The 144,179-nt window shown below is 37.9% G+C and overlaps 2 protein-coding genes and 1 long non-coding RNA gene across 7 annotated transcripts in view; 1 reads left to right on the plus strand and 2 right to left on the minus strand.

Moving 5' to 3' along the window:
- Positions 1-15,496: 15,496 nt before the first annotated feature.
- On the minus strand, positions 15,497-75,002 carry KCNMB4 (potassium calcium-activated channel subfamily M regulatory beta subunit 4). Its single transcript, XM_039245616.1, has 3 exons — positions 74,591-75,002; positions 49,153-49,280; positions 15,497-16,027 (listed from the first exon to the last, which is right to left on the minus strand). The coding sequence occupies exons 1-3, from the start codon at positions 74,924-74,926 to the stop codon at positions 15,859-15,861; spliced, it is 633 nt and encodes a 210-aa protein (XP_039101547.1). The 5' UTR covers positions 74,927-75,002; the 3' UTR covers positions 15,497-15,858.
- Positions 75,003-76,014: 1,012 nt separating this feature from the next.
- LOC120240785 lies at positions 76,015-94,094 on the plus strand. The gene is made up of 3 exons (XR_005530722.1): positions 76,015-76,204; positions 76,313-76,411; positions 93,267-94,094. It is a non-coding gene; the product is annotated as an uncharacterized LOC120240785 (long non-coding RNA).
- CNOT2 (CCR4-NOT transcription complex subunit 2) overlaps positions 87,614-144,179 on the minus strand; it is a 130,119-nt gene continuing 73,553 nt past the window's right edge. For 4 of the 5 annotated variants that reach the window (XM_039245613.1, XM_039245612.1, XM_039245611.1 and 1 more), the window contains exons 3-16: positions 133,696-133,818; positions 122,812-122,878; positions 111,862-112,009; positions 110,943-111,125; positions 108,575-108,654; positions 105,590-105,715; positions 103,621-103,745; positions 102,554-102,674; positions 102,306-102,462; positions 99,229-99,290; positions 99,090-99,139; positions 97,088-97,188; positions 95,125-95,269; positions 87,614-88,752 (exon numbers count right to left, since the gene is read on the minus strand). In XM_039245613.1, the coding sequence (XP_039101544.1) occupies positions 88,666-88,752; positions 95,125-95,269; positions 97,088-97,188; positions 99,090-99,139; positions 99,229-99,290; positions 102,306-102,462; positions 102,554-102,674; positions 103,621-103,745; positions 105,590-105,715; positions 108,575-108,654; positions 110,943-111,125; positions 111,862-112,009; positions 122,812-122,878; positions 133,696-133,818 (1,575 nt within the window). In that variant the 3' untranslated portion in view covers positions 87,614-88,665. Of the gene's footprint in view, positions 88,753-95,124; positions 95,270-97,087; positions 97,189-99,089; positions 99,140-99,228; positions 99,291-102,305; positions 102,463-102,553; positions 102,675-103,620; positions 103,746-105,589; positions 105,716-108,574; positions 108,655-110,942; positions 111,126-111,861; positions 112,010-122,811; positions 122,879-133,695; positions 133,819-144,179 lie in introns of those variants that run through there. The other variant, XM_039245615.1, reaches the window with a different exon arrangement.

Genomic DNA, 144,179 nt, shown 5'->3' on the forward strand with positions numbered 1-144,179 from the left:
TGCTTCTGTATCTCGAGAAACAGTTTTCACTGCCCATTGCACATGATGTGGAGATTATTTGTTCTGTTTTCCCTATTAGACTATGAGCTGCTTCAGATCAGATGCTCCTAGGCACCAAGCAAACATATTTGAGACAGATTCCAGATATCATGATGATAATAATACGGTAATATATAATACTAATATACACACTACAACTAAGTGGTTGGATTCTAACCCATTTTGATAGACTCAATTCTCCCAGAAACCCTGTGAAATGAGAAAATGAGACCCAAGAGTCCCAGGCAAGAAATGGCAGAGCCCTAATTCAAATCCAGACAATCCAACTGCAGAGCAAGTTACTCCTTCAATGGTTTTCAAACCTCGCTGTGCGTCAGAATAAACCGTAGGGCTTATTATTGAAACACTGGTTCCTGGGACCCATCTATCGAGTTTTTAGATTGATAGATTTAGATTGTGCTGTGGTGGTACGAAAACTAATGACTCAAATATTTGAAGTTACTGTATTAAATTCTTCAGTGATCACTTAACCTGATTAAATGGATAACCATATTTCAGAAAACAATTTTGCCCCTTTTAAAAAGGAATCAGCTTTAAAGAAGATTTTGTTGGGGCATCTGAGTGGCTCAGTCGGTTAGGCGTCCAACTTCGGCTCAGGTCATGATCTCATGGTACGTGAGTTCGAGCCCCAAGCTGAAAGCTCAGAGCCTGGATCCTGCTTCGGATTCTGTGTCTCCCTCTCTCTCTGCCCCTCCCCTGTTTGCCCACTGTCTCTCTCAAAAATAAATAAACATTTAAAAAATAAAATAAAGAAGATTTTGTCAAGACTAAGTTCTCATATGTAATTGGTCATTTCTCTGAAAGAGCACAGAATTTTGAGACAGATAGGTCTGAGTTCAAAACCCTCCCTATGACAAGCTCTGTGTTTGCACCCACTTTACAATGAGGAAACGGGTTCAGGAACATAAATAACCGGTGCAAATCCCTAAGCCATGCACCCCTCCAGAGCAGCTCCCCTAAGAATAGGCTGAGTTCAGAGCTATTCCCTGATCCACTATCTGATCAACCCATTACCAGCTCAGCCCACTGCTCCACACCCATTTCTGTTTACCCTTGTTTATTCCTCTCTGTAAAAGTAAAGCCCTTCTCTACCTGACCTCTGTGATGCTTACAGACCTCACGGATGGAGCATTCTCCCCTTGCTATGGTCCCTTGACCCCATTACAAATCATTCCTCCCTTACAGAGCTCCCACACCTGCTTGCAATAATTCTTTCAAATAAAGTGTCTCCTTGCTTAAGTCTGGATTTATTTTCTACCTGCCGCCCATTTGGATTTGTCTAGAAATACAAGTGATTTCTCACTTACGTGGTATCTACATACACTACATAGGCATAATCGCCAAACAACATCAAACAATAACTGTTCCTCCTGAATTATAATTAATAGGAATTTTGAAGTGCCTACCTCTATCACTTTTTTAAAGTTTATTTATTTTGAAAGAGAGCATGAGCGGGAGGTGGGGAGGGGCAGAGAGAGAGGGGGAGGGAGAGAGAGAATCCCAAGCAGGCTCCGCACTGTCAGCACAGAGCCTGATGCGGGGCTTGAAGCTACAAACTGTGAGATCATGACTTGAGCTGAAATCAAGAGTTGGTTGCTTAACTGACTGAGCCACCCAGGTGCCCCTACTTAGACCACTTTTGACTTACTGGGATGTGACTACATCATGGTCTGTAATGAAAATCTGGGATAAATTTTTCCCAAAAATGTTCTAGATCCCACACAGCAAGCTCCCCTGGGGGTGCACAGTAGACACACTGGTTTACAGAACAGAGCACTCATCAGTCTCTGAAAAGTAATGCCGTTCTCTGGAGCTGATTATGCAAGAAGCCTATCCTCTCTGGATTAAGAGGATTTTATTTTATTAAGTATTTTTAAGTCTATTTATTTATTTTGAGAGAGAAAGAGAGGCAGGGAGGGGCCGAGAGAAGAGAGGGAGAGAGAAAGAATCCCAAGTAGGCTCTGCACTGTTAGCACAAAGCCAGACGAAAGGCTGGAACTCACGAACCATCAGATCATGACCTGAGCCAAAACCAAGAGTTAGACACTTAACCAGACGCCGCTTAAGAGGGAATTTTAGAGCTTATATTTTTTTTAGCAGTTTTGGGATGCTTGAATCTGCTCTGCAGCATCCTTGTCCTCACTAAGTGATTCATGAATATCAAGAAACTCCATTCCTCATTCAGGCAGCTCTGGTAGAAAACATTTCCTTTTATTCAATTAAATATGCTCTGCCCACACTGTCCATCCATTAGATCCTTCACAATACCCCCCATCCTTTGGATTGTGTTAGGCGTTGAATTGTACACACCCCCGCCCCCATTCATATGTTGAAATCTTAGCCTCTGGCACCTCAGTATGTGACCTTATTTGGGAATTGGGTTGTTGCAGATATAATTAGTTAAGGTAAGGTCACACTGGAGTACCATGTCCCCTAATCCAATATGACTACTATCCTTATAAAAAGGAGTATTTTGGGGGCGCCTGGGTGGCTCAGTCGGTTGAGGGTCCGACTTCGGCTCAGGTCATGATCTCACGGTTCGTGGGTTCGAGCCCTGGGTCTGGCTCTATGCTGACAGCCAGCTCAGAGCCTGGAGCCTGTATCGGATTCTGTGTCTCCCTCTCTCTCTCTGACCCTCCCCTGATCATGCTGTCTCTCTCTCTCTCTCAGAAATAAATAAAACATTAAAAAAAAGTTTTTTTAATTCTGAAAAAAAAGGGAGGGTGGTTATTTTGAACAGCCACACTCACTGGGAGAATGGCATATGAACATAAAGGCAGAGAACAGGGTGATCCTTCCACGAGCCAAGGAACATCAAAGATCACTAGCAAAGCACCGAAAGCTAGGAGAGAGGCATGGAATAGATTCTTCCTCACAGCCTCAAAAGGAACCAATCCTGCCAGTGCCTTGATCTCAGACTCTAGCCTCCATGACTGTGCAACGATTCATTCTGTTGCCTGAGCCACCCAGTTTGGGGTTCTATGCTATGGCAGCCTAGCAAACTAATATTGTTGTTAAAGATAATAATAATGATAGATGCTATTATTCATTAAGTCCTTACTCTGTCCAAGAACTCTTCCGCAGTGCAATGCTATAAAGTATGTACTTTTTAAAATCCTCAAATGGCGTAAAGAATAATGGACCCTGAAAAATGTCCACATCCTAACCCCTGGAGCCTGCGAGTAGAAAAATAACAGACCAAATGGCAAGGGGGAATCAAGGGTGCAGATGGAATTGAGGCTGCTAATCAGCAGACTCTGGGATGCAGAGATTATCCTGGATTATTGGAGTGGGCCCGGTGTGATCCTGGGAGTTCTTATAAGTTGAATAGGAAAGAGAAAAGAAAACCAGAGAGAGAGCAGTGTAGGAAGGCCCTGGCCCAACATTTCTGCTTTTGAAGATGGAAGAAAAGGGCCATGAACCTGGAATGCAGGTGCCTTGTAGAGGATAGAAAAGAAGAAGAAATGGATTCTTTCCGAGAGCCTTCAGAAAGAGTGTGGCCCTAGTGACATCTTGATTTTAGCCCAGTGAGACCCCATTTTGAGGTCTGACCTCCAGACTGTAAGATAATAAATTCAGATTGGTTTAAGTCACTATATTCATGATAGTTTGTTACAAGAACAGTGGGAAATGAATAAAATCTTTTAAAATGTTTATTCATTTTTGAGAGGGCGAGAGAGACCACGAGAGGGGAAGGGGCAGAGAGAGAGGTAGACAGAGGATCCAAAGCAGGCTCTGTGCTAATAGCGGCGAGCCGGATGTGAGGCTCAAACTCATGGACCGTGAGATCATGACCTAAGCCGAAGTAAGACACTTAACTGGCTGAGCCATGTAGGCACCTCCGGCGGGAAACAAATATACCCCCATTTTCCAGATAAGGGATCCAAGGTCTAGAGAGTTTATATAATTCGTCTAAGGTCATACAAGTAGTACATCATGAAGCCAAAATTGGAACTCAAGTCTCTATAATATGGAGCCTCTATTACTACTAACCATAATAATTTGTAAAACAAATTCTATGCCCTCTTCTCCATGACAGCTTTTCACCTATTTGTAAGTAGATACCATATCCTTCTTTACTTTTCCCTAGTAAAAGCAGTTTCATTAGCCAGTCCTCAGGTGACAGTTTCAAGTCCCTTATCCATCCTGGAAAATATGGCAGCCAAGTTGAACACGGTGCTAGTAATGCTCCAACACCACCTTTGTGCATTTCAACCCACCTTTGCCACAATGGGATTTATAACGCATAAAACTTAAGCAATACTTTCTGAGTTTTTAAAAAAATAAAGTGATAGTTTTTCTTACGTTGACAAATTGGCTGTGAACTTAATGTTCCTTCAAAATGAGTCATTTGAATTGGAACATTAATTTATGAGCAGCCGGTCCACATTAGTCTGAGAAAAGTGCCACTGCTCCGGCCGTGCACTGATCATCTCTAAAAAGTCCCTACACTTGGCTGTAGTAGTAATTGCTCAGGCTTCCTTCTTGCCTTTGCACCCCAGCTCTCAGATCCTGGAGGTAACCGTGTGCAGTGTGACAGGTACCTGGCCAGCCTTGCCCCGCCTGGAGAGGGAAACTTGCCCCAAACTGATATTTAACGGGATCTCAAATTTTGTATCGGAGACAAGGTCTTCATAAGAAAAAGTGGGTGGGAGATCACATCTTCAGGTATGAAATAACCACATGACCAGTAAGAACTACAAATACATCATAATTCAGGCAGCAGAGATGAAAGGATGTACTCAGCTCTCACAGTGTTTTAGTACTGACCAGTGAGAGCCAAAGGTTAACTTTTCTGAACCGGTTGTTAAACACAGCCATTATTACGAAGTAAATTATATAAACTTACAGTTTCATAGAGTATATTTTTTAAAAGGTATTAAATACTCAACCCTCATCGCTTCCTGATTATTTCACCATTATTCACCAGAGACTATTATCTCTGCCCTTGAGGTTATTTTTGTGTACTGTAGCTGTGTGACCTGAATACAGGATAATGGCGCATCTTTTCCCAAATCCGAGTTTAGTGATGTCGCATTGATAGCTTGGCCATCAACCAGGTGGGCAGATTTACATGACCGAAATCAGCAAATGCTGTGAATGAGGGCATTGCTCTCACCCCCGGCTGGCTGTCAAACATTTACCAGCGCACCGCTTCCCAACAGTACACCTTCCCACCTCGCGTCCCCCAACAGGCACAAACGCTACACCCCGCTCCCTGAATCCAGGAGTGAAGTCATCAACCTCATCATTTGATCCAATAATTATAAAGGGCAAAGTAAACAACTCTGCAGAGTTTTTTTTTTTTCTTTTAAACATTTTTTTCTGGCTTGAAAGATTTTATTCACACATTTCTACTTCATCCGTTTCCCCTTTAAATTTCAGAGTAGATTTGAATTTTATAATAACACAGAGTTGGCATTTAGGATATGCTGTCTCAGAAAGGAGAATTTTAAGAACTAATGCAAATACTGCCGTGTTTTTGGTGTCTTTTGGTCTCTGATGTACGGGACATTATGGAGAACCTCCCTGGGCACCCCTCCTTCCTAAGTGACCTTTTATGTTCATGGTCCTGAAGCTCTGTAAGTAAAGATACACCAAGATTACCTCTAGACTTCCAATTTTGTTAATCTTATAACTTAATCAAGATTCCCCTCTTTAGCCATGACCCCACCCAACATGCTTTTGAGAAGTTGTTGGGTTTCTTCATTTATTTGGAGAAAGTGGCAAAAAAGGAAATGCACTCAATTATCAGGGCAAGGATGTTTTTCGCTTTTCATTGTTAAAATCAAATGTCATTGAACAGAAGCCCTCCAGTCAGTCTTCCTCAAGAGAGTCACCTCAAGGGATAAGGAGGGCAAACAAATGCAATTCCTCTCTCAGCTTGCTGGTGGGACTGAAGCGGGACGGAGCCTCAATAATGGAAGGAAGGAGGAAGAACACGTGGTCCCCCCCCAATCATGCTAGATGAGAAACCTGTGTTGACCCATGAATCAGAACTCTGAATTCAGAGACAGTCAACCTGGAGTTTGCAGTCTGCTCAGAGGTCCCAATAAGGAAGGACTGGGGAGTTGGGGGATTATAAAGTATCTAACATTCATTGAACACCCATATTGTGTCAGGAACTCTATTTGGCATTAAGCACTTCGTGTATATTATCTTTCCATACAATTTTCTTACCAAGGACCCTGACTAAATGGCCCAGAAGTAAATATGAGTAAAATACTCCTCGTGCGCCTTTATACACTTCCAGAGAAGAGATTTAAGCCATCTGGTTAATAATGGTAAATAAGCTTTAAAGAAATGAAATACTGTTTAATGGTTCCAACAAGATGAATTTTTCTGCTCCACAGAAAAAGCTGTGGAGCAAACAAAGATGAGTTTATTAAACTTACACCAGCAAGGGAGACTACCCTGACAAAGCCTAGGTCATCACTGAAAAGAGAAAGTGAGGAAAGAATATTTATAGGACTTTGCAGTCTGAACTCAAGTGGTTTAAGGCAGTGCTTTTAAGGCACAGAATTTATGGCCAAAGACCACCCCTCATACAATGGAAATCAATCAATGGAGCCAAAGGAATGGACAACCCAGCACCTAGAGCTATCAAGCCAAGAAGGGTAGAACGTGAGAAGGAACAAGAAGGAAGGGAAGAGGGGTATGCAGAACCTTATAAAACAAAGACCCTTGCAGATAGCCCTTGGGCATTCACTTGCAAATGCTCCCATTCTGTAAAGAGACCTTTTCTACTATTCTTCCTTTCTAATTTTATATTCTAATGAACTGCTGCCTGTTGCTCATTTTGTCTCCACCACCTCATTCTTCAAACCAGCAAAACAATGAATCCCAGGAATTGTAGTTAAAAAAGTCTGCAAGGCTAGGAAGGTGAGTTTTTGCCCCTGGGTCAAGAGAAAAGCTGCAGCAAGCTTTTCTCTGATAAATACTGAAAGAGGACTTCAACTACCTCCGTTTTGACCTCAGTCTGTACTTTCTAATTGATTAAGTTCTTTCCAGCTTATCTCTTAACTCAGGTAAAAGACCAGACTTGCAAAACATCTCATGAGGGGAACCGAAACTACCCCTTAAGCAATAGGGGATGCCCTGACACCAGCAAGACCTTGCGTGATTGAACCCAAGACAGTGGCTGACCTGACCCTTTACTGCCCACCTGCACGCACCTACAGATTTGTCCCATATTTTCCTTATATAAACCTGCAAGTATTGCCCGCACTTTGGAGACAGTCTTTGAAGATGCTAGTCCTCTGTCTTCCCAGTGTTGGCTTCACAGAAATAAATCCCTTTCTGATTTCCCCAATGCTCTTCCCTCTGCCTTTGGATTTTATCAGCGGCAAGTGGCCAAACATGGTCTGCTTGGGACCCCCAGAGCCAGGTGATTTCACACCCTTGGGCCCAGTAACAATACCATGCACGTGAGTCAAAAAAACAAAGGCTTGTCCAGATTGTTTATTCATTAATATGTAGAAAGGTTTAAGATACTTAAGTTGACCTAGGGTAAGAAGACGTTTAAAAGCTAGTTTTAAAATCACAAAATGCCTGGGCACCTGGGTGGCTCAGTCAATTAAGCACCTAACTCTTGGTTTTAGCTCAGGTCATGATCTCATGGAGCCCAATGTCAACAGTGTGGAACATGCTTGGGATTTTCTCTCTCCCTTTCTCTCCACTCCTTCCCCCTACTTGCTCCCTCTCAAAAAAATAAATGAACTTTTAAGAAGTCACAAAATGTCAGCTCAAGTTTCGGTTCCCAAGGAAGAGTTTTGATTACTAATAACTTGGATAAGTCACAAAGAGGTGTGGTCATTTTAAAACAGTTTGAACTTAATTGCCTGCAGTAGCTCTAAGACCCAAACACCCCCTCTCAACGGACTCTGAGTTAAGTCTGAATGACTGGCCCGGGAAAGTTTTGAATGACTTTGAGTCTGTTCAAAGTGAGAGATTTAGCTCTTTGGCAATAATCTTGTCTTAGGTGATATAATCTGTTTTGACAAAATTATAACATTCTTTCTGACATAAAATCTTTTCTGAGTTAAAACTGTTAGGATGGTAAGACAAGAATTGCAGGGAAACTTAAGGCCCATAATTCCTTGTGGAAAAAAAAAGTAGGAGGGCACTTCATTAAATTACTGAAGTGTCACTGATATGGCATATTGTTGACCTGCAGGAAAGCCTGAGCAAGTTTACCTATCCCAATCTCACTTAAGGAACTACTAAAGAAAGGATAGCACTGATGGGAGAGTCTAGACTATGTAACCCCACAACAAAACAGTATTTGAGTTTAGTATCACAGGGAAGTAAGGAAGGGCTATTTTTATTTATAACCCTGAAGTCCTGTACAAATCTAATCTATACCCATTGAGTTTCTTGACAAGAAGAACAAGGTGTACAAGGACCAATACAATTTATGATGAGTCTTTTTAGTAGGTTTCAACTTTTGGTTTTAGTCCTTTGCTTATTGTTTTTTTAGATGCTATTATGCAAGTTTACATAAGATTTGAATATTGAATCTTAATGGATTCAGCCCTCAAAATTCTATCAATTTAGGTAGAATTTTTAATCCATAAGGAGTCTGGAACTTCATGAAGACCTTCAATTTGGGTTTGATTTAGACACAGGGATACCAGTAAGTTAGTTTCCAAATTAGCTTTGGCTTGAGTCTTCATAAGGAAGGGCTGTGGTTCTCAAGGAAGAGAGTTTTCTTTCTTTTTTTTTTTTTTTTTAAAGTGAGCCTTCCACATTTATTTATTTCTAGGAGAGATTATTTCTAGGAGAGAGAGAGAGACAGCGTGAGCAGGGGAGGGTCAGAGAGAGAGGGAGTCACAGACTGAAACAGGCTCCAGGCTCTGAGCTGGCAGTCAGCACAGAGCCCGATGCGGGGCTCGAACCCACGAACCGCGAGATCATGACCTAAGCGAAAGTGGGACGCTTAACCGACTAAGCCACCCCGGCGCCCCAGGGAAGAGGTTTTCAGAGGAACACTTAATCCTGCAGATCCTTTTGCATAATGGAGTCTTATCTAATTAGCAGGTTAGTGTCACAGAGGACAAAGGAATGTTTCTTGGTTGGAGTCCAAGGGTAAAAGTTATGGACTGGGACACAGAAAGTGTCCAGGATTATTCAAACTACCCGCTACTGGAGAAGTTTGTTGACTTTGAGGGAGCGGTGGCATAATAATGCCAGGGTTGAAGGTTGGTATTGTAGCACCCACTACGAAAGAAAGAGAGAGAGAGAGAGAGAGGAAGGAAGGAAGGAAGGAAGGAAGGAAGGAAGGAAGGAAGGAAGGAAGGAAAGAAAGAAAGAAAGAAAGAAAGAAAGAAAGAAAGAAAGAAAGAAAGAAAGAAAGAAGGAGAGAGGGAGGGAGGATGGAAGGAAGGAATAAAAATAAAGGAAGGAAGAGAGGAAGGAAGAAAAAATTTGTAAATTTAACATTTAAAGAAATTTCAACTTGAGGATTCAAGAGTAAACGGCTGATTATTTGTTTCTCCCTCAGAGCACCTGTATTGTTCACTCACTGTATTTTTTCCCTTCAGTTTATTCACTAGCACAACTGTTTTCCAATACCTTTTCTCCTAACATCTACAGGCATCTTCATCCAGAGTTTCTCTCCCATGATGCGTCTAGTAGTTTTATCTGCAAGGACATTAGTTTATTCTAATTCCTAGGTCTCTAGGGCTCTTTCAAACATTTCCCTGAAGTATTAAAGATCTGGCAACGGAACTGTTCCAAATTTCAGTCTTTGTTTGCAAGTTCGCATTTCTTACTTAAGGTTATTCACAAAAAGTGAGGAAGGGAGCAAGAGTCAGACATGCTTCACTGTCTCCTCTTGAAAGCGATCTAAGGCTACTGGAAAGTCCATACCTCAAATCTCCAATGACTTCTTTTGGAAGCTTCTTCATGTCAGTCAAAAGAGGCACACAATTGGATTTGCTCACTTTCTATTTTAAAGTGCTTGTCAAATGAATAATTGTGATTGTATCAAAATTTCCCTACCGGAGGGGCACCTGGGTGCCTCAGTCTGTTGAGAGACCAACCGTTGATTTCGGCTTCGGTCATCGTTTCACGGTTTGAAAGATCAAGCTCTACACTGACAGTGTGGAGCCTGCCTGGGATTCTCTCTCTTCCTCTCTCTCTCTTCTCCTCCCCTGCTCATGCAGACATACTCTCTCTCTCTCTCGCTCTCTCCTCTTTCTCTCTCTCTCTTGTCTCTCTCTCAAAGTAAATAATCATTTTTTTAAAAAGTTCCCTATTGTAATTCTACTGAACTCTTGCTTCTTATGTTTATTCCATATAACTCCTTCAACCCATGCACTTATCTTTCTAATTGGCAATATTTCACCAAGAACAATTTAGAATTATAGCTAAGCCACTTCCTGATTCCTGACATTCAGAAACAGTATGAAAGAATAAATGTTTGCAGTTAATAAGTGTTAGTTGAAGGTGATGATGATTATTATTATTATGGACAAAATAAATCAGTATGTTCCTCATCTCAAAGGTGAGGAAATAAGGAAGAGTCCGTGATTAAGAGTCCGCCATACAATACATGATACAATCTTACAACACGTGCTAAATTCTTAGAATAATAGAGGTATGTACAAACTAGTATGGGATCACAGAGGGGGAAGGGATTAATTTTGCAGGTAGGGTGCACAGAGGAGGTTGGGCCTTGAAGGTAAGGTAAGACTTCCCGAGACAGGAAAGGATATAAGAAACAATATGTACAAAGAACATAATGGATCCTGGGAGCATTCATTCATTCATTTATCCATCAAATAAATATTTATGGAGCACCTTATTGTGTTAGGCACCATTCCAGTGATGAAAAAAAAAAAAAAGCCTATCATTATTCTACCTTCGTGTGGAGCTTATCATCTAATGGGGGAGGTAATAGACAAGTAAACAAATAAATACGTAAACATAAATGACAATTGGTAGTACAAAGGAAGAAAGCAAGAGGAAGAGGATGCTGAGGAAGACTACTTACATGCCTATGGAAGTTCAAGCCTAATGGACAAGAAGAAACAGATATGCAAATATGGTGAGTAGAGAGGTTCAAGCCACAACACAGGACCCCATATGTACAGACCCTGAGGAGAGTACCGTGCATCTGGACTGTAGAGTATGTGATGTGAATGCTGAGCTATTAGAAAAAGGGTTTTATATGGTTTGATATATTTCAGTTAATTTTTCAAAAGGATAAATTTTCTGCGCCAGGTCAATGATTCTCCATCCGTGTTGTCTGATCATATTTTGTCCCGTTATTCATTCTGTCATTGCACTATCTGCCCATCACTGAGCTTGAGACAAAGACCTAAGAATGCATCAGAGCTGTTGCAAGGTCCAATCAGAGCCCGGGTCAGGTGAGAGCAGGAGGTACCAGATGAGGATGTCTCACCAGATGAGACCATTTATAGGAAAGCAATGTAAATTATCTCCCGTCATAACAAAATTTGAAAACATGTGGCTTTGACATTGTTGCCGGGCAGCTAGCGGTGAGCAAACAAACAGGATGGTGAAAAACTAGAGATCCTTGTTATGCTCTGACCAACCGTTAGGTAAAAAACCGTCACCAGCACCAACTCAGATGGCAGATCCGAGTTGGCAAAGGGGATCTGAGATGGCAAAGGGGAGAGCGATTAGGAAAAAGCAGTGATGAAGCGGATTGGCTGTCCTTCGCTGTTTTTTAGTGAAGTACCCTGGAAAATAGTTGAGGGAGACAAGAAGAACTGTTTTACAAATAGGTTAACACAGCTTCGTTACAGGACTTGTGCTGGGCCCTGCAGCCCACTCCTTCTGTACCCCAAACTGCAGGAAAGTACCAGGCAGAATCTTTCTCCAGAGTCTCCATTAAGTAACACTGGCCAGACAATGGGAGTAGCTCAGCAGAAAAGATGAGAAAAATGTTGTTGCGTTCTCACTTCAACTTGTCCCAGAAAGCATCCAGGTGCCTGCCTTTAAGGTGAGGACCGGAGGTATAAGCAGAGACTAAGTCAGATGCTGCTGGTTTAACAACTACAACAAGAGTAGACTTTTGGCTGTAGTTACTTCAACACAAACTAACGGGAAGCAAACAGAACAGAAACCCACCATATTTTGGATGACATTTTATCACCTACGTTGTGGGCACCCCTCAGACGGACCCCCTAACCCCAAATTCGGTTTGGATGTCAAGACTAATAACCACCCACACATCAAGAGGGGACAAAGAGGTTTATTACTCACATAATGAGACTTTCTGAGGAGAGCAGGGCAGTCCCCACACAGGTCCAAAAACAAGTTGACTGGTTTGGGGTTTTTTTTATTCTTAGGATATAAGGCTGGGAAAAGGGTTCCTGGCTTGCAGGCCATGCTTGTGTGGTTTGAACTTCCCACCAGGCCAAAGAAGGAGGCACCCAGCCTCTCCAATCAGCTTGCCCAGATGCCTAGCACAGGGGAAAAGGGGAATAGGAAGGAGGCATAAAAGCTGTCAGCAGTCAAACATAAAAAATGGAGCCAGCCTCTTTATCACAGCCAAATAAACTATAATCCAGACCTACAAAAGCCTACGTTTGTTCAATCCCTAAGGAAATCTAGGTCTACAAATGTGGGTCAGGAGCTTGCAAAAGCTGTGATAGACCTCAAAAGTTTCAGATGTGGCTATGGGTTTAATGAGCAAGAATTTTCTAGAGGCCAAGCCGGGGGTCACAGAGTGACAATGGGTAAGTTTCTCCAAGACCGCAGATTTAAGGTTTAACCAAGGAGCTTATTTCCTGGGGGGCAAAGGATCTTTGTAAGCCCTGTTCAGAATTTCATTAAGGAATGGGGCACTGATAGCTATCCATCAGTCCCAGCCTTTAGTAGTCTTTCTGTCCCTTTTCCTTTGAGAACTAGAACCTTTCCCCTGGAGTTTTAGTAGAACATATGTCTATCTAGCTGAAGAAAACATGGGCCAGACTTCCTTGAAGCTACGTATAGCTATGTAGTAAGTACTCACAAATAACTGTGAACAAAAGTAATGGGTGAAATTTCCTTAAAAAGAAAGAGCTAGCTCCCAACTTCCTCGTTTTCACAGGCCGCAAAGCGGATGTGATTCTTGGAGCCAATTTTGACCACGGAATGAATGCCTGTCCTTGGTAATGAAAGCAGGGTAGAAGAATCCTGAGTCCCTCCATTACCATATGAAACAGAGCTTCCTTGGACTTCTCTGCTACCTCTGGACTGCTATGAGGAAGAAATAACTCTCATGTGAGCCATCATATTTCGGGGTCTCTGTTACAGCAGCTTTGACCATTTTCTCATTTCTATGAAAAGGAGAATTAAAATATTAAGAAGCTAAGCTTCTCTACCTTTTGATAATCTTAAAAATTGACTCTCCTTTGTTCCTCTGGATTTTAGCTTTAATGACAAGTATAAAGAGCCTCAAATTTAACTGGCTATAAGCAAGACCTTAAAACTACATGTGACCTCATGAATTCAATGTGTTTCTCTTCTTTTTGAAAAATGAACCTATGGGGGCTCTTGGGTGGCTCAGATGGTTGAGCGTCTGACTTCAACTCGGGTCATGATCTCACAGTTCATGAGTTCAAGCCCTGCATCAGGCTCTCTGTTGTCAGCACAGAGCCTGCTTTGGATCCTCTGCTCCCTCTCTCTCTCCCCATCCCCTGCTTGCCCTCTTAAAAATAAACATTAAAACAATATTTTTAAAAAATCAACTTACAGAATACAGTCATGTATACTTTTGGGGTTTCTAAATGGAGGTATTAAATAACATAAATGTATGAGTATCAAACTGATAAATGAAAACTCAGATCAATGTATGTCAATTTCCCTTTTTTCCAAGACACCACATATGTCCATGCACTATTTTTATCTATTCTCTGTAACTGATTGATCATAGATTATTGGATTAAGATAAAATGGATAAAGGAGACTTCCTCTCCCTCTATATAACACAAAGATGATGATTTTCTCGGCTTTCCATTCTCGAGTCACTGTGCTTCAGATCGGCTCATGGTGTTGCTAAGACAACAGGGATGCTGCAACAGGAAACTGGCACTGAAGTCTCAGAGGATGGAGCTGCCTTAAAGGATGTCGTCAGTGGTGTGTTCAAGGCCTTTTTCACAGTGAAACTTGTAACATTGGATTCGAAAAAGTGGTCATACTCATCCAACACCCTTCCATAGAAGACCATGGCTCTCTCAATTACTTGTATTCTAAAATTAAGGAGAAAACAGTATGTGACCTAAAAGCCCGGGGCCTATCATTTCACTAAGATGTATCTTTCTTAGAACCCTGAACAAGTACTGTCCTTAAATTCCAATGCACCTTTATTCTAACAGAAGCTTGTTTGAAGAATAATAGAAGAAAAGCAGAAAGAAACCATATCATCCAATTATTCCTTCACTTAAAATGTACATCTCAGGGCACCTGGGTGGCTCAGTTGATTAAGCGTCTGACTTCGGCTCAGGTCATGATCTCACAGTTCGTGGGTTCGAGCCCCGCATCAGGCTCTGTGCTGACAGCTAGCTCAGAGCCTGGACCCTGTTTCAGATTCTGTGTCTCCCTCTCTCTCTGACCCTCCCCTGCTCACGCTGTCTCTCTCTCTCAGAAATAAATAAAAAAACATTTTAAAAAATGCACATCTCATCTACACAAGGGTTTGATTCTGTCTGGTAAATACCTGGGTAAGTGTGATATTCACTGATACCTGTGACTGATATTTGGAATTTATGTTTATCACCAGATGCAAGGAAGTACGGTCTCCTCGATGCCCTTGTGATAAAGGCACAGGGCGCTCAGCGGCAGCACTGATGAGCTCTGGGTTGCAGCGCCAGGTTTGCCCAAGCAAACTGAACAACCGCAGCAACATTCATGTAGTACTGAAGGCATCAAGGCAAGGACAAAGAAAATAAAAACAAAATACTTGAGCTGATTTTCAATATTTTTTTTCTGAGCTAAAAGATAAAAGGAACAAAAATAGCATTTAACTGAGCTGAAACATGTCCTTCACATCATGTCCATTCTACTGCACAGAGATGAAATCCATCAAACATAACATGGACACGTGAGTAAAGGAGCACAGTGCTCTTAGAGCTAAGACACACCTTGTTCAGAACCATCTCTCACTCTTAAGAGATAATCTGGTGCAAACTAATGGAGCGGCAAAGGGAAGTGCTGGAGAATATGTGTTCCCCATCTTTGAGGGTCCCTTGATGAAGAGTCACAGGAATGACTGAAAGCTGAGTTAATGATGCAGTTTTCCTTTTTCAAGCAGGAGTCAGAAGGTATTCTTCAATAATGGAAACTGGGGATCATATTATGAGCTCAAAACTTGGGCAGGGGACCTCATCTTTAAGTAGAAGTTTCATCTAGCAGAATCAAATGAAACCCACCAGCCCCTTCTTTAAAACCGTGGTGTTCTAAGCATAAAAAAAGAAATAGGAAAGAACACGGACCACTCTCTTTTAATGTTTTTAAGTAGCATAAATCATAATGGTTTGTATACTACACTGTACAATTATATACTGTTACTTTCCAAAGAAAATTAACTTCTGATAGGATTTTCTGAAATGGTTACTCCATACAGTTGAGAGCTTGACCCTTTGGCCACCGCTACAACACATGGCATATGATCTATGAGGTTCCAAGTCTTCCAGTTGTGCCGGTCTCTGCTGCCATCGAGGGAGGAGCCTCTCAGAGACCTCTCATAGGCCCTTCCACCTCCTGCGCCAAGAAATAGGCTCTGCAGGTAGATGTGTGCCGACGGGTGCAGCTTCTGTGCTTTGCTTTCCACAAGCCTACTCCCCTTTAAGAGAACTTGCGCTTCTTCATGGCTTCTGCTTTGACTGCCAGGCTCTTGGCGCAGATGGTCAGGACCACAATGAGAACGCCCACCACAAATGTCACCAGGGGCCAGAGAAAGCAATGCAGGAGGACAATCTCATCATGCGTGCGATGCAGGAGCACATCATCTGGTCTGCAAGACAGTGGAGAATGGGAAAGAAAGAGTGGTCAACTGCCTTGGCATGGCATAAATCTACCACTGGGAGCCTAGCTTCCTTTCTGGCCTGAAAGGAATAATCAGCATTGAAAGTGAAGACTTTGCTCTGGCTATAAATACTGTATTTTGAGGTTCCAATCCATTACAAAAGTTTTGAAGTCTTGAATAAAGCAATTGCTATAAATTTGCATATTATTTATAATATAATTTACATGCTGTGAAATGTCAAAAGGGTAGCAACCTTTTATATTACTATTTTCCTGCATTTTAAGTTGTCTAACGTATTCCGTTTTCCCACTCACCCTCTAAGGTCTGCTGGTCAAAGTGGCATGCATCAGTCCAAAAAATTACTTGTGGGTTGACATTCTTAAACCCAAAGTAGCCCTCAGCACTTAGGAGGGACCCAAATGATCTTAATTCATAAAAATAGTCAGATAAAGTCACTGTTTGAATTTCGACAGAAAGATCTATGGTGTTGCCTTCAGGTCAACTCAGCTCTATTATCTGAAGGTTGTTCTTTTTATTAATGAAGAGACGAGTAAATGGTTAGACTTAATGCATTTTTCCACGCTTCTGGGTGGGATTAGTCATCGTTTAAACCATTGACTACTTTCTTAATAAATTTTGCAAAGGCCTGGAATATATTTCTATCTTACCAACACGGGGCCCTATTTTCAACTCCAGCACTGGTCTGGTTCTTAGGAAGTGAAGATGAGGTGTGTTCCACAAGCCGTGATCTCGCATCTCTGGCCATTAGAGAGAGAGCCTGGGACTTTAGCTTTCATACAAGAGGTTTACATTTTGGGAGATATTTGCGTTTCATCCCCGAGAAGATTTGTTCTATTTAAAAAAATTTTTTTAAATGTTTATTTTTGAGAGATACAGTGCAAGTGGGAGGGGCAGAGAGAGATGAGGGACAGAGGATCTGAAGAGGGCTCCATGCCAACAGCAGCGAGCCTGATGGAGGGCTCAAACTCACGAACTGTGAGATCATGACCTGAGCCAAAGTCGGACGCTCAACCGACCAAGCCACCCAGACGCCCCAGGTTTGTTCTATTCTCCTAGAGTAGTAGTGCTTCCTCCAGACAAGCAAGAAAATGATGCAGAACAATTAAATTCACTGCCCTCAAGAACATCAGAAGCCTTAGAATACAAGGGCAGTGCATTTAACAAAGAAATGCCTTCCTGAGGAGCTCTCACTGATCACAGCTTTCATAATACAAGACCTACTTTTCCAGAAGATTAACAAAGCGTGTTGGATATTTCTCTTCTACCTATAATGCAGCCACCATGCTGCATTAACAAAAACAGCTTTGCAGCTTAGCTTTGAAATTATATAATCCTTGCCCCTATTTTGTGCATAAGATCATTTCAGATTTTGCACATTAAGTGAGATTTTTATTGACATTTTATTGCATATTATTTCAGTTAAAATTTGTACTAAATGAATGCAGAGTCATTGTAACAATTAAGCAAAAAGCGTTCCAGCTTGCAGAAGTTACTCTTTCTTCTGAATTCCTGTAGCAACACGTTGTCTTCAAGACCTGTGCTATCACTCCTCGTGATATATGGTAATGTGCATATCCTTTTCTCTTGGAAGGCCCTTGACTTTGTCATTGTCTGTTACTCTACACATCAATGTTGCTAAATAACCACTTGCCAGCGATGACAGGGAGACTGTTTCTGTTACAGCATGTTACCCATGCAAAATTTCAAGAAACGTCAAGCCTTGAGTGTAGACAGTAGAGGCCTGGGTCCAAATATAGTCAGGGCACAATATAATTGAAGTCATATTTACAGTCTTTAAAATCCCAGCCCCCAGCACTGCCACCATTATTTTCCCAGCCATGAGAACTCACAGCTGTCAGCTACCCCTACCTGAGTGTGCAAAGGAAGTAAAAGCTCTCTTGGTTTCAGATCTCACATTTAGGTCTTTAACCCATTTTGAGTTTATTTTTGTGTGTGGCGTGAGAAAGTGGTCCAGTTTCATTGTTTTGCATGTAGCTTTCCAGGTTTCCCAGAACTATTAATTAAAGAGACTGTCTTTTTCTCATTGTATATTCTTGCCTCCTTTGTCATAGATTAATTGAGCCAATAAGCATGGGTTTACTTCTAGACTCCTAATTCTCTTCTGTTGATCTATGTGTCTATTCTGTGCCAGTACCATACTGTTTGGATTGCTACAGTTTTGTATTATAGTACATCTTGAAATCTGGCATTGTGATACCTCCAGCTTATTCTTCTTTCTCAAGATTGCTTTGACTATATCAAAATAAAAAGCTTTTGCAAAGCAAAGAAAGCCATCAACAAAACAAAAAGGCAGAACACTAAATGGGAGAAGATATTTGTGAATGACATATTCAATAAGGGATTAATATCCAAAATGTACAGAGAACTTATATAACTCAACACCAAAAAGTCAAATTAATTAATAACATAACCCGACTAAAATGAGCAGAAGACCGGAACATTTTCCAAAAAAGAAATATATGTGGCCAACAGACACCTGAAAAGATGCTCAACATCACTCATCATCAGGGAAATCAGAACCACAATGAAATATCACTTTACACCTGTCAAAATGGCTAAAATGAAAAAAAGACAAGAAATAACAAGTGTTGGCAAGGATGTGGAGAAAAAGGAACCCTTTTGGACTGCCGGTAGGAATGTATATTGCTGCAGCCATTGTGGAAAATAGTATGGAAGTTCCTCAAATAATTAAAAGTAGAAATATCATATGATCCAATATGGGTATTTGCCCAATAGGGAAACAATACTAATTAAAAAAGATATATGAACTCCTATGTTTACTGTAACATTATTTACAATAGACACCATAAGGAAGCAGCCTAAATGTCCACTGACAGAAAAATGGATAAGGAAGATGTGGTGTAAATATATACAATATTATACAGCCATAAAAAAAGAATGAGCTCTTACTACTTGCAACAACATGGGTGGACCTAGAGGGGTTTATACCAAGTGAAATAAGTAGGGCAGAGAAGGACAGAGAAAGACAAATACCATATGATTTCACTCATATGCGGAATCTAAAAAACAAAATGAAAGCATAAACAAACATAAAGTAGAATGAGACTTAATAATACAGAGAGCAAACTGATGATTGCCAGGGGGAAGGTGTGTGCGGGGGATGGGCAGAATGGGTAGAGGGCAGGAAGAGGTACAGGCTTGCAGTTATGGAGTGATTAAGTCATGGGAACGAAAGGCACAGCATAAGGAATATAGTCAATGGTATTGTAATAGTGTTGTATGGTGGCAAATGGTAGCTATACTTGGTGAGCGCAGCGTCACATATAGAGTTTTGAATTACTGTATTGTACAGCTAAAACTAATGTAACATTGTGTGTCAACTATATTCAAATAAAAAATAAACTGCAGTATTACTGATTTTTTTTTTAATGCTGTCTTGGGATGGCCTTCCTTCCTCATTCCTTTCCACCTTCCCACCTTCCTTTCCCCTCCACTCTCTTCCCCTTCTTTCTTGGAGGGTTCTACACCTCTAGAATCTATTGGTGCAAAGATGAACTAGATTCTTCATCAAAAGAGTGAGGGTGTATAATAACGTAAAAGCACTTAACACCATCAAGCTGTACACTTACAAATGGTGAAAATGTTTAAAAAGGGAGGGGGAGGGAGGGATAACTTGTATTTTTAACACTATTTTAAACAATCTTCATGTAATTTCCATAAGTGTTTTGTGGTTAAGGTTCCAGCAAAATGTTTCAGTGAGTAGCCTCTTTTGTGTTCCTTCTCGAGTCACTAATACTGATATTAAATCCTTTATCACAATATTGTGCAATTGAACGCGGAAAATAGCCACAGATGAGGTGGTTGGAACCACTAATACATATTTCCTGAAACACTTAATAAAGAAATAATGCAAGTAAAATGGAAAGGAGGAGTGAAAATAATAACTGAAATGCTGGACCTGGATTTTTGTTTTATTTAGAAACTTTTTGGCATTCCACCTGCTATGAGTCCTTGGGGCAAAATTTTATTTTAATATTTCAAGTGACAAAATATCATTCACTTGAGATAGCTATGTTGAATTTGTAGTAGATTCAAAAGCATTCTTTGAGGCAGAAATATTATATAAAAATGTTCACATTTCTTTAAAAATGATTAATGTCTCTTTACATTTCATAAGATGACCCTAGCATTCTTCAATGGGAAGGAAGGGTAGCAGAACATACCACTTTGGCATAAGGATTATTTTGAGCTGAAGGTAATTGAAAAGAAACATATAAGAAAAGCTCTCTGCCCTCCTATTTGCCTAAAAGCAAGACATAAATTTTTAACGGTCTCCCCCTCTCTTCCAGGAAGGACAAAAGTTAATTATTGGAGATAATTCTAGACCTTTATCAGCCCAAAACTGGCACCAAAGTAAACTATATAACAAATCTTCCTAACTAGCTCTTATTTTCCATCAGTTCCCCCCATGTATTTGCCTTTCTACAATTTGCTGCCCTAGAAACTCAAAGTCCTTTTCCTTTCCTTTGACTTATCACTTCTCTAAATATGTGTTGTCTTTTTCTTAAAGATGCTATATAAGCCCAAGTTCTAACCACCTCTTTGAGTTATGCATCACTGAGTGCTTCCACATGTACGTATGATGCACATGTTAATAAACTTCCCTGTTTTTCTTTTGTTAATCTGTCTTTTGTCAGTCTAATTTACAGAGCCCTAGACTATGAATCCAAGAAGAGTAGAGGTGTAAGTTTTTTGCTCTCTATAGGAAAAACTGATTTCGCACACAGTAATGCTTAAATTCATCATTCAGTTAATAGGATTTAGTGAGATTATCTTTAAGTTGATCCTGTGACATAATTAAAGTCTGGTTCATTTAAACTGGGACTTTATTTTCCTTTTTTAAACTATTTTTTAATGTTTTATTTATTTCGGAGAGAGACAGCATGAGTAGGGGAGGGTCAGAGAGAGAGGGAGACAGCATCTGAAGCAGGCTCCAGGCTCTGAGCTAGCTGTCAGCACAGAGCCCAACGCGGGGCTTGAACCTACAAACCGTGAGATCATGACCTGAGCCGAAGTCGGACACTCAACTGACTGAGCCTACTAGGCACTCATAAATGGGTCTTTAATGTCTTAATTTAAAGCACTCCCCTACCTCAGTTCTCTCCAAGTTTATTAGGCAGCTTTGAATTTATAATTCAGTTTTCCATAATTCTGTAATGGGGAACTTTCTTAAAAAATTACTATTTTCAATATTTGGCAAACTGGATAAATGGGCTGATGAGACCTGAATATGATATAGTATAATCAGGATGGTGATGAAGATGTAGGCAATGTGCAAAAAAAAAAAAAAAAAGGATGATTAGTCTGTATTTGAGGACTTCAAAAAAGTAAGTAAGAGAGGGCACCTGAGCCGAGTGTCTGACTTCCACTCAGGTCATGATGTCACAGTTGGTGTTTGAACCCTGTGTCGGGCTCTGTGCTGACAGCTCGGATCCTGGAGCCTGCTTTGGATTCTGTTCTCATTCTCTCTCTGCCCCTCGCCCCACTTGTGCTCTGTCTCTCAAAAATAAATAAATGTAAAAAAAGAAAGTAAAAAAAAGTAAGCAAGGGATTTCTTTTGGGGTGTGTCAAAATACTAAAGGAAAGCACTTTTAAATTCTAAGAGGGGGTGGGTACAAGTGTCACAAAACAAGAGAAAGTGCTACAGAGTATCCTTAGAAATACTTTCCTAAGGGAGGGAGGCAAACCATGAGAGACTCTTGAATGCTGAGAACAAACTGAGGACTGATGGGTGTGGGGGGGAGGGGGGGAGATGGGCAAGGAGGAGGGCACTTGTGGGGATGAGCACTGGGTGTTATATGGAAACCAACTTGACAATAAACTATTTGTAAAAAAAAAAAAAAAAAAAAAGAAAAGAAATACTTTCCTAAGGGTTGGTCTTACCCTGAACAGAGCCTTGAAAGTATATTGTGAGCGCATTCGTAAATAGTTAGCATTTGTTAAGTCTTTACTACCCTCCAGGTGCTCAGTAAGCTGTATAATCTCACTTCATCCTTAAAATAACCCTGTGATGGCCAAATTTTTCATTGTCATTTTTATAATAAAAGAAACAGAGGCAAGGAAAGATTAGTTTACTCAAGACTACACAACTTAAAATAATTGCAGTGATTTGGAAACCCTATCTGTATGACTTTGAAACCTGTGCTATTTACCCCTCTGCTGGCTTTCCTCAAATTCAAACCACCTCTGGTGTTTGTTGAAATGCAGCTTCCTGAATTTCAATTCCTGGATGACAGCATAAGAATATGGGGTTGTAGGATACAGATACCTGCATTTTTGAGAAGCTCCTGGATGATTCTAATACATAATCAAGTTTAGGAAGCACTGTGTAAAACTCTAATAGTTAAAAAAAAAAAGAAGTGTGAAACATAAAGCTACTTATCTGGCTATTTCTGAAACTGTCTGATTCTTATGTCCAGGTTATTTTCCTGGCCTATACCTGCTCTTGTGCAGTGTATAGTCCATGAGGGTCCTGGGACACGACTGGAGGAGAGAAGGGGTGGGGGTGAGGGGTAATGGAGGTAACGGTAGGGACTAGAAATCCAGCCCTGATGCCAGATTTGCTCAGAAGGGGCCTTTGTTCTAATTGGCAAAAAGGCAGCAAAAATTGGCAAAAAGGTCAGCTAGCAGCAGACCTAGTTGTACCAGATAAAAAAGAAAAAAATTGGTACATAGCATCCTAAATATAAAAAATATATTCCCTTTGACTTTGTCTCACCGAAGATTTCTTCTCATTCTCAATACCTGTTCTGTTCACTGACAGGGAGAGAAAATGGTGACCTCCTTTTTTCATGAGGCTGGGAAATGAACTTATCTTAACCAGTTCATGTAAAAATCTGTATTGCATAGTAAGTTACTGGTCTCCCAAGATGGCAACTGTATCAATGAAGAGAACAGGTGATTCTCCATGAGATCCTGTAGGAAGTAGAAATCTTTTTAGATACATTTCCCAGGAACGTTTTGCTTATCTGAGCAGGGAATTGTCCTTTTCATGTAGGTTGCTAGAAAGTTCAAAGTTTGGCCTGCCTTCGCAAGACCATACAACTCTTGCTGTGCCAACCAGACCGTTCATGCTTTGTCTTCTTTTCTGCACGTTTCTAATTTATTTCATCTCGCTAAATTCTATCAATCTTGAGAGCACTCATGAAACCCTTCTTAGAGTAGGTATATATCAATGACCTACATTTACATATCAGGTACTCAGTAACCTGAAAAACATTTTTAGCTGTCAGCTTTATCCATATTTCCATGAGAAATAATATACTACATCGTTACAGGAATATGTACTTATATATGTACTTTGTTGAAATCTTAAAGTCTATAAATGCTTCATTATATCACAATCATAACATAATTCTGCAGACATAATGTCAGTCCAACATGCCAGGCCTCTGGCATAGTAGCATAGCCAAATGACATGAAAAATGTAATGATTTCATCCTCCAAATCTTTGGAATAAGTCCTCTCTATTCCTGCTCTAAATCTTGTTTATTATTTATAACATGACCTACGTTTTGAAAGAATCTTAAAGAGATAACAATAAAAAGTCTTAAGTACAATAAAACCTTTAAACTGACAGTAAAGCGCAAATACAATGTAATTAGGATGAGGGGGAAAAAAAAAGAAGTCCAAAGCTAAGAAAAGCTCCTACTTTAAGTATATGTGGAACTTAACCTCTGAACACCCCAGTACCCAAGGGAAAAGAAGAGAGATGAGTTACACAGCTGCCAGTAGATTTTTAAAAAAGAAAAAGAAAAAAAAGGAAGCATGCCAATTCATCAGAACAAACGCTTTGCTAGGGGTATACTTAAGTGAGACGGTGTGTATTTTTACATAAAGTAATCTGTGTAACACATTTGAAAGGCTAAAAGCAGTTTTACAAAACTAGCTAATGAAATCATGTCAGAAGTTTTTACAGTACTAATTCCAAGGTCTCAGATCTACTGAATCAGACTGAGGTTTTAAACAGCTTTCCAGGTGATGCCAATGATTACTCACATCTGGAAACAAGCGACTTAATTAATGCTATTTAAATATCAAATGTATCAGCTTGGTTTTTGACAATAACTTAAGAGCAAATCGTTCAAGACTGGAATCACTGAGAAGCATTCTATGTTACTGGTTGAAAGGAGCATCTTCGGTCAGGTTAGAGTCCTGACACAGAAGAGACAAAATGCAATTTATAATGAAAACCAAAAAACTGACATGTGTTCATTCCCAGATAATTTTGTCTACTTGGAGCTAGGTTTCAGCTAGATTTCAGCCTTTGAAAGTTTTCTCTAAAGTCTCAAATGTATCAACGGATACTTGATTGAAATGCCATAAGAGGCGACGGTATCATAGAAGGTTTTCAGGCAGGAACTGCTGACCACTGATTTCTAAGCTGGAAAACTCTGATGTGGATGTCACTTAATGTTTTCAATTTTAGCAAGACTCTATGCTATGGGCTTTCTAGGAGAAGACTGAATTAAAATGCACCCCATGAAAATACTCACTTGACCTATTGATTGTTGATTTTTAAAAGATCTCAAAAGATATTTTTCTACCAAAAGACACTGAAGGTTGACTGATAAAAACAGTGAATTTGGTTTTGGCAGAAAGCTGTCCTTACTGAGAGGAATTAGCCAATATGTTTAGTTGCTGTTTGAAGCAATTATAAAACCTTGGCAATAGAAAAGTATGCTTGTCTTCTTATATGGCCAGAGGAAGGCACTTGTACAGCTAATCTGAAAGCTGTATCAAGTCATGGTATAAATTACAGTGGGAATATGGAGACCAGAACACGGAGATCTTTTGCAGTATTCTTCCTTTATGATGATTTCTTCTATCATGAGTGCATTTTTGCCCACTCGATTTCAGCAATGATATTGTGATAAGGGCTTTTAAAAGTTTGAGAAGTATTATATCAACCTCATAGTTTTGCTCTACAGAAGGCTCTTCTCAATGGATGGAAGGCTGCTTATGGATGTATAAATGTTATAAATATTCTTATATTTTCTTAACTATTTTCTCCAATTCGGTGAACTTAGAGCTGTAATATTTAATTGTGTAAGAGTTGTTCCTCAAACCTGCCTATTTTTCATGGAGGAAATTAAATCAAGCCCCAGACCTCCAGTTTCTAGAAAGAAAAAATTTCATTTGGCTTTGGCAGGATATACAGCAAACTGGCAGGTGTGTTATTTTGGAGCAATAAAGGGTTGAATTAATTTTAAATAGGAAAGATTATGCTTTCAGTCTACCCTGATGGTAAGTCCCAAGTAGCCTTGCAAGTGTAGGGCAGTATTTCAGAACATGAACTTGAGTTAAACCTGGGTTTAAATATGGGCTTTACAACTTGCTAACATGATTTTATGGAAAATAATCCAAAGAAAGAAAGAAAGAGAGAAGGCAAGAGGGGGGGCGGGTAGGGAAGGAGGGAAGGAGGGAAGGAAGGAAGGAAGGAAGGAAGGAAGGAAGGAAGGAAGGAAGGAAGGAAGGAAGGAAGGAAGGAAGGAAGGAAGGAAAACAAGAAGGAAAAGTAGTTAACCCCTCCATGTTTTAATTTTGTCATCTATAAAGTGGGGATAATAATATCTACCTTCTAGGGTCATCCTGAAGAGTAAATGAGACAATGTCTGCAAAGTGTTTAAGCAGATGACTGTCTAATAGTGAGTATTTAATATTCAGTAAGAAGTGGTAATAACAATGATTATCATTACAAATTTGGGGCTTACAACTCAGAAGATGATTTTAAAATGTTGGCAGTAACGTATAATTTGCAACCTTCTTCTACAGTCTAAGACTGTTCTGGTTGAAGTCCCAGGAAACTCCTTTGATCAAATTATAGTTTCTTTTGGTATAGATGTCTTCACTTCCCCCGGGCCTCCTTTGCCCTTTGTAGTTCGCTTTCTGGTCCTGTAACAGTAGACTTAAAGGAAGAAACAGAATAGGTCTAACCAGCAAATGATTCCTTTCAATTCTAATATGTGCATCAAGAGAAAAACTCAATAACACTAATCTCTTGATTAGAAACACAAACAGAAGTTATTCCCCTAAATTTATCCCTCAAGGCATCATTTAACATCATTAAATTACTATGGAGGTTGGGTTTAGCAAATGTGTTCCGACTGGTTACGAAGGCTGTCCTTACAGGTGCAGCCCAGGCAAGGTCTTAGTCAGGTCTTACACGGCAGAGGCCCGGCAAAAACACTGCGGCCCTGAGCTCCCAGAGGAACACACTTTTAAGGTTTTATTCACACTGTGTGGTAATTATTTTTTATATATGTCTGTTTTCCCAACCTAACTGGAAGAGCCCTGAGGTAAGGAACCCATTAGGGATAATCCTTGCCTGAGAAGATGTCTCCTGAGCTCTCAGAGAGAAAGAGGGGTTACTGGCAAGGCCTGCAAACCAAGAAGATGCTTATGACTTGTTGTCTTAAAAAAAGGAAAAAGGAAAAAGGAAAACCAATGAATCCATCTTACTCTGAGGCAGTTTGGCCTAAAAAGATTTTTATTAATTAAACATCCTTTGTTGTTCTTGCATCAGGAAAAAAAAAAAGGAAAGAGAATTTTTAACCTACCTAAATATTCTCTGAGGAGACCAGAAATGGCATTAAATTTATATTAAATCCCCTTCCTCTTCCACCAGTTTCTTCAGGCTGCTTAGAAGAGCGACCTGTGCCAGTGACCGAGAACTCGGGATGGAGGGCATAACTTTCAGTTGGCTGATTTCATCAGAGAAGTGAAGGATTTTGTAAACCAGATGACACTTCTGGTCCAGCGATTCCTGTGAGCTTTTCTTAAGAAACATATGACTGTTCTTCAGGGGAGCTTAGTTGTGGCGCCTCTGAGTTATTTATTTCATATAGGGTCACAAGTATTTTCTGGCCAAGCTGCTTAAATTTAGACTTTAAGCAGAAATCTACTGGAGAGGGGCGCCTGGGTGGCTTAGTCGGTTAAGCGTCCGACTTTCGATTAGGTCATGATCTCGCGGTTCGTGGGTTCGAGCCCCACGTCGGGCTCTGTGCTGACTGCCAGCTCAGAGCCTGGAGCCTGTTTCAGTCTCTCTCTCTCTCCTAGAAATAAATAAAACATAAAAAAAAAAAAAAAAAAGAAATCTACTGGAGAAAAGAAGAAACCTACATTCTTCTCTTAGAGACAAAGATAATTCTGGTAATAGTTCTCATCTTGTGTACCTACTTCCTAGTTTCAGTTTTAAAGTGAAAATCCAATACCATTTTAAATCAGTGTGAGAAAGATGGATTATTCAATGCACTATGTTGGGACAATACTGGTCATTTGGAGAAAAAAACACTTGCTCTCCATCTTATTCTTTCCATAAAAAAAAAAAAAAGAAAGAAAAGAAAAGAAAAAGAAAAAGAAAGAAAAAAAGAAAATCCAGATATATCAAAAACTTCTTTGTAAAAAACAAACCATGAATGCTCTAGAAGAACACTTGAGTTTTAAAAAATAACTTTGGAATGAGAAAAAAAACTCTTTCAAATGTGTTTTTTTTCCCCTTTTGAATAAGTATGTCCCAAGTATTCTGTTGCACTTACTCATACTAAGAAATTATTCATTGCTAATCAGAAATTAAAATTTAACTGGCGTCTTATATTTTAATTTACTACATTTGGCAAATTTCTGATTACCCTAATTTCCAAGTAAAACATAAAATGCGGAAGCTATTAAGAAAAGACAGATGATCCAACGAGAGAAACGTAAACATTTCAGTAAGTCAAAAACACTCCAGGGACTCCTGGGTGGCTCAGTCGGGTGAGCGTCCAACATGTGACTTCGGCTCAGGTCATGATCTCACAGTTCTTGGGTTCAAGGCCGACTTTGGGCTCTGCACTGACAGTGTGAAGCTTGCTTGGGAAAATCTCTGCCCCTCCCCCAACCTCTCTTTCTTTCTCTCTCTCTCAAAATAAAATAACATTAAAAAAAAAATAAAGAGAGATGGAAGGGAGGGTGAAGAACCAAAGGTGAATATATGCAGTGATAAGAACCTACAGGCACACAGTCAGGAAGGCAAAATCGGCACAAGAGGCGGCCAGGGAGAAAGGCTGCAGATAATGAAAAGGGTCATTAAAGCTGGGTTTAAAGGAAGAATCAGAACAAAAACAGACAGGCTCCCTTCTTAGGACAAATGACACGGTGTTCACAGAGAGAACCCAAACTAATCAGCTCTCATTTTTCTTATTATCCCCATGGATGACAAATACTTTTATATTCTATTACATCTTTAAAATATTAGTCAAAACAAAAGATTTTATTTTAATAACAAACTTGTTATTATTAAAATACATTCTGACCCAAATCAGGACAGCTGAAACCCAGAACAGCAAGGAGATGGGAAGAGATGACACTTCTAAGGGACTTCCTACTGGCTACAGGAGAACCCCAAGCAAGAGTGTTTCTACTTCCAAACCAGGAATGCCTTTTCACCTTTCCTTTTCTCATTAAAGTGGAAAGAATGGGCTCTATGAAATTTTCATCACATCATCATTGCTTTCTCAACACAAATGGGGTCCCCAGACAGAAACGCACAGGTCTAATGGGGAGAGAGAATACCAGATTCGGATTTTCCTAAGACACGGGGCGGGAGTTCTGAGTCGCACTGACTTTGAGCCTGTCACTCATCTCACCATGCCTCAGCTTCCTCATTTGTAAAATGAGAAATAAAACTCCTCTTAGGAGAGAAAATGAGGGTATTTATGTGGAAAGCATTTGTCTATAAAACCATACCCAACATAGACAGCCTCTGGGAGACAGTAAGACACATCTGTATTGGTCACGGCCCCTGGGTCCTGAACTCAGGTCTTAAAACCAAACAAAATTCCTAAGTGATAAGAACATTAGGAGCATCTTTTGTTCTAATGAGGAGCCTCTAGGAGGGCATCTGGAGGGCTCCTGCATGGGGCCTGGTCACCATGGACACCAAGCCATGATTAGAAGCTTGTAGCTTTCAGCCCCACTGGCCCCCCTCCATCTCCCACCTCTCCAGAGAGGTGCTGTAAACAGAGTTAATAATTGATCATGGCTTCATGATGAAGCCTCCATAAGTATCCCAACAGTACAGGGTTCAGTGAGCTGGCTTGGTGAACAGATGCACACCAGAAGGGAGAAGCACACCAACTCCACAAAGACCGAAGCTCCTACACTCAGAACCCTCCGAGCCCTCACTCTATCTCTTTATCTAGCTGTTCATAGGTATCTTTTATCATATCTTTTAACAAACTAGTAAATGTGTGTGTTTCCCGAGTTCTGTGAGCCACTCTAGAAAATTAACTCAAACTGAGGAGGAAGTCACGGGGACCTCCAATCTGTAGCCACATCAGACAAAAGTTGTGGGTACCTAGGGACCTGCTACTTGCAACTGGAGTCTCAAGTTGGGGGGCAGTCTCGTGGGACTGAACCATTCACCTGTGGGATGGGATACTCTCTTGCAGTAGCCAGGGTCAGGACTGAGTTACATTGTAGGACACCTGGCTGGTATTATGGAGAACTGCTTGGCATGGGGGGTGGGGGAAATCCCACACATTTTGTGATGAGAAGTGTTAGAAGTGAAGTGTTCTATATGAGGAGTAAAGACACATGGTGGGAAGAGAAATGAGTTTTTCATTACAGCCTTAAACCAAGTCCATATCCAAGTTTCCTAACCTTGGAGAAATGAATTTGTCGACCCACAGAATGTAACAACACAGAACCAGAATTTTTGAAAATCTGTGGCATTTTCAAAGTTTAGAGTTGAAGGAAAGCTCACAGACATTCACTGTAAAAGTTGGTTATGCTGAGACCTCTCTATAAATTACTACCGTATGTTTTTACTGCTCCTGTAACAAATTTAATGGCTTAAACCAATGCAAATTTCTTCTCTTACTGTTCTGGAGGCCAGAAGTCTGAAATCTGATTCACTACACTAACACGAAGGTGTTGGCAGGGCTGTTCTTGCTCGATACTCTAGAAGAGAATCTATTCCCTTGCCTTTTCTAGCTTGTAGAAGTTTCCTAACATTCCTTGGTTCATGGTCCCTTCTTGGAATCGCTCTTGCTTATATCGTCACATACACGACTGCTCCTCTGATCTGACCTCCTCTCTTCCTCTTATAAAGACCCTGTGATTACATTTAGGGTATAACTTTTCATAACAAGATCCTTTACTTAATCACCTCTGCAAAGTCCTTTTCACCATATATAGTAATGTAAGGTAATAAGGTACGTTGACACAAATCCATGGGGATTAGGATGTGGACAGCTTTGGGAGCTAGTATTTTAGACAACCACACTACCATAACCTGCTATCTTATATTATAAATAGTTCTTTACTAACACAAGTCTTCTACCCCTTGCCCTAATTAGTCATCACCATGAAATCATCAACAGAAGCAGCCAAAAAAAAAAAAAAAAAGCACTAGCTGATAAACTCCTTTCTATTATCCCCTGATAATAAAAAAAATACTGAGTTATAAAAAAAATACTAAGACGTACAAACTTCCAATTATAAAATAAATAAGTTACGAGGATGAAAAAGCACAGCACAAGAATACAGTCAATAATATCATAATAACTTTGTATGACAACAATGGTAACCATACTTACTATGGTGAGCATTTCGTAATGTATAGAATTGTTGAATCACTATGTTGTACACCTGAAACTAATATCATATTGTATGTCAACTACACTTCAATTAAAAATAAAACTAAATGCTAAGGAGTATTTACTTTTTCATTCTTTTCTCAACATGTGCTCTTTTATTATGATAAAGGTATTTACATATAAAGCACACCTGCCCAGAGACATTAACAACACTTCTCTTTTTTTATCCACACCATTTTTTTTCCATTGTGCCTTTGCCTACTTAGAGCTCCACTATTTCCTTTACCACCTGCTGTGTCTAATCAAATCACTGATGGGACTCTGAAACTTTTAATACATCACTGTAATCCTCTCCAAGGAACTGACACCTTATTTTCTACAGGATTTCCTTTTTGTTTTAGTAGTGCATCTTTGCTATTTCCTTTTCAATTTTATTCCATGTCAAGTGCTCAAAGATTCTTGATTCTTTTTTACTCAGACTTTCATGAAACAATATTCACTAATAATTCTCCATATTAATTTTAACCACAACCCTATACTACATCATAAGTTTCTCTCCCAAACTTTCTCTCCATTAACTACCCTTCACATCTTGTTTTAAGTTCTCAATTTAAAAAGTGAGATAGAGAGGCGCCGGGGTAGTGCAGTCGGTTAAGTGTCCGACTTCGGCCCAGGTCATGATTGCATGTTTCGTGAGTTCGAGCCCTGTGTCAGGCTCTGTGCTGACAGCTCAGAGCCTGGATCCTGCTTCAGATTCTGTGTCTCCCTCTCTCTCTGCCCCTCTGTGCTCATGCTATCTCTCAAAAATAAATAAGCATTAATTTTTTTTTAAAGTGAGGTAGAGTTTCCACATGTGGAAATAGAATAAGCATATAGTTTAGTCAGATCTTCATGTCTGACTAAATTTTAATACTGTTGGTTTCTGATCTTTTTATTTCTATTGTGTAAAAACAGGTTTACAATTTCTATTCAATCCATTTTGCTATTTAAAAACTCACACTGTTCCACGCAATTATTTTTTCTCATATTCAAAGATAATATATTATATTAATATATTAAATTGGATTTACCAACAAGTGGGGAAGTTTAAGGGTGGGCCATTATGTTCCCAAAGGAAGTCTTTCAGAGCTCATTTTTCATCTCAGCAACTCCTGGAAAAACATCCTCAGAAAATGGAAATGTTTTAATGCTTAAAATGCCCTTCTGTCTTTCAGTTCCTTATTTAGAAGAACTAATTCTTAAACATCAAAGAAACATATACATTGTAATCTAGCATGTCTGAGAATATAGTGATACAGAAGGGACTTCCTCAACAAGCTAGGGCTGAAAGAGACTAGAAACAACACCACTAATTAAGTCACGACATCCCAATATTCCCCTTACTGATCAAGACAAAACAACAGGCCTCTTATTCACTTTGTGAAGCCAAAACCAAAGTAGAAGAGAGAAGCTCTAATTATAGAAAAGGCTGCACACACTGAAAGGCTAGTCACTGAGCACAGTAATTATGTGTTTTTTTCTCAAAATCTTCAAACACAGGGTGGAGGCTCCCCTTTGAAATTAAATGATACCCGAGGGCTTAAAAAGTTGGGCCAGTGTCTTCTATGTCCATTCAATCCTATGATTCTGAGGTTCAAACCTAATCCATTGCTTTGGAAGAAGGGAGTCATGGGTTGCACCCAGCACAGTAACTGCACACATATAAAAAGACTCGTCTGAAAGATCACTTTAACAACCACATTTTCTATCATCTCTCTAAGCTAAATCATATTCTCAGCCCTTGCTCCAGGCAAAGAGGACACTGCAAACTAGCAGAGGATATAATCACAGATCACACACTTGCAACGTGGGTGTGAGAAACCGTTTCCAGGGAGAAATGACAAACATACTGATGCACCCAAAATATGCATATGAGCAGGGATTCCATTGGATGTTTGTAAGGTTGGCAAGAGCTTCCGAATTTGGTTCTCAAGGAAATAAGGCGGGTAAGGAATCCCCCCAAATGTCAACGTGTCTTCTTACCATCTGAACAACACTGGGCACATTGTGTGCAGTTGAAATGTGGCATTTAAAAGGAGGGTGAGAAACACTTTTCCCATAATTTGGACACAAAATCAAGATGGCAGGGCCTCCTTAACTAGTAAAATAACAGCAGGGACAGAGCAATGAGGGATCACTCACCCGCTCATGGCTCAAATGCAAACACCCAAAGACTGGTGGTCTCAGTGGGTCTGCCCAACTCCACAAAGCCTGGATTTTTTACCCAGTGGTTCCTCACACCTAGAAGAGCATCACATTGTGCGAAGCTCCAAGTGAGAATTCAATAAATGTTAGTGTACTAAGAAGGGAATGGGGTCCCTGAGTGGCTCAGTCGGTTGAGCATCTGACTTTGGCTCAGGTCATGATCTCATGGTTTGTGGGTTCGAGCTCCACATGAGGCTCTGCGCTGACAGTGCAGAGCCTGCTTCGGATTCTCTCTCTCCCTCTCTCTCTGCTCCTCCCCCTCCCTCTTTCAAAGTAAATAAACAAACTTTAAAAGAAAATAAGAAAGGAATGAAAATCCAATGCCACAGCTTTAGTTAAGCAAAGCTGGGGGAGGGGGAGGTGGAAAGCAAGATCTTAAGACTTCATAGGAATTCTTTCAAAGTCTACACATATTTCTTTGAAACTCTAAATACCATAGATTTATTTGCCTAAACAGTCATGTGTATCTGCCTGTATTCTTACATCGTGACAACCATCTTCAGAACACTTCGAGGAGAAAGTGATAGTGTTTACTATCCTTTTTGTCATTTCAAACTCTCTTTTCTTCCTGCTTAGTTACTTACCTATCTATCTCTAGCCTGTCTGATCAACTCCTGTGCACATAACTACTGTCACTGGTGGTTCCTGCTCCTTCAATTCACCTGTCCCACCCCCACTCAGATGCTTTTCCCTGCTTGAGAAGACTCCCTGCGCTGCTGCTCCCACACAGCGCTGTCCCATACTGAGCACACTAGCAAGGCGGCCAGTGCCTAGTGAAGCCAATACCAAACAGCCCACACAGGTGAAAAGACATTCTATTTTCCCCAAACCTCTGAAAAAGATCTTGTGTCCCATTCCACAACATCCTCCTAGGAAATCATCATCCATGTCCGATTTGGTGAAGTCCAATTCCTTATAATTAGATCCTCAATGAAAAATAAGCCAGTTACCACAACTTATTTTCTTTCATATACCTCTCCCATCCTCCTGGCTCCAATACTTTGGCAGCTCTGAAAGGAAGATCTGAAAAATGTATCTTGGGTGGCAGAAATGTGAATTGCATATCTTCTTTATTCATATAAAAGCTCAAAGGAAACAGGGCTACCTTCTATTACAATATCATCAGTCTATAAGTTTCCCAGTTGTCAAGAACCCACTTTATTAAAATGTATTATGCACCAAATTGTTGGTTTTTAATTAGAAAACTAGCATCCATATATTTTGTTGCTGCATGTAGGAAGACAGAAATACGTTAGCAATGAATCATTCATCCTAACTCCTAAACTGTATAGTAAAGAGTACATGAATAATTGCTATATTCATTTTGCTATAATCTGCTAAGTGGTTATTTTGCTTGGTAAAAGCACAATGAACATACACTGAAATACTTCTACACAATAAAAAGTCAAATTAATTGTGAAGTTCTTTTCCTAATTGATAAACTGCTATTTAGAAAACAGAAGTCGCATGGAGAAATATGCGTAACACAGTGATGACTTATGGTACAATAGAATTTTTTAAATTTGAATAATTAAAAAGACCCCATCAGTCAATCTCAAAGTTTCTCTTGGGTGTGCCAGTAACTTGACTTTATTGTGGTAACATGTAATATTCATAAGTCAAGAAAATACATGTAAATAGCCATCAGATTGTTGGACTAAACATAATACAGAGTTTGAAAGCCACTAAAAATTACAGGCATGGGTTTTTCTGTGGAGATTTGTTTTCTTTTCCTCCTCCATAAGACTAGTATTTATGTCCCAGATAGGGGCCAATCCTTTAGCCAAGGTCCTGAAGCATGGGGCAAAGCTGCTTATAACCCAAGACAGACAGGCATTACAAGCAGGAAATAAATTCTGTTATGAGCTACACAGATTTTCATGCTATTCCCACAGCATAATTTAGCCTGAGCTGACCAAAACGCCAAGGTAAAGTCCGGAGACCCTACAGTTTCATTATGTAAACAGCCATGATGGTCAAAATTTGTCCTCTCTTGGTGTGCCTGGGTGGCTCAGTCAGTTGAGCATCTGACTCTTGATTTCGGCTCAGGTCATGATCTCATGGTTATTCAGTTCAAGCCCTGTGTCAGCTTCTGCACTGAGAGCACAGAGCCTGCTTGGGCTTCTCTCTCTTTCTCTGCTCCTCACCCGATATACTCTATCTCTCTCAAAATAAAAATAAACAATAGGGCCACAGGGTGGCTTAGTCGGTTAAGTGTCTGACTTCCACTCAGGTCATGATCTCACAGTCTGTGGGTTCGAGCCCTGTGTCGGGCTCTGTGCTGACAGCTCGGAGCCTGGAGCCTGCTTCGGATTCTGTGTCTCCCATTCTCTCTGCCCTTCCCCCACTCATGTTCTGTCTCTCCGTCTCTCTCTCTCTCTCTCTCAAAAAACAAACATTAAAAAAAATTTTTTTAAATAAACATTAAAAAAATAGTCCTCTTTTAATCTAAACCACAAGAACAGTTTAAAGATGCAATTTGAACATCTTAAAAGATTTTCTTGGTATTCATTCTCTTCCAGTTAGCTCTTCCACAACATTTGCAGAACACTGACAACGTGGCAGGCACCAGGGCTATGTTCACGTGGTGGCTCTCCCTGGCCGGCTGTGGGCTAGATGGCTGCTCATGTCTGTAGTCCCATTACCCAGCATGATGCCAGGCTGCATGCTAGGTGCTCTGTAAATGTTTGTGGTTTGCTCAGTTTTGAAATGCATTTCAACATGCCATGAACGTTTGTACAAAGTGCAGAGGTAATAAAAGAGGAATATTTAAGTGGGCCTTAATAAAACAGAAATATCTTTTGAGAAGACATGAAAGAACAGGAGTTTAGAACTTAAGTTTCTTGGGGGGTGCCTGGGTGGCTCAGTCAGTTAAGCGGCCCACTTCGGCTCAGGTCATGATCTCACGGTTCATGAGTTTGAGCCCTGCATCAGGCTCTGGGCTGACAGCTCAGAGCCTGGAGCCTGCTTCACATTCTGGGTCTCCCTCTCTGTCTGCCCTCCTCTGCTCACGCTCTGTCTCTCTGTCTCTCAAAAATAAATAAGTGTTAAAAAATTATTAAAAAAAAAAAAAAGAACCTAAGTTTCTTGGGAGAAGACACAGCACATACAAAGGCACAAATCCTTTGGCATTTCATATGTTGCCACCAATGGTACACAAAGAATCATAGTAACAGTTTCACTGATCAGAATTAATCAAGTCCCTTATATTTTCCTATCCCAATATGGACTAGAATCCTGGGCTGATACCAGCAGCAGTACAGCAGAGGGTTTAGGAATGTGGACTCTGGAAGTGCATAGGTTTGAATCTTGCTTCTGACTCTTGTCAGCCATGTGACTTGGCAAGTTGTTTAACAACTCTGCTTCATTCCCTCGTGTATAAAGTGAGGATTAGGACAATGACGCCTTTTAGGGGTGTGGTAAGGACTCAATGAGATTCAATGTATAAAGCACTGAAACAGTTTCTGGAACAGAATAAACACTATATGAAGGTGCTGGTCGTTACTGAGTAAGGCTAGGGAAAGACTACCCGGTAAACAGTCAGGTGTCCGTCTGTGACCCAGTCCTTTCCAGCATTTTTATCAATAACTTGGATAAGGGAGTCGAAGTCATTTTGATTTACAATTAGGACATTTTATGATGAAAGAAATAATAAATATGGTATGTGCCAGAGTCAAGATTCAAAATAACCATAAGAGGGGGGAACAATATGTATTTAAATAGGGATATATTTTAAATTCTTGCATTTAAATCCAAAACACCAGTCTCACAAGTTTAGAAATGGGAGGAGGGAACCTGTTTTAAGAACAGCATGTATAGGGGCACCTGGGTGGCTCAGTAGGTTGAGCGTCCAACTTCAGGTCAGGTCATGATCTCACCATTCGTGAGTTCAAGCCCTATGTTGAGCTCTGTGCTGACAGGTCAGAGCCTGAAGCCTGCTTCAGATTCTGTGTCTCCCTCTCTCTCTGCCCCTCCCCTGCTCTCTCTCTCTCAAAAATAAACATTAAAAAATTTAAATTAAAGAATAGCATGTATAAAACAGATGTGGGAGGAGTAAGTTTGATTAATTATAAGATCTGCATGAATCAATAGTGTGTTGTGGCTGCCAAAACAAATAATGCTATGTCAGGTCCCATTAACTGACTTTAGTGTCTAGATTTAACAATCTTGGTGAAAATGTTTTGGCCTTCCCTGTACAGGCCAGCTTCAAACACAATAAGAAGAGCACCACAAACAATGACAACAGTGAAGGCAGTGTGGACCAGAGGACACCTACGGTCTGAGGGTCAGGGTCTCGGTTCAGATCCTTAGCCTGCTCCTTCCTGGCCATGTAACCTTAATGACTGTTTCTTCTGCTGTAAAACTTGGATAATATGCTCTACGTCCGACTAAGACCATAGTCAGCAACTCTCATTTCCCTTCTCCCCCACTCCCTGACAACCTCTAATCTATTTTCTGTTGCTCTGAAGGTGCCTATGCTAGATATTTCCTAAATGAGTAGTTGACAACTAAAATTGTTGAGGGGCTCCTGGGTGGCTCAGTTGGTAAAGCGTCTGACTCTCGATTTAGGCTCAGGTCATGATCTCACGGTTCGTGAGTTCAAGCCCCACATTGAACGCTGACAGTGGAACCTGCTTGGGATTCTGTCTCCCAGCCCTCCGCCCCTACTCTCTCTCTCACGCAAAATAAATAAAAATAAAAATGCTTGGATTTAGAATGGGCTTCTTCAGGGAGAGGTGATGTCCATGGTCACCATGTTCAAGTAGAGAATGGAAAATCCTCTCACAAAATGTTGTGGCCCCGATTCACTTTGGGTTGGAGTGAACGACTAGACCGTCTCCCAGGTACCTGTGCTAGAGGCTAGTTCTGGCCCCATCTTATCTTAGACAAAATTGAGGCACGAGCTTGCCAGTAAGTAGCCCAAGGTCACACACGCGGTCACAAAGAGAGCTATGGTTAGAACTGAAGTCTCCTGATGCACGGCCCTGGCCTGCATTCCACCCTCCGACGGCAATGCGCTCTGTGCCCTACTTGTCCTACGGTTCTGTAGTTTTCCTCCCAGATTCCCCCAGAGCTTTGATGGCTGCATCTATAATCTTAAATGAAGAGTGATTTAATAACATCAAATTCTTAGCTGTATTGCCACATGATAAAAGCTGTTAGAAGATTAATCTGCAAGTGTAAAAACACTTTGAATAACCATCAGGAAATAGACCCTTGGGTTTATAAGTAATGGGCAGCTGTTGGGATGTCAGACTTTGAAAAAACATGGCGATGAATTCCACGTATATTCCGTGACATACTTGGAGACGCCACAGCAATCACTGCTTTTTTTTTTTTTTTTTAAGTACAAATTTTGAGACTAGAGAGAGTTTTCAGTTCTGATGTAATCTCCCTTAATATGTAACCAGACACAAATGTATATGGAAAAGATTCAATTTGGGTAAGATTCCAGATTCACTGTTTCGTTCTTAAAGACTCAAGATAATATCATTGGATTCAATGTCTAAAGAGAAAGCCAATATGTTCTTTTAAAATTTTACTACAGAACCAGTCTCTTCGTTAATGATACATTATAAGAAATATTTTTCAGAGTAAATAGAAACCAAAAGTAAAAACCTCTAATAAAAATTGCATTTTTACCAAATATCAAGGCTAGTATTTTGTAATTCATTCAAAACTCAATAAAATTTCCCTATGGAATTTGTTCAAAATATCAGTTCCTATCTTTATATACACATTTTCCCCATCTGTATCCAAAGAGGTCTGCCAGCAAAGACGAGGCTTTTTCTTTAGTAATTTGTCCTATAAAAAACCAAAGGAGAATGTAGAAGCCAATGAAACAATTAAATTCATCATATAAATATATTGAAAGAAATCTGGTTTTAGGGCCTCATAACTCAAAAACAAATGCAAAGACATTGTGAAACTCATTTACAATTGGCCGATCATTTTTGTACCATAGTGGATATAAATGTACACAGAGGCATGTACACAAGCACGTAAGTGGTGTCTGTCCCACATAACAAGAAACCCAGAGGACAGCAGGCAGGGAAGGGGCGGCCGCTCCATGAGGGTGCTGGAGGGCTGGCTCATTCTATCCTTCTGCTCTGCTCTCCTCAATACATGGGCGCCCTTCCTCATGCTCATCACCTCAAAGCTGCCCAGTGGTTTCTGCACTCCTGGCATCAAGCCACGTCTCTCCACTTTTCTGCCAGAACAAAGGGAGTGGAAACAGGAGGCAGTGGTACTTACATCAGGAAAGCAGATGCTTTCCCAGAACCCAGCTGATGTTGCCTCCAATAGTCACCCAGGACAGAAACCTAAGAGTCATCCAATTCCATCCTCGGCTGAACCCGCAGCCCTAGGATGCATCATGTGCACCTGTAAGATGGTGGATTCCACTTCCTTAAGGTCTAGTGTCCTTTCCCTCCCTTCCTTCCTCCATTAATTCCACCTTTGCCCAGGCTCTTTTCATCCCTTGTCTAAGCTGGTGCAAAACTATCCTCCACACAGCTACCAGATTGGTCTTTCTAAAACACAAATGTAATTGTCACTCTTCTGCCACACATCAAGTCTAAAACCCTTAGCATGACGTAAGAGCACAGTATTATATGATTCAACCTCTTCAGGTTCATCTACACTTTTCCCCTCGATGTACTTTCCAAGCATATGAAGCTCCTTACGTTCCTTCCAGTTGCCCATGATACTACAAATCTTAATGCTTTTGAACATGTCATCATTTTCCCTGAAATCACTTTCCCTGGCCTTCATCTATCTGGAAAAGTTTGACTCATTCTTTAAAACTCAACCCAAACTTTTCATAAGATAGATATAGACCTATAGGTATAGATATAGATAGATATCTTGCTCTCATTATAGAACTTACTACACTGCACTCTAATGGTTTATTTACATAAGTGTCTTTCCTACCAGTCAATGAGTTCCTTGAACACACAGACAAAGTCTTATTATCTTATCTTTGACCACCTCTGCCTGGCACGTAGCAGGTGATTAATAAATGCCTGTGGAATAAATGAAAGAGTAAATGACTGAAGTGGTGGTAATTTTATGGATGAAATCTAGGACACTGAAAAGGGGGAAACCATGATAGAAGAGTGGTGAGCTATTTTGTAGCAAGAAGATCTTTGCAACCTTTGTAACCTGACAGCATTTGACTTGAGCTGCACTGAGTATCCCTTGCTCTCTGCTTCTGCCTTCCCTTCCTGCTCCCCATGGTAATATGCCTGGCACTCACATATGTGCAGCCTGAAATCCCTAACACCCTATGTGGCAACCCTTGATAGTGGGTAATGGAAGTGGATGGATCAATGCCACACCCCCACCCCACGTTCGGGCAATTTCTCTCTTCTGTGTCACATCCTAGATGTCTTCTAGTAGGATTAAGGACATTGTTTCTTTCTAGGGGAGAGAAAGTAAATATTCACGTAAGTGAATTTTCCAAATAATAAAGTTTAACCTTTTAAGTTGAATAAAAACTAACAAAAATGCTAAAATGTTATTGGTAAAAATCTTTCCAAAAATGCATTACACATTTCCTTACCTTTTAAGGAGAGTACATTGAACCAAATTTAACCTTTTTTGATGACTCAGTGTCATCATTATGAAACTCAATTATTGTTGAGGTAGGAACACTGTCTCCTCCCCCATTAAATGGCTCCAGACTGTTAACCACTTAGTTCTTTGCTAATTTTCTTTCTCTTTCACCATTTGGATTTTATCTAGCACCTTAAACTGTTGTCATTTTACAAGCCCTCTGAACCACAGAATCACAAAACCATAAAATTCAAGAGCTTAAGGGAATCTTAGAGATCATTTAATCTATCAGTCTATCACATTTATAGACAAGAACACTAAGCCCTAAGTAAGCGAGCAGTCTTATTCTAATTGGCTGCTTTTGATCTTCTATTTTAATGGCTTTCAAACTGTGTTCTAAGGAGCACTCTCTTCAATTTCAGGTCAGGCCATAATGTCCATCTTCCTTTAAAATGCTAAGAGTAAACTTAATTTAAAAATATATACTATAGGACAAACATACTTTGAATGATCTTAAAAATTAGAATATATCTGTCCCGTATCAGAAGTACAAGATATTTATTTTATTTAATGATAGCATCTCTTCTTTTGAGTTATTGTGTGTGTGTGTGTGTGTGTGTGTGTGTGTGTTCTATTTTGCTTTACTCAATAATAAAATCCTTATTGCTCATTCATTCCAAACCTCACAGTTGAATGCAGTGAATAACCAGGCTACTCACTGGATAGTTGCTTCTACCCTAGTAGTTAGAAATTTGCAGGGCAAGGAAAAAGAAACACATATATTTACTAAGTACTCACTGTTGTGCAGATATGACCTTGACCTCCCAAAATCCTTAAGATGGATAACGTTACCCTCACGTTACAGATGAGGAAACCAAGATCAAAAAGTTGTACAATTTACCCAAGGTCACACAGTTAATAACTGGTAAGAGGAGAAATGTAAACCCAGATGCCTGATGCCACCTCATTGCTGTCCTTAAGGGATTAGGAGTCTATAGAGGGAGAAAGGTACATATTCAACTAATAATAGCAATAGTGTGATAAAGGCCACCATAATGGTATGGAAGCACAGAAGAGGAAGTAATTAATCAGACTCAAAAAGGTAAGAGATGGTTACACAATGACATTTGAGGACAATCTTATTTATAGCAGTAAAAATAACAATAGCAAATGCTTTTATAGGAAATAACTGTAATTTAAGGCCATGGCCTCTCATTAATAACCTCACAGTAACTTTATTATTTCCTCCTTCTATAAAGGAAATTGAGGCACAGATAGGTTAAAGTAACATAGCCAGGACCACACACACTAGAAAGTGGCTAGTTCCAGGGTTCCTTCCATATAGCTGTGCTCTACTAATTCCTAGAAGTGGAAAAAATGGTGAAGGTGTCCCCAGGTGAGGGAAGAGGGAAGGGACTGAGGCATAGGCATCAGTGTGCATGGGAAACAAAAAGTTCTCTGAGGTAAATGGAGCACTGAATAGAAGTGGAAACATTTAAATCAGATCACGTCACCGCTCCCCTCCAAACCCATCACTGGCTGCTCCCTGCATTTAAGAGAAACCTATACTTTGTCTACTTTCTCTCCAGTGTCAACACTCACCACACTCCCTCTCACTCACAGCCTCCCTGCCAGGAAGGTTTTTTCGGTTCCTAAAACTCACCGACCTCTTTCTTGCCTCACAACCTTTACGAACAGCGGTGACTCGTTCTGAAATATTGTTCCTCGCATTTTTACCTAGCTAACTCTTGAACATCCGCTGGTCTCCACTTAGTGATAGTTTACTCCCACAGGCCTTGGAAGCTCCCCACCTTGTGACAATATCTCATAGTAGCACCTTCACTTTTCCTTCAGAGCATCTACCCTACTTGGTCATTATCTGTCTGACGGTGTGGCCACAGACTCCAAGCTCCATGCAGACATGGCTCCTGGCTGGCTTCTCTTCCCCTTGCTGTTCTGGCTTTGTTTCCCCATGACTGCCACACAATTAAATAGCAGAAGGTGAAGCTGGAATGGGAAGGGTGCAGTCTTTAGCCTATGGACACTAAGAAGGCAGAAAAATGTGATTGAGAATTATGACAAGATCAAATAGAGGTTTAAATAAAGCGAAACAAAACCTCGTGAAGTGTGAGTGAGGATGTGAGAAACACCAGGAGATGTAAGGGTAGTTGAGGATCACTTCAGTAATCTAGATGAGAAACAGCGAGGGCCCGAACCAAGAGAGTGAATTCAAGACTTTGCAGGTGGTGTGGGCTGGACTTGTTTGACGAGTGTGTGTGTGTGTGTGTGCGCGTGCATCTACTCTGTACACTCTCTGAATACTATCCACCTAGGAGGATAAAATAAAATACTAAAAAGTAAACTGGCAAGAAAAAGAAACCACTCTGCTCCCCATAAAATAAGAAGTTTGAAAAATAAAGACTGATCACTCCTCCTAGCCCTCTGATCCCAAGGAAAATTGAGGAATGAGTAACTGTTTTCCAAGAACATGCTCTCTTCAAGGGGAAGCCAGTCAAGCAAAGGTGAAGTAGGAGAACTCTATGGCAAGCCTGGGACTGCAGAGAAGTTTCCAGCCAATGGACTGAGGATTTCAAGGCTTACTCAGTAAGAGGATGTGAGTTGAGTTTCCCTGAGAATGGATAAGCCAGAGAAAGGCTTGGGGGGGGGGGGGAGGGGCAAGTATATGCAGGTAAATGTGACCTTACCTATGTAAAAATAGTGTAAAAAGAAAATCCACACGTTGGAAGGAGATCATGAGCCCCAAGACTGAGGGAAGCAATGAGCGGAAAGATTCGATGGGAAGATCGTGAATGGAAGCAGGCAGCACCAGCCACCCAGTGCCTCTGCGGATTCCTTCCTGGGGGCCGGAAGAGGGGTGAGCACCGCGCCTGGCCTCCCCTTACACGCAGGGCTGCTGGTCGCTTCTCTCGCCACCGCAGATTCTACTCCTGAGCATAACTCTCCTAAATAAGGCTTAAAACAGTGAAAGCCGAGATTCCAATCATCTTTGTCTGGGATTTTTAAAATGCCATACCATCCTTTCCTTGAAAATGGAAACTTCTTGGTAACTGTTCTCTCCAGTTTCCTGCATTTGAGAGGAATCTAAAGGTTACTTTAAATATAAAGTTCATCTTATGGAGAGCATCTGGGAGTCTCTACAGTAAGTCTATTTTTATTTCATGTTGAGCAGTAGTAAAAAGTGTACTGCGAGTAGACTGCACCAGGGAGCTGCCATTTTCACACCTCCAACCAGCGCCCGTTTCCTCTTGCATATGTCGTGGTACAAGAGCCAAACTCTAAACTTCTCATTTCCCAGAGTCGTTTAAAATCATGTCTCGGGTGCTTCTGGGTTGTGATAGACTGCCCCCACTTCTATCGACACCCCGACAGCTTGGGAATGGGACAGGGAGGCGAGGCTAGGGAATAGGTATCGATCCGGAGGAGGTATGAAGGGCTAACATTTCCTGTTGCTCAAGTTAACAGCATAGAATGTCGGACTGGGTCTCTCGGAGAGTTCTCAACGTTCTGGAGGATAGTACTTCCTGGTGGGGACTTGAAGACATTCAGAATTCATGCCCACAGGAGGCAACTGTGTTTGGAGGAGGCAGCCTTTAGAGATGCCTGAGAGGTGGGGACTGGCTCAGTCGGTTAAGCACCCAACTCTTGGTTTCGGTTCAGGTCATGAGCTCATGGTTCCCAAGTTCGAGCCCCACGTCGGGCTCCATGCTGATGGTGCGGAGCCTGCTTGGGATTCTCTCTCTCGCCCTCTCTCTCTCTACCCCTCCCCTGCTCTCTCTCTCTCAAAATAAATAAACTTAAAAAAATTTTAGAGATGCCTGAGAGGGGAGTGAGGGGAACTTTGTTAAGAAGACCACCAGCTGCTCAAGACAGCCCGTGGGAGGGGCGCCCCTGCCGGCTTCCAACTGCAAGTGCAGGCCTGCCAACATCTGAGACCAGTTCCTCCTCCAGGGCAGGAAGCTTAAAGGAGCACTTGATTGACTCAGCAGTGGGTTCAGAATCCAACCATCTTGACCGCTGCTGCATTCTCCGTTACGGGGCCCCAACGTCACAAAAAATACCACTACTCCCTTCATCTTTGTTGTTTCATACGGTCTCATTTTCTTCACGGTGTGTTCCACTTTTGCCGCATTACTATGTTCAGCAAGAGAGCTTCTCTCTTCCTCAGCAGTTTTAGTCTGTAGTGGTCTCATTTCTCTGAATCCATTCCTGCTTCCCTAGAATTACCTCCTCCCCAAAGCTCTTTTTCCAGACATGACAAACTTCTGGAAAGAGGACTCTGCACTTATTCTGCACTCTGCCTTCACATTTTCCCCTCAGGCTAATATAAAATGATTTCTAACCCGGTGCTCTAAGACGGCTTTGTTTTCACAAAGATGGCAAACAGACTTCTTGAAAAAAATTTTTAATGTTTATTTATTTTTGAGACAGAGAGAGATACAGAGTGTGAGCATGGGAGGGGTAGAGAAAGGGAGACACAGAATCTGAAGCAAGCTCTAGACTCTGAGCTGTCAGCAAAAAGCCTGACACAGGGCTCAAACCTGAGCCAAAGTTGGATGCTTAACTGACTGAGCCAGCTAGGTGCCCCCCAACAGGCTTCTGATTACCAAAACCAGTGACTTGGTAGTCCTTTTTTATTGGGAAATGTTTATTTATTTTTGAGAGAGGGAGAGAGAGAGGGAGAGAGAGAGACAGAGAGAGGGAGAGAGAGTGTGTGTGTGCACATGCAAAAGCAGGGGAGGGGCAGAGAGAGAGAGGGAGACAAGAATCTGAAGCAGGCTCCAAGCTGTCAGCACAGAGCCTGACATGGGGCCCGCACTCATGAACTGTGAGATCATGACCTGCGCCAAAGCCAACCGCTTAGCCGACTGAGCCACCCAGGTGCCCCACTCAGTAGTCCTTTTTGATTATCTCTTTCAAGACACTACACTCTTCGGACTGTCCTCTCACCATCTGGCCATTTCCTCCACCCTCCTTCTCCCTATAGCTTCAGCGTAGATGACCCCAAGACTGTCCACCTTCCTCTTCTCTATGTGTCCCTATTATGTGTGCATTCTCTCTCTCGCCCTCCACTAACAGCTTGTGTACCAGTGATTCCTGGCTGTCTAACACTGGCTCTGACCTGCTCCTGAACTAAAAGTCTGCACTTCTAACTTTTTCAAGCACCTTCTGGATATGTGAGTCCCTCAAATCCAGCATGAAGCAGGGCTGTCCTTTCTCACACCCAGGCAAACATGACACCTTCCTGTTCCTCAACACTTACATTAAGTTCTATTGGTTCCAACACTTACACATCTTCCTGATGTATCTCTCTGCGAGCTGTTTCCACGTCCACTGCCCTTATCTGGGCCCTCCGGCTCTATGAGGACCAGCAGAAAGGCAATGGAAGGAGCTTTGGATTCCAGGGTTTTTTTCACTTAATAGCTGTGTACATCCCACAAGTTATTTAGCTTCTTTGAGACTTAGTTCCCTCATATGCTAAATGGAGCTAGTACTTAGAACTATTATAAGAAATTGGGTGAGCTAAATGCAATGCTATTCACAATGGTTGGCACACAGTAGCCACTCAGTATTCTCCTTACTTGCCCCACCCCCTGCCTGTGTCTGGGCTAGAGCACCGTGCCTTTGGCTCTCCATCGTTCTCCTCCAATATACATTCAACACTCAAACAGGTTACTTTCTTTCCTTTTTTTTTTTTTTTTTTTAAACGGGTTACTTTCTAAATCAGGGATCTACTCAAGTCAGTCTCTGATTTAAAAAAAAGAAAAAGAAGAAAAAACGTGTCATAAATTGTCCTTGCCCATGTAACGGATGATCTCCTTAGTATGGCATTTACGACCCTTTAGAAATCTAACTTCAAGCTACCTTTCCACCTTACAGATTCACCACTCATTTTTTTTTAAGTCTTTATTTATTTATTTTGAGAGAGGGTGAGCAGGGCAGGAGCAGAGAGAGAGAGGAAGAGAGAGGATCCCAAGCACTCAGCACAGAGCCGGACACGGGACTTGAACCCGGTTCGTAAGAACCGCTCACCACTCCTTATTATATAACCTACACACCTTATGTATCTATGTCGTCAAGCCTTGTTTCTTTATTGTAGCCATCTCATCTTCAAGGTCTTCTCCTCTTTCATTTCTAGCTGATAAAGTCATATTTCTATTTGCATAAGCACCTCTTTCTCACCAATAAATTCCTCCTTATTAATCTGGCACGTTGCATTCATTTATTCATTAATTCACCAGACTTTTATTAACTGAGAGTGAGGCATTGCTCTCAGTCCTGGGGATATAAAGCCAAAGAGGATGCACCACGCCATTAACCAGTATACAGTCTCGTGGGAGAGATGGGTATACAGACGATTCCAGGAGGGAGGCATAATGAAAAGATAATGTAGTGGCTTTCAATCGAGTGGTATATTAGAATCCCTGAAGTCAATTTTTTTTTAATGCTAATGCCTAGGTTCAACCACCAGAGATCCTAATTTAACTGGTTTGTAGTGCTTTTTTTTAAGCTCCTCTGACATAGTTATGTGAAGTGAGGGTTGCAAACGTCAGGGATAGAGCTGTGTAAACAGAACATAGAAGACACACAGCTGGCACTTTTGGCTGTTCTACAACATCTTGTTCCTTCCTCTTCATTCCTGTCTGCTCAGGTGTGCATCCTTTCTCCGTCCAGCTAAGGAGATACTGCCCTGTCCCCAACTCAGTGGTACATTCTGATTGTTCTTTCTTGTGACTGGTTTATGTGTAGGCAAAAGGACTCATTATAAACCTGGATACCTAAGGGGAAGCTGAGAAAAGGTTTCTTAATTCCAAGAAAAACATGCCCAAAGAGAGTTTTCTTTTGGCCTTTGGACACTGCTATGCGTGCATATCATAAACATGAGTGGATCTGAGGCAGAACTGAGATCCAGAAAGGACCAGGGTTCTTGATGCCACTGTTAGGTGACTTCATCAAACAACCCTAACGTTGATCTACCCGTACGTTTCTTAATGCACCCAATAATAAATTTCCCAATTGTTTCTGATACTTTGAGTCAGTTTTCCATTTGCATGCAATAGATGGCTTCCTAAGTAATACAACTAAACCAAACTTGGTTTGGAAAACAGCCCAGAAAGGGGGTCTTCATCAAGGCAGTCAAGAAGCAGGAGAAGCAAATAAAGAGGCATGGATATAAACATATAAGATATTCTTGGAACTGCACATAGTGCAGAGTGGCATAAAGATGAGGCTGGAAAGATGGTAGTCTGGGGCAAGAACTTGAGAAGCCTATGCTATGGTGGATTAAATATGGCCACAAAATCTTTGCAGCTTCTCTCAGGAAGTAGAATCGCTTTTCACACCCCATGAATCTGGGTGGCCTCATACTTGCTTTGACCAATCGAATGTGTCAGAAGTGATGTTATGTAAGTTCCAGAGTCAAGGCCTGGCTCTCTTCAAATGCTGCCCTGAAGCTACCATATTGTAAGGAAGGCGATCTAACCTACTGAAGGAGGAGAAGTGGGTGGAGGAGAACTGAGGCGCCTCAGCCACACGGGTACCAAGTGCTGGGCATGCGAGGCCATCTTGGCCCACACAGCTATGCCAGCCATCATCTGACTGCACGCGAACTCCCAGCCAAGCCAAAGAATTGTAAGGAACAATAAATCATTGTTGGAGTAAGCCACTAGATTTTGGGTGGTTTGTTGTGCAAACCATAGGTACCTGATGCATAGGCCATGCCAAGATGTTTGGACTCTACTTTGAAAACCATGAGGAGTAACCAGATTAAATTCATGTTTTAGAAAGATCGCCTTGGCAGCAGCATGAAGAATGGGCTTGGAGTGGGGGCAGGTGGGAGGTGGAAAGACTGGTTAGAAGCGTTTTGTATTAATAGAGCTGAAGTAAGACAGTGGCAGAGGGAAGGCAGAGAAGGGTCATTATGGAGGTAGAATCAGCATGACGGCAAATACGAGTAATAGTGTGTAAAGGAGAAATACAAATTAGGAATTACTCACTGTTCTCAGGACTAAGTAAACAAGTGGGTGGTAGTGGCCTTCACTAAGAGAGACTCCGAGAGGAAAAGAAAGCTTAATGTAACCGTGGAACATCTAAATGGACAGTACGGCAAGGAGGTGTAAAAGTTCAATGTTTAATGAATAAATTAGTATGATCAATCCGGGTGGGTACCATAGTGTTCTAGTCCAACAATCCGCGGTTATATGGCATGACTTGCGTTCTCTCGAAGTCAAGTAAGTTTTCAGGGCGTGAACTCATTTTCATGGTACTTCGACAGAATAGAAAGGAAAAGGAAAGGGAAGATTTGACCCAACCCCAAGTGCTCACAAACCCACATGTGGGTCAGTTTATGTGCATGAATCTGTAATTCTCAGGAAACACCACTAGTATCCAATGCTCCAATCTGAAAGTATGTTCTCTGTGTATCCGAGAGGGTAGCGCCATGATACAAGTTCTCTCCTCTTGTCCTGAAGATTCTTCACTTCCCTGCCCACCTGTGGAGTAAGAAGTGGCTTCCCTAACTCCACGCTAGAAAGAGTTGAGACTATCTCCAGGTCAGATATTTTGTCAAGTGAGCACAATCTACGATTTAATTTGTAATAAACTACACAGGCTACAAACCATTTTAATATGCACATGTCAATACTGGCTTACCTTTGAAATTGATTAAAATAGCAAGTAAATGGCTGGGAACCAATCTCATCTTTCCAGTACTGTTGCCAATTCATGACACTTTCCAAGTTCTTCTGATTTTCTCTCTTACAGGGAGGAATATAGGAGCACTAACAAAACAGAACACAGAAAATAAAACTGTTACTCTACAAAATATTGGAATGTAGTCCTTTTCTTAATAGAGAGATGGTATTATGCACATAGTAAATCTAATTCTGATCTACCTAATTTTTATTTTATTTTTTTAAAAATTTTTTAATGTTTTATTTATTTCTAGGAGAGAGAGAGAGAGAGAGAGAGAGAGAGTGAGCAGGGGAGGGTCAGAGAGAGAGGGAGTCACAGACTGAAACAGGCTCCAGGCTCTGAGTTGGCAGTCCGCACAGAGCCTGACGTGGGGCTCGAACCCACGAACCGCGAGACCGTGACCCAAGTGAAAGTCGGACGCTTAACCCACTAAGCCACCCAGGTGCCCCTACCTAATTTTTAATACAACCGAAGTGAAATTGCTAAACTATGTTTCAAATTTTCAATTTGGAATAATTACAGAAAATATTCTAATACAAAAAAATAATTTCCAGTCATTACAGTATGAGGATAGATTATAAACAATTAGATACAACGTAATAGCAAATTAAAAGCATAATATACTCTCTTTTTTTCTGTGGGCCTGCCAAGAAAAAAAAAATGTTAATTTTTATCCAGAGTTTCTATCTATGGACCTTGATATTGTCCTCTTCCACTTTAAATTCCCAAATCAAGCACATAGCTCTCCTCAGATACTGCTCTCAACTGCTGAAACTCAAGTTTCCTTTCCTTACATTCTCTTGGACAATAAAATCAGCAGAAAAGTTCCTCACAAGTACATAATCAATGTATTTTGCTAACCAATGCCTTTTCCTAGCTCTGCCTCTAACAAAGTAGTTCTCTCTGAAGGGACCCAATTACTCTAAGCAATACAGAATCAGCAAATTTGGAAAATTATTCTTAACTCTACGTGTTAAAATTAACCATTGGTATTCTAACTCATTTTCTCTGATTCAGTGTTTTTGTTTTTTTAAGATTTTTTTTTAAGCAATCTCCACACCCGGCATGGGGCTCAAACTCACAATCCAGAAATCAAGAGTTGGACTCTACGAACTGAGCCAGCTAGATGCCCCTCCAATTCAGATTTTTATAATGATGATGATCACAGTGCCTATTTACCCTTACTGAGTGTTTACAATATGCCTGATCCTGTAATAAATGCTGAACGGGCTTTAACCATGTGCTTCTGACAACAACCCTAAAATGATCTCTGTTTTACAGATGAGGAAACTGATTTCTGTCTGCTCTTCAACTGGATACTAGTGATTTTTTATCACATTCAGCTCCCAGATGTTCTGTCAAAGTTTCAGATATTGCGAAGCAAAAAAACAAAACCAAATGAAACCAATGACTTTATAGCATAATTTGATTCTTGTTATTTTAGAGCATATAACTTGTCAACACCTTCCCACTATTTTCTGGTTAAGATACAAACATTTCGGTATGATGTACAACCCTCTTCTGGATTTGGCCTCCCAGCCTGTGGGACGCAGCCATTTAGAAGCCCATAGTCCCCAGATCTGCCACGTGCTGTCACATCTACAGGCTGAAATATGCTCTTCTCTCTTCTTTTAATGCCCTTTTGTTCTTTCAAGATGCAGCCCTGGGGCATCTGTTCCGGGGAAGCTTCTCTTCCTTACTTGACAGTTAAGTCCCCTTCATTTGTCCTGCCGCAGGCATCATACCCCAGGCAGCCAGAGCTGTAATCACAGGATCACACTGGTTTGTTTTATATCAGCGTCCTCAATTTGCTGGCAAGTTGGAACAGGGCTCTTCTTTTTCCTCTTGCATCTTCACACTTAGGGCCATGCCTGGTAATAGTGCAGTCTCAAAAATGTTGGTAGAGTTAATAATAACACACTTATTTTTTTAATTTCTTGTATTAATTTTTATTTATTTTTGAAGAAGAGAGAGAGTGTGAGCAGGGTGGGCAGAGACAGAGGGAAATACAGAATCCAATGCAGGTTCCAGGCTCTGAGCCATCAGCACAGAGCCCAGTGCAGGGTTGGAACTCACAGACTGCAAGAGCATGACCTGAGTCAAATTAGGACGTTCAACCAACTGAGCCACCCAGGCGCCCCAATAATAACACACTTATATAAGGTTTTTATTCAAGATGATGAAGCCATTTTCACAGTAGTTAATTGTTTTAAATTAATACAGAAATATTTTTAAATTTTAGTGAATTTGGTTACTTTCTGTTGTATGTAACAAATTCACAACATGTTATGCAAATCTTATTTTAATGATTGGATCACTGGATATTTACCTTCTGCACATATAGTTATAATGATCTACTAATAACAGTGTAACACATAAGCTAAAGATTTCTGTGACATCCTGAATTCTGAGTTCTTTCAAAGCAGCTGTTAGGCTTAGAAGCCATAGAGGCCAGTAGATAGGGCTCCAGTCCTACTATCCTTTGGGTGTTTGGACTGGAGTAAATTACTTCTGTTTTCTGGACTTCATTTCTTCTCATCTGTAAAATCTCCAAAATAATTTCTAGATCTACATTTCTATGATTCTTTTCTTGGAGGTGCACCAAGATAGGACCCAGCAGAAGACAGGACTACAAACACTGTTGTGGTCTATTTCCCAGAAGAGATCCTGAGCTCTGGGGAAGTGGCTGGGAAGCCTGACTGAGCCAACCTCTCCAGCCAGCAAAATGGACAAGTGTGGCAGGTCCTCTCTTGGAGACCCTGTACTTTGCATTAGCCTAGTATTCATACGTGGCCTCTGATTTTTTTAAAAAGTATTTCCTATAATGTGCTGGACAGTTCCTTTCCTTCTATTAAAGCTTTTTTCTATACCATGGTCAATGAGCATATAAAGTGAGAGTGGGTAGCACCTGATTGTGCTCTTCGAAGGAAAGAGTGTGAAACAAAACTCCATTGGAGCATTTTTTGCAATGGCTGTCTTTGACACACGGGGTTTACTAAACATTTAAGGGAATAACAACTAGCACCCCAATGTGATGAAGCCAGACTTTAAAATTTTGCAAGTTAACTCAATTTGAAGTCTTTGCTATTTAGTTTTTTTCTGGGGGTGAGGGTAGTGGAGGCGGGATGGTTTAAAAGAAATATCTCCACCTAATGACAACTCTATGATTTGACCAGAAGTCACATCCACATGTTTTTGGAAAGGTCAGACAAAAACTTTCAATGAGGGAGTCGAGGATGCATTAGGTACGTTGTGGTTTCATGTGGGTAAAAAGAAATATTCCTTGCCTTTAGGATACTTTTCTGTTTAAGTTTACTTATTTTTGAGAGAGAGAGAGCGAGAGAGAGCAGGGGAGGGGCAGAGAGCTCTAAGCAGGCTCCATGCTGTCAGTGAGGAGCCCTCAACCCCACAAATTGTGAGATCATGACCTGAGCTGAAATCAAGAGTCAGATGTTTAACAAACTGAGCTTCCAGGTGCCCCACCTTTAGGATACTTTGAGGTAATGTGGATGGATTTTTAGAAGCAAAGTGGTTTTTGTTTGTTTTTTTATATTGGGAAAAATGCCTGTGATCAAAATTTAAGTATTTTTTTCATGGGCCACATTCATTCCAACAGTATCATAGATTAAATGAGCTTACGGGTGCCTAAGCATTTGGTTCTCGGTTTCAGCTTAGGTTATAATCTCATGGTTCATGAGTTCCAGTCCCATGCTGGTCTTTGAACTGACAGCACAGAGCCTGCTTGGGATTCTCTCCTTCTCTCTCTGCCCTTCCCCTGCTCATGCTGTCTCTCAAAACAAACAGACATTTAAAAAAAAAAAAAACTATTAAAAATGAGTTATAATATTCTAGTAACTTCTAAAGCTCACATCACCTTAAAAGGAAAATTTTTCCTCTTCTAAGAGAGATAGTGTGAGCAGGGTAGTGGGGCAGAGAGAGAGAGTGAGAATCTTAAGCACGCCCCACACTCAACAAGGAGCCTGACTCAGAACTCTTGATTTTGGCTCAGGTTATGATCTCGCAGTTGATGGGATGGAGCTCTGCATCAGGCTACTCGCTGACATCAAAGAGCCGGCTTAGGATTCTCTCTCTCCCTCTCTTTCTTCCCCTCCCCTCCCCCCCTCTGTGTGTGTGTGTGTGTGTCTGTCTCCCTCTCAAAATAAATAAACATTTAAAAAAAGAGACCCAAACCTTAAGTTCTTAAAACTCATTATTGTTCATTTTCTTATAGTTTGATTGTTTGTCTTAAAATTTCTGCAAAGCCTAACTCAGGTTCTCCCTAGATTCCTTCTCAATTCAGGAAGATCAGTGTAGATTAAGAATTTTAAAGGGCGCAGGGAGAATGGGTGGCTCAGTCGGTTGAGCGTCCAGCTTCTGCTCAGGTCATGATCTCGCGGTTCGTGGGTTTGAGCCCCACATCGGGCTCTGTGCTGACAGCCAGCTCAGAGCCTGGAGCCTGCTTCGGATTCTGTGTCTCCCTCTCTTTCTGACCCTCCCCTGCTCATGCTCCTCTCTCTCTCTCTCTCTCTCTCTCAGGAATAAATAAAACATTAAAATTTTTTGAGAAAAGGAATTTTAAGGGGCGCCTGGGTGGCTCAGTCGGTTGGGCATCCGACTTCAGTTCAGGTCACCATCTCATGGTTCATGGGTTCGAGCCCCCTATCAGGCTCTGTGATAACAGCTCAGAGCCTGTTTCAGATTCTGTGTCTCCCTCTCTCTCTGCCCCTCCCCCACTCAAGCTCTGTCTCTCTCTCTGTCTCAAAAATAAATAAACATTTAAAAAAAGAATTTTAAAATAAGTAATAACTATCAATTCAAAACAGTGTTCTAGGGGGAAAAAATGGAAATTCAGTCAGAGACTCCTTTCCTCTCTGGACTGTTCAAAACTGCTGGGTTTCCAGGCACTATAATAGCTCCACCATGAATAGCTCACCACTGGGGGAGGGGCACCCGTGATAATGTAGACTATGTCATCAGCAACATCACTATCATTGATTATATGTGAAGCATCTCATCGTCGCAAATCTACTTTAATCCAAGTGAGCAAATATGATAATCACCTATGTTTTATAGTTGAAGAAAATGAGGGGCAGGGGTTTAAGAAAACTTTCCCTCAGTCACAATGGCAAATGGAAAAGTCGGGATTCAGTTTGTAGAGTGTCCTTAACCACTGCCCCACACTGCCCCATGTCTCTATCTCTAGGGCTTCCCAGTTTTCTCCCTTTGGAGCTCCCTGCTTGGGGGGGGGGGGGGTCGGGGGAGATGCCCTGACATTTGCATCCTTCTCTCACAGAACCAGTGTAATGATTCTTTGGGAATGGAATCAGTGTAGCCCTCTCCAAGACTGATGGGCGGAGGCAGGCTGCAGCAAGGCTTTGTTTTCCCGGTACATTCTCAGAGAAGTGCATTGTAAGTCTTTGCTTGCTCACTCCTCTCTCCGTTTGGCTCCAGGGGTGGTTTTTGGTGCCATGGATATAATTTCACTTAGGTGAATTTACAGACACGGTGTCTTTGGTCATAGAGGACACTGAGCGTTCCCTGGGAGAAGCTTCTTCATACAGTTCTGACCGTTTTTGTTTCTCATTTGCAAAGGCAGCATTTCCCAATTTCTAATATCATTATCACCTAAATAACCTTCACTGTTGTCTGTGTCATTTGCTGCCTAAACTTGCATGAAATAATTGTCTTTACAAAGTAAAGACAAAAAGAGGAATGTGATAAAATATATTTGTTTGATGCCTACCTGGTAGAAAATTTTTTCTTGACTTTTGCAACGCACCAAGTTGACAGAATTGAGTGGGCTAAGATTTCAGTGAGTTTATTAAAGGAAGACACCATCATCATTTGATGTGGAATATTTGATTATGTACTTATTATGACTTATTTTTCCATTATCTTATTTTAGGGTTTATCAAGGTTTATAATAGCATTCTTTTCAGCCTATCACAATGGATTTATATTTTAATAGTATCCTCTTGAGTGTGTTCTTTTGTGTCTTCAGGATTGCATTTCAATCATGTGGGCAGAGTAGGCAGAATTCACTTTCTTCCTTCACTGAATCATTAAAAAAACCATTGCACAATACACGTGGTCCATTTAAACATCGGGGAGTGAGTCTATGTTAGGCATTATCTAAGAAACAGAAATGGAGAAATTGTTTTTTCCCTCCAGTTTCTTGACTGACTTCACTTGGTTAGGGAGGGTGGTATTGAAAGACATAATACTAAAATAATTTCTGAAGTAAACTTGGTTAAAAAGTGAATTCTTGGGGCTCCTGGCTGGCTCAGTCAATAGAGCATGTAACTTTTTTTTTGAGAGACAGAGAGGGCAAAAGTGAGTGAGGGGCAGAGAGAGAAATGGGGCTAAAGCAGGGCTCAAGCGCACTTGATCTGGGCTTAGGGTGCACCCGAAGTGGGACTCGAGTTCACAAACCTCGAGATCATGAACTCAGACAAAGTCAGATGCTTAACCAACTGAGCCACCCAGGTGCACCTACATAATGCACCTTTTCTGATCTTGGGGTCTTGAGTTTGAGCCTCATGTTGGATGGAGAGATTCCTTTAAAACTTTTTTTTTAATTAAAGAAAAAAAAGAAAATGAGTTCTTGAAACATACTGAAACATAGATCTAATTATATTTTATCCTATAATTCCCCATTTTCTGAAATCCTGTAAGATATATGTCCGCTATGATTTGTAACTTTAATGGCAGTTTTGGACAATATAAGTGTATAATGGAATAAAAAATGAAACTGAGCCATTTATAAACTCCATAATGTTTCATACACCTCGACTTCATTAATTGTACATACACACACACACACATACACACACACACACACACACACACACACACACACTATGAATGTAGGTTAGTTTAACAAACACATACAAAGTTATATGTCAGCTAAAAAAAATTAAATTCTAGGGCAGGGTGCCCCAGAATCTGTATCCATATCTGAAAGCTAAATGAAAATAGTCTTGTGGAAGAACTTGAAGTTCAAACAAATGGCTTGGAAAACAAAAAGCAAGGCTGACTAAGAACAGCAGAAGCTACAATTAGCTCTTCAGAGAACAGGCCGGGCAGTTACAGCATGGTGCCCAGCCTAGAATGTGTTTGTCACACTCTGTTCCAAAGACCGCCTGGATTGTTCATCAAAAAAAATCCACCCTCCCTAGAGTCTGATTCAGTAAGACCAGGAATCTGTATTATTAACAGCTCTCCTTAACCCCTGGAACGACAAATTTTTAGAACTGATAATTTATACAATGTCCCATTCTTGACCGCTGAGCACAGGACAGTCTGCAAAGATAAGATATCACTCACCCCTTATTTGTCTCTTCCCTTCCTTCCGAGGAGCATGCATTGTAGTAGTAGCAGTAGCTTATTCACAAAGTGCTTTGTGATTACCAAAGAGGAAGTGAATGGGCACCTGGTTGGCTCAGTCGGTTAAGTGCTCACTCTTGATTTTGGCTCAGGTCATGATCTCATGGTTCAGTCTGTGGTTCCTGCCCCAGCCCTGCGTTGGGCTCTGTACTGATAGCTCAGAGTCTGAAGCCTGCTTCGGATTCTGTGTTTCCCTCTCTCTCTGCCACTCCCCTGCTTGCGCTCTGTCTGTCTCTCTCTCAAAAATAAATAAAATAAATAAAATTAAATTAAAAAGTTAAATTAAATTAAATTAAGGGGAAGTGAAGATTTTGGATTGGGGGTATATGATAGAGATGGTTTGGATTTGTGTCTTAAAGGTTGAACAGGAGTTTGCTTCTCAGAGGATGGGTTGGGAAGGTGACATTCCAAGAAGAGAAATGGAATGTGCAATGACTTTGTGTATAAATGTTCCAGAAAGACTGAGTCATCTAATGTTCTTGGAGGATAGAGGGCATGGAGGATGGCGTTGAAAAATGCCCAATTATCTGAACTACTACTCACTGAAGAATTGCTCCTCTCTCCTTAAATGCTTCAATGAAAACTCGCTCGCCACCTCCTTCAGAGTATTCCCTCCCACCCACCAATTTATTGTCATGTGATGATACTATCAGCATTCTGGAATTTACCAATACTCATTTAACGTTTGGATTCGAGCAGACTGTTAAAGTTGGTGGTACTATTAAAACTGAGAAAAGTTTCAGATAACATTCCATTTTCAAGAGAAAATAGTTCATTCCGCTTTAGAGTTAGAAAATAAAAATACAGTGTCTACTAAAATAGAAGTCAAATTTAAATAGAAAAAGTCAAACCAAAACACGAAGTTTTAACCTGGAAAAAGCTCAATAGTTATTATTTACAACAGGCATGACAGCACATGTAAAAATTTGTTCAATGGCATATGACCATAACTTAAAATCTTTGAGATGATCAATCTTCATGACCACACAGAACATGGAAATGAAATACAACTATCTTAAATGTTCATGCATGCATTCAGATATGCTCATTGATGGCATTACTTGTGTATTGTACTGTATACTGTATTTTGTATATTGTGTTTAATGAAATATTACAACCATCATTTGTTTGAAAGAGACCAATAAGCCCTGTCCAGGCTAAGTCTACTTTAACCAGGATTGATCATGTTGATAAGAACTTGATGTTTCTGGTGCGCCTGTGTGGCAGAGTCGGCTGAGCATCTGACTCTTGATTCTGGCTCACATCATGACCTCACAGTTCCTGCGTCTGAGCCCCACATCCAGCGCTGCACTGATAGTACGGAGCCTGCTTGGGAGCATGTCTCTCCTTCTCTGTGCCCCCTTCCCCACTTGTGTGTGTGCACATGCTCTCTCTCTTTCTCAAAATAAATAAATGTAATTAAAAATTTAAAAATTTAAATTTAATTAAAAACTAAAAAAAACCTTGATGTTTCCTACTTGTGGCAGAATGTGTTTTCCAAAGATGGCTGCACCAATATCTATCCCATTTCATAAGCCTTTGCAATGTGACATTGACACTTTTCTCAATGTACAGCTTTATCTTTCCTTCTCTAGAACATGGATGACTCTGTGATTCTGTGTGACTTCCAAGGCTAAATCAGGAAAAGTGACATAGCTTCTACCTGTAACTCTCTCTTGGGAATGTCTGCCCTTGGAATCCAGACACTATCACTATCAATCTGTGAGGAAGCCAAAACTGCCCTGTGCAGAGAGATCACACCATAAGGCTGGTGTGGAGAGGAATGGAGAGACTCCACCCAGTAGCCAACATCAACTACCTGATATATATATTTATATATATATATATATATGAGTAAATGAGCCTTCAGATGATTCCAATCTGCAGGCTTTGAGTATCCCACTGGGACCTCAGACATCATGAAGCAGAGATAAGGTGTCCCCTTTGTGCCCTGTCTAAATCTCTGACTCACAGAATTCGCGAGCATACTAAAAATTATTTAATCCACAGGAATCTTTGACAGTGGCTGACAGATCATAGGACCCTTAGGACTAAAAAAGGTGAACACCCTTCAAGGTTCTCCTTGATCTACATACCTGAAAAACCCTGAGATTTGGTGAAATGTAGTCCAGTGAGTCACTGTGACATAAGACAGGTCTCCTCATCCAGTCCCCAGGCCAAAAGCTCTTTGAATGAAGGGAAGGTTGGTCATCCTGGGAAAGACCCCCTAGTAGCACCTGAAGTAGCGCCCTACCGAAAGTCGTCTTTTTTTTTTTATTATTATTTTTTTTTAAATGTTTTTATTTATTTCTAGGAGAGAGAGAGAGACAGCGTGAGCAGGGGAGGGTCAGAGAGAGAGGGAGCCACAGACTGAAACAGGCTCCAGGCTCTGAGCTGGCAGTCAGCACAGAGCCCGACGCGGGGCTCGAACCCACGAACCGCGAGATCATGACCCAAGCGAAAGTCGGACGCTTAACCGACTAAGCCACCCAGGCGCCCCGAAAGTCTTCTAACCCTTCCCCAGAGGACATGCAGACATTTACCAGAGTAGTAATGCAGTGGGGAAAGGGCAGACACTTCTTTTATCTTTTAAGATTTTAATGCCAGTGTAGTTAAAATACAGTGTTATATTAGTTTCAGGTGTACAATATAGTGATTGAACAATTCTATATATTACTCATGCTCATCATGATAAGTGTGCTCTTAATTTCCTTCACCTGGTGCACCAGTCTCCCACTCACCTCCCTCTGGTAACCACCATTTGTCATCTCTAGTTAAGAGTTTGGTTTGGGGCTTGTCTAGAAAGGGCGGACATTTAGAGTGTTATAGGACTGGCTCTGTGCTAACCTTAAGGCCTGAGGACCCTAAGTCTGACTGTGCTCACGATGGGGGCTCATAGCATCAGAAGAAAAGGGAATTTTGGCCCAAGCTGGTATCACAATGGGCCCAGCTGGTCCATAAACTTTCCTATGGTTATTCTTACAGATCCTAAAGGTATAGATATAATACACATACTTAACACTAGTACTAAATTCCTCCCTGACCCGCTTCCTCATAGACAGAACTCTGAAACTACCTGCTCTTTCTCCAAATAGTACACTGATAAGCTAAGACTCACCCTAGGAAGTCACAGAGATCACAGGAGTGAGGATTCTTATCATGTCCCCATTTAATTTTCCTATTTGGCTCCTGGAGAAGACAGACGAGTCTTGGAGAATGATTGTATTGCTAAATGAATCAGTGGTGGCCCCAATTTGAGCTGCCATTTCAGATATAATCTATTTACCGCAGCAAACAAACTTACCACTGTAACCTATTCTATGGTGATTGATCTGGCAAATGCCATTTTCTCCATTCTTGTGGACAAAGAGCAACAGAGACAGCTACTTTTACCTGGCCGAGATGGTGTAGACTTTCCAGGCTTATTCAGGACTGTTCTACTCGGCACTACCTCAACTCTCTTTGGTTCTTACGCTCTGCTCTGCAGTAGAACATGATAGTACAGTGTACATTGATGATATCAGGCTGATTACTGGACCCAGGAGCAGGGAGAACAAGGTGCCCTAGATTCTTTGGTAGAGAACAGGTGTGCCAGTGACTGGAAAATTCAGCGATGCTTCCCGGAGGCTAGAGGTCTCGGGGATTTCTGGACATCCCTTCCAAAGTGAAAGACAAACTGCTGCATCTTTCACTCCTTAAAAATAAGGAAGAGTCACAATGTTTGGTGGACTTCCTCAATTCACCTCTTTGGCCCAGTGCCTCTAACAGTCTATGAGGTCTGTGTCAGACCGAGGGATACATGGAGCCCGTAGAGAGCCCTGATAACATAAAGCAAACCCATGCTTTCTTTGACCAATATTCTCCATCTAAGAGACCACTGACTTGCTAATGAGTGCCACTAGGGTCTGAATGTCTGAACATGGAACATCAAGTTACCACGCTATCCACTGTACCCTGGGCTTTCTGACCCACTGAAACCTAAGGGTGGGGTTTTCAGGGCTAAAGCAGGTTGTGCTGGGAAACAAGTTTCATAAGCAAATGGCTGACACTCTTCAATGCACCTTCTCTTTTTTATACTATCATCTTTCCCAACCTGCCCTCATAAACAGTTGCTTACTAGGCCTGTTTTTCTATTACTGGGATATATGTACCCCCAGAAGGACCCGGTAGCATGCTAGTGGGTATTTAAAGCCTTTGACAGGTTTGGGTAGATGAAGAAATCTGGCCTCAGGGAGCATAACTTCAAGCAGAACTTCTGATTGTTTCTCTTATAAGAAATGATGTCAAAGGTACAGACCTACACTGATTTATGGACACTGCCAAAGAAATCATAAATTGCATTTTGATTAAAGGGAATAGACTGTGTTTAAATCATCAGGAACAGAACTCTGATCAAAACATGAAATCAAAAGTTGTATTTCCCATGCATCCTTTCTCAGGAAGCTACTTCAGGATGTACCCCACCAAAACAAAAGTATAAACCATAGAAGAGGACTGCACTGGGTCAAGGAAACAGGGTACTCAACATGGGAGAAAAACAGCAGGCCTAAGGTGTAACCAGTTCAATGTGGGGCAGTAGTAGGCTGAAGGAATCCAGAATGGGTACGCCAGGAAATTCCTTTAAAAAGAAAAAAGCTCAACCAAATGGTTACCTATTATGAATAACCATATGAAAAACAGTGTACAAAGTGGCTTTACAATTCTTTGGGAAAATTAAGAGAAAGGGGCATAGCAGATTAAGAAATTATGAAAAGGCGATGATTATCAGCTCAAGGAAAATAAAGTTATAGAAATGAATAATAATTTATATAGTTAAAATAAGCTAATGCTCAATATTAATGCAGTCAATAATTATGATAGAACTATCTTTAAAGAATGAAGGGCAGAAAAATCGGGTGGGATGGGATGGTGTAAGAAAGCTAAATCCTCATATTCCATCATAGGTGGTTAATAGTATCTATCTAAAATATACACACCAGAGCTCACTATTTGGAAACATGGAGATAAATATTAGAGAAAAAAATGAAAAATATTTAGTTGTGTCTGGACTGAAAAAGGGATCAAGACAAAGGAATCTCAATAAAGATATACCCCCTACCAATCGTTATAGCAGTATTTGATTTTTAAAAATTTTTTAAAATGTTCTTTATTTCTGAGAAAGAGAAACCTCTGGTACTTCCATCAATGCGATTACCACTGTTCTCTCACTTAGGATTTTATGTAAATATCGTTAAGCGAAGCTGTCTCATAATTTTCATCTGTACGTGTACATTATCATGGGTGGGCTTTTTTAAAGTTTATTCATTTATTTTGAGAAAGAGAGAAAGCGCAAGCAGGGAGGGGCAGAGAGAGAGGGAGAGACAGAATCCCAAGCAGGTTCTGCACTGTCAGCAAAGAGCCTGATTTGAGGTTCGAACTCAGGAACCATGAGAGCATGACCTGAGCCAAAGTCAGTCGTTCAACCGACTGACTCACCCAGGCACTCCCATTGGTGTTTGTTTCAATGTAATCCTAAAATTACTTAAAAACTTCAGAAGTTTTCCTTGTTTCTGTGTGCTTTGGCAGAGTTTAAAATGGGATGAACATTATCTGTTATCATACAATTGACCTGGAAACATTTATAACTGGAGTTTCTTTGTAAGATGTGTGAGATTACACTAATTACAACTACGTTGTAAATCTTCATTGATCTGCCTGTTCATGCTTGCCTTGTGTGTTAGTCAGGGTTCTCTAGAAAAACAGAACCAACGGAACATATGTTGACATATAACAAGAGATTTACTATGAGGAACTGGCTCATGCGATAAGGGAAACTGAGAAGTTCCACAATCCACTGCTCACAAGATGGAGACCCAGGAAAGCGGGTGGTGTAATGCAGTGTAAGTCCAAAGGCCCAGGTGACAGCAATGCCAAAGACATGTTCCAGCTCCAGCAGACAGCAAATTTGCCTGTGTGGTGAGGATGAATCTTCCTTATGGACACTACTGATTCAAATGCTAATCTCTCCCAGAAACACCCTCACAGATGCACCTAGAAATGGTATTTTACCAGCACTCCAGGCATTCATGAGCCCGGTCAAGCTGGCACATAAAATTAACCATCAAACCTAGTGTTCTACTGAAGAGATGGTCATTTATTGCTAAGAGCTCTTCACATGTTGTTTTGAATCATTTCTCTGTCACAGTGCAAATAATCTCCCAAAGTTGTCATTTTTCTTTAAATTGTAATGGCTTTTTGGGCTTCGTGCTGAGCAAGGAACCTGCTTAAGATTCTCTCTCCCTCTTTCTCTGCCCCTCTCCCCCACCAGTACTCTCTAAATAAATAAATACATACATACATAAATACATAAATATTTAAAAAAATAAACTGTAATGTTAGTTTAATTAAAGGTTTTCTTTATTATGTCATTAAACAAATCAGTGCATTCCTGCAAAAATGTATGACTTCTGCCCTTGGTGTCATGTTTAGAAAGGTCTGTACACCCCCCAAAATTATGTAAATATTTACCTATATTTATTATAATTGCCTATTACCTATATTTATAATAATATATATTTCTTACATATTATTTCATACACCAAAATTTTATTTTACTAAAATTTATATTTTATTTTTATTAAACATTTTTCTAAATAATTTTGAGTATTTTCCAAGTAAGTCTTATTTGGAAAATTAATATTTTTAAGTATATATTTTTCTAAATAATAGGGACATTTTAACATCATTTACTGAATAAGATGTCCCTTTATGAGTTACTTGAAATGCCAAAATTTGCAAAACAAATCTCCTTTTAACATTTTTTCTGGTAACAGCTTTATTGAACTATAATTCACATACCAATTAATTCAACCATTTAAAATGTATAACTGAAAAAAATTTAAAAGAATAAAATGTATAATTCAATGGTTTTCAGTAGACACAGAAGTGTGCAATCACTGACACAAAAGTTCTAGAATGTTTTCATTACCCCAAGAAGACACCTGTACACATCTGAACACATTTTTATGTGCTTATTGGCCATCTGTATACCTCCTTTGGAAAAATATCTACTCACACCTTTTGCCTATCTTACAATTGGGATTTCTGCCTTTTTAAAATTTTTTTAACATTTACTTGTTTTTGAGAGAGAGCATGAGTGGAGGAGGAGCAGAGAGAGGAGACACAAATTCCAAAGCAGGTTACAGGTTCTGAGCTGTCAGCACAGGGCTCAACGCGGAGCTCAAACCCACGAATTATGAGATCATGACCTGAGCCAAAGTGGGATGTTTAACCAACTGAGTCACCCAGGTGCTCCTGGTTATCTGCCATTTTCACTGTTATTATTGAGTTGTGAAAGTTCTTTATATATTCTGGATATCTTTATTGGATATGTGATGTGCAAATATTTTTTCTCATTCTGTGGTTGTCTTTTTTACTTTTTGAATGTTGTCCTCTGAAACACAAGTTTTTAATTGTGCTTGAATCCAGTTATCGATTTTTCCTTTGGTTGCTTGTGCTTTTCATGGCGTATTTAAGAAACTGCCTAATTCAAAGTCATAAAGATTTACACTTACAGCTTCCTCTAAGAGCTTTACAGTTTTAGCTCTTACATTTAGGTTTCTGATCCATTTTAAATTAGTTCTTATATATGGTGTGAGGTAGGAGTCCAACTCCATTCTTTTGCATGCATACAGTTGTTCCAGCACCATTAGTTGAAAAAACTGTTATTTCCTTGTTGAATGCTCTTGACACAATTTACAAAAATCAATTTCTCTTAAATGCACTTCTATCTTTCTAGACTCTCAAGTCTACTCCACAGACTGGTATGTCTATCCTGATGTCAGTACCACACGTCTTGATTATTATAACTTTCTAGTAAGTTTTAAAATTGGAAAGTATGAGTTTTCCACCATTATTCTTTTTTATGATCATGTTGGCTATCCTGAGTCCCTTAAATTTCCATATGAATTTTAGGATCAGTTGGTCAATTTCTGCAAACAAAAATCCAGCTGAATTTTTGATAGGGATTATAATCAATCTGTAGACCAATTTGGGAAGTGTCGCCATCTTTACAATATTAAGTCTTCCAATCCACAAACTAAAGATACCTTTCCATTTATTTAGGTCTTCTTTAATCTCTCTTGATAGTGTTGGAGTTTTCAGGGTACAAGTCTTTTACTCTTTTGTTAGAAATACTCTTTTGTGAAATATATTCCTAAGAAATTTATTATTTTAATAATATTGTAAATAGAATTGTTTTAAATTTCATTTTTAGATTGCTCATTGTTAGTGTATAAAAATACAATTGATGTTTGTATATTGATCTTGCATTCTGTAACCTTGCTGAACTTATTATGTCTGACAGATGGGTTTTTTGTTTGTTTGTTTTGTTTTTGGTGGATTCTGTAGGAGGTTTTTATACAAGATCACCTGATTGGTAAATAGTTTTATGTCTTCCTTCCCAGTCTGGCTGTTTTTATTTTTTTCTTTGCCTAACTGTCCTGGGTAGAACTTCCAAAACAATGGAGGCAAGAGCAGACATCTTTGTCTTATTTCTGACCTTAAGGGAGAAAGCTTTCAGTCTTTCACCATTTATTAGGTATTCGTAGTAGCTCTTTATCAGACTGAGGAAGTTCTCAGCTGCTCCTAGTTTGATTTTTTTTTTTTTAAGCACGAGAGTATTTTGACAAATGTCTTTTTTCTGTGTATATTGTGATAATCGCATGATTTTCATCCTTTATTCTATTAAAAAGGTATTAATTACACTGGTTGATTTTACCATGTTGAACCAACCTGCATTCCTGGAATAATATAGAATTGTTATATTATGCTGAATTAAATCTTTTATAATTACAAAATGTCCCTTTTTATATAGTAATGAATTTGTGTTTCAAAGTCTACTGTAATTCATATAACATAGATACTCCAGCTTTTCTTTTCCTTTTTTGGTTGATGTTTGTATGTATATTTTCCTATCTTTTAACTTCCAACCTTTTTGTATCCTTGTATTTTATGTGTGACTCTTGAAAGCAGCATATATTTGGGTTTGTTTGCTTTTTTCCAGTCTACAATCTCTCTTTTAAATGGAAGTTAATCCACTTACGTTTAATATAATTACTTATAAATTGACATTTAAATTTACTATCATTATTTTTTGGTTAGTGTTCTATACCTGTCTACATTTCTTTTTCTCTTTTTTCTTGCCTTCTTTTGGATGGTTTGCTTTATATTATTTCATCTTCCCCACCTATTTATACACTCTTTTACTGTACAAATTTTTAAACTTCAACACAGAACTACTAAGTCAGAAACTGGGCCAGACTTTATGATTCAGTGGACCTAGGACAAGACTTAAAGATGTGAATTTCCAGCAAATTCACAGATTATACTGGTGCTGCAACGTAGCTAGGTTACAACGAGTAAACTGGACATTTGATAAGGTTTCAAAGTCCATTTGGTCTCAGATGAATGGTACAGAAGAATTAGATGAATGGGTATTCTTTCACATGTGCTTGACTATACAGACAGAGGCCTTCTAGTGATCCAATCTGCCGGATTCTGCTACTCAACAAAGCAAATACATGAAATAAATGTATTTAAATTAGTTTATTACAAAAATAGTCACAAATTCAATAATTTATATAAACACAAGAATTTCAGTTTGTAACACTGGCTATTTTAAAACAAAAGAAGATATTGTTACTACTCAAAAGTACAACGTTTTACACATTTATGTGTCCTCTCAAATATCTAAGTTACAGCATGAAGAACAGTTAGAAACATAGGTAATATGAAAACCATTCTGTGGGGCGCCTGCGTGTTTCAGTTGGTTGAGCATCCAACTCTTGATTTTGGCTCAGGTAACAATGGGATGAAGCAAGAAGCCTGCTTAAGATTCTCTCTCTCTCTCTCTCTCTCTCTCTTCTGCCCCTTTTCCCCCATTCATGCCCTCTCTCTCTCTCTCTAAAAATAAACTTTAAATAAGAAAAAAAAACAGAGAAACCATTCTGTTCAGCATTTTACTTGACTAGTTATAGTAATTTTAATATAAATGTATGTACTATTTATCTAGAAACTCAACTGAATATGAAACTGCTAGAGACTGAAAAAAATTAAACCCAAGGTAAATAAAACTTGATATCTTCATTCATAGATGAGTACAAAAAATGTTTTAAATAAACAAAATGTGTCAACACCTTATAGAAAGCTTTATAACTGAGGTCAGTTTGTCATAGAATAAATGCATTTTTTCCCAAAATGTAACCAAAATATACTATAACATCACAAATCTCTTTTGTAAAGTTTCTGATTAGTGTTTTAGATACATAATTTTGGGGATCTTAGAAATAATTGAAATCTTCAATGGATTTCAAAGATGGATCACGATAAGTAATCTCAGACAGGAAGATCCTAGGAAGCTGGAGATTAGATTGTTTTTAAAGAGTTGTAATATAGGTTGATTTTTAATGTTCTGATCATAGCTTTTAATATTGAATAATCATCTTAAAGTGTTTATTTATTTATTTATTTATTTATTTATTTATTTATTTATAGAAAGAGAGTGAGAGACTGTACATGAGCATCTGAGTAGGGGAGGGACAGACAGAGAGGGAGAGAATCCTACGCTGAGCGTGGAGCCCGATACGAGGCTTGATTTCACAACTGTGAGATCATGACCTGAGCCAAAATCAAGAGTCAGATGCTCAACAGACTGAACCACCCAGGCCCCAAAATATTAAATCATGATGACTCACCTACTTAAATGCCTTCCTTGGTTTCTGTTGCTGTAACACAAACTTAATGGCTTAAACAACACAAATTTATTATCGTAAAATTCTAGGGTTCAGAATTCTCAAATGGGTCTCACCAGCTGGGGCTGCATTTTTCTCCCAGATTCTCTACGGGAGAATCTATTTTCTTGCTTTTTCCTGCTTTCTTGGAAAGAAGGCTGCCTACATTCCTTGGCTCATGCCCCACTTCTGTATTCAAAGTTAGCAATGACTAACTGAGTCTTTCTCATATTACATCACTTTGACCTCCTCTTTCCATATTAAAGGGGGTTTGTGATTACCCTAGACTCACCAGCATAATCTCCTTATTTTAATGTCACCTGATAAACTATCTGTAGCTTTAATTCCCCCTTCCCAGGTAACATAAGATACTCATAGGTTCTGGGGATTAAGATGTGGACATCTTGTGGGTGCCTTTTAAGCATCCGACTTTGGCTCAGGTCATGATCTCACGGGTTTGTGAGTTTGAGCCCCAGATGGGACTCTGTGCTGACAGCTCAGAGCCTGGAGCCTGCTTCAAATCTGTGTCGCCCTCTCTCTCTGCTCCTCCCTCACTCACCTTCTGTTTCTCTAAAAATAAATAAACATTAAAAAAAAAATTTTTTTTAAAAGATGTGGCCATCTTGAGAGGAGGAGGGAAGCATTATTCTTCCTATCATGGTTTCCCAATGTCACCAAACCCATGCTGGCCATCAAGGACTTCTACATTATTGATCCCAGTTTACTCTCCTGTCTTAGCCCTAAGACTCTTTTTTGTAACTATGTTCCAACCACCCAGTCTAGCTGATGATTACCCAACATAGCCTGCACTCACACAGCTTTGCTTCTGGCATTTCCTCTTCCTTGATGTCCTCTTCATTCCTCCCTACTTTTCTTCCCAAGATGAAAATCCTATTAATTCTCAAAATTTCACAGCACATGTTTCATTTCCCATGAAGCTTTTCTCCCAATCTTTTCTCTCTAGATGTTCATATCATAGTGTTTGTACTTTCCTGTAGAACTAACATTGTACTTCCTTTGATAGTTATTGGTGTTCTTATTTCCTCTGCTGGAGAATAAACTCATTGAAGGCAGAAGCGTATGGATTCATCCTCACTTGTGTCTGTTAGGCCTATCTAAGACTAAACCCTTGCTTTTCATTCTGTCCTCTCAAACAACTCTTCTCTAGTTTTCCCATCTAGTAAAATCACCTCCCTCCACCCAGTTGTGCTTACCACAGCCTGTGGAGGCATCTTTGACCAGTCCATCAGTGAACGTCACCAATGCCTGCCCTTGATCTAAGTCACCAGCGTCATTTGCCTGCCCTCCTGGATACCTTGTTTTCACTCTTGCCCCTGCATCTCTCACCTTGCACAAGTGAGCACGTGCATATGCATGTATGCACACAAACACACACACAAATTCTATTCTCAACCCAGCATCCGGAAGGATCATCTACATTTCTGAGAAGTTTAAGTCTGACTATGTCCCAGTCCTGCTTAATGGCAGACAGCTTACCATCACGTAGAGAAGAGAACCCAAAGTTCTGTCTGTAAGGCCCAACCTGACTTCCCGCTGTTTCACGTCTTGCTCGCAGGAGTCCCGCCTTCTGATCCTCACCGTTCCTCACATTAGCCCAGAGGCCACTTGCCCCAGGGCCTGTACACTTGCTGTTCCCTCAGCCTGTGAAACACTCTTTCTCAAGATAGATGTACGATTGACTCTTTTACACGCTTTATGCCTCTATTCATCTCCTGTTCTTGGGTCTCTGTACAAACGTCCCTTAATCAACCATTCTTTGCAAAAGTGTAGCCCTTCACTTCTTCCACAAGTCTGCACCCTTACGCTGCTTGAATTTTCTTTACACCTCTGTCATTACATGACATTATGTTATAAATCTATTTCTTGTCTGTCAGCGTCCACCAAAACATAAACTTCATGAGGGCAAAGACTTTATTTTGATCTCTATTCTAGTCTCGGAACCTGGGATGGGCGTTGCACAGAGAAGGCAGTTAACAAATATTGGTTAAATGAATAAGCTTATCTTTGTATGTCCTTGTTTCTTTTTTTTAAAGTTTATTCATTTATTTTTGAGAGAGAGTGAGAGCGTGTGTGTGCGAGTGTTGGGGCAAGGCAGTGAGAGAGGGAGAGAGAGAATCCCCAGCTCAGAGCCTGACATGGGGCTCAAACTCACGAACGATGAGACCATGACCTGAGGTGAAATCAAGAATTGGATGCTTCACCAACCAAGCCACCCGGGTGCCCCTGTATGTCCTTATTTCTTGCCCAGTTCTTGATCATAAGATGCTAAGATGTGCTCCTGTTTCTTGCTCCATTCTCTGGTCACAGATGCTAAGTAAGTATTGGAGGAATTGAATTTTACATACTTGCCAGGTTATTTAATGTAATCACCAGAGGAATAACCACAGCAAGCAGCCTGATCATAGAGAAATAAATTTTTCTTATTAATGATTTTTATTTATTTCTGAGAGAGAGACAGAGACGGTGTGAGCGGGGGAGGGGCAGAGAGAGAGGGAGACACAGAATCTGAAGCAGGCTCCAGGCTCTGAGCTAGCTGTCAGCACAGAGCCTGACGCGGGGCTCGAACCCACAAACCGCGAGATCATGACCTGAGCTGAAATCGGATGCTTAACCGACTGAGCCACCCAGGTGCCCCAGAGAAATAAAGATTATAGAGAAATCATCACAATTCAGCTTAGCCTTTGATTACTTAGTTTTGATGTGACACACCTCCCTAGAGTATAAAGTAGATCATACTGAACATTTATTTCCAGGATGGAGTTCAGAAATCACCCCCAGCAGATGACACTGTCTACACAGGATGTGTGGCTGGGGGGCAGAGGACGGGGCTTTGGGACATGCCAGTGTATATGTGAAGGATACCAAGAAAGGGACTGCAAGGACACAGTTAAGGACATCCAGTTTCAGAGGATACAGTCAAAGTCTAAAGTTTTTCTTCTCTTCAGTGAATTTCTCTCACTTTTACAATGTCAGTTTCTTAGGAATAGACTTTTTCCCTTTGTGTCTAAGTTTCTAAGACCAGAGAATGAAAGAAAAAAAAAAACAAACCTCAAAACAAAAATAAAACACATAGCCTCTAATCACTCACTCTCTTATTGCACAAAGAAGAGAGAGTTTTAAAAATTCATCTTTTCCCTGACACCCAATGTATATATTGATGCAAAAGCAAATGTCTGGAATTGCATAAATTCATTCCATTTATGCTGAACCAATTTTAAACGACCGTTTCCACACTAATGTTAAATAACTTTCTTTTCCCTCAGAATTTCCTTGAGTCCCTCCTTTCATACCAGCTTCCTAATCAGTAACATCTTTAAACCTAAAAACACAATCACAATTTTGAATCCTTTCATTTCTTATTTTACCTTCTTGCACACAATCACAATTTTGAATCCTTTCATTTCTTATTTTACCTTCTTGCACACTACATGAGTATGTTTTTGGTTTCTGACTCTGTCTACACATGAGAACCACTTGCAGAACTTTACCAACTTGAAACCTATTTAACAATAAATTATATTTAAAAAATAAAAAATAAAACAAAAACAAAACAAACAAAAAAACACACCAACTCTCAGGACTCTCCCAAGACCAAGTCCAAGTCTCTGAGGGTGGGACCCAAGTATCAGAATTCCTTTTTAAAGTTCACCCAGTGACTTTTTTTTTTTTTTTTAAGAGAGAGAGAGAGAGCCCATGAGCAGAGCTGGGGCAGAGAGAGAGGGAGAGAGAGAATCTTAAGCAGGCTACATGCCCAGCACAGAGCCTAATGCAGGGCTTGATCTCATGACCTGTGAGATCATGACCGGAGCTTAAATCAAGAGTCCAATGCTTAAGGGGGGCGCCTGGGTGGCTTAGTCAGTTAAGCGTCCGACTTTCACTTAGGTCATGATCTCGCGGTTCGTGGGTTCGAGCCCCGCGTCGGGCTCTGTGCTGACTGCCAGCTCAGAGCCTGGAGCCTGTTTCAGTCTGTGACTCCCTCTCTCTCTGACCCTCCCCTGCTCACGCTGTCTCTCTCTCTCTCTCCTAGAAATAAATAAAACATCAAAAAAAAAAAAAGAGTCCAATGCTTAAGGGACTGAGCTACCCTGGAGACCCTCCCCCAGTGATTCTAATGTGCAGCCATGGTTAAGAACCAAAGCTCTTAGCTCACACAACTGCTAGCCCCTCAGAAACAAGGCAGTGATGGCAATAGTAGCCAGAGGAAGGCGGATCCCACATTTAGATTTCACTATGGTTGAATCACTAAGCAGGTCATTGTCCTATGTGTAACCTGTACCCTTGAATACTATATTACGTGGCTGGATAGACAAGAGTGATTATTCTTTTTTTTGTTTTTTTTATGTTTTTATTTATTTCTAGGAGAGAGATAGAGACAGCATGAGCAGGGGAGGGTCAGAGAGAGAGGGAGTCACAGACTGAAACAGGCTCCAGGCTCTGAGCTGGCAGTCAGCACAGAGCCCAACGCGGGGCTCGAACCCACGAACCGCGAGATCATGACCCAAGCGAAAGTCGGACGCTTAACCGACTAAGCTACCCAGGTGCCCCGACAAGAGTGATTATTCTTGACAATATGGATATGTCTCAAAATATAAATAAGCTGAATAGCACTTAAAGATCTCTTAAAGACAGTACTAGTCAAAGGTCACGTTTGTTCATACTATCTTCTTTAGCAATCTGTGGCTAAGAAGTTATACATGTGCAATATTCTTTCCCTTCCCTTGTCCTTTACTGTAATTAATGCAGCAAACTCAACGGAGGGGTGGGAGAAAGTCCTCGTTCTTTGTTTTTTCTAAGAAGTGATTTCCTAAATAGTTTCTTGTAGGGAGTGGGTCCTGAAGAAGAGAAGGTTGAAGGTGATTAGGATCTTTGGCACTGAAGGGAATCCAGACATTTTACAAGGGAATAGGCGGGGAACCCAGGCATTCAGTAAGGAGGTGATGCAAGGCAGAGAAAAGACCTAGGCACCCAAGAGGCAACAGGGATGGGCAATGGGGACTGCCTAGTTACAAGGGCACTGTGGATACATTCTGCCCATGCACCGGGTGCCAGCACACTATTTCGGTTATGTTGAATTTTTCCATCACTACTTGCTTGCAAGAATTTCCAAATTGAGCATTTAATTGCCCAAAAGTGGAAAGGTGACTGCAAAAGAACAAACTCACATTCTATAAATGCTATAATGTAGTCGTAATTTGAATAAAGAGATGTATACTGGTTTGGCTAAGGAAACCTTGACTAAATTGACTGGCTTGTTGTTCATCTTTTTTTTTTTTTTTGGTAACATAAATATCTTTCTCCAGTTCTGTCATTTCTTGAATACTTTACTTTATAAAATGTCATTCTGATCAGATACTTCTTCAAAAACAGTTGTTGCTGGGATCTCAACTGGCACTGGAAGAAAACAAATTATTTGCAACAAAGAGAGACAGAGAGATAAAACTGTAGTATTACATAAAGCATTATGACTGCTTCCAAGTGATTTAAAAATCTATGTCCTAATGATCCCAATTTACTTCTTCTGCCAGATCCTTCAAAATTGCCTGGAAATTACAAAGCGGGTTTTGGCAGTAAATTCTAACTTCTCAAGGTCTTGATCAGATATTAGCTACTTACTGGTATATGTGTATGTAATTTATTATTAGTGCCTCAACTACAATCTTTAATTAGCAGTGTTTCACCAATCATAATAATGCCCCCTAAATGGTGAACTACCATATAATTTCTAAATTCTTCTTTTATATTAATGGCTAATCCTGAAAAAAAAAGTGATTATTTCTAAAACCCTAAGATTAGTTTTGAAATCCTTCCTGAGCTTTAAGCAGATTAATTTGTATTTGTTTTCCAGACATTGCTTCTTCAAGACACTGAACATTATAGCTTGTCTAAGTCCGTATTTTTATATTATCTTCACTTTTAAGGTAAAAGAATACACATTTGTCAGCAGGCACATCTTTTTTTTTTAAAGAGAAGTCATTTTTTAAGGAATTCCTTTTTTTAAAATGTCCCCAATTCAAGAACTTACTGTTTGTTTAGGAAACAAGACCCAGAGTTTTACTGAACAGAAATGGTAAGTTGAAGTACTCTTAAAATGCTAATAAAAAATTCTTTTTCTTTTGGATTACGTATCTTATCACGTTTAACGGAAAGTTCTCCTGTGCATCCAAGACTCATTCCCTTTTGTTTTTCTGCAGAGCCCTCGCCAAGAGAACGACAGTACCTTTAAAGAAGAAACACACACTTTCATTCCACAGTTAAGCGACAAGAATAGTAAAAATGGACCAGATAAGAAACAAAGAAAATCCTTCTGGCAGAACCAGGTTCACTACAAAGCTCAATTAGTTCACAGACCGAGGACACTGCTTTTTATAAGTTTTTTCTCCACTGGGAACAGTTTTCTGAGTCTCCCTCTCTCCGCTATCCATCCCTCGAGTCCTAACCAGGTTTTTTCTTTACTGTTTGAGAGAAAGTTGCCAGGGAAGGAATATTCGGTACATATCACGAAGGGTTTTCTATTTTCAGTAAGTTTTACCGTTCTCCAGATGGCTCCGGATCGTCCCTGGACCCGCAGAATCACCAGGCTTCCTCCCGACCCTTTTGAGAATCTATTTCCTGAAAACCAGGAGCTCTCCGCAACCCCCGAAACAGACCTGTCCGGAATTTCGCATGTGATTTCCAGGCCGTTTGCTGACCCTCATCTTTGCACCCCAAGTTAAAAACGTCTGTTTAGACTTAAAAGGCGAGGAACCCTCTAACATCTTCCAAGGGGCCGAAAGACCTCCCCGAGCTCCCAAGGCGAGTGCTTGACGCGGCCCGTGGGAGCTCAGACCTTGACCGAGCGCCCGAGTGTAGGTGGATCCCTGCTACCCACTGGCTTTAACAGGAGGAAAAGTTAACTTTCCGCTCCTTGCACGTCTCCGAAGTCCGACCTGTAGGCGCCGGACTGAGCTGAGCTGGGCCAAGGTCTCAAAACCCGAGGCCAGGCGAGAGCAATGTGTAAAGCAAGCCTCGGGGTATCAGCGGTCGCCGCAAACGAACGCACCCGAAGGACCGGGCCCCGGAGCTCCCGGCTGTGCTCACTGAGGCTCCAAACGGCCCGTCTCCTCCTAAGGACGCGAGCATGCAGACCCTCCGAGCCCGCCCCGCGCGGCGTCGGACCCCGAGGCTCCTCCGAGCCTCAAGACCTCCGCAGGAGCCAGGCGTGTCTCGCAGGGCGTCCTTACCTTGGGGTTGGTCAGGAGCTGGTGCTCGTCGCTGTGCAGCAGCGCCCTGGAGTTGGACTCGGAGTTATTCACGTAGACCTGGACGCAGGGGTACTGCGAGGTGCCCCTGCAGTCGGCGCCACAGGTGAAGGTGCACTCAAAGACCTCGCCGATCTGCTGCACCGACAGCACCGTGCAGTTGGCCGCCGTGGCTTGCAGATCCTGCAGCGCGGGACTGAGCCAGCAGAAGCCGAAGATAAAGAGCGACACGACGCCGGAGATGATGAGAAACAAGCCGAGCCGGATGCTCTTGTCCTCGGCTTCCGTGTACTCGTAAGCCACCCGGAGCTTCGCCATCGCCCCCCACTCCCGGCGGCTGGCGCGCTCCCCCCGCCCCCTCCCGCCCCCGGCGCCGAGCCCGACTGCCTCGGGCGGGAGGAGCCGCCGCCGCCGCCGCCGCCGCCGCCGCCGCGCGACAGCAGGGGAGTGGGCGGCGAGGGGGAGCGCGCGAGAACAAAGGGGCCGAGGCCGGCGACGCCCCCGGCGGCGGCAGCGCCCCCCGCCCCGCCCCCCCCCCAGCCCCGCCGCCAGCCGGGCCCCGGAGGCTCGCGATGCGACCGCCGCTTCAGAGCCTCCTGCACCCTCGGGCGCGCGGAGCGCACGGGCGGCTCCTGCCTCCAGCGCCCCCTGCCAGCCTCCGCCCCCGCGCTCTCCCCGCCTCCCCCACCCCGCCTCCGCTCGCCCGGGGTCCCCGCGTCGCCATCGCCCGCCGGCCGCCGCTCCGCAGGCTCTCCGGGCAGCTGCCCCGAGGGCAGGCGCGGCTGGGCCGGGCCGAGCCGCGGGGCTCCCCCGGGCGGGAGGCGGCGCCGCCCGGCCCCACCCGCCGCCGCCCGGGGCCTCCCCACCCCGCCCGCCCGCCCGCCCGGGGGCGTCTCCCGTGGGCGAGGGGCGGGCGAGCTCCGGAGGGGAGCGGCGGCTGCCTTTTGAAATCCTCTTTAAACCCCCCCCTTGAAGGGACGTCCGAGATGAAAGCTGAGGACCGATCGAGCTGAACCCGAGGGAAAGTTGAAACAAAAACAGAAACGGAAAACAGGGAGCGAGGGCGTAGTGCGAGCGGGGCGGCGGGAATCTTGAACTCCGAACGGGGATTGGTCAGCCCGCAGGCAGAGCCAGCCCGCGGCCGGGTGGCCGGCGCCGCGCGGAGACGCGGAGCAAGCCCCGGGGTGGAGGCGTGCGCTGGGCGCGCCCCGGGGAGATCCCCGCCACACGCTCCCGGGCCTGGGCGCGCGCGCGGCCCCGCTCGCGGCGGGGCGGGGGGCGTGACCCGCCGCCACCACCCGCCCGCTTCCGCGCCCAGCGAGCGCTGCAACTGTCCGGCCGGAGGGTCCTACTCTCCCAGCCGCCTCGGCGCGGGCCTGAGGGCGCCAGGGTAGGGGTGAGACAGGCTAATCCAGGAGGACTTTTCGGTGGAGGCATCGCGCGTGGGGCGGGAGCCTGCGACTGGCAAGACCACGGAAACTCGCGGCTTGGGTCCTGGCTGAACCAAGCGGAAACTTAGGTGTCCGGCAGCCGGGTGGACTCCAGCTCGATCTGTTGCGACGCTGGGGCTGACTGAGTAGGGACCGAAGGAAACAGGTGCACACCTTTGCCGCCCTGAATGGAGACACCACTTTCCCTCTCAGGACGGTCCCCTCGCTCCCGGACTCCCGAGAACAGAATCCTTTCTGTTGTTTCCTTCCTTAGGAACCTTGCCACCCTGGCCCACCCGGAATTCGTAGATGCACTTCCCGGGAGCGCTGTGCGAGGCGGCAGCGGCGCGCAGACCCCCCCGCTTTGGGACAGGTACCGTTTCTCGAGCTGCATTCTCCTCTCTTCATTCTTCCACCCCCTCCTCTTCTGTGCATACGTTCGGCTTCCATTCTTTTCATGACCCTTTTTTTTTTCCTTAAAGATTATCTTTTTCCAAGCCACGCTTCTATCATAATATCCAACTTGAGAACTAGCTCGACCTACATTTTGAAGAATCAAAATGTTCACTTCTTTGCAAAGTATATAATCATATCGTTCACCTGATTTGCAAGTCCCAAATGGATATACTCTTAATTAAATTCAGTTATGTTTCTGATGAATATGGAAACACCGAATCATGGAATTCTTGACTTCTTTTTCTTGGATTTCAAATGTTACTACTTAACTGGTATTAAGTATCTTTCAACTGCAGTTCTGATATGTTACTTTGAAGTACTCATTCCTTTATGTGGTAGGTAACAGTATTTCCAAGGAAGGAGCAAAACAAGTTTAAATTACAGGAAGGGCCCTAAGTGTTTTTCTGAAAAAATTAAGAAGACCCAGGGTTTGGAAAACTTCCAAATCAGGAAGACAAACCTTGTACTTTAATACCTTTCAAGCTTTGAGAGAATAGATTTCCTTCTTTCCTAAGAATTATGTGATTTTCTTCCCTTTCCGTTGGAATGAAGACAATTGCTGGTGATTCCACTATGTGAAAGGGAAATTTAATTTAATAGTTGAAGCAGCTTAACCTTAGATCACATATCTCTGGCCCGAATCTTTTTCCTACTGCAGGTTATAATCTTTCTTTTCAAGAACGCTCAAGCCAGCCTAAGATCTGAGGTGGCAGTGAGCAGATAACAAGATCCAATTATTCTACCTTGGTATGCTGAGCAACTTAATCCTGAGGCAGAATTAACTCTTATCAGTGGTCTTAAAACACAGGGATAGGGATGCCCAAAGATAATTTAATAAATATGATTAATTTTTCAGTGATTCCAGAGCTCAAAGAGTTCTGTAGATGAGCCCTCTGCCTCAAAACTGAAGATGGTCTCCAAGTATCAGAAAATTCTGCCTTAATTTAACTTAAAATCTTAAGGGCTTTCAAATCCATCCCCCACCCCCACCCCCAGTTCTGCATTAGGTCACTCTCCTTCCTTATAATTAAAATATATGAAGAAACTGTTGCCATCTAGCCTTCTGTTCTTTAAACATTTACTTTTCCCCTTATTTCCTATTTTTAATTAGCTTTTCTTTTTTTCTGAACCCTTTCAACATCTTCATGTCTTTCTTATGGAAAGTCAAACATATCATAAGTCTTCCCACATTAAATAAATTTCTACTTTATCCTTAATGGAACATGGTGTTTGTTATTAGTTTCATTTACTTGAGTTGGAGCTGCCGTATCCCATTTCTAACATTCAGTAAGCCCCTCAGTTTCTGAAAATGAGTCACTATTGACTCTCTAAGTTAGAACAGTGGTAAGAACGCTTGGGAACCTCAGAGATGCTAAGCTCTGAAGAGACTTGGCATCTTGTTTTTCTGGAGGGCAGAGGCAGATTTTAATAAAAGTTCTTTGCCTGGTTCACCACCAATTAAAATTAAGATTACAGATGTGATACACAGAACCAGACCAACTTATTTGGTGTACATCATTGTCTGCAGCAATGTTTTCAGGAGAATCATGGCCAATCCTTGACGTTCTTTTCAAAACAAAAATAAAATTAAAACCATTGTTTTCCATAATTTGTTCTCATTAGTATTCAAGAAGCCCTGTGACTAATGTTAAAGCTGCAATATACAATTTCATATGTATATTTTTATTAAAAGATTTCAGAAAGAATTATCATAAGGACAGCTTTGGTATCCTAGGAGTAGAGAGGAATTTAGAGCATGTTGAGAAAGTGTTTATACACTGTTTTAAATATTGGCACATTGTGAAGTTTTTCAACAACAAACTGCCACTATACACTCTTAAATAACTAAAGAACATAGGACAGAAAATTAATATTGCATCATCACCTTTTCTCATTAAAATTCACCTCCTTGATGGGTTTTAGATGTTTGCCACTAGAATACTTAGATAAGAATAAACATGAATGAAAGCATGAACGATCCAACAAAGAACACTATATAGAAAATTTTATCTTTTCATTCAGCTTATGCAATTAACAAATTTGTTGTCATAGAAAACTGTTTCTGCTTTATTTAGTCTTGACTGAAATGACTTACAGTTGAGCTACGTCAGTAATTTCCAGCTTGCTGATACCAAGAAACTAACTTTCTTGCCATGCTTTATGGTGAATGTTAAATATTAGTCTCAGAATTTTAAATTCAAAATAAATTTATTTTTTTAATTTTTATTTTTTCCTGTCCATAAATTTTACCTATTATATTGAACATATAGTTGTTATTGAGAACACTACATACTACTTTCTATATTTCTAATCATTAAAACAGGAAGGGACCTTAAATATCACCTAACTCAACATTAAGCGGGAAAGGATGCAACCAAAGACTGCATTTGGTTTGAAATAGTAAAGAATGATTATTAAAAATATCTTTAAGTTCAGATTTGTTTGCATATAGCATTTGTTTCCAGTTGAGGAAGGGAAGCAAAAAGCACAATCACTTCATATTAGTACATTCATAATACAGTAGAAGTATGGCTAGATTTCCTAAACTCTTATCACCTGTTACCTTTCATGTTAATGACAGTGAACTTCTATGGGAGGTAATACATACGTATATGTAGTAAAAGGGAAATGAGCTTTGGAATTAGAAAGCAAGAGCTAAGCGGTTGTGGTCCCAACATTTAATAGTAAATACTTTGACATAAATAATTAATGTTCTTACATTGTTTCCTCTTCCTCTTGTGAAAGGGTTGGACTAGAAGATTCTTGATTCTGATCTTTATTCGAAGGTGACTTTGTTCTTCGGAAACTTTGCTATTGGTATCTAACAGTACATAGTCAAATCAAAGGTCTTTTATTAATTCAAAAACATGGAGAGCGCCTCCTAGCATAGTGGCTAACAGAGATAGCATTTGTCTTTGGATAAATGGGCCTACTACTGAGTACCTAATATAAGCAAAGGCCCTAATTTAATCTTCGCATGAGATGAAGAGGCAACAAGGGTACCCAGTAAAACTATACACATACTTGACAGTGCCAGATTATGAGGTCCATTTTCTGCTATATTCTGAAATATCTAAGAAGTTTTTGTATTTAGTAAAAAATAAACATAGGTAATACCATAGGATTTAAAATGTGCATACTTACACTTGAGTAGAGTTAGGCTTGATCAAATCCCTCCTCTGAAACCTGTGAAGGGAGACGTGGGTAGCGGATGAAGGATCTAGTGATTTAACCAGTTCCTCCAATTTAATCTCACTCTGAATCACTTGTGTTGAAAATAGCTGTTTTTTAGATGCATAGCAAATATAAGTAGTATGGCTTTATGTGGAAGAGGAAGATTAAGTGTAATATTTAGGTTTCAGATGAGCTTGTTAGAAATTCAAGCTATATTCAAGTAGAAGTAAAACAGGGAACAACTGGATGTTGATAAAAACACTAGTTCTAAGGTAGAAGAGCCTACCCTCCTCTTAATGCAGGAAATCATCTAATATTTCCAATACCTTTCTTGCTTTGCTTGGACATTTCCAGTGCTGAAAAATTCATGAACTCCTAATGCTGTCCATGTGCTCTTTGGACCTCTAAAAAATATATGAAGTAGTACTTTCTTGTAAATAGAAATCTGCCTTGCCATAATATCCATGTAAAGGTTTTTAATTTGTCCTCTGGTGTTATGTAAGATAATCTGCTTTAAGAAAAATTTCACCTCAGAGGCACCTGGCTGGCTTAGTTGGTAGAACATGCTACTTCTGATCTCAGGATCAGAATCCTAATTTCAAGCCCCACCACTGGGCATAGAGGTTATTTTTTAAAACAAAAACAAAAACAAAAAACCCAAATTATTCCACTTCAGATGTGGGAAGACAGCTATCCTGGTTCCTTCTAGGCCTTTTCTTCTTATACTAAACTTTAGTTTAGTCGGCATTCCCTTTGGTTAATGGTTTGGAAAACTAGGATTGTGTCCTTACCCTCAAATGCTTAAACATAAAAAAAGATAATTCAAAGTTGGAAAGGATACCTAGTTTTAACATTCTCTAAAACAAAGGTCTACATCTTTCTTTTCCATGCTATCCAACCTAACAGCCACTACTGGGATGACGGATTTTGTTGTTCTTTAATGAACAATGCCATTGCAAATACAGAGAGAAGCCAGGAAAATGATTTTGGTTCATCTTAATTAGACAGAATTTGGATTCCCAATAGTGATGTGCAAGTCAACTAATATTTAATATTAAGTCATTTAGAGTGAGATGAAAAAAATATGTATAAAACTTTACATTTAAAAAGGAAATCTGGAGGTAGCTTTTTTTGAGAGTACACAAAAGCTGGGGAGGGGCAGAGGGAGAGGGAGAATCTTAGGCAGCCTCCACATTCAACACAGAGCCCAATGGGGTGCTTAATCTCACCACCAAGAGATCATGACCTGAGCTGATATCAAGAGTGGGAATAACACTTTTTGAGCAAAGAAGAAACATGTGACTTGCATTTTAAAAACAGGTATATTTTAGGGTAGCTCAGTTGGTTAAACGATGGGCTCAATTTCAGCTCACATCATGATCTCACGATTCATGGGATCTAGCCCCATCATCGGGCTCTCAACGGACAGGACGGAGGGGATTCTATCTCTCCCTCACTCTCTGCCCCACCCCTTTCTAAAAATATTTTCATTCAACTTGTTTCATATTTGAAGAATATTAACCATTTGAAGATAATAAATTACTTAAAACATTCTAAATAAAACATCAAACATGTCTGACTCTCTTAAGAGGGAAAGATTTAATAGCTCACATTTTCTTTTAAGATAGTCCAGTTTTGGGGCACCTGGCTGGCTCAATCTGTACAGCATGTGACTCCTGACCTCGGGGTTATGAGTTCAAGCCCCACACTGGGTGCAGAGCTTACTTAAAAATAGAATCTTAAAAAAAAAAAAAGACAGCCCAGTTTTCATGCAACTGCTACATATGATAATTAAAACTACATCTTAAAATAAGTGTTCAGTATGTAACAGATTTAAAGGTAGCTTCCAAACATTCTGGCTGCCCCAAATCTTTATTTTTATACAAAAGATGAAACTGTTCATGGCAGTCCCACATATAACTTCTTCTCATTGAGCTGTATATTTTTGAATAATCAATGTTTACTCTTAAAAATTTCTTTTCATTATAAATGAGTATCAATAGGGCTGATCCTAAGAAGAATCAAGGAAAATCAGCCATTTGTTGACATTATACCACCCTTGAAATTTGATACATTTCTTCCAAAATGTTTAGAGGAACCTCGTGTGTTACAACAAAAATTACCTTTAATATACACTAGAGAATTGACTGGCTTGGGGGAAAAAAATGACCTGTTCAAAGTTTTAGGAAGTATGTAGTTAAAATGTTACTTAGGCAAATACAATGCAAATTACTAGAATATTATTTTTCAGGATATGCTTATGAAAATTAGAGACCAGCTCTCTGAGTCAGTGAAATATCCTGTTTTCCTTACCTACTTTTCTCTATTGTATGAAAGAACTACCACTCTCTGCCATAAGTAGGGCCAATTTTATTTCACCTTCTCTAACAAAATGTCAAAACATATTTGCAAGTGTGGTAGAGGCCTATCAGGCCTTGGAAATGGACACTAGGATTAGTCACATGATGAGTGAAAAATCCGTTTTGCTATATAGTAGTCTTGGAGGTGCTTGGCTGGCTCAGTCGGAAAGCATGTGACTCTTGATCTTGGGGTCATGAATTTAAACCCCACGTCGAGCAAAAGATTATCAAAAATAAAATGCTTTTTAAAAAGGTAGGTAGTAGCTAAACTATTTTGGCATATGTCAAATGGTGAGCCTAAACTGAGACTATGCAATTTGAGTTTTCAACAGAGACAGGAAATTATTACAATGAAGACTTACCAATGTGAATTTTATGACAGTTTCACAAAGTCATTTATGTGACTGAAGGAAAACTGTATGGCAAGCACCTGGAAATGATTAGCTTTTTAAACTGAATTCTTCCAATAAAGAAATACATCATTCAGATTTTCTCAAGTCATAGTATATACAACAGGATGACTAAAGAAAAATCTTTCATTTGATGGACATAGAATTTATAATGCACAGTTGCCCTTAGCAGTTTTTATGCATACAAACTGAAGTGGAAGTCTAACAAAAATGTCCCCACGGAATAGTAAAGTTTATTAAAATAAAATGAAAAATCCTTGCTGTTTTATACTCAGGAACAGATTTAGTGTTCCTTGTATTTTGCTCTATTAAGTACTACTGTAATAATGTGGTTTCTGCGCTAGAACTTTGATCAGGAAGAAGTGAATGGCCCCGTTACACAGGAATGCATTATCCCAGTTACTTAGTTGGATTTCACCTAAACTTTAAGATTTTGGATTTTATCCCAGTACTTGCACAATAGGCAAAGTATAGTTGAAGTGCAAACTGCAGTTCACTAACTTCAGAAATGACTAACATTTACTACAGTATATATTCCTGGCTTCTCCCTAGACACTGGAGACAGAGTATCTAAATAGGAGACCCAGGAGCGCCTGCCTGGGTGGCTTCCTCAGTCCTTTTCTTGGGTTCAGTTCAGGTCATGTGCTTGATATCCTCTCCCTCTGCCCCTCCCCTGCTTGTGCTCTGAATGAGTAAGTAAGTATATAAGTAGGAGGCCTATAACTGATATTTTGAACATGCTCCTCAGGTGCACATAAAGTCTGAAAATTACCTAGAGGATAACTTTGCCTCTGGTGAGCTCCTGGAGCCAACTGCATTCAAACTGGTATTTTTACACATCAAATTTCATGATCAGTTTTCTCTTTATACAAGAAACAGGATTACTACTTAAGGTTTGTGACCACTACTGTATCAGAAAACATGAGCTTGAACACTAATGCAATGTATAATTTCAGGCTAAATATCTCAAAACTTATCAAAAAATGGTCTCTTCCTTCCTTTAATGTAGCACTGGAATATAGAAGTAAATCTGGGGAATATACACGTAATATATGATTTACTGTTTGCTGTGCTTTACAACTGTTTCGTAGTCTTACTCCTAAAGTAAAAAAAAAAAAAAAAAAAGTTGAAGTTGCACTCTAGAATTCTTGTTTTGATTATTTAAATCTTTCCAAAGATAGAGCAGCAATTTTAAGTAAACCTCTAGGACTCACAAAATAGCACATTTGGACTAGGTCAATGCTTTAAGTATTTAGCACTTAAATACTAAGTAACACTTCAGCCCTTGAAGACATCATATTCCTCAACTTCAGATCAAGACACGGTATCAACTTCTTCTAAAGAGCTGAAAGAGGCCTAGAAGTGATCAAATCCAACGTTTTACTCAAAAAGGCAGTTCTCTCAATAGCAGTTGATAGGCATCCAATTTATTTGAACATGTTTGTTGATGGAATCCTTCATTTAACAGTACTGTGGGCCAGCACCTTGATATGCAGAACCTAATGTGACTTATCCAAGGTCCAGCTGCTGGTTTGAGGCTTGCCCTCTTAAGTCCCTCCTGTATTTGAAGCAGCTGTCATGTCTCCTCTTAGGTTGTCCATTATTTGTCTCTTCTCCAAGATCTACATCTCATCAATTCTAAGATGCACATTTTTCCCATGCATGATATCCTTGAAATTGGTATGCATTTTTGTAATTCATGGATTATCATAGTTTGAGTTCCTTCCTTCTTCTTTAGTAGTATGCAGAAAGGTGTACTTTACAATGTTTGGCAATTAGTTTTGCTAAAACTCAGTAATTATCCCACTTCAATACTTTTTCAGTGAACAGAAACATTGGCGGCCATCCAGTCCAACTCCTTACCTTATGCACAGAATACTGTCCAGTGTCTCTCCTTGATTATGTTCTGAGGTTGAATCTAATGCCTTAAAAAGCAACTCATTCCAAAATCTTAATTACCTCACTTTTAATACCACACCAAAATCTTTTTCTTTGATCAGTCCAAGTTCTGTTCTTCAGTCACACAAAAGAATCTTTGACAACTCTTGAATTTGATACCTGAAGACAGACACCATGTTTCTAGAGTTTATTCCTAAACATTCCTACTTCATGGGGTTTTTGGTGTATATTTTAAATTTAATGTAAAATGGAGTACTTCATGACACTATGCTAAAGATCGGATACCATAACGTATGTCAAACACATAGTATATTGCTTGGCAGCTAGAAGCCATGCCACATTCTATTCTCCTGCCTACCCGTCATAGCAGCTCTTAAAATACAGCAGGCTTCCTACCTTGTTCTGAGCACTATATTTTTATTTATTTTTGAGAGCAAGAAGAGAGGGAGGGAGGGAGGAAGGAAGGGACGGGGAGAGAGGGAGACACAGAATCAGAAGCAGGCTCCAGGCTCTGAGCTGTCAGTACAGAGCCCAATACGGGGATTGAACCTGTGAACCATGAGAGATGACCTGAGCCGAAGTCAGATGCTTAACTGACTGAGCCACCCAGGCACCCTATGAGCACTATTCTTAAAGTAGATGAAAATTACATCAGTATTTTGGAACCAGTTACAATTTACATTGATCTACATACATATGAACCACTCTTTAAGACATTACATTCCACCATAATTTATTCTTTTAGCAACCAAAGTGCAAAAGTAATGATCTTGACTCAATGTATCCTATTCGATGCAACTTAACACACAAAATTACAGGGTTAGATTTATATCTCAATTTTGACTCGCATTGTATTTACTTGCTTCATCTCGTAGATCTGTCATGTATTCATAATGTGGTCCAACTCACTGGCAATGCTAGTGGCAAGAAAAGAGCCTTCTGACATGCGATTAGGACCTGTTTTAAAAAGGCATCGAGAGAAGTCTGGCTTATTATCTTAATGGTCTTAATGGAACCAAATAGTAGGTATTTCTAGGTCTTCTTTTTTAATTACACAAACTACTAGTTAAGAGAACATTAAATATGAACATACCTTTTGTGTAGATGCATGTGCACATTTAGTTTTAGTTTTTTAGAAACTTTCTGCAGAATTGATGCTAGTAAGCAAATCTAAATTAAATAAATGTGCCTTTCTTTGCAGGCATGCTCAAATGCCACATATTTTACATGCACTCAGTGTAACAGGATGGAAGATCTGTTTTCGAATGAAGGATTTAGAGGAAGGGTCAATTAGAAAGGGTGGGAAGGGAAAAATTTGAAAGTTTTGAAAGTTAATTGAAAATGCTTTAAAACGAATTCTTTTGAAAATGAAATTACAGCAAAAAGATAGTAAATTATTTCAAAGCCCAATGCTTTAAATTTGTACATTTTATTTTCAAACTGAGATATCAATTTATTATCATTCAACCAACATGTATTTATCAAGCACCTATTGTGTCCCAAGTTCAGTGGCAAAAAGGAAAACACCAGTTGAGTGGCTGGCTTTATATTATACTGTAAGAATTCAAATAAACTTTCAGTTCTTAAAAAAATTTTTTTTAACCTAAGGAAAACTTTGTGCAGTGGAAAAAAATCCCTGAAAATGGAGTTTCATCATATAAATTATGGTATGACCACAAGAAGCACAGAATAGGTATTTGAAACTAAATAGGTGAAAGGACTTTCTTTTGCAATTAAATAGCTTCCCCCCGCCCCCAGAGCCAATTATAGTATAATCACAAAAATTATTTAACAAGGTACACATCTATGTCACTAGTTATATAGGGAAAATTTAACAGAATTAAACCAATGAAAGAAAATGTGAAATCTTAGTTCAGGCCAACCTCTGGGCACGTATAACCACAAGTTATAAAACCAAAGAATATAACAGTGCGTTATGTTAAAGAGTTTAATATAGTACTTCAAAAGATTTCAAATAGATTTTTAAAACTTGGATTTTGGAGTCAAGGGCATGGTAATTTCAGATATTAACAAGTTATAAAAAGTTGGTTTACATGCAATAGTTTTCTTATTTTGATGATTCAGGGTAAAAACTCAGAAAACTGAAAAAGTGTGCACTTAAAACTCTCCATATGGCCATTAAAACAAACAACTAGAGCCGAGACAACAGACCACTTGATATGATGAGCTATCTTGCTTTTCTGAGTCATTCACAAAAGTCCCAATCATGATCATGAGGATACTCTATACTGTTATGTTTATACTCACAGAAATAAAGATCCCCTTTCCCTTCCCCATCCCCTTTTTCTAACCTGTTTCTCATGGTTATGTAGGAAAAGTTACATTTTACAAAGTCAATTATTATGAAAAAAAATGTAATGCTTTTTTAAAAATAAATCAATTTCTAGGATTTTATTCTGGTTTATGTCCAATATGATGTGAGAAGATGTGAGAAGGTTTTGTGCACAACAGTTAAAACTACAATGATGTAAGTGCCATCCATCTTTCCTACAGAGGAGATGCTTTGGTTTAAATCTGAAAGATTAAAAACTCCTGATACTTTATGTCAGTTTCTCCATATCTTAAAATACATAGAAAAAGGTAAATCTTAAGTCATTTTATATTCCTGATACACAAACACAGCAATGTCATAAATGTTTCATTTTCAAACATGATTTGATAAATGACAATAAACTTTCACTCTTCATAGAAAAATAGGTTAAAAATGAAATTTAGAGAATCAAAACTCACTGCCTTTTTTACTATCTCTAGTGTTTGAACCTTCAGTCTCCAGACATATTTAAAAAGCAATTTTCTTTAGATGGAAAAGAATCCATCAACTTATAAATGTGAAACATTCAGGCCATCTACCTCACTCCCACTTTTGGCTTACCTTAATTTGCTTATTATTTCTTAAAGGTAAATCTTCAAGGTCTATCAAGACATTTCTCCCATATTTCTCTCAAGAATATTTTGACAGGGTCCCACCAGCGTTCACGAAATTTTATCTCTAAGGCAGCCATAACTCTTTTAAAAAATAGTTTCTGTTTTGAACTTGGTTAATAACTACAAATGTATCTGCATTTTTAAGCTACAAGTAAAATGATATATGGTTCCATCAAATTACTTTTCAAAAGCTGAAAAAAAAACCCTACATTTTAAATGTTTAGTCACGCCGTTCAGTTAGATAGCTGTAAAACTTGAGGGTTGGGGGATGTTCTATTTTTCATGTTGAAGAAATAATTTCACAATTTCAAATCAAAGTCAACACTGCAGTGAGGAGAGCTTTTCTACTTTATTACAAAGAGAAGAAGCCTTTATGTGGTCAGAAAATACAAGATTGATCTTTTTTCTCTTCCTATGAAACGCTGCTGTTCAAACAGCCAGAGTGAATTGTCTCAGTTCACTTCGTTAAGTCCCATCACATTCACTTGGGTATGGATGTCCTTGGCTGCTGAAAATCTGGCCCTTTAGTGCACAGGGCGACAAAGTCCCCTGACCAGCAGTTCCAGAATGTCCCATTTTCATATATTGCATCCATGCACACCTCCTAAAAATGAGGTACAGCAGGGCAAACATTTTCCAAAATAGATGTCATATATATAATATATACACATTCGTACATACATACCTTTATTCATGTGATGTCCAAAAATTTAAAAAAAATGTACACATTTATTACAAAATTGTAACAAAGACTGGACAGTGTTTTGCTCATTCTGGAAAGATGAAGCTCAGTAATAACACAACCCTGGAAACCATCCAGAGATTGTGGCAATATCTTTCTTCTAAACAGTCAGATATTCTTGCGTTAAGCTTGGCGAAACTGCCTTTCAAAAACAGAAGGGGAAGTAAAATGAAGGAAGCAGACCTTGCTCATCTTTCCAAATGAAATACGAGAAGGATCTTCACATAAAAATGCACAAACATTTGTTATTTTATTACCAATAGTGCTACAATGAACAATGCAAATTTTGTGGTCTAATTTTGTGGAGTCTTTTGTGGGTTTTCTTTTTTACATTTTAGAAACTAAATGGTAAACTTCTGTCAGTGTACTTCCTTTACAGACCCAAGTCTGTCTGCTGGCAAAAAAGAAAATAAATGAAAAAAATTCAGACCCTGCTCGAACTAGAGAAAAACAAATTACAAATTTAGTTGTTGGGCAGCACATAATTAGTAAGGCAGGACCTCAAATGGTGACCCTTTGCATAAGCCAATTGCCAGATCCTCAAGGAATTAAAACCAGGGTGCCTGAGCCACATCAGTTCTGCAGTTCTGTCGAGTATTGTGCTGAGACAGCCATACCCCAAGAAAAGGGAAGTCTTTGTTTAGAAGGCTTGCTGAGCAGGGTTGTAGTTGAAGGTGGATGGCAGGTGAGGCCGTTCTTCTAATTTGTCATATTCCAGATGAAACTCCTATAAAACCAAATTCAAGAATTTAGATGATTTCCTCTCCCTCTGATCTCAGATGTTTGTCAAAATATATTTTATTAGATAAACAAAATACCTACATGTACGAGAATGAACACATATACAGATATACCAACTCTTTTCCCACTAAGTAAAATAGAGCTTGAAGAAAAAGTAACATGCTGTAGTTTCTATCTGGTTAAGTATAAAAATACAGACTTTGTGTGAAAGACTATTCATGAACATCTATTTTATAAACACTGAAACTCTAAGCAGTTTTTTTTGCTAAAAAATAAAAGTTTGAGCAGCAAGTACTGTGTCGCTAGTAAAAAGCACTGAAAATTACAGGATATTTAAATGAAGCATAAAACTGAAAAATGTGTTTTCCCAATTTGTAATTATTACACTTTAGGAAAAAACAGCAAGCATAAATTTATTATAACGTCATTAAAATCTGGGGAAAACAATGAACTTGTAACTCGCACATCTCCAGACTTGCCATTTCAAACCCAAAGCACTGAAAAGATTTAAGTGCCAATGCAAACTGTGCCACGGTTTTGATGTAGGCACATCTCAAGACAGACTGCAGAGCTCATTTTAATTAAACCTTCAAAATACATTAACTTCATGAGTTTTAAAATTTGAGAATGGTGAAGTAATTTCTTTATGACACTTCCTAAGATTAAGAGAGATGCAGAAGATAATTTAGTATATTTTTTTTAAAAACCCCAAAAATAAACCTTTGCAAATCCAAAAAGAGGTTATAAAATTACTAATTCTACAATTTGAATTCAACTACAGCACAAACTAAATCAATCCCATTTTAAAAATTATGAACCTTGATATATATTATGTATTAAAGAAGCCAGCAAGTAAAGTTACCATTACAGGTTAACGTATTTTTACCATCCCTATCTTGTTTCAAATTGATTCTAAAATGGATGTTTCCATTATTAAATTACAATGAAAAGCTAGGTCATAATAATTAAATTGAGATACTGAATAATGTATTTAAAATTTAACACTATTACATTAACAACTGAAAGCCTAGTATGTGCCCAAACCAGGGACACAGCTAATTTTACTCTAATCTTCCTGATAACTCTATAAATATCATAATCTTCATTTTGCACCCGGAAGTAATAAGGCCGACAAGTAACCTGCCCAAATCACATAGTATATGGCAGATCTAGAATTAGGATCCAGACCATGACTTTCTGATGTTAGCACATTATTTTTAATAGTTTTAGCCCAAGATCCAAATAGATTTACGTCATTACACTCCCTGTACAGGAGTGTTGAAAAAATTCAGCCCAATGACAAAAGTTTATAAAGAAGGCACTGTAAAGACTTTAACCTAAAATGGTTCACTTTATAGGACAGAGTAACTAAGGCACACAGGCTGCCTGCTTATCATTAAAACTAGCAAACGCCAGAACCACCATCACAATCACCACAGCCCCCTAATGCACTGGATAAGCACCTGTCTCACGCACCCTCTCTCTCCGTACCCCTAAGTTTTAAAAAGAAACTTACTGCCTGGCTTAAGAAGAATACTAAATTAGTGACGAAAATGCCTTCTTGTTGTGTCATTCTTTAGATATCAAAATTGGCAATTTAATCCCAAAATACATGTAGTTGCAGGGTAAAAAGTCTGTATGTAACTGTACCAAATCATAGGTCCCATGATCGAAGTTACAGAAGTTTTGTTTTGTTCGGTTACCCTGTCCTTGTCATTGTGAACTACACAGTAGTATTAGAATTTAAACTATAACTTCATCAATGCACATATTTTCCACCCTACATTATTAAAAGAAAAAGATCAGTTTAAACTCAGGGAGCATAAACATTTGAATAGAACTTTAAAACTCACAGATCAGAGATTCAGAAATTAAACAGGCCAAATTTTGTCTTTTTAAAAAAAATCTTTGTTTTGGCCTTTTTTGTATTTTTATAAGTACCAAAGTCTTATATACTGGTGTGTCTTTCTCCCCAACTTTAATTGTTGGTAACATCTCTTTTACACTTTTGTTCTATGTACATACACACAAGCACACCTGTGTCTCCCTGGTAGGGACAGGACTGTTGTGTAGACAGCTATCTACTGTCTGGAACAGGGTCATGCCCCTAGCAGGTGTGAATTAATGGCTGATATTAAAACACAAGTTTTTTCAGTTTGTTTTAGGAATAAAACACTTAATTTTTTGACATATTCAAAGATTATGTATTAGTAGAACTATGTATTTGCTTTAATGGAAAAAAGATTTTTAAGTTATAGTCTGATTTAAAAAAAGCTAGAAAGCCTTATCTAGATACATTAAAACAACTTTTAAATCTGAGTTTTTAAAAAAAAATTAAAAAAATAAATCTGAGTTTTTCTATTAATAAAATCAGGCTACATATTCTCAAAAGGTTATTGTAATGTAAAATGTAAATATATGCACTGGATTTGAACCATCAAATGAAACTATTACAAATGCATTAATGACATCACTGATCAAATTACACAGAGAAACATACACTGCAGCAATGTTTTCTCAAATTCTCAATAATGTCATCTTTGTCTTAACTAAGATAAATCCTCTACTTAAATTGGAAATTTAAGTAGGAAATTGCCAACTATCTTAAATATACTTATTAGAAATAATTTTTATTACTTTGAAGGAAAGTATTTATTTCGGATGAAAATATAAAGATATACTAATACTAATGTGTACCAGTGAAGTTAATGAAAAAAAAAAAATCACATGTTATATTAGACTATGGTGTGATAAGAAATTCTAAACATTAGAAATCCTATTCAGTGTTGGCCCCACAAGGTAGTTAGGCTGAAAGAACTCTTCAATTAAAAAAAAAAAATTTTTTTTAACATTTATTCATTTTGGGGAGACAAAGCACAAGCGGGGTAGGGGCAGAGAGAGAGGGAGACACAGAATCTGAAACAGGCTCCAGGCTCTGAGCTGTCAGCATACAGCCAGACGCGGGCCTTGAACTCAAAAAGCGTGAGATCACGACCTGAGCCGAAGTCGGATGCCCCAACAACTGAGCCACCCAGGCACCCCTTCAATTTTTAAATCTTTAGTTTGAGAAAGCAATTGATAACAGAGCAGCCTCTACCTCCGAAAGATTCAGTGAGTGAAATTATTTAAAAAATTCTACTCATTAAGATTATATATACTATCTGAATGACCACTATTTTAAATTAGCGAGATACTAAATAATTCTAGTTAAATTACATAGGACAGATCACATAGCCTGCTATCAAGTCAAGATCACTTGAAAGAGGAGAATATATATTGTATCCAAATTTTTTATGTAACATTATTGACATACAACAAATACTTTAAATAAATATATGGCTGGCTCCTAGCTCAGAGTCATGGAATTTTTAGGGGTAAGAAATACTTCTGATTTAAATCACTGAATTTCTTATTGACAATTCCCTGAAAATATGAATTTGTAGAAACAGAAAGAACCTCAGAGAAGACATATCAATACTTTTCAAAATACCAAGATAACATCAAGCTATCACTTATAATACTAATTCATACTGCTGCTTAACCTGTGAGTAGCAAACTATACCCACTTTATAGATGGGGACTTTGATGTTAATTTGGCATTTTAAAGGATTTTCTGTAGTCAATAAACTCTCATAAATGGAACTAAATGTCTTAATTCCTAAACAATTTCTGAGAAAATATTGAAAACATCTTTAAAACAAAAAAACCAATGCCACTATGAAAAGTTTCTTCTGTGAATACAACTTAAATCTGTCTTAAGTTCATGAATCTGTATTTTAATATAACAAAAGTGAACTATGTATTAATAGTTAATAGAAATCAGTATTTCTGCTTGCTTTCATCACTATGGAAATAATTTTGTTGAAAAGTGTTAGTGCCAGTGGCCATCAATACCTCAAGAGACTTTTTAAAGGAAAACTTTAATGGTAGTTCTTAAATTTTATTTTCCAACTTCAGAGCTAAAAATTTTAAAGGTAAAGATTAAGACTAAAGCTCAACTGTACAAGAAGTCAGATAAAGTTGGGTAAAATTGTTATTTTATACAGGTACACTACATACATCTTTCTCTCTCACACACACACTCTCTCTCACTCTCTCTCTCTCTCTCTCTCTCTCACACACACACACACACACACACACACACACACACACACACACTTTTTAAAATGACATTTACCTGACTGGGGAATTGCTTTTATGGGAAAGTAAAAGGGGCCTATTAAAGTGTAAATTGCTTCTGACTATTTAATTTTGTGGAAAGCGCTTCGTTATGGAAACTGATATTTTACACAAAAGTTGATCTGTCATATATATTGAACTAAAATTTAACTAAGATGACATAACCATCTACTGCAAACATCCACTCCTTTTCGTATGTAGACGTCTGGGGTAACTTACAATGCTATGGAACAAAAAGCTTCAAATTGAACAGAGAAAACTTTAGGTATTTACTAACAGAATCTTTTCCCCCTCTAAAGATAACATTTTTCTCTCCTGTAGAATGAACTGACAGAGAAGTTCTTAAAGTATGGCTTCAGACAAAGACCAGCAAAATCATTGGCATCCCCTGCGAACTTGTTAGAAATGGAAATCCTCGGGTCCCATCCATAGACTTATTAAGTCAGAAACAATGGAGATATGGCTCAGCAACTTGTGTTTTAATAAGACTGCCAGGTAATTCTGATTCAAGCTAAAGTTTGAGAACCACTTACCTGACCTAACAACAGTTACTATTTTTCCATCTTTGGAAGAATAGTAATAAGCTGTAAGAACAACAATGATAAAAACTGCAAGAAACTACCACAGGTACTCCCATGAATCTCATGTGCAATATGGGCCAAGCATTGTCGTGTGTGTGTGTGTGTGTGTGTGTGTGTGTGTGTAGGTGTGTGTGAGAGAGAGACAGACAGAGAGAGAGAGAGAGAGTAATTTCATTTAATCTTTAAGACAATCTAGAAGCAAATATGATTTCAATTTAAAAGATAAGGAAGCGGGCATGGAAAAGTAACTTGTACATGGTCAAAGCGTAACCAGCAGAAACAGGAGTCAAATTCAAATCTACAATAACAAAGATTATAGCTTTCTACTATACTATACTTAACAGGTAACATACACAATGTCTCTTGTACTATTCGTAATGAAGGTAATTATTTCTACTTAAAAGGTTAAGTCATGAATCTACCTTTTGAATCAAGATATGCTTATTAATTAGTACTGTTAAAATAACTTGAATACAGATATGGTGGTATATGGACTTGATCTGAGAAGTAAAGACACTTACCATTGACAAACACCCAAAATAATAATAAAAAAAGATTTAACCTCTCATATGTGTGTCTTGTTTTGTGTTTTAAGTCAGGGTCATCTTATTTCTTTCCTCAAGATTTATATGAAATCTTATGATGTAAAACTTTTTTGTGATAAATATCCGGTAAGCATTTTATTGTCTTCTTAAAATGTTTTACCTTCTTATTAACTTAGTGGCGTTGACTAAAAAGGGAAAAAACCCCAAACCAACAACTAAACAATCATCCAAAGAACTAATTGTCAAGAAATATTTTTCTTCTGTTTAAATTTATTGAGAACAAACAGACTAACTCTTTAGTTTTTAATCCTAAGAATCATCAAGGGAGAAGGCATTCAGAGAAATTCTGGAGTTATGAAATCAAATGTCAGTTATATTCTCTACTAGGTAGACTACATACATACATCAGACACTGCATACATGTGAAATATCCTATGACACTGATGAAAATTTTGCACATGAAAACAGTTAGAAAGGTGCTTTTTGTGAGGAAAAGTTGCAAACCCAAACAAGCCAGTTCCTCACAGCCCTCTTCCCTCCAACACTTAGCACACTAGTCATAGGAACAAGCATGGTTAATGCTTACAATTTTCTTTCTTTATATCATTTGTAAATAAAAACTCAACCATCTTTCCTGCAAGGAGTGTGTTTTAAAAAGCCTATTATCTGTTTATATACCAGTTTCAGGAAAATCTCCTACTTCTTAAAGCAGTAATAATATAAGAATATGTGACTGGACTGCAAGAGGGTTATCTTTATTTTACAACTGAGTAGACACAAAAATAATTCAAATGTCACCATGGCTTGTGAAAAATTACAAAACTGCTTAACAAGTTCAATCATTTTCCTAAGTATGGGTGAAAGGAGTTGTTTCCGGATACTTGCCTAGAGTTTAAATCAAGCCAAGAAGGAGAAGACAAAGACTTATTTAGCCAGGGATCTGGCACGTTACTGGAATGGATGTATTGGTGTATATAAACAGATAAAAGAGGATACTTCTTTTTAAAATCTAGATTTATACATTTACACATTTGCACATGGAAAAAAATATACCTTAGCTACTTTCCTCCAGTTAAGACAGTCAAAGAAGTAATATGTTCCCCTCTCATATGTATTGGTTTTCATTGTTGGCTCCATGCCTGGTGCCCTGGTAATCCATACTCGTTCTTCTTTGTGGTATCTCCAATCACGGTTAAAACTTCAATTTTTAAGAGAAAAAGACAATTAATTTTTTTTCTTGTGGCTCACAAACAATTTTCCAATTTTGTAAGATTTTACTCAGAAAATAATTACACCTAAAATACATAAATACGGGTGACGCTTTATCCTTTGTTATTAAATACAACCCTAATGAAGTATAAGAAAAAATCTTTTAATTTGTCCAGAAAACACACTCTTTAATTAATATACACATCTTTATTTAGCTGAAGCAATTTTTTTTATGCAAACAAAATGAGATCTTAAAAGCTCTATGAGCAATGTGATAAAAACCTAGGCAGACCAAATAAAGATACATTGTGTGTCAGAAATTTCACTCCTTTCTTGTTCTTAACATTCAATACAAATTGAGATATCTATTAAAACAAACAAAAATCCCAACTATTTGTATTATTCTGTAAGAAACTAAACAGTCTATTTATTCAAATTCACATAAATAAATTTTTTAAGTATGTTGGAACCAGAATATCCATTCAAAAAGTTCTTCATGAACATATTACTTTCATTTTTTCATTTAAATTTCACTGATCTTAAATTCTCAAAAGCCAAAAGGATATCCACTAGAATTCATGCAAGAATCAATGAGGATTTATATCACTTATAACCGGGGAAGTAACATCCAAAGGAGGTTAAGTGTGCCAAAAAAAACATCTCTGGTAGAACAAACTTCCATGTAAACAAATACTTTTCTACTAATACAGTGAGATAATTTTTCAACATAAATAAGGTATGAGACAGAACTGCCAGTAATGGATATATGAATGACTAAATGAATTTATTTACTTATGAATAAATTAAAAGGAACAGGTAACAATTGCTATGTTACAAAAAATGAGGGGAAAACATGGGAGAAAACAAATTCTCAATAGAAAAATAAAAAAACAAATTATCGACACAGTGAATTTTACATTTTTTAAGTATCTGATCCATGGTCATTTATAGAAACGTTATTAGGAGTATTATAAAATACTTAAATCTATAAAAATTAGGTCTCTCAATCACAACATCATAATTTTCTTTTTGTAAGCTCTATCCCCAGCATGGGGCTTGAAATCACGACCCTGAGATCAAGAGTCACCTGCTCCATCGACTGAGCCAGCCAGGCGCACCATAACATCATGAATTTCTACTAACAATTCACTCTAGTAAACATGATTATTCTAATAGTCTACTGGTAACAAAATGTTACCAACTGGACACATGAGAAATGACACAAAATTTTTATTCTTAGAGCATCAGGTAAAAACAGAAATGCTCAGGAAAATAATGTATCCAATGGACCAACTACTTAACTCTAATTTATTTAAGCTGCCCAACAGGCTTCTGATAATGAATGTGGACTTTATCAACACTTCAAAACACAAGAAATATGCACAGTGCCTTGCCCATATAATACTCAACAGATGTTCATTAAATGATGAAATTCACTGTCATTAACATATGTGGTTCCATAAGAAGATGAGTCAATTAAGAACCGGCCATATCTTATATACTTCACATATTTATAAAAATTAGATTCACCAAATTCATGAATCAGTCTTCTTACAAATTTAGGCTTATTTAAATCTGAAATAACTCCTTTTATGTATACAGTGACTATGAAGCCATAGCAATATAAACTTTCAATCTAAATTAACTTTATTTTACTAAATGTAAAACCAAATTATTTCTTGATGGAGATTTCTGCTTTAAACACAAAAGCCAAAAACTATAGCCATCATTTAAAAAAAAAAAAAAGCTTTCAGAATAAACAAGATCTACTATAATACAAAAGTGTTTGAAAATACTTTGAACATACAGCTCTACTGCAGCTAAAAGTTGTAATACGTCTCCTCCATTCATGTAATAGAGATAGAAGAGAAGGTCTTCTCCATATCGGCCAAGTTTTATTGCAGCCAGCTGGAAAAGAGAAATCAATTATTCTGAAATGTAAAAAACATTTGAAAACCCTAACATTGCTATCACTTTAGTAAAAACAACAAAATAAACAGAAACTCTCTTCTCTGTAGCAGATAACTGGTATTACATGATTTCACAGGTAGGTAGAATTCTAAGGGAGAGTTTTATCATTTAAGTAATTATTAAACAATAATCATTTCTGGTACATGTAATTATATATTAATAACATAAAAGGCTATATAAAAACTTCTAAGCAAGACCAAATGCTGTTTTACTCGAGGGTTTATTAATACCCAACACAGTAACAACAGTAGAATATGATGCTCATAGATGCTGGACTTATATTCAAGTCTTGCCTCCAATATTTACTAATATGACCCATGTCCAGTTATTTAAGGTTTCTGAACCTCTACATAAAATACAGAAATGAGGCCTACAAGGTTACTAACAACGTAAATGAAATTGATAAAGTGCCTATCTATGAATGCACCTTCAAGAGGGCCTGATACATAGGAAACCTGTAAGCAATGTTAGCTCAATCCATCTCTGACAGTGATTCACAAATCAATTGGTTATGTATTTTTACCAAATCAAATATGGTAATACTCAAGTCATAAAGGGATAGCTCTTTATTTTCTTTACATGCATGACTAAAAGATGACTGACTCACATGTCCCTCCATAAAGCAGAAACACTGCCAACCAAACTATAAAACACTAACTTTAATAGACTCAAATTCTTGTATTAGGAAAAACCTTTATTAAAAAGCTCACCAAAATGAAAAAACTTTTATCTCTATACCTAATCCTGCATCTAAATGTTTATTTAACTGTTATACATTCTTGGAATATAATTATTATCCCCATTCAAGCAGCAGTTTTTAATGTGACAGATTCTCTCAAATCAGTATTTCTTAAATTACCAGAAGAAAAGGCTCTGGAACCCTTAGGTAATTGGAGCAAAAAAGCCCTATATGATGGAGATGGCAGAAAAATCACACAATCCACAAACAGAAAAAATTAGCTCTATCTCATACTTCTTATCTTCCATCTATTCAAGTATTGAGACATATTGAGAAGTATCTCTTTACTTGCCTGTCCACAAAATCAACATTCATTTGACCACACAACTGCATGGTACACACACAGAACACTATCATTTTAATATACATACTTCTATATAACACTTTATATTTATATATAAATATATAATGCAATACATATGTAGAACACATAATTTTTCATAGACCATATCCTTGCTTCCTCAACGCCAAAATCTAGGGATACAATTTCTAACAGAAATGAACATTTTAGTTCTTTCCCCTCAACAATAGTATCATTTTATTTTTCGATTTAAAAAAAAAATCAAAACTACAATCTGTTAAATTACTTTATAACTAGAATTTTAGGTAATTAAAAAATTTTTAAAAGCCCAATGTCACAGCTTTTAAATATACATACTGTTCCACTGAAAATACTATCTGTAATATTTGTAAAAATATATTTCCTATTGATATAAGGGTATAAAATGAGAATATCAGAAAGAAATTTATCAAATTCTCCCAAAATAGTTTATTCTCATCAACAGGTTTTATTCTCATCAACCAAGATTTTAGGTTATGGTTAAAACATGTTAATAAGAACTCTAAGAAATACTTGACCAGACCTACGACTGTTTTGCTTTTAAAACATATTCTTTGAATATAACCCAGGATTCTCATGAAAACATTAAAATAAACAAAAATAGAAATAAAATTGTTATAATATAATTGAATTGACAACATGAAAGCGTACCCCTGAGACTTCTGCTAATTATTTCAAAAAACTGTCTGAGCTGAAAAACAGTGCCTGAAAAATAAGATACATTCATGCTGACTGAGGAGAATAATAAACTACACTCACCTTATCCCTAATGTGAATGTTCGTTAAGTACTCTGATGGAACATGGAAGTCTGGATAATAAAATGAAAAAAGCCTTATTAACTGATTCTCAGTTTAAAAAATATTTTTAAAAGGTCTGAACACAAACAGATTCTCCTACCTATGTCTTGAGGTCGACAAGGTGAAGATGCCCAGGGTGATGCAAATTTGGGGTAGAGATTTCTGAATAAGAGGGAAAAAAAAAAAAACCCACTCTGAAGTCCAAAGTAGAATCAAAGATTTCTAATTTTATTTCAGGAAATCAAGAAAAGTGACTTCAAAAGTAAAATGAGTATCTTTACATCTAAGCTCTTTTATGTGTTTACTATGATTTACACAGCAGAAAAATGAAACGAGGTTAAATAGCTGTATTTATATTAAGTATATTAAGTTACAAGTTATATATTCACATATATATGTAACTTCAACTCAGAATGCTTTCATTAATACGATGTCCCCAAATAAAATTACTTTCCAATTTTTATGGCCAGAAAAAAAAATCAGTAATTATTAAAAGCAAAAGTTCAAATTCATCAAATATGTACTCAGTGCCTATTATATGCCTGACACTGTTCTAAGTGCTTGAGATACATCAGTGAACAAAACAAAGATAACGGACAACATGAAACTTACTTTCTGATTGAGGATGATGGATTAGACAGAGGTAGACAAAAACAATTTGCATAATAAGTAATATTCCATGTTGGTGGAGGGGTAAAGAGGGGAGATTAGTTGCATTAAATTAGGTAGTTAGGTTAGGTCCCCTTTAGAAGATCAGATGTGAACAAAGATGTGAAAGATGTGAGGGAGTTAGTCGTATTTATGATCTGGCAGAAGACTATTCTAGTCTGAGGGAACTGCTAGAGCAAACTAAGCAACTTAGCAAACTAAGGTGGGTATATGACTGACATGTCTGAGTTACAGCAAAGCCAGTGAAGGCCAGTGAAGCTGAAACAGTGAACAAAGGGAGAAGCTGTTGAGGTGGCGGCAAGAGAGAGACATAGATCTTGCCTGTGGAGATGTCTAGGCCTGTGAAGGTTTTAGGTTTTTATCATAAGGAAACCGCAAACCCTTACCAGGCACTGAGCAGAGGATTAACTTATTCAGAAAAGATTGTCCTGGCTGCTACTTAAAGAAGAGACTGTAAGGGGCACGGAGAGAATCAGGGACACCTGGGGATTGCCTAATGGGTAATCCAGGAAAGAGGGGATGGGGATTCAAACCAGGGTGCCAGAGTTAAAAGCAGTGAGAAACATGCAGCAATGAACCCACTATGTCAGACGTTGCTGAAAGGCCAAGGAGGATAAGTTCCTACAAGCAACCACTGAATTTGATGATCTCAATGAGAGCAGTTTTAGTGAAAGGGTGGGGCAAAATCCTAACTGAAATGGGTTTAACAGAGAATGGGAGAAGATAAATGGGAGATACAAAGATGGCTCTTTTAAAGATGGCTCTTTTAAAGAGTTTTGCTCTTCAAAAAGTAAGAATGAAGAAATAAGGGCAGTAACTTACATAAGTTAGACAAAAAGAACATATTTTATTAACACAGAGGAAGTAACAGCATTACTTGTATGTTGATGGAAATGATTTTCAACAATGTGCAAACAAAACTGTTATGTCTTTAGGTTTTTAAGAGAGATTTTAAGTAGAAAGCATGGATCAACAGGGTGAAAGACAAGAATAAGGTGGGTGCAGATGGCAGCAGATACTTAGATCTGGAGATAGGACTATGCTGACATTCTCTTCTGATTACTTCCAGCTTTCTCAGGAAAGTAGAAATAAAAAAACAAGGTCTTGGTCTTAATACTACACCTGAAACTAATATTACACTGTTATGTTAACTAACTGGAATTTTTTTTTTAATGTTTTTATTTATTTCTAGGAGGGAGAGAGAGAGAGAGAGAGCGCGAGCGAGCGAGCGAGCGAGCAGGGGAGGGTCAGAGCGAGAGGGAGTCACAGACTGAAACAGGCTCCAGGCTCTGAGCTGGCAGTCAGCACAGAGACTGACGCGGGGCTCAAACGAACCGTGAGATCATGACCTAAGCGAAAGTTGGACGCTTAACCGACTAAGCCACCCAGGCGCCCCAACTAGAATTTAAATAAAAACTCGGGAGGGGCTCCTGGGTGGCTCAGTCAGTTAAGCGTCCGACTTTGGCTCAGGTCATGATCTCATGGTTTGTGAGTTCAAGCCCTGCACTGGGCTCTGTGCTGACAGCTCAGAGTCTGGCACCTGCGTCAGATTCTATGTCTCATCCTTCTCTGTCCTTCCCCAACTTATTTGTTCTCTCTCTCTCTCAAAAATAAATAAACATCAAAAGAAATTTTTAACAAAGATAAGAACTTGGGGGGAAAAAAAAGCAAGGTCTCCTTCGAAGAGTAAGGACTGGGAAAAAGATCATTAGATGTTAGGAGAAACGAGTGTGAAATAGTTGTATAGGAAAGCAAAAGAAGGAAGGGACCAGGCACACCACTTATGATTATGGGTGGCAGAATTACGGGCCCACTTTTGGGGTTCCTGGAAGTGAGGACTAGGCAGTGAAATTGTGTGTTTTTCTCTAACAGGCTCAGTAGCACAAATCAAGAATGGAATAACTGAAGTATTACCAGGGTTGTAGTTTTTGCCATGAAATCATAACAAAGCAAAAGAGGGGCAAAGTAGTCAAGGGTGTATGTAAAAAAGCCATTACAAGTGACTAAAGAATTTAACTGGGTAAGAAGGAAGTGAATTCTTCTCAGGGGAGGAAAAGTGAAAAGGTAGAAGAAATCAATAGACTGAAGATCCCAACGAATCAAATGATTATTGGAATCAGTACTTGAGGCAGAAAGATGGAAAACAGGAAATGGCATGGGAGCAGAGACTTAAAATTATAGGGAAACTGAAGTGACTGATAATGACAAGGTCAAAGGGTGACCTTGTGAGTAACTGAGATATGGTAGAGGGTAAGACTTCTGGAGGTGAGAAACTCAAGGAGCCAAGATTTCAGAAGGATCATATATGTGTATTCTGAAACTGCCAAATTATAAAGGAATGATACTGTCAAGTGACAGGAACTCCCATGAAAGGGATTGATCCAGAGTCAAGAGAGAATAGCACCAAATAGCTGCAAGTAATACAATATGATCACATGAAATTAAATAAACTGGAAATCCACAAAGAAGTATTATACACAAATGTGGAAGAAAAGGAAAAAAACTTACTCAGGAGAGTTCAGATTGAGGCCTAATGTTGTTAAGTCACTTCCTAATGCAAGATGTACCATTCCTGGGTCTGTTTCTGCCGCCCTGATAAATGTTAACAGGCCAATCATTCCAAATTGGTCCGTCACCATCCCTTGAGGAATGTTAGTAACCCGACCTGGATAAGAAGAACATAGTAATTTTATCTCTAAGGAAAAAGTACAGAAATGAATTCTATAATATCTTTGACATATTTTATAGAGTCCCACCATCAGGTAACACCTGGATCCCTTTTTTCTGCTGGTTATTATTTTGTGTTGTTGAACTTTTATCTCCAGGGAATTTGGGTCCATCTGTACTTGAAGTTGTCTTGCCAGATGTATTCAAATTCTAACATGGAAAAAATTAATGTGACATTAAAATTTGTTAAGTGTAAAAATTTCAAGTATACATATTAGTTACCTTTCTATTCATTCTTTATTATATTTAAATTGGTAGTGTATTATTACCTGTTTTTCAAGTTCTACATGAAACTTTGTTTCCAGAACTGTCCCATGGTTAACAAATAAACACTGTATTTTACACATTTAAGTATTTAAAGGACAAAAAATATATGAAAGATATTCTTATATATCTCAGATCTTCAGTCACAGAAAAATAATCTTTATCTCAGAACTATATGCTTTGGGATATACTTCAAGTTTCACTCAACATTTTAATTTAGAAGAGAAAATATTACAGTACATTGCCTAAAATAATATCACCATAGAAACCTCCAGGATAAGCTAGAATATATAAACTTTAAAAATTCATATTTAATTCTTACCCAATAATCTTCTTTATCAATTATTTTAACAATATATACAAACTCCCATCACAAAAAAAAAGGTATTTTCAGTGAAATGTGGAAGAAATAAACACATTTGTTAAGTCAGAAAGAGGAAGCTGAGTTGGCTGAATCAACACAGGAATAAAAATGTGTATAAAGATTCTTCAAGGAGAAAACTTACTCAAGAAAAACACAGCTCCTTAGAAGGCTATAATATCAAACTTCATGGGATCCAGCTGACAGGGACTACAATAAAAGTCTAAATTAACTCTGAGAAGTTCAACAGAAATTTGCAAACCTATATGAAATAGGAAAAAAATAGGCTATCTTCTAAGTTATAAAGGTTTTCCACATTCTTCAGAAGTTAGATTATTACAGATATTCAAGATAAATAATTTTGTAACAGTATTTAGTAAGCCCTTAATATAGTCTACGAAACTGTTAATACAAGAGAAGTCTGAAGGGAAAAAACTACATCACTCACATACATAATTCTCAGTTACTTACAGATTTACTGTCATCATTACTTGACGTTGGATCTTTATAGCTGGAACCAGGTAATGCTGGAAAATCTTCATTGTGTATTGAGAAGTCCTGGGATTGCTCATTTGCTGGTTTTGTTACCATTCCAACTATGTAATGAAAATAATCCAGAGAATCGTAATTCATATTTATGCTATTTTACTACAAATTATAAAAAAATTGTTTCCTCATAATAATGTACCAAAAGAACTTTTTATTACACTATGAAAGCACACTTCAAAAAATTAGTATTCAGGATCATAATGAAGAACTAAACTTTTATATACTGAATAATAACTCCATATACAAAATAATACAAGGGAAATAAGTGGTAATCCTATAATTCTAAATCTAATGTCATATACAGATGCTTAAAAACATAATTTGATATTGGTAATAGTTATTAAAATTTCTGGTTTAAAGCTTGATTTAAATATTTGACTAGCTATTATAAACACCAGTTAATTGTCAAATACAAATGAACAAAATAAATTTTAAAAGAACATGTCAGTATTCTACTTGAAAGTGACTTACAGAGTGAGCAAATTGCAATCAAATATAAAACAACTCCATATTATTTCAGATTTTCTTGGACTCCATGTAATAGATGTAAAACATGCAAGAACTGGGAAGTAATCCTCCCACTATACTTGGCATTAGTCAGGCCCTTATTGGAGAACAATATCCAGTTTGGGGCTCCACAATTCAAGAACGATATGGAGAAACTAGAGTTGGTCCAAGGAGAGCAACGGGAATGATTAAAGGGATGAAAAAATGGACCTATGAGGAAAGGTTAAAAACATTAGAGTCTGAACTGAGAATCAAGTAGCTAGGTACTCAACTTCCAGGGCAGATCATTTTGTTGTTGTTGTTATTTTTGGAAGACTAATTTGGAAACTTTAGAATACTAACAATATATTTTTCCCTTCTCCACATACTGTTAATTTGTATTCATATTCTGAAAGGCACAGAAATCCTTCTTGGCTGAAAATGGGGAAAACTGCTATCTTAGAAAAGTTATGAACTAAGTTCACTGTTTCTGCTACTGATCTCTATCAGATTCTCCCAAAAGGGAACAACTATGTGCAATGGATAAAGAAAATACGGCTACATTCCTGTTACATAATTTTCATGTCAAAACTGTTACTGCACACATTTCATTCCCCTCCATTTCATTTAGCCAAATCTCTTAATTATTAGAGACAGTGAGAAATGTTTTAATTGTGACCAAGAGTCTACATCAATTACCTATGATCCCATGAGGAGTGGTTTTCAACAGAAGGTAATTTTGTCTCCCATGGGACATTTGTCAATGTCTAGAGACACCTACGGCTGTCAAAATGATTAGGGGGGCGGGGGGACGGACTGGGACTGGGAGGTACAATTGGCATCAAGTAGGTAGAGGCCAGGGATGTTGCTATACATTCTCTAATGCAACCAAACAGTCCCCCCACTTACAATGAATTATCTGACCCAAATGTCAGTAGTGTGGAAGGTGAAAATGTGGCTTAGGAAAAATATTCAATGTATGTTCAGTCATTATTAATCACTAGGAATGCAGGAATGTGTTCTTTAAAAAAATGTGTGATGACTTAAAAAGAGAAAAGGCACCTTAATCATTACGGTATACTTAAGGCAGAAATGCCAGAAGAAGACCTCTGAATACCAATGAAGATTTCCTTTTGGGCGTCTATACAAACTGTTTTCCCACCTAATTTTGCTATCATGGTATTCTGGAAGGAAAGTGTACTTTACATATATCAACTTTGACAAAATTATGCTACTCTTATTAGGAAACGTGTGTATGTGTGTGTGTGTGTGTGTGTGTGTGTGTACGTGTACATGTAGATACACGTACACGTGAACATGCATTATGTGTAGAAATGTGTATGTCCGGGTGTTGTGTGTGCACAATGGAAGGTTTACATTAGCCATCATTAAAAAGCTTAATTACCATAAGGAGCTCTTCCAGCCAAGGGGTTTATTAATGGAGTTGGGTTACCACTTCCTTCTCTTCTGTTTCGGTCTGCTAACGCTGGAAAATCTGAAAGGTCCAATCCTGTCACATTTTCGCTTCCATCTAAATAATGAGAAAGAATATTATTGACTCTACATTTTATTTTATTTTAAATAAGCTCTATACCCAACACGGGGCTTGAACTCAGGACCCAGAGATCAAGAGTCATATACTCTACTGACTGAGCCAGCCAGGCACCCTGATTGTACAAACATTTTAAAGGGAATATTAAAGACCAACCATAATGTCATCTGAAAGGAGAGTACCTTCTTCCTTAAGACACAGCATTGTACTAGGTATGTATAGGCGTACATTAAACCCTTGTGGACTTACTTCATGCAAAAGAATTTCATGAATAATTCAGCAAAGCAACATGTAGCTAGCATAATAAAAATCCCAAGTCCTAGAGACTTAAGATAGACAATAAGGAGTTAATGTGGTACATTTATTTACCCTGTGAAGGATGGTACTCTAAAGTTATAGCCTATTAGCTAACAAGAGAGAGATTGTTGTGATATAACTGTTCTTTTCATTATATCCAAAAGCAGAGGTAGTATCTGGATTCTTGGAGCTTTAGTTACACACAGGTTTGATAATGACAGTGCCTCTTTCAAATGACCAGACTCATATCTAAACACAGGCAGTGGGAGCAGAAACTCTAAGGACTTCTGTCCTGTGATCTACTTGTCCCATAAACAAATGTGTATGCATACACACATACATGCATACGAATGTGCGTGTGTGTGTATGTTTTTGCAGCTGGGGAGTATAGTAAGGTGGAGTAGATACAATTTAAGTAGGGTTCCCATGTCTGGCAAGAGTTTGGGAAGCATGGGAATATGATGCAAAGCCCAGAAGTTTATATTACCTATTACACAGTAGGCGCTCAATAAATATATTAAATAAATAAAATTAATTTTTGTTCACTTTAAATGAAAAAGATCAGCTTGAAATTTAACCTAAGATTTCTACTTTTGCTTATTTTTTAAAGACCTTATTTTTAAGTAATCTATACACCCATCATGGAGCTCAAACTCACAACCCCAGGATTAAGACTTGCATGCTCCACTACATGAGTCAGCCAGGATTCCCTCTATGTCCCCTTAATTTTTTCTCAACTTTTATTATTCTATTATTCTTACAATCTTATATGCTTAATTTTTGAAGAATTTAATTTTCTCCCTGAGGTTTAGCCTGAACTACAGGTTTTTTAAAAAGTCTTTGTTTCATCTAATGTTTTAATGTTTTATTGCATTTTCAATTTATTTGTTTTTCAGTTAATTTTGAATTTTTCTCCAAGTTTCATAATTTAAAAAATCTCAGAAACTATCTCAAGATAACTTTGTTGATAAAAAAAAAATACACTCTATTAATATTCCAAGTCAGGTTATTATGTAAAATTATGAAGACTAAATGATAAAATCATATCCAATGCTTCTAAACCAACTGCAGTTTATTAATTTTTAATTTTAAAAAGATACTACATAAAGAAGACAACAGGATAATTTATAGTGTTTCAATCTAAAAAAGTAATGTTTCTTTAATTATTTGATTAAAGTTACATAGTTATAAATTAACTACATACTTTGCATATATATTAACTTTTAATATACATCTTCAGGTCCTCTTAAAATGGAATTTTAAATTGCCATGTTATCTGAAAACTTTAATCTAAAAAAATACTTAATAAATTCCCAAATTCAGATTTTTAGATGAAGACTGAGAGACTATTTTCCTCAAAATAGTTAAAATTTAGTTAAAACTGAATTTTAAAAGTTTTTAAAAAATTTATGGGAGTGTATAAAACCATAATTCAGAATATTAGATGGCATTGTCAAACACACTGTTACTTTATGGTCCACTTGGGAAAAAAAAATAATTTGCCAATTAAACTATGGTATATAGTCTGATTTCGGAGATAATAAAGTATGAAAAAATGTGCATTTCAGAAACAATGGAAATATGGTACTTCATATCATTTTAACATCTTGAACATAAAAGTATAATTTTTAACTGCTAAAATTTGGAATTTAAAGTCTAGTTTGACCAATCTCTACTGCTAAACACATAAAAACCACATAAAATTAAAAGCTCTTAGTCACAAATGACATTTCATTACTAAATCTTGTCTGATGCTTCCACATGTTTCATTTCACTGATTATTCTTTCCCTTCCACTTCTTTCATATATATTTCTCTCTGAATGATCAATTCATTTTTGCTCCTATGACCGTAACAACATCCTTTATTTCTTTTCTCAGGAAAGGGTCTGGAGGCAAGGATGGAAGAGGGTGAAATCTGAAGCAGAATAGTAATAAAGCCTCCTGTTCTCTTCTCTCTGAAGCAGTTGATAAAAGAAAGAAACCAATAGACTGCAGGATTTCAAAATCAGAATTCTAGGTCATTTAATTCTGAATTTTACATATAAAACTGGATTAAAAAATCTAAGGGTTAAATGCCAAAATTAGTATTATTAAAATTATTAAGAAAAAGTTGTTAAGTGCTCCAATATAATTTTAAAGTTTTCTTCATTCTGGGTCTCTACAGCCAGAATGTCATACCACTCAACCTAAATTAGACTGTAGTGACAGGACTGAGGATAGGAAATGCTCTTGACATAAAAGAAATTCTGAGGCATAAATATAGACTAGGGTAATGTTTAGGGGTTTTCTCTAGGTGTTAAGGAAATAATTCTGAAGTTATAACACTATGCTGTTACCATATCAAGTGAAAAAATACATTTAAATATCTCTCAACTGTTCACTGGAATTAAACCCTATTCCTGTCAAATTCTCACTAAATTAAATTCTACCAGTTAAACACAAAAATCCTATTAATATTTTAAGACCAGTATGTTGAATTGCTTTATATTTCAAAGATCTACCATATTTTTTATAGGGTACTACCTCCAGAATAAGCTTACCTGTTCCATTAAAAATGTTACTTGATAAGGAGTTATTCATTCCAAATGCCTGATTCCTGTTCATTCCAAATCCAGACATACTGGGTACATAGAAAATAATTTTAGATATACAGTAAGAACACTAACTTCCAGATGAAGAAAAACAGAAGTGTATACTTTTGATCTCCTCATATAAAACAACAATGTTTAAAAACAAACACTAGTTTTATTTTTCTGAGTTTAACCTTTATTTGAAAATGTTCCTGAAGTCCTTTCATGAATAATTTGGAACCAAAATGTCTTAAGCAGATGAATTAAAAAACAAAAAGCAAAGAATGCATACATAAGTCTGAAGGAAAACAGAGATTAACGGCAATATTTGGTGTACTTGGTGAAACAACTTACTGGATACACTGGTAGAAGTAACTAATCTCAAAAACATGCAGTATATCGTATAACTATTGTTCCTGAACACTTGTTCTCCTTCCACTACCGGTAAAGCGTGCTATTATTACTTTCCATAAAAGATCTTCTTTCATACAACAGTCTGTCCCAACTAGAATATAAACTCCTCATGGACAGGGTCTGTGTCATAGTCCTCTCTGCATCCTCTGCCTTTAGTGTTCAGGAGGATACAACAGGCACTCAGTAAATGTTTCGTTTACCTGAATTAAGTGATGCTTTTCTTTAACTGAATTCAGTGTTCTAAAACACATCATTCTTATCTAAATATAGTTTATCTTTCCGCTACTTAAAAGAAAAACCAAATCTCTCCATAGTGCCCTCCATTCTAAGTTAATGCACAGCTGGTACTTGGTAAATAGTTACAAACGCCTCCCTTTTTTGCACAAGCCTAATCAGGAGAAAACAAAAAACAAGTCTGAACTTAAAGCAAGGCCAGAAGTAATTAAGGATGTCAAAAAGAGCTGTTAATGCAAATTCTATAATGAAAGTAGGCATCTTTACCATCAAATAATCTGGTAAAAGTGTATAATCTGGTAAAAGACAGTGTATCAGTGTTATGAGTAGGGTTAAACTAAAGATGACAGGGCTTTTTGTTTTTGTTTTTTCACCTAAATCTGTAAAACTAACTATGGCCAAACAGTTTTTCACAAAATCTGGAGCTGATCAAACAATACTCTAGAGAAGGAAAGCCATTAAAAATACTTGTTTCATAGCAGTGAGCAATGCTGGTGACCTAGGTACCTTCAAACATTGAATAAGTACTAAAGGATGAAAACATTCTGTAACAAATACAATTTACTAATAGTAATAAGCAGGGTTTTAGAAACCCATGTTTCATTGACAATTTATAAGCAATGTATTTTTAAAAAACAATTAAAATGTGAAAAAATATGGAAAGGCAAAAATATAAATACACATTCAATGAACAATACTGTAAGAAAAGATGTGATAAAGCCCAAGAAGGGTACGATTAGGAAGCTATCAAGGAAATAATTTTGATAACCCTTTACAAACTGTAATATTTTAAAGAAAATAAAACTAATACTCATAATTCTAAATAAAAGAACTGGAGTTTATGGGATAAAGACCAAACAGGAAATATGCTAATGACCTATTTTAATCTAGATTTTACAAGTAACAGATAAAAGAAAGTGAATTAAATGGGTAAGATGACAGCAAATAGGTGAAGATCCTTTTTCTTCCCAGAGTTCCCCATTTAAAAAAAAAATTGGCAGACTTAAATTCTATTTTTGCAAGATACAAAGCCTTATACGTAGTCATCACTCTCATATAAATTATCTGAACAGCTTAAATATCCTAACAAAACGGACAATTGGTCTTCATGTCATTATTATTTGCATAGTAAACATATGAAAACGGACTGTGCAAAAAGGTGTGTAAAGTACACAGCTCATCTTGTTTTAAATCCCAGGACATGACACTATTTTCAAATATTATAGATGTAGTCTTAAAACGTCTCTGGTCACTAAGTCTCTAAACCATAAGACCGAATTTCAGTTGGAAAGGTACTGAACCAAAGCATAAGTGAAGCAAGGCAGTTAAGAGTCAAACATATCGCTGGTACTATTCATAAGTCACATTAAATGGCCAGCCTCATTTAATAGAGGAAGGACCCATCAACAAAAATTTGCCTGGTGGCATCTTAAGAACAATTCTTCTCTAACAACAACAAAAAGCTTTAATGTGCTTTCTAAAATCAAACTGATTTTCAAAAGATCATGCCTTTAGTTTGGGGAGGTTAAAGTTGTAATGTGTAACAGAAAGAATCTTTGGTCATAAAAATATGATGAAACATACTTATGAGACAGAAGCCAAGACTCAAGAAACAGAATGTTGAATATGAAAAGGCAAATCTGAAAATACCCAGAAAGACAATTATACACATTATCAATAAACATCTTACCTGTTCACAGTAAAAGGCTGTCGAGAAGGCTGCTGCTTTGGCATACATATTATGCTTGGCGAGCTTCTGTTGGGGCTACCTAACCCTGAACTGCTCATGCTATTTGTCCTGCTAGGAATTCCAATGCCCTGACCAACATGGGAGTGGTTCATCATATTCCTAGGATTCATAGGCAAAATACCCCTGAAAAAGAAGTCCATTATACTAAATAAGCTCTCTACAATCACTCATTAAAATTCTCTGTAAACAATCAATCAGCCTAACCCCAGAACCTCAAATATTCTTTCAAATTACACTGCTAATTTTCATTAATTTAATTCTTTTGTCTGGTCATTCTAGATCTTTGAAAAGTCAAACCAACAAGAAATTGGGTAGATTACAGCGGAATTAATGTAAGGTGATATTTAAGATGAGAAAATTATTGGTGTGACTATGATATAAAATAATATAAATGTATTTCACACATATATTTAAAATAAGTTCATTCCAAATGTATGCCATTCTGTCTTCTTCATGCTAATACGCATCATCTAAGTAATCTTGTTTTATTTTACTCACTAGAACAATGAATGTGTGCTGAGGGAGCAATAATCAGAATTATCTGAGAAATGATCTTAAACTGCACTTCCTCTTTTGAGGAAGAGACTAGACTTCTGAAAAAGTTCCCCAGGTGGTGATTCACCCTTGATACCCACCCAGCTGACAACCAGTATGCTAGATGCAGGATAAAAACATCTTACACTATACTTATCAATTTGTAGTGAAATAAAATGAGCATATAGGGTATATACTTTCTTTTCCTCAGTGAAAGGCACTGAACCAGAAAAATCAAATAATTAGTTATCTGATTAAAAACTAAAAAGTCTGCTTACTCTACAAAGATACATCTTGAGAAATATTCTGGTCCATCAATAAATACCTGCTTGGAGATGGAGGCGTGTGCAGTGACATTGTTGGTACCCCTGTTGTTGGCGTGACGTGGCTCGGTAACTGAGTGCCTTGTGATAAGCTGCGATTTAACTGAGGGGTATTGTTGCTCATCCCCCTCATTGGAAGGCCTAGTGCACCTATTAAAAAAATTCAGAAGAAGGAAATTCATTGCCATTAGGAATGAAATTGTTATCCATCTTCTGGAGTTGGCAATTTAAAACATTTTTAAATGGCCTAACATGTAATATAATATGCAAATTTTAAATGGATAGATTCAATTCTCTCCAAATGGAATCTGATTTTTAACAAAAATGTTCTAGTCTGAAATTTAATATTATGAATGGATACTGCCTTCATAGTTCTATCTTCTTTTCATATTTCTATTTTACAATAGACTACATCTGCCAATGGTTTTAACAAATTAGATGACTTAGGTTTCAATAAAAATACTTGTACAAATATGGCTTTAAGAAATTTGCAGTTTTATGTTTTTATGTTTTAAATCAAAACTGAGGTACACATTTAATCCCACTTTGCTGATGTAGCGTGAATTTTTATATGATCCTTTTAAAATGCATTTAAGAAATCTCTGCTATTTATACATACGTACTTCTCAACAATACAATTTTTACAAATCCAACATAAAATGTCAACAACTGTTAAAAAAAAAAAAAAAACTCAAGCTGATATAACTATAAGAGACAAGAACTTAAAAGTTTCCTAAATACAATGACCTTCTATGTGATTATCTAGTTCTTCTGGGGCCAGATGAAAGGATGGATGTATTCCAACAGGTACATTTTACAGACCACTGAAATTTTACCATTCAGATGCAAAACACAGAAAAAATTAACTGAGATAAACTTATTTCAAAAAAAATTATGACAGATTTCCTAACTTCTGTTAATGTGAAATATAAATTATTAATTTCTTAACGATTCAAAATATCAGGAATATCGAATATTCTAGATATTTAGATTCTCTGCCCTTTCACCTCTCAGAGTAAAGATGTCCAGCTGTCACCAGTTATCACATCTACCCATAAATGCGTCCATCTTCCTGACCCACACTTCTTGGTGCTTTCTATTCTAGTCAGCTGTTAAATTGCCTGTCAGTCAGCTAAACTTACTATGAACTGGAAGTTAAATAAAAGCGATAAGATGGAGAAAACTAATGAATACACAGATTGCTTTAGTGCTAGGGATTTAAAGTGACTCTTTTCTTCCCTTTTTGGTCTAATTTCAGGAGCAAGAAGTTCAAGGATTTGAATACTTTGAAATTATACCCTCCAAAAAAGTGGAGTAAATATTATTTTCTGAATGTCTTACTTCAAGTACTTTTGCGAAATTTACCTCTGGCATAACAATGTAGTATCTTCTATCCCAAGGATACCAGTGGATCACAAAGAGTTCACTGGAATCAGTACCTGGCTTATAGCTTAACTTTGCTTCTCAACTGAATGAAGCCAATAAATCCAAGTCAATATATTCTATGTGCACGCTTTTCAGACAGGTTCCATGAGGACCAGAGGTTTGTTCTGTATTTCTTTAAATGGCATGAAGGAAACTAACTGGCCTAGATTATATGTTGGTGTAGTTCACCATATGTATGTCTGGACACTGAAAGTTTTGTGCCCATTAATATACTGCTAGCTGCAGACACTTTCTCTGGATCAGCCAAAATAAGGAAAAACAAGAGATTAAAAATCAGCCATATAAGATTTCTTAAGAAGAAATCAGTCTTTTCCTTCTCCTAAGCCACTCTAGTTTCCTTCTAGGCCCTCTAGATGCTCCCATAATGAACCACCGAAGTGATACTTTTCATATAACTCATTCAACAAACATTTACTGAGTGCCTCCTATGTGCCAAGCACTGTGCTAGCTGCTGGGGATACAGCAGTGAACAAGATAGAAAAGGTTCCTACCCTTAGGGAGTTTACATCCTTCTCCCCAAATATGCTGCCCTAAAGTCAGCAATAGCTGCGAATTAACAGTGTTTCACACAATCACTGCCCACCAAGAAATATACAATTTTAGAGCCCGAAGGGACCTTAAAGATCACCTAGGCCAATGTTCACATTTTACAGATGAGGAATCTGAGCCTCAGATGAGTTAACTGACTTCTCCAAGGTAACACAAAGAAGCAAGACTAGAATTTAGATCTCTTAACTCCAAGTGTTCTTCATGGAAGCCCTATGGGAGCCCAATATAACAGTTAACATCCCTTGTGAGTGTCTAGCAATTTGTGACACCTCTGTTTTCTCTTGCCTCCCTTGCCCCCAAAAATATATACATCTCTTCAAATTTTTTCTAAATCTCCATCTCTTGTTCTCCCCCTCCCCCATTTTCTTTCTGTCTTCTCTGTACCTATGAAGTTTTCGTTCTTCTAATTTTACTTTCCCTTTCCTTTTCACTCTTATGCATTCAGCACTATAAACATACACTTTCTAAAAATCAAGTACCCTTTGGCTCTTTTCTAATAATCAATATACCTTACTAAAGATCTGTTTATTTCAATCCTTCAAATTAGGAAAATCTGTAATTTAGGAAATACCTTAGAGACTACAGATTATCTGAACATCAGCAAAAAACTTCTGGAGACAGAAACAAGAATGGATATGGTAATTTATTTAGTCAATTAGGGATTGGCACAAGAGTTCATTCATAGGGCTGAGAATGAAGAAAGACAGTATAACATAAACTCAAAGATTAGTGTTTACTTTTTTTCCTTTTCCTTTAACACTCTTGATTTCAAAAAACAGCTAATAAGTTCAAACAGTCTGAGATGCATTTTGCTGAACTAGGTAGGTATGAAAGAAAAGGGAAGAGTGCATCAATTTCAAACTGGATCATCAAGCTTTGAATAACTTAATAATCAAGCTACTTCAAATTCAATTAAAACAGAGAGAGTATTACTGAATAAGAACATACAAAGATTTATTTTTAGGAAGCAAAACATACTGAGTCATTAAATTTGAGTTACTTGAGCCAATTACAACTGGGTAAGGTCAAAGAGGGAAAACTTTACTCTTTTAGTGATATAATTAGAAATAATCACAAAAAAACCTCTAAAATATTATACCAAGAAGATGTAGAAGCTAAAAGAAAAACATGGGATGGAAAAAAAGACCTCATAAAAAATCTGGTGTACAGTAACTAAACAGGTAAAAAATATAATTAAGAATAAAAGAATGAACAAAAAATTTAAAAGTAGTTAAAAAGGTTATGGTTCTGAAACAATTTTTCTTTAGGAGAAATATATGAACATACTCCAAGTAGACTCCTACCTCTAATTTGGCAGGGTGCTAAACAGAGAATTGATGAATGATGAACTGAAATCTTTATTGATCATTTGTCAGAAATCCAAAAGAATAGGATTTAATCAATGTTTCTATGAATTATTTCCACTGCACAAACTGGTTAACAGCACATCCCTTATTCAATTTTTGCTAAAAAGAAATATTAATAATATAAGAAAAAAATCTAGTCATAGCAACCAAACCCTTGAATACTCACACTTAAATGAAATCTCCAAATATCTTTATTAAGGAAAGGGTAGAAAATCCATTACTTGATGCAAGAGGGCTTACTGTGCCCCCTTTTGCATTTCCAAAGCAACTACCTTCTCCTAGGAACTCACTGTCCTACTCACACTAACAATGAATAACCACTTTCTCATCTCCAATTTGTCCTCAGATCTTCTTACCTCCAAAAATCTGCCTGCACTTCGCTGATTAATCTTCCCTGTAGCACTGATCTGTTATACATTTTCCTTCTTTAAAATCAAAAGATTTTAGACATAGAAAAGTCTCCAGAGATCATCTAAATTACAGATAAAGAACATTAGGAATTAAGTTACCTGCCCAAGATCACAAATAATGAAGAAGATAAATAATGATCCAATTTTCCTGACTCTTATTTTCAATCCCTTTTTTCAAGCAATCCTTTTCCACTTCTTATAGTAGTTGCTAACTTTTACATCACCTGGGGAACTTTAATATCTGGGTCCCATGCCCACAAATTGTCACTAAAGTCTGAATCCAGGCAATTCATGGCCAGTGAGATTTAAAAACTTCGCCAGGTGTTTTTAGGGACACAGCCATATAATACTATACCGTTCTATAGTTTTAATCCAATCAGTTTAGTCTTTAAATTCTGTCATGACCCAAAATATTCTTCTAATCTTTGCTTCCCCAAGCCCAGCTTTATGGAGATATAACTAATATGTAACTCCTCCATTCTTAATATTTTACCCCAATATATACTCTTTTTACATAATATATTTTACTTACATCTTCCTTCCTTTCCCTGGTCCTCTCTCCAAACTTGCCCTTGCACTTTTATTCATATCCATCTCCAAACCTAGAATACTTTCCCTTCTCTTATTCTATAGAAATGCAAAAAAAAAAGTTTTTTTAATGTCAGGGTCCAAGTGTTTACACAAGGAATACATACAGTGTGCTCTGATGTATTTGGGAGGGACCACTAGCTCAGATGTGAACGTAAAATGGATTTGGAATCAGAAAACATTTTCTGGAGGAGACAGTACATGAATTAAAATAATGAAAGAGATCTAGTTCAGGTGGTGGTGGTGATGTGTCAGGTAGGTAAAAACATTATAACAGGTTCAGTATGAGAAAACAAGATTATGAAAAGAAGACAAGTGATATACCTGGAGGAGGAATGGGTTTGTTTCTGGGTACTAAGCATGTATGAAACAAGAAAGAAACATGAATGGAGTTAACTAGCTTCAAAATCCTCAACTATGAGAAGCTGATGCTATGCTGGAACCAGCTGAGAGTACCTGACAACATTTGGCTTACTCCTCCTCAACCTAAGTTTCCACTACATTTCATGACAGCCATTCACAAAGTAATGCATGTGTCAAACTTTAGAAATCTTTGGTCTTTCTCTTTCACATCCTATTATCACAAAATCATATTTAGCTCTACCTCCAAAATATCCCAAATCTTACCACTTCCTAAGACTCCACCCTCAGCTCAAGCCTATTTTCCCTTTTTTTAAAAAAAATTTTTAGTTTTTTAAAATTTATTTTTGAAACATACACAGACAGAACATGAGCGGGGGAGAGGCAAAGAGAGAGGGAGACACAGAATCTGAAACAGGCTCCAGGCTCTGAGCTGCCAGCACAGAACCCAATGTGGGGCTCAAACCCATGAACTGCAAGATCAAGACCTGAGCCGAAGTCGGACGCTTAACTGACTGAGTCACCCCAGGCGCCCCTCAAGCCTATTTTCCTGCCTGGAATACTGTAGCAGTAGCACTGTCTTTCTCATTCTTTTTTTTTTTTTTTTTTTTAAATGTTTTATTTATTTCTAGGAGAGAGAGACAGAGTGAGCAGGGGAGGGTCAGAGAGAGAGAGGGAGTCACAGACTGAAACAGGCTTCAGGCTCTGAGCTGGCAGTCAGCAAAGAGCCCGACGCAGGGCTCGAACCCATGAACTGCGAGATCATGACCTAAGCAAAAGTCGGAAAGTCGGACTCTTAACCGACTAAGCCACCCAGGCGCCCCTGTCTTTCTCATTCTTAACCATTTGGCCTTCTCCACTCAGTTACTTTGCTACAAAGTGATTTTTTAAAAATGACACTGTATCATAAAATCCTTCCATTAAACTTAGAATAAATCCAAATTATTTATTAAATTTTTACAAGATTCCATGATCTGACACCTGCTACTCTATTAATCTTCTACTTTCTTTGCTCATTACACTGGCCCTCTCACTTACTTTAACTCATTAAATTCATTCTTACATTCTCATCAGGATCCCTTTGCTGTCGTCTGTAACTGAAAAGCTCTCCCCCAGATCTTTCCAAAGATTTCCCTTTTTCAACATTCAGGTTTCCATTAAAATATCACCTCCTCAGAGATAACCTCTTTGCCTGCCCCATGTAAAATAGAACTCCCATTCCTCATCCTTTAATCTGACTTAATTATTATAGTACTTACTACAAGAATCATATTATTTCCTAGTTGTCTGCACGATTATTCTTTCCTCATTAAAATATAAGCTCCATGCGGGGCACCAAGGTGGCTCAGTTTGTTAAGCGTCCAACTTCGGCTCAGGTCATGATCTCTGGGTTTGTGAGTTTGAGCCCCGTGTCAGGCTCTATGCTGACAGCTCAGAACCTGGAGCTTGCTTCAGATACTGTGTCTTCCTGTCTCTCTGCCCCTTCCCCACTTGGGTTCTATCTGTTTCTCTTTCTCTCTCAAAACTAAATAAACATAAAAAATTAAAAAATATATATATAAGCTCCATGAAAACAAGATCATTGTTATTTGCCATACTCTTACATCCTGGAATAATATTTTGCCCATGGTAGAAGCAGCCAAATACTGCCATAATGCCCTGGTCAGCAAACTCTTTAAATCTGTAGATTTAACATTTTTTGTTTCTATTATGTGCTAACAGCCCACTATCTAGGGTCATGACATTCAGTAAGTAATACGTAACATCCAGGTTTCAAAGGAACTTCTGTTCTCAACTCATGTTCACATAGTTACGCTTACTAAGTAATATAATCTTGGCTCTATACTACTTACTGCCTGTAAAACCTTGGGCAAATCCCTTAACCTCTCTTGGGATAGATGTGAAGATGAAATGAGTTAATTCATATAAAGTACTTAAAATAGGACCTGACACATAGTAAATATGTAGTAAGTATTAACTTTGGGGGGAGGGGGAGGGGGGAGGCGGGATGTGAAACATGCCTATGCAAAGAAGTCAAAAGGTCGTCCTAAAGGTGAAAATAAACTTAGTCTAATGGTTTTCACAAAATCATTGTTTTCTGCAAGAAAACTGTATGCTTATGTTCTTGACCAGTAAAGATCTTACGATATATCCCACAGAACTGGAACGATTGTACTTTTTGAATGAAATGAATGTAACAGCCTAAGAGGTTTCTTGCCTTGATAAACTAGACTACCCCTAAATCTACCCCATGCTGTAGGTGTTGCTCCCACTGCTAGAACAAACTTACCCACAGTCTTACTAAGGCCATTGTTAAACATGACTTCACTTGTAAATCTTTTCCTGATCATTCTCCAAAATAGGTGATTACTCCCACCTCCGAAATATCTAGAAAACCCAGTACTTCCTCCTCTGCTCTGTAATAAAATAACTTGTGTACTTATCTACTAGATTAACCATATCTTGTCCATCATGCATTCAATAAACATTTACTGAGTGCCTGAGATGTACAGTATATAGGATACAAAGGCAGTAAAGACATGTAATAAAAAAATGCAGTAACATCATAGCAGTATGTACACTGTACATACAGTGTATATATAGTAGAATAATCTCTTCTACCACACATTTGCACTATGCAACATTAATGCCTTTCATTTTTATGGTAGGCACTCAGTAATTACCTATTAAACTCAATCCTACCTCCTTTTTGAAGCTTACTGTGCTTTTCTCTCTAAACCCTAAATCTGTCCATATCATTCAATACAATACTTTTAAACCTATGCATTAACATTGTAGGCTGTTATTTAACATTTTACATATAAATGTCTTGACCTTCTCAACTACAACACGTGCTTGAGAGCAAGAACTCCCAGAGTATTTGGTATTAATTCAAGTATCTGTTAAACGGTCCTACAATTTTCTGAAATGTGTCATTTGCCTAACTATACGGTCAATATCAACACCTGAATCTAGTCTGAATCACACACCTGTGCTCTAGTTCTGACAAAACAAAGTAGCCTTCACCTAGGTGTTCTTAAAATAGGAGGCCAGATAACAGGAACATGAGAATATGCCAACTGCTCTCAAGTCAGGAGTCCAGATCCCAGAGAGACAAGTTTCTTTCTTTCCCCAGCAAGAGGCTTAGGCCCTCTGAGAATTCAGATACAAGAATGTATCATGGATTCATCCTAACAGCTAGTTAACCTATGTGCCTATAAGATAACAGGCATATAGGAAGCACTCAGTAAACAGTAGTTTCCCTTTTGTCCAATTCTCCAAGGCTCTAAATCTTTTTGGTAAGAATGAGAAAGTCACTCCAACTTTACTACGACTTAATTTCAATGCACTAATACTGAGAAAAGATTAATTCCTGGTTCCTTGTTAATTCCAATCTAGTACATAGCTCTGGGAAGCCCAAGGGGTCTTTAAACCTGTAAGGGGTACCCAAAAGCTTACTCACACATGCAAAGAAAACAAGTAGAGAATATTGTGCAACTTGAACACAAGATTCCATTCAATGGCTTTTACAGTTATCATTTAATGCAGTGTTCACATGAACTCCTAGATGAAAAGTAAGTTACATATCTGGATACAGACTATCCTGGAATCTGTGATCGTTCGAGCCCCTAGAGTCCAGCTTTTTCTAGTACCCTTATGTACTTCCCAATTACTTCCACTCAAATCTGGCAAAATGTAAGTTTCAGCAGCCCTATATCCATTCCAAGAGGAACGTCCTCCCTCAGTGTGTGTCAGTTTTGGAGGCTACTCTTCCTTCTCCACCTCCAACCTCTGTAATCGTCAAGAACACAAAACACAGGGCGCCTGGGTGGCCCAGTTGTTTAAATGTCTGACTTCAGCTCAGGTCATGATCTCATGGGTCGTGAGTTCAAGCACTGCATCGGGCTTTGTGTTGACAGCTCAAAGCCTGGAGCCTGCTTCAGATTCTGTATCTCCCTCTTTCTTTGATCCTCCCCGGCTCATGCTTTGTCCCTCTTTCAAAAATGTATCTTTAAAAAAAAAAAAGAAAAAAAAAAAGAACACAAAACAGATGGTAGACCTCCATTTTAATGGTAAAATTCCTGTTGAACTCTGCCAATCTGAATATAGAGTTAATGGTAGTATTCAATACAATCAGAAGGCAAAAGAACATGTAGCTACATCAGGCCTAATGCACAATTAGAATTAGCTGCCATAAGAACAACACTAATCTATCCCTTCTCTGTCTCCATCCTTTATTGTTAGCTCCTCAAGGTTTAACATTCTAATTTATACTAATGAAACCCAGAACCTCAAGTCCCACAGGGTAGCTGGTGTTCTCTCTGACAAGGTGTGTGTTCAGACTACTTAGCAGCTACATGACATATTTGGCCCTCTCAGGTCTATCCTAATGAACAGAGTCTGGGAATACAGTCTCTGTCTTTTTTTCACTAGTTATAGCTTCTAGATCTGTACCCTGGAAAGGAGTAACTGTACTTGAGAAATTTCAGTTCCTTTTAATTCCAACAGGAAGTATCTCTCATATATGATTTCTTTTTAAACAACTAAGTACCTTAAAATACTTTTTCTAATGAAAACAACTTTGTTCATATATTAATCTTTGTATCCCCTTAATAATTAGCACAATCATTTTACACAAGTTAATAAGTATCTGATACCAATAAAATAACTATATTTCCAATTTAATCCATTCCATATCTTAGCCCAATTACAATTTCACATTTGTAGGGTAAAAAACTACAGCAGATTTTAGAAGTCTATAGACGTAAAATAATCTGCCATTCTCCTTCATAAAATAACCTTAGCTCCTCAAATATTGTTTTTCTCCATTCCATATCTATTTTCTGCTGTGATAAATTGTGGGCTTTAAAAAGAAAACAAAGGAAGTTCTTTGCAGTTACTCTATAGAAATAAAGGGTAACTTTAAAATAACTAGATATTTTCATGCATGGTAAGGGTTGCCAGAATGATGAAAGTAGTAGGTTTCATACTAAAACACAGAAGCAAATTAGTAGCTAATAACATCCCCTCAACAATTAGAATGAACATTTGTGAATAAGCAACACCTCATTTATGCAATAAAAAGCTTTTAAAAATATTTTCTTCATAACTACAGGAAAACTGCTAATATCTATATTCAGTTAATAATTTTATTTACTAATTCTTTATTAATAAAACTGTACCCCACAGCAAAAGAAAGAAGAATAAAAGTAGATGGAAACTACATTTGTCTAACAAAATAAGTTCCTCCCTCTGCTAACCTTCAAAATAAATTTGAACAATAAAGTGGTCTGACAAACTATTCTGATACCTATCAAAATTTTGCTTTTTTATTATACTGGGAAAGGGTTCCAAATCAAATAATTGATTTTTATTTGAAGCTGGTTAAGATCTTCAGTCATCAAATTGTCTCCTCCAGTTACTTTATTTCCTGTAATTTTTGATGGGAATTTATATCCCTTTTAACACTCCCCTTCCGTTAACAGAGATGAGAGATCAGCAGTCTCTGACATTAAGAGATAATAAAATCTTATTAATATTTTACAGTTTGGAAAATTAACTTGAAAAAACTGGAAGATTTTATAACTTAGTTTTATAAAAATTTTATGTGATAAAAATAGCTGACATTTATTGAGCGCTTACTATGCGCCAGGCACTGTGCTAAGCGCTATAAAAGCATTACCATACCTAAAAAGAAATTAAATCTTGTATGTGGAAAAAGCATTGAACTGTGAGTCAAAAACATATATTCTATATCCAGACTGAGCTAAAGTGAAAGAAGAAATATTTGCTAAACAAACAGAACATTTCACAAATCGTTAAATAATGGTCTTTCATTAATAAAAAAGCCAAAAAACACTAACAAAACAATCCACTCAACTGACCAAACAAAAAATGTTTTAACTTCCTCTAACTGAAAACATAGAGAATGTCAAATTTTTATTTGTTTAGCAAATTTTTCTTCAAAAATACTGTACTACAAAGGAATGTACAGATACAAAAGATGTAAAAATAAATTTCAATCTATCCTATATATATCCAGATAACAAATTTTGAATTAGAAAGGTGTGAAGTAAGTTTTGCTATGTGAGTGAAATAAGGAAAACTGAAAATTAAAAATCTTTCCTTTTAAATCCTAGAATTGACCCACAAGGGCAGCACTGGTTGTTCTTTACTTGGTAGTTATTTTTGTCTTAAATCAAGTATCCCAGAATAAATACAAAATTCTTACTTTGTTGCCCGTATAAACTTGCCCCAAACTGAGACAGCTGACCTGATGTAGATGGTGATGCCAGCATCTAGAAACAAATTAATTATATTAGAGCATAAAGAAAGTACATAGAGCAATGCATTTACACTTTACAAATCTGTACCATATATACTGTGAGTCAGCCCACATTTCTCATTTATCAAAAAAATCACAAAACAAACATTACATAATGAATTCCATGTCTCTAGAGAAGATATCACAACTGGATGAAATAAAAATGTACAAATAAAACTAATTTATGATCACAAGCTTTTTCTTCAAGTTACTCCAAATAAAACTATAGCATCATCACTTCAATTAAAAAAACAAAAAACTAGACTAACAAAAACATGAAGGCAGTAGCTCAAAAAGTCAGCCCCTATACATTTGTCAGTGAAATTATCTGATTCTTAGATAATATATTAAGCTAAATTTTAATTTCAGTTTATTAAAATTTGAAAGTAAAATTACCTAAGTAGAAAAGTTTTAGATTTTGTAAGAATATTTCCTAACATTTATATTTGCAAATAGTTGATGTGTATCAATAGTGATGGGAAGAAAGATTTAACAAACATAAAATCATATAATAAACGGAGAGATGACACAATATCAAAGGACAAGTCAAAATTACTTAGAAAAATATATAGACATGGTATATAATGTATACAGCCAGTGAGTGATGTGACTTTCATAGCACTTATCAACAATGTCTTTCAATTTATTGCATCAGCGTCTTCTTTCCTAGTAGAATATAAATTCTTTGAAGGCATGTTATATTCATGGAACATGTTATATATATATATCCACTTTTTATTTCCTCATAGACTGGGCCCTGCATGTGTACACAAAGTAGATAAACAGAGTAAATAAAAATGTGTACACTTAAGTGTATGTTTATGTATTCTCTATCTTATATGAAGCAACCACCAAAACAATTTATACAAAACTTGGGCCATAATATCATAAGAGTTATAGTCTAGTAAACGAGAATGAATTATACACCTAACTATACTCTAAGGTACAATGTAGTAAATGCTCTGAAGTATTACCAGAGGAAGATAACTCTAAACAAGGGTGAGGTTACTAGGAATATTTTATAGAGCAGTAATATCTGACGTGAGTACAGATGAAGGATCTTCCAGCCTGAGAATATGCAGTGAGTATAAGTATGATGAAAATTAGTGACAGGATAAGAATACAAACAATATAAAAAAAAAATCAATGATTTCACAACCTGTAATTAGTAAAGGGAGGTGAGGCTTATACCCCTATGCACATTTGGGCATACACAGAAGAATGGAAAATAAAAGAATATGCTGGGGCCAGATGTAAAAGGCAGATGACTACCAGCTACGGGAATATAGAGAAAAAATAATATCAAGCAAGGAAGTGACCTGATCAAACTGTGTTTTAGGAAGATAATTCCAAAAGCAAAAATGTATGGAAATGATAAGCTACTAAGCCAGAACAGCAGAGGTGGGATTTTAAAAGAGAGGCATTCTGGGGTCCAAGCAACATGATTTGATGTCCTGATGGAATGGTTGAGGTTTAGAGAAAAGGAAGAGGGTAAAGAGTCACCAGACAGGAAACTATCAGAGGCCACTTTGGTATCCAGTGAAGAATTGTGCTGATATCGACTACATTAGGGGAAACCAGAAGGAGAAATATGTAAATAAGATTTTACAATGCACATTTCATGCCATTTTCATGTCAAAATTCTGAGTTGTTTTAATTATTCAAAAATTCACAAGAACTTTCATACAATAGTTTTAAACTAAAGATATATACATCACTCTTCTGAGGTAGAGCTGAGTAACACCACTCTAAAAACAGTTTCTAAATATAGTAACAAAGTTTCTTAAAAAGCCATCAAGCCTTATAAATATTCCTTCCTAAATCCAGAGGGTACACAATCTAAACAATTAAACCTAGAATACACATTCTATGCCTGATCAAGTTCTTTTGTTAGATACAATCATCATTACTGTTATCACTTAACTGGAAATATTTTAAGTAACTTAAAGGCTCATTTCCAAATTACAAAAAACCAAAAACCAAAAGAACCCAAAGAAAATGTGTACACACACACACACACACACACACACACACACACACACACACACGAAAGCTTTAGTTGGTGACAGAAGATAAAATGCTCATATAATATACTTAAAATCATGATGTTCTGTTATCAAAGTACAAATGAAAGTAAAAGAGTAGTTTCTAAAAGCCTCAAAGAGAGGAGACTGTAAAATATGAATACGTGTCTCAGAATGATCCACAATGTAAACACTTTAGAAGGACCACTTAAAAATTTTACTTTTCCCAGAGAATTATGTTTACTAAATACATAACTCCAAAGAAGAGACATCTTAGCTCACTTTCTCACAAAGGTTATATACCCACAGGAGTTACAGGTGAGCCAAGATTTCTGCCCTCACTCACAACAGCAGGAGGCTGAGGGAGGGAGAAACAGCACGAAGGTAGGGAGGGGCACAGGCTCCCTGAGTCAAGTATTGGAGACCATGAGCAACAGGGTGACCTATTTACCAGTGTGACATAATAAATATTATCATTTTCTCTATGTGTGACAGAACAGGAAAAAAACTTAGTACTATGATATTTTACAGGATTAGGAAAGTAGTTTGTTAAACTTAAGAGTTTCTAACCTTCAAAACATCCATGTAAAATAAGCATTAGTCAGCTATGCAAACAGATGTTAAAATGACTGCCTCAAAACATGTCAAAAATGCAAATGTATAATTTCTTATAAAACTAGTCCCTAATGGTATGTATTTCTAAACTCTGAAAGCATACTTCATAAAATATGTCAGTGCTAAAAATGTATTTAACATACAATGAGGGAACATGAATGGCATAGAAATGCTATTTATAAGGGCAAAGAAAATGCGTAAGAAATGTACCATGGCAAGGCAAGAACTACAATTAACAGACAACAGAAAACTGAAAACTTACACGTATTTTAAATGCTTAAAGTTAATAATATAAAGATAAATTTCTTAGAAAAATATAAAACTTTAGATCAAAAGACACGTTACAGTAGGGAATGCAACATAAAAGCCCAGCTTTGGAGTCTGGGGGGAAGAAAACCCTAGGTTTGAATCCTGGTTCTGTCACTTACCCATGGGAGAGCCGGGCCTTTGTTTCTTTCCTGTAAGATGGAAGTAACACTACCTACCTCATAGAGTTGAAGTGAAGATTAAATGAGATAATATATGGCACATAGTAAGTGCTCACTGAATGGTAGCAACTGTTGCTAATAATCTAATCTTCCTCCCAATGCAGGACTCCCTTTAACAGCAGTCAGAGGGTCATTCAGCCTTTGGGGGAACTTATTGAAAAGTATCCTATGTTTATATTAATTTTTGTCTAAGAAGCTAAAGAAAGAAGTTCATCACAAATTTCCAGGTAAAATAAGTAGAACATATGTTCGTAGATGGGGGATATGGTAGAAAAAAATTAAATGTCATACAATCAATACAATGCTGAAACCAACAAGAAGGTTACCATGTTCCCAGTCCAAAATCATCATTTCAATTATAGTCATTCTCATTTCTCAAACAGTCTATAATACACACTGGAGTCAACCAATGACAAAAACCAGGAAGCGGCTAGAAGACATAGTAATATGATTCAGTTATTTCCATGACCCAACAAAAAGCCCATTTATCCTTACTTTATAAGAATGTTAAGAAAATCAATAAATTAGACACTGTATTTCAAAGATACAATTGTAGTTACTAGATACAACTCTGACATCCGTGACCAAAAAAAGTCTAAAAATTTTTTGTGTTAAAAAATATGTTAAAATAAATATTTGAAAATTTAATAATAAGCAAATCTGACTCCAGCCAGCAATCCATAACAACACAAAGGTGTTAATTATTCTGCGCTTCCCAACAGCGATCACCTCTCCATTATTCCCTCCAAAAAAAGTACCTTCGCTCACAAAACATATTAAACATTAAAATCAGTTTTGTCAAGAAATAATTTTCTAATAACAAATGACTTCAAAACACAAGAAAGTCTGGCTAAATAAAAATTCCCCAATCACAAAGCAATTAAAAACTGAAACAAGTTTCTAAACGTTCTTAAAAAAATTCATTGTACAATATACATAAAGGTATGGAGAGAACAATTCCTATCATGTTGGACATCAAGGACAAATGTAACAAGGAAGTATAACTTTGACTATATCATTTCTACAAACAAGGATAACAGAAAAGAAGTTCTCAACCTATGACAGAATCTGAAGAACATTTTAAAAATAAAAACAGTATGCCTTAAAAAATCAAACCACTGAAGTCAGAATGAAATCTAACAAATAGACACAAAAAGAAAAGCTATGAGAATATAATACAAAAGACCAAAAGAAAGGAGAGGGAACAATCAGAAAAATTTAAAACAGTCAGTAAGTCATAGGACCTTGTTTCTTATGAATCCGATAAAAATAAATTATGGGGTTCCTAGGTATTTCAAATAATTTGGCTAAAACATTAAGTTTTAAAAAGCATTTTTGGGGACACCTTGGTGGCTCGGTCAGTTGAGTGTCTGACTCTTATTTCAGCTCAGGTCATAATCCCAGGATCGTGGGATCAAGCCCTGTGTTGGATTCTGCACTGAGTGTGGAGCCTGCTTTGGATTCTCTCCCTCACTCCCTTTGCCCGTCCCCTGCTTGCATGCTCTTTTTCAAATAAAAAATTATTACAAAAGAGCATTTACAAAAAGTATAATGCATGCTGAAATAGTCAATGTAAATTCCTACTGGACATTCTTTAATATTCAAATTCAAAGTAGGGCAATGAACATCTTATTATATTATATGAATTTTAGATTAGAGCCAAATATATAGGGAGGCATGTAACTGATTCAATAAATGTTCACATTTTTTAAAGGCTTTTAATATCCATTTCTAAATTGTTTTCTATGAAGTCTGCATTAATTATAGTTACACAGCAATTATTTCAATACTCCCTCAAAGACTGGCTATTCTTTTATGAAAAACAAAACCTCCTTGCTAGTATTGTAGGGAAAAAAAATATCATTTTCTAACTATGAATTTTCTTTAGCATTAAAAAAATTTTTTTTTAATTTTTTTTTTTTAATGTTTATTTATTTCTAGGAGAGAGAGAGACAGTGTGAGCAGGGGAGGGTCAGAGAGAGAGGGAGTCACAGACTGAAACAGGCTCCAGGCTCTGAGCTGGCAGTCAGCACAGAGCCCGACGCGGGGCCCGAACCCACGAACCGCGAGATCATGACCTAAGCGAAAGTCGGACGCTTAACCGACTAAGCCACCCAGGCGCCCCTAAAAAAATTTTTTTTAATGTTTGTTTATTTTTGAGAAAGAGAGCACAAGCAGGGGAGGAGCAGAGAAAGAGGGAGACACAGAATCCGAAGCAGGCTCCAGGCTCCGAGCCATCAGGAACCGTGAGATCCTGACCTGAGCCAAAGTCAGATGCCTAAACCAACTCAGCCATCCAGGCACTCCTCTAACTATGAATTTTTATTGTTATAATTGAGATGAGATATTTTGTGATTCCTTTTGTACATATATCACAATATAGTATATCTTGTAGGTATATCATTTTAACTCCCCTTAATAATAAATACGCTTTTATCTTTAAAATATGGAGTTTGAAGATTATGTGACTGCCCATGTAAATAAGAGGTGTTACAGCATTTGCTTCAAATGGTTTGATATTTAATTCCAGTTTCTTTAGAGTACAATCTAATTTATTTACATTTAACTCTATCAGATTATACTATTATAAAAATTTCCCACGTTTATATACATTCACATTTTAAACTGAAGTTTAATCTTAATTATTATTTTTTAATATCAACTCCTTCCCCCCTCCTTTCTTTAACAAAAACTCACTGACAGCCCACTAACTCCTATACATTATTATATATAGGTTCTAAGAACACAGCAGTAAACTAGACAGGCAAAATCCTTGCCCTGGTTAAACTTAAATTCTAGTGGAGTAGAGAGGATAATCAACAATTCATGAATATGTACCTCAGATAAAGAGATGCTATGATTATGAAAGTGCAAGAAAGAATTTCAAAGGATACAGTGGGAGTAGTACAAATAGTATACACAAAGCCACTTAGGCAAAGAGAGAAGGCTTCTTCTCAGGGAAGAAATTTTAGTAAAGATAGTGAGATATAATAGTGAGAGAAAACCATGTGAAGATCTGAAAAACAAACAAAACAAAAAACAGTCCCAAGGTCTCCAGGTAGAAAGGAATAGGAGTATAATTAATGAATTGGACAGTAAGCCAACCAAGACTCCAACATGTAGTTAATACTAGCCATGATGAGAACAAAAATTTATTTTATAATAAAAGTTTATAATAGATTTTAATGAAATATTGGTTATTAATTGGCCAGAATGAAATTCCAGCAGCCATAATTGCTGTAGGCTAACTAACACAAGTATAAAAGCTAGATAGGAGTTCAAAATGGTTGCTGTTTGTCAAAATAAGGAAGTGGCCAACTCTTATCAGTTTTAAGAGGTTTTTAAAAAGGAACAGGTGTTACATTTCATGTCTTTACAGCATATTTTAAAACAAGAGAAAAGGGGTTTCCCATGAGTATGTGCTTCTAAAATGATTATGCTTAGGAATTATCAAATGAGTGCACAGACTCATAGGATTAGAAAATAGGTTAGCAATTCAAATACAATATATTTAAACAACAACTCTAAACTTTTAGATATTATCCCCCAAAGAGCTGTCTACTGACATATGAATGCTTTTAATTCTCTATAATGTCCCCAAAAAGAAAATAATCATAATAAAAAAGAAATCAAGCCCATCTGTCTATAATTTATTTGATCTTGTGAAAACACTTAAACATCTCTGTAATATTCATAAAACTATGTTTATATTTCAAAATAGCAAATTCAGCATTTTGTAGAAAGATATATCCATACACAAGCATCTCCCGAATTAAAAGGGCTTGGAAAATAAGTCCTAAAGAACTACTCAGCAATTTAATTAGAACACAATCACACAAAGAACAGCTTCCCAAATATTTCTACAACCATGCATATGAATAAAGATTTACATTTTATACTGTATGGATAGGGTACATCAGGACTTTTTAAAATAAGTGGCTTAAAGGTTCACTCAATCACTGTTCAGTTTTTCTTTATCATAAATTAAAATTTGAAATTATTTTCTCACTGATCCCAGAGAGAAAAAAATTATAAAATTACCTCATCTATTTGTTATGTTTAAAAGCTTTCTCCTCAATAATTTTACAGTAAAACAATGATTTGCAGATGATATATATAACTATGTAAGAAAACCCAAGATAATCAAATGGAATAATATTATTATTATTGTTCATATTTGTAGCAAAATTTACTTAATATTTACTATCTGGTCTTCTAAAACTTTTGCATACAATTATTCATTCAATCCCTGTAACTACCCATGAATCATGTACCATTATTCCTATTGCATAGATGAAAAAACTGAGACACAAAGAGACTGAGTAACTTGCCCAAGGATACCCAGTTAGTAAATCATGTGAGATATAGTCATACAGTAGGATTTGTAGAGCCCATGTTCCCAATCAATAAAAACTAGTAAGAGTTTGGTAGTTGGTTATAAAATAAATACAAACTATTCTATCAGTAAAAACCAATGAAAATATAACATAACAAAAATGGCAACCATAAAACCCCACTTATTGAAAAATGGCATAAGAACAACATTGGAAGACAGACACCAGACTTGTGAAAGAAGGTAACCATCGATACAAATGTGCAATAGTCAAAAATATTTTATAAGGATGTAAAAGACCTTACCTGACTAGGATGTGAAAATTGTCTATAAAGCTACAGCAATTCAACTATGTTGTAGTTCTGCCATAGAATCAGTATGAGAAACAGAACAATAAGAGTTTAGAAACAGGCCCAAGAATACATCAGACATTAAAAGGAGGGTTTCAATTAGTCTTAAATGAATGGTCTAACAGTTGGGCAGATTCCTGCCTGCAGGCCAAATCTAGCACATAGCTAGTATTTGTAGGATAATGTGTATATATATATATATATGTATATATACATATATATAAACATACACACATTGCTTTTTAAGCTGTTATATAAATACCTACATAGTATTCTTTATTTAACCTCTTAACTCATAAAACCTAAAATATTTACTATCTGGTCCTGTACAGAAAAGTTTTCTAACCTGGGATCTATACAAATGGTGTTGGGACAACTGGATATTGGATAACCTCACTGAGAGGGTTGGGGAGAGTGCAGGGTGGAGACCTGGACAGCAATATTCACACTTTAAACTAAAATACATTTCTAAGGGACCAAAGTTACATGTGAAGAGTGAAGCACAAAAATGCCAGAAGAAAGTAGCTGGAAAAAAGTCTAAGTATAATCTCAAAAACAGAGAAGCATAAAAATAAAAGATTGAGAAGTCAAATTCAGAAAGAATGATAAATACTTGTACATTAAAAAACAATTCCCTAAACTGTAAGCAAAAAACAAAACAAAAAAAACCCCTGAGAAAGTATTTGTAATGAAGCACAAGAGTCTATTAATCTTAATTTATAGGAAACACTAACAAATAAACAAGACTTACCGTCTCAAGAGAGAAACAGAAAATGGGACAAAAATAGGTAATCCACAAAGGAAGAAATACATGGAAAAGACATGTTACCGTGTGTGTGTGCACCTATATGTGTAATTTTAACAATATCTAAATGTATTTTAAAACAACAAACTTCTTTTTGTATACTGCAAAGACTTAGAGGTAACAGCTGGTATTTTGGAGGGCATGGGGAGTGCTTCTCCGAGTAAAAACTAGTATAAGCTTCCTAGTGGAAAACATGTTAATGTGTTCAAGATTTACATTAATAATATTTTTAGCAAAAATATTTAGTGTATTAAATCAAAATATTAACAGAAAATTATTCCTGATCAGGAAAACTATGGATAATTTTTCTTCTCCCTTCTCATTCATGTTTTCTAAAATCTGTGTAATACCGATGGTACTATTTTGTTATTAAAAAAAGTATCAGCAACAGTAGAAATTTATAAGTGCTACTACATTATTATTTCCAGTTTAAAGAAGAAAAAAGAGGCGTGGAGAAGTCTTTACTAACAGGCAAAGCCAAGATCCAAACATATTTAATTGTTAGGCTTCAGAGCTTAATTTCTTAATCTCTATGTTTTATTACCTTCTTAATAAAAAAAAAAAAAGTTTTGTAAAGCAAATCATTGTGGGGGTTTTTTTTTCTTGCTGACAAACAACTAAATAGGAATGGTAACCAACATATGTGAGTGTATTTGACAATGGTAACAAAAACCTCAGATATAAAGTAGTTCTGCTCTGGAGAAGACATACATCTTTGTAATTCTCTGTACACACTTTATTCCAGATTTGTTTGAAACCTTCATTATTTTCATAATCAGAATGAGTGCTTTTCTTCAATAAGTAATATTCTACTACCACTTTTTTTCATCAGACTTCACTTGCCCTATACAATCACAGTAATATACACATGGATTAGTTTTATAGTATTGCAACCAGCACTTACAGAAGATATTCCAAATTCTTTAACTACAAGACCAAGACATAAACACAGAAACTTATGTAAAAAATAACTCAATTATAATTTATATCCAAGAGCAAACAGCTAAAAGGGCAGTAAGGTTAACAGAAAATTAATTAGATAACATTATTCTATGAGCTATTAAACTGCACATACTATAACTATAAACTATAGTGACTAACTATAAAGTAAGTCACCACATGTTCTTAAGAGTCCTAATAACACAACCGACACACTGTTGCCAAAATGACACAATTTTCAAATAAAAATAAGGGGGAGTCATATGAAAACAGGAGGGGGAAAAACTGACCAAAATCCTAATTTAAATCTAGGTTAAACCAATTTTGTGAAATAAGACACAGGAAGTAATTTACTAATGGTCAACTTTAATGAAAAATGAGAGCATCTGTTACAGATCTTAGAATTTTATAAGTGCTTTAATATCCGTAACTATCTCCTTAGATTATTAACTAGAAATGATTGTTATATAGAGAGGAAAATGAGGGATAGCAAGTTTATAAAGGGTTGAAAGGAGAAAAAGGATGGGTGAGTACAAATGCAAAAATGCAATGGTTTGACTACTATAGTACATAGTGTATAATGTAAAGAGGCTTACCAGAATTTGAAAATAACAATTTCCTTAAAAACATTTTATCAATTTGCTAATTATGACTTGGCTGTGTGAAATCCTTTCATTCCAAATGGGATTACTGAACTACTAGCCTTCCAAAGCAATTCATTCACACCTCTATAACATTTTCTATGTTTTGAATACAGTTCTTCCAAAATTTTTCTATAGTAGCATCTCTACGCTGAAAACAGGAGACGCTCTTACTAACTGAAGCTTAGGGTTACACTCTGAAAATTACATAACAAAGGTAAAGTTTCACTAAATCTTGCCATTATAACTTTAAATCTGTACAAATCTGCTTTCTACTCTGTATGCATATTTTAATATTAAAACAAGTTCACAAGTTAAAAAAACAACTGATGATCTAGAATACCATGTTTACCACAAGACTTTGAGTACTTCCTACCACAGTATTACCGTATCCCAACTTAAGAATCCTAGGACATTTTATCTCCCATTAGAATGTAAGCTCCCATAAGACATTGTATCCCCAGGGCCTAGCATTGTGCCTAAAACATAGTCACTCGATTAAAGATGGTATTCTGCAATTCATATGCTACTTTTCAGGAACCAGAAAGATACAGACACACACTGTTAAGTATACACAATATAATTGATTAACTTACATCTTTTTCTGACCGATGTGGAAACATAGAAGACTGGCTGTAGTACATGTTTTCATCATGGTAGTCACTGTCGACCCCCTCTACAAACTTCTTTCTTGAAGCACCAAACATGCTGTTTGTCACCTAAACAAAAATAGTTTTTATCAAAAGTAGTATTTTAGAAAATATCATGCTTTACCAAATTCTTACGAGGAGAAAAGAAAACCAAGGAAGCAATGCTAAGATAAACAGATTGGCTGGGGCGCCTGGGTGGCTCAGTAGATTAAGCGTCTGACTTTGGCTCAGGTCATGATCTCACAGTTCGTGGGTTCGAGCCCCACATTGGGCTCTGTGCTGACAGCTTAGAGCCTTAAGCCTGCTTCAGATTCTGTGTCTCCCTCTCTCTCTGACCCTCCCCTGCTCTCTCTCTCTCTCAGAAATAAAACATTAAAAAATGGGAGGAAGGGAGGGAGGGAGGGAGGGAGGGAGGGAGGGAGGGAGGGAGGAAGGAAGGAAGGAAGAGATTGTCTCCGGAAAGGCAAACAGGGCATGTGAAAAAGTTGTAAATCTGGCTACTATAAGATTACAGTATTAAATTTTTGCTTCCAGGCTCAGAAAATAAGAGGAGAAATTTAATAAAGCCTATGTTACACAATAATTCCACTTACTTTAAAAGAAATAAATATCACTTATTCTTGAAAAATTACAACCCAAAATATACTTTTACCATACAAAGATTGTTTTTAAATTAACTTTGGGCTTAGTTATTAAAAATCGTCACATGCATCTTCAATATTAGTCTTTGTCATCACTGTATCTACTGTGTAAATGATCTGTTTTCCAGAGCATATCATCTTCACTCACAATATACGTTTACTGAGATACAGCACTATTTAAGTCAGTATATTACGGTAAACTGGAAACTTTATCTCAAACCACAAGTACCCACTCTTGTAACAGTAAGATAATTTAAGATAATCAGTAAGATAAGAGAAGCATCATCCTGGTGTAAATTTATTATTTCTGTCACGTAGCCTACTTATTATTATTCTTTTGCTTTCTAAGTCTTTATCACATCCAACACTAGTAACTTTGAGCCTATGCCAATACAAATTAATTACTATATATGTGCTCTTTTTTTTTTTTTTTTTTTTTAAGTTTTGCAATTTCTACAACCAACAGAGGGCTCAAACTCACAACCCTGATATTAAGAGTCACATGTCCTACTGAGCAAGGCAGGCACCCTTGTGCTAATTCTTTTTTTGAAGGTAGTGCGAGACAATAGTCTTCACAATTCATTTTTCATTTTTTAAATTATTTCTATTTTTTAAAATGTTCATTCATTTTTTTAGAGACAGAGAGACAGAACATGAGCAGGGGAGGGGCAGAAAGAGAGGGAGACACAGAATCTGAAGCAGCTAGGCTGCTGTCAGCACAGAGCTCAATGTGGAGCTTGAACTCATGAACCACAACATCATGACCTGAACAAACTGAGCCACTCAGGTGCTCCATGCTTTAGATTTTAAGTAATCTCTCCGCCCAACACAGGGCTCAAAATCATGATTCCAAGATAAGAGTCCCATGCTCTACTAACTAAGCCAGGAAGATGCCCCAATGCTAATTTATTTTCCTTAGGATGACCTCTATAAAGTTTCCAAAGCTATCAACTAACTAGGTTATTTAATGTCAATGTGTCTCTCCCGCTCCCCCCCGCCCCCCGCCGCCAATGGTACTTTTGTAGTCCAAAGTAAACTGTGAAATGTCATGATGGAAGACATTTGTAAAGACTTGAATATATGGTGACTACGTATTTTTGCAAAAACTTTAGGGAAAAACTCCCATCAAATTTGACATCTGATTTATACACTCATGAATAAGGTATTTTCTTCAATTATAAGAAATGAACAGTATCTTTTACTTCTCATTTCAAATAGAAACACTGTACTTATTACTGTTTATCAGAAGACATGGTGAACTGATAGACTTTAATGACCAACTTTATTTAGTAACTGCTTTATATCTTAAGTTCCCTGTTAGCTTTTTAAGAAACTCAAATATTTAACTATTCTTCCTTTTGAGGTCAGAGAAAAAGCTATTTAGTTAAATATGAACAACAGTCTGATGACAGCTTCACTGTCTTGCTATATGTCTTGTGGCTATTAACTCCTTAGGTGTGAAATACAGAAAGATATTTTTAAAGAGTTTATTATTTTGTTAGAACATACTTAATCTTCTCTAGTAGTGTACTCCCTGTTAATTTCATAAAAGCTATTCTGTAATTCTGAATGTAATTTCAGGGACTAGAATGCCACACGCCTATCCACCAACCCACTAAGTAGTCCTTAACAGGAATAAGTGGTTTTTTAGGGAATTTTATTACAAAAAAGTAACTGTGGAAAAAGGCACTTTAGTCTGCAAATTACGACTCTTTTATAGATGAAGTTTTAAAAGTTTGTTTTGCAAAAGTAAGAAGAAAACATTTAATTCCCTTTGAAGGACCATTATTACTGAGTTCTAACTCTTAGAAAGGATAAACATGGGAAAATGGCATGAAATCTAGAGAATACAATAAAATTTCAGGAAAATACCAGGGTTACCTCTCATCAAATTATATACACATAAATCAAATCAATGGATACAAAGTAAACTCTTCTTTTGAAAAGTTTTGTATAACATTTATCAACAAAACCAATTACAGACTCCTAAAATTCCAAAATTGAAATTAGCTGTACAGAATAAAAAACTTCATGCTAATATTATATAAGAAGCTTTACTGTTTGAAAGCAAAACTAAATATATGAAATTCTTCAAAGGAAAACAGAAATGTACTCACTCATTAATATGAGATTTTTCCCACACTCTTGTTGTGTGTGTGTATGAGAGAGAGAGAGAGAGAGAGAGAGAGAGAGAGAGAAGGAGAAAACACAAAAATGTAGAATTGCATTTTTGTTTTGTGTGCTTCAACACAGAAATTATACATCACTGAAAATACTAATTATTCTTACATGACCTAAGCAAAAGATGAAAGGTAAGAGTGTTAATAGTCTGCTCTTTAAATTCAACATCAGTCTGGGAATGAGTACTAAAATGAAACAAAAAATTATCTGATCCAGGGCAGGAGAGAAGAGAGTGGGAGAGGGGAGAGGAGAGGAGAAAGTGAGGAGGGAGTAAAGGAAGAAAAAGAGAAAAGGAAAGGGTAACATATTAAGTTTCTCATAAAAGTTTTATTCCAGTTTTAAGGGCCTGTCCTTTATTCCACATAGAATGATGCCACAGGGTAGGAAAACTATTTTAGAATTAGCCAGAAAAGATGAAACTAGGGAAGATTACAATCAAGCAGAGAAGTAAGAGAACCATCTAGGCAAAGACCTGTAGGAAGAACATTCGACACACAGGAAACAGCTAGATCTTCAATGGTGTGACTTAAGCAGTAGGAACTTAGGAGAGAATACAGAAACCAAAGTCTAAGGTATTGGTGGGCCCAAATCATGCTGTGCCTTGCAGGCTCTGAGAGGCTTCGGGTTTTATTCTATGGGAGATGGAAGTGAAAAGGGTTTGGGGGTAATTTAAGAGTAACATAATTTGGGATATATAAAATACAGTTATTCTGTAAGGAATGGACAAAAGACAAAGCAAAAGTGAAGAAGGGAAGCAGGTGGTAAGAGAGGACGGTGGCTCCGACTACAGCGGTGGTAGAAATGGTGAGCCATGGTTAGATAAAGGATATATTTTGAGAGAGACCTGACACTAATGGATGTATGAATGGATGATATCAAAGGCTAAGGTATTCATATTATCTTCTGGAAGAGAATAAGTAGCAATCAAAGGAATCTAGAAATCAATTTTTATCAATTTCAAAGAGGATATGTGAATACTATATTGCAATTACTAGTAATGTCATATATATTAGAGTTGATTTGGCAAATGGAAATTTAAAAAAATAATGTAAAATAAAATCATACTATAATTTCATTATATGACATTTGTTAGAATCTTTGGTACATACAATTTGTCAGTTTTCAAGTAAACACATCACAGACTTACACCTACTTTCTTAACTGACAACTTTCTCCTGACTTTCATACCAGGTGTTGCAGCAAAAGGGAAGTAAAAAGTGAGATTTTACCAACAAAGAATGATAGGACATATGTATTCAGCAAAAGGAGTGTCTTAAGTCTTTTTTGAAAAGACTAAACATTTAAAAATCTAAAACATTTAATCATTTAATCTTTCCTTTGATTCTGCAAGAACTAATCAGAAAGTATATATAGAGGTTGGCTTACACTAATCCTTTTTTTATCAGCCTAAGCACTGCCCCCTACCCACCCCGCCTCCACCCCACAAGAGTTGGTCTCAAACTGTGGGGGGGCAGGGGGGGGCCTAAAGTGACAAGCAAAATGGAAGCACCAGTTTGGCTAGATTTTCCCAGTATACTTCATAATTTACTTTGGACTAGCTATGAAGTCCTAAGGCATGACATTATCAACATTTAAATAAAGTATTTCAAAGTTAAATGCAGTAAAAATCAGAATAATCACAAAAAAAAGAATTCACAAAACCCCAAACTTGAGATAATCTCATAAAACAGTAACTTTAAAAGCTAGCAAATTGGCCCCAGGTGGGATGGATGACAATTAAAGACAGAAGGAATAAGAAGCAAGAGCTTTATAAAAGTCAGGGAAACAAAACTAGGACACTTTATAAATGAAAACTTGAAAATATATATGTGTATATACATATACAGGGAAAAAAATAGGAAAGAGTGAAAAACAGATCATATCCCAGACAGGATGATTCTAGTTTATTAATTGTACTCAAGTAGAAATGTCTGGGGGTACTTTAAAAATTGCTGCTAGAAGCCTGAGTTAAGCCTGGAGATGGATTCTGAAATCAACCTACATTTGTTTGTTATCAGGAAAAGGACCACTCTGCCATGAATGGGTTATCCTGGGAATAGAATTCCACGCCTGGGCCAACATTTGCCAGTATTAAAGATAATAAATGATTTCAGGGTAAGTTCCTCTCCAGAGGCCTTGCTGAAGGAAATCTGTGTAAGATTTATTGAAATTATCCATATCTAACCTAGCACAAGCATCTCCAAAGTCCTCCAAACAGATCTTTACTAATCCACTTATTTCTCTCTAATCTACTCTCCCACATCAGCCAAAGTGAATTTTTATTTATTTTTCCCCAAGTGGATCTTTAAAATAAAAATTTAATTGTCGTAGCCCTACTAATTGGAATTCCTCAACAACTTCCTAAAATAATAACAGTAAGGTCCTATGTAACTTCCCTGACGTTAATTCTCTCTATAGGTCGCCTGTCACCACTAAACTGCTACCACACCTTCGGTTACTCAAACACAAGATCTTTTCCACCTAGGCATCTTTGTATATACTGATACCTCTATTTATAATTTTCTTTCTCCCATCTGAAACTTTCACACTAAGTTAGAGCTCCTGAAATGTGGTCATTTGAAAATACTTTACCATAACTATAATCATACAATAATGAAAATAACTTTTATTGACTGCTTACTATGTGCCAGGCAATATATTCTAAATGCCTTAAAATGTATCTACTTATGTAATCAAGTATTTATTTGAGTAGTTCTCATTTTCAGATGAGAAAATTGAGAAGTGGAGAAGTTGGATAACATGACCGAGGTCACATATCTGATATGCCTGAGGTTCCATATCTGATAAGTGACAGAGATGGGATATGAATTCAGGCAATCTGCCTGAGTTCCCCCCTTTTAACCACTATAGTAAACTGACTCTCACGTATACAACTAATAGTTTAATGTGTGTATTCTCCTCAAACTGTAAGCTTCATCATGGGAAAAGAGGTTAAGAGGCAAAAAGGGGAGGTTGCTTATTTTGGAGTGAACAATGTAAATACAGGATGCCACAATTAAATATTTGTGCATGTCAAAAAGATCTCTTTAGCAGAAAAATGAAAAATGCGGTCACTGAAAATACTTTACCATGAGGGTACATGAAATAAATGCCAGTCACTACCAAATTGATTGTACCTATTTTTGAGAAAACTCCATTAATTTTAGAATCAAATTATGCTTAAAAGAACACTATTACACCAATTAAAAAGTAATTAATTTCCATATTCCAAATGAACTAATATTTGTAAGTACTTTCTAAATACAATGAACATAATTCAACCCTTAAAGGAAATAAGATTCTATCTCGAAACTTCACTATAAACTACTGAAATAGACAACGTAGCATGAAATGTGTAGAATACATGTATAAAATGGGTTAAAATAAGAATAAATCCTAAGGGCAACTTTTTCTTGTGGATTCTCTCTCTACTGTAGTCAAACAATGCTGTTAACAAGTTGATCCATGTGTCTCATCATAAAATCAACTATTTCACAACATTAAAGAATGACGACTTTTCCACAGCCATGAAATGTTTTTATTTCTAGCAACAGAATTTGCTCCTACCTTGTATTATAAAGGATAATCAGCACCAAATATAAGTCATATAATGCCTTTGGAGGGGCTTCGGGGGGGCTTTGGGGGAAGGGTGTGGGACAGACTATTCCTTTCTTACAGTTTTCCTAATGGAGATTTTACAGATCCATTGACTGCTGAATACAGAATCTGATTTCTTTATATTTCCCTCCCAATTCTGTATTCACTATCAGTAAACACTTCACATACATATACACACAAGTTCTCTGTTGTCTACAAAGTAAGCAAAAACTAAAAAAAAATCACAATTCCCTCTAATATATACCTACTTTATCAAGATATAGTCAATCAATATTTGAAAACAATCATGAGAAGCCATAATATCTGAAAATAATCTGGTATTTTTATTATCACCCATTTGAAAGAAAAGCTGATAGGTCAAATCTCACTAAGAGACTACTTAAATTTTATGAAACTGGAATATTCCTATATCAAATATTATACATGAAAACCTACAAATATTTATAACCTATGGAATTTTTGTTTTAGGAATATTTTTGGTAACAGGATTGTGAGCTACCAATCCTGCTTCACAACTATTATAAATAATCTTTATTTTATTTCATTCCAGAAAGACACTAAAAAAAGAAATAGGCTTACATAAAGAAGAAAAGGCTATATACTGGGGGGAAAATCTATCTTCTCAAAAAACAAAGAAATTAATATCTGAATCTTTAGGAAAAGAAGAAATGATCTTTCACTTCTAAGAAACGTTACTCAGGATGCCTGGGTGGCTCTGTCAGTTGAGCATCAGACTTCAGCTCAGGTCATGACCTCACAGTTTATGAGTTCAAGCCTCTCATAGGGCTCTGTGCTGACAGCTCAGAGCCTGGAGCCTGCTTCACATTCTGTGTCTCTCATTCTCTCTCCTTGACCCTCCCCCACTCACGCTCGCGCGCGCGCGCTCTCTCTCTCTCTCTCTCAAAAGTAAACATTAAAAAAAAATTTTAAATAAAGAAAAATTACTTCATATTACTAATGAAGTCCCACTAGTTCTAGAATACTGTGGCTTGATATTTACAACATGACAAATATATAATGAATAGTTTATGAATCTGCTTAGGATGGATCTAAGAAAAATAAAGTTTTAGATACATTTTAAAGGTAGAATTTCTAAATTCATCAACTTGAACCAAGAGCATGGAAATAAATAAAAGCAATTCATTTGTTTCAGCAAGCAAAATGCCCAATAAATGAACAGTAAGAGCCTTAATGAATACTGAAAAGGCAGTTAACAAGTAGATGCACAGGGTACATATGACCATGGCTCAAAATGTGATTCAGCAAAAAAACAGGGGCCTATATGAACATATCCACAATTGTTATTTTGGAGAATAAGTAAATATTCTGGCACAGAGTCCTTCCAGGGTTTACAGGAATATTTTGTAAGAAATCTCATCCACAACAAAAACAAAAACAAAAACCCCAAGAGGGTGGGCTCATATCCAAAAAACAATGGAGAGGGCATACAAAGAGAAAGAACACATCACTCTTCTTAAACCAAAACCATCTAATGAAATCTGAGGTCTGAAGCTGCTTTATGTGGACAATATTACCAAAACCCATGTAATACCATCTCCTAAAATGTACCTCCTAAATCTACAAATTCTCTAAAGAGTGTTACCAAAAGTCTATAAATGCCCCTATCAGTTCGACTTTGATCTAAGGAGAATATATTGTGCATGCATCAACCGGAAAAAGATTCTGTGGTTTTCCAAAATCTTAAAATCACCTGTTATCAATATGCCTTATACAGATTCAAAACTGAACCACCAACATAAAGTGCATCATCCTATACAAAACTTTAATAACTAAAAAGTACTAATCCACAGAAGAAAGCACACAGTCATATACCAACTAAAAAACCAACTATAACTGGTATGCTTTATGAGCAGTAAGTTAGGGTCGACAGGTCACACAATAGGTCTTAAAATTAAAATAAGAAGTATTTTATCCTTAAATATTAGGCTATAAATTTATCATATACAAGCAAAAGGGCATACAATAATAAAATCTTTACATTTAGGATACAAAACAAATCCTCTAAGCATAAAGGAAACTTCTGAATGAGAAGGATTATCTTAAACCAATCTTAAACCTTTAGGAGGAGGATCAGTAGAATAAAGAAGGTAAGAAGGGAAATCAGGAAGCAAGTGGATGTATGGTTAGCTTTGCTAAGGGACTCTGTATTTCTACAAGGCTCCCAATAAATTTAAGACAAAACCAAAACAAATAACTCTAGAATTTAAGAAAAGGGGAGATAAAATGCTGAAATTCTATATTTTGAGGACCTGAAGTACCAAAGAGTCAGTGTCTCTATCTCTTTAAGTCTGACACACTTTCGCTGAAGAATTGTTAGCAATTATAGGCCATATTAAGTGTATTTTCCTGGATATAATTTTGAATGTCTTGTTATGTGCAAAAGAATGTACAAATCACTTGAATAAGACTTATACAGGATTGATCTGGGAGAATAAAAGAAACAATTTTTGAAAGTTTTCTGAGAAGAGCCTAAAAGGATATTAAGTAAGCAAAGTAGTGGAGACCTAGGGTTACACTGCTACAAAGTTATTTCTAATAAACATACACTAAGGGGGAAAAATCTGTAATGTTAGATCATGATTTTCACTATAATGCAGACAGAGAAAATGTCTAGAGTGTTAGAACTTCACACACACACATACACAAAAACACACACCTGGTGAACTTATTCATTCAACAAATTTTTGCCGAACTTTTGTAGCAGATACTATGCCTTCAATGCTCCTATACTCATTTGTGTTCATCTCAAAACTAAAGATAGTAGAAATGTTCCAGTCCTTCTGTCTAGATTTCAGAGAATAAGATATCTGATGTTTCTATTCCTGCAGGTATTAAAAATACAGCTACCTGCCTAAAATCTCAACAATTAGAAGAACAGCATGTCTAAAGCTAGGGAAAGGAAACTAAAACTTGCCTTATTCTCAGATCAAATAACACGTAGCAAAATTTTAACATGTAGCAAAATTTTACATCTATGAATTAATGCCTTCCCCCACTTAGCTTTTTAACTTCCACCGACCGTATTATCACATTAAGTTTGTTCAATCTAAGGTTTTCTCTGTTTCGCATCTAATTTATAAAATTACAATTTTATGTGTATATAAATATATGTAACTTTTTATACATATAAATAAGTATATATAATTATATATATATATAAAATAAAAACATCACATTGTAAACTAACAAAATGATTCACTGGTAAAATGGCCCAACATCCACCCTCAAAATTCTGATGACAGTACCATTTTTCCCTCAGACTTTCCCACCACATACTTACCTGTGCAACTTCTTTCAACATTTGCTACTCTGGGGATTGGAAAGCTCAGAGCTGGAGGCTGAAGTGAAGAAGGAAAGGTTGGAGGGTGAGCCATGACACCAGCCCCACACTAGGAGCTCCCCTGAGATACTACAGCAGGGTTGACACCATAGCTCTGAAGTTCAAACTCCAGCAAACGATAAGAAAGGAGTCCAACCAGGACATGATAAAAGATGGGATTCTTCTGCTCTTTGAAAAATAAGGAAATCATGCTATAAAGATCTGAATGTCCAGTTTCAACATTATGACTCTGTTCACATCTTCATTATTCCCAACCCCAGAATCATCTCTCAGACTGATTCAAAGTATGAATCAAAAAAAGGACAGGAGGCAAAAAAGCTTTCTATAAACTTGCACACATTTTCAGAAATGCAAAGACAGGGCTTACCTGGTGATCATGAAACCATCTAAGTATGTGAAAATACTTTGCCTATCTATTCCTTGTTTACTTTTTCTTGTTCTCCTAAGCACTCAACATTAAATCTTGAACTCTCCAATTAAATCTTGGACTCTCATACATATTAACACCATCAACCAGCAGAAAGACTGCTAGGTTACATGGATGTACTTAAATTCCTAAAAGTGGATCAGTGAACTTTTTAAAAATGAGGGTAGATACCTTTTGATAGAAGTATATTATTCTCTGGGAG

Source organism: Hyaena hyaena, unplaced genomic scaffold (assembly GCF_003009895.1).
Source record: "Hyaena hyaena isolate Hyena2069 unplaced genomic scaffold, ASM300989v1 scaffold_262, whole genome shotgun sequence".
In the NCBI taxonomy this organism is placed as follows: domain Eukaryota; kingdom Metazoa; phylum Chordata; class Mammalia; order Carnivora; family Hyaenidae; genus Hyaena; species Hyaena hyaena.

Bases quoted from the DNA above. Each gene is read 5' to 3' on its own strand.
- KCNMB4 (XM_039245616.1), bottom strand. From the start codon at position 74,926: ATGGCGAAGCTCCGGGTGGCTTACGAGTACACGGAAGCCGAGGACAAG. The intron at 49,281-74,590 runs GTAAGGACGCCC...CTGTTTTGTTAG, and splicing joins AGCTCCTGACCAACCCCAAG to TGCTCCTATATTCCTCCCTG. The intron at 16,028-49,152 runs GTAAGCCAGTAT...ACTGTCTTGCAG, and splicing joins TATTTTAATCAATTTCAAAG to ACCAGATGATGTGCTCCTGC.